The sequence below is a fragment of the Salvelinus namaycush genome, chromosome 14 (assembly GCF_016432855.1).
Source record: "Salvelinus namaycush isolate Seneca chromosome 14, SaNama_1.0, whole genome shotgun sequence".
Classification (NCBI taxonomy): domain Eukaryota; kingdom Metazoa; phylum Chordata; class Actinopteri; order Salmoniformes; family Salmonidae; genus Salvelinus; species Salvelinus namaycush.
Genome location: NC_052320.1, coordinates 23,775,011 through 23,895,667, shown reverse-complemented (window position 1 = coordinate 23,895,667; position 120,657 = coordinate 23,775,011). Strand labels below are relative to the sequence as shown.

At 42.4% G+C, this 120,657-nt stretch overlaps 5 protein-coding genes and 1 long non-coding RNA gene across 16 annotated transcripts; 1 reads left to right on the top strand and 5 right to left on the bottom strand.

The window, feature by feature from the left end:
* Positions 1-9,378: 9,378 nt before the first annotated feature.
* LOC120058904 (pre-mRNA-splicing factor SPF27-like) lies at positions 9,379-14,078 on the bottom strand. The gene is made up of 7 exons (XM_039007653.1): positions 13,892-14,078; positions 11,248-11,340; positions 11,005-11,075; positions 10,690-10,851; positions 10,373-10,423; positions 10,082-10,162; positions 9,379-9,995 (listed from the first exon to the last, which is right to left on the bottom strand). The coding sequence occupies exons 1-7, from the start codon at positions 13,982-13,984 to the stop codon at positions 9,869-9,871; spliced, it is 678 nt and encodes a 225-aa protein (XP_038863581.1). The 5' UTR covers positions 13,985-14,078; the 3' UTR covers positions 9,379-9,868.
* A 2,628-nt stretch (positions 14,079-16,706) lies between these two features.
* Positions 16,707-29,555, bottom strand: LOC120058671 (DENN domain-containing protein 2C-like). The gene is made up of 13 exons (XM_039007419.1): positions 29,542-29,555; positions 28,835-29,057; positions 28,476-28,585; positions 28,049-28,118; positions 27,631-27,708; positions 27,120-27,260; positions 26,760-26,908; positions 26,318-26,495; positions 25,893-25,934; positions 18,161-18,263; positions 17,724-17,960; positions 17,501-17,587; positions 16,707-17,412 (listed from the first exon to the last, which is right to left on the bottom strand). The coding sequence occupies exons 1-13, from the start codon at positions 29,553-29,555 to the stop codon at positions 17,387-17,389; spliced, it is 1,458 nt and encodes a 485-aa protein (XP_038863347.1). The 3' UTR covers positions 16,707-17,386.
* Positions 29,510-53,426, bottom strand: LOC120059295 (DENN domain-containing protein 2C-like). Its single transcript, XM_039008243.1, has 6 exons — positions 53,000-53,426; positions 33,209-34,560; positions 31,697-31,821; positions 31,269-31,384; positions 31,002-31,151; positions 29,510-29,718 (listed from the first exon to the last, which is right to left on the bottom strand). Exons 2-6 carry the CDS (start codon positions 34,306-34,308, stop codon positions 29,575-29,577), a joined length of 1,635 nt encoding a protein of 544 aa, XP_038864171.1. The 5' UTR covers positions 34,309-34,560; positions 53,000-53,426; the 3' UTR covers positions 29,510-29,574.
* A 214-nt stretch (positions 53,427-53,640) lies between these two features.
* On the bottom strand, positions 53,641-89,412 carry LOC120059294 (AMP deaminase 1-like). Its single transcript, XM_039008242.1, has 16 exons — positions 89,324-89,412; positions 83,232-83,237; positions 80,250-80,415; positions 79,969-80,134; positions 74,123-74,288; positions 73,023-73,245; positions 70,857-70,986; positions 57,216-57,410; positions 56,850-56,981; positions 56,601-56,764; positions 56,213-56,339; positions 55,464-55,627; positions 55,153-55,273; positions 54,852-55,025; positions 54,515-54,625; positions 53,641-54,253 (listed from the first exon to the last, which is right to left on the bottom strand). The coding sequence occupies exons 1-16, from the start codon at positions 89,343-89,345 to the stop codon at positions 54,098-54,100; spliced, it is 2,223 nt and encodes a 740-aa protein (XP_038864170.1). The 5' UTR covers positions 89,346-89,412; the 3' UTR covers positions 53,641-54,097.
* Positions 89,413-95,426: 6,014 nt separating this feature from the next.
* LOC120059293 lies at positions 95,427-98,734 on the top strand. The gene is made up of 3 exons (XR_005478139.1): positions 95,427-96,024; positions 96,240-96,412; positions 97,070-98,734. It is a non-coding gene; the product is annotated as an uncharacterized LOC120059293 (long non-coding RNA).
* Positions 98,735-98,795: 61 nt separating this feature from the next.
* LOC120059292 (cold shock domain-containing protein E1-like) lies at positions 98,796-117,350 on the bottom strand. Of its 11 annotated transcripts, XM_039008230.1 has the most exons (22): positions 117,283-117,350; positions 114,450-114,814; positions 114,190-114,275; positions 112,990-113,233; positions 110,421-110,619; positions 109,876-110,042; positions 109,046-109,132; positions 108,858-108,976; positions 108,677-108,758; positions 108,453-108,581; positions 107,757-107,882; positions 107,447-107,662; positions 105,458-105,622; positions 104,975-105,145; positions 102,122-102,229; positions 101,850-102,025; positions 101,626-101,738; positions 101,393-101,512; positions 101,085-101,263; positions 100,698-100,861; positions 100,312-100,444; positions 98,796-100,196 (listed from the first exon to the last, which is right to left on the bottom strand). In XM_039008230.1, the coding sequence occupies exons 4-22, from the start codon at positions 113,113-113,115 to the stop codon at positions 100,149-100,151; spliced, it is 2,628 nt and encodes an 875-aa protein (XP_038864158.1). In that variant the 5' UTR covers positions 113,116-113,233; positions 114,190-114,275; positions 114,450-114,814; positions 117,283-117,350; the 3' UTR covers positions 98,796-100,148. The 11 variants fall into 11 exon arrangements, with proteins under 11 accessions (XP_038864158.1, XP_038864157.1, XP_038864161.1 ...); XM_039008229.1 differs by having other exon boundaries at positions 114,190-114,814; XM_039008233.1 differs by having other exon boundaries at positions 105,482-105,622; positions 114,190-114,814.
* Positions 117,351-120,657: the final 3,307 nt, after the last annotated feature.

The window sequence follows — 120,657 nt, the reverse complement described above, 5'->3', positions numbered from 1 at the left end:
CTCCACTCCTATTCCCCAGGCACTCTCTTTTGATGACTTCTGTAACCGTAATAGCCTTGGTTTCATGCATGTTAACATTAGAAGCCTCCTCCCTAAGTTTGTTTTATTCACTGCTTTAGCACACTCTGCCAACCTGGATGTTCTAGTCGTGGCTTAGGAAGACCACCAAAAATTCGGACATTTTCATCCCTAACTACAACATTTTCAGACAAGATAGAATGGCCAAAGGGGGCGGTGTTGCAATCTACTGCAAAGATAGCATGCAGAGTTCTGTCCTACTATCCAGGTCTGTACCCAAACAATTTGAACTTCTACTTTTAAAAATCCACCTCTCTAAAAACAAGTCTCTCACCGTTGCCGCCTGCTATAGACCACCCTCTGCCCCCAGCTGTACTCTGGACACCATAGGTGAACTGATTGCCCCCCATCTATCTTCAGAGCTCGTGCTGCTAGGCAACCTAAACTGGAACATGCTTAACACCCCAGCCATCCTACAATCTAAGCTTGATGCCCTCAATCTCACACAAATGATCAATGAACCTACCAGGTACCACCCCAAAGCCGTAAACACGGGCACCCTCATAGATATCATCCTAACCAACTTGCCCTCTAAACAAACCTCTGCTGTTTTCAACCAAGATCTCAGCGATCACTGCCTCATTGCCTGCATCCGTAATGGGTTAGCGGTCAAACGACCTCCACTCATCACTGTCAAACGCTCTCTGAAACACTTCAGCGAGCAGGCCTTTCTAATCGACCTGGCCGGGGTGTCCTGGAAGGATATTGATCTCATCCCGTCAGTAGAGGATGCATGGTTATTTTTTTTAAATGCCTTCCTCACCATCTTAAATAAGCATGCCCCATTCAAGAAATGTAGAACCAGGAACAGATATAGCCCTTGGTTCTCTCCGGACCTGACTGCCCTTAACCAACACAAAAACATCCTATGGCGTTCTGCATTAGCATCGAACAGCCCCCGTGATATGCAACTTTTCAGGGAAGCTAGAAACCAATATACACAGACAGTTAGAAAAGCCAAGGCTAGCTTTTTCAAGCAGAAATTTGCTTCCTGCAACACAAACTCAAAAAAGTTCTGGGACACTGTAAAGTCCATGGAGAATAAGAACATCTCCTCCCAGCTGCCCACTGCACTGAAGATAGGAAACACTGTCACCACCGATAAATCCACTATAATTGAGAATTTCAATAAGCATTTTTCTACGGCTGGCCACGCTTTCCACCTGGTCAACAGCACTGCACCCCCCACAGCTACTCGCCCAAGCCTTCCCCATTTCTCCTTCTCCCAAATCCAGTCAGCTGATGTTCTGAAAGAGCTGCAAAATCTGGACCCCTACAAATTAGCCGGGCTAGATAATCTGGACCCTATCTTTCTAAAATTATCTACTGAAATTGTTGCCACCCCTATTACTAGCCTGTTCAACCTCTCTTTCGTGTCATCTGAGATTCCCAAAGATTGGAAAGCAGCTGCGGTCATCCCCCTCTTGAAAGGGGGGCACTCTTGACCCAAACTGCTACAGACCTATATCTATCCTACCCTGCCTTTCTAAGGTCTTCGAAAGCCAAGTCAACAAACAGATTACCGACCATTTCGAATCCCACCATACCTTCTCCGCTATGCAATCTGGTTTCAGAGCTGGTCATGGGTGCACCTCAGCCACGCTCAAGGTCCTAAACGATATCTTAACCGCCATCGATAAGAAACAATACTGTGCAGCCGTATTCATTGACCTGGCCAAGGCTTTCGACTCTGTCAATCACCACATCCTCATCGGCAGACTCGACAGCCTTGGTTTCTCAAATGATTGCCTCGCCTGGTTCAACTACTTCTCTGATAGAGTTCAGTGTGTCAAATCGGAGGGTCTGTTTTCCGGGCCTCTGACAGTCTCTATGGGAGTGCCACAAGGGTTCAATTCTTGGACCGACTCTCTTCTCTGTATACATCAATGATGTCGCTCTTGCTGCTGGTGAGTCTCTGATCCACCTCTACGCAGACGACACCATTCTGTATACTTCTGGCCCTTCTTTGGACACTGTGTTAACAACCCTCCAGGCGAGCTTCAATGCCATACAACTCTCCTTCCGTGGCCTCCAATTGCTCTTAAATACAAGTAAAACTAAATGCATGCTCTTCAACCGATCGCTGCCTGCACCTGCCCGCCTGTCCAACATCACTACTCTGGACGGCTCTGACTTAGAATATGTGGACAACTACAAATACCTAGGTGTCTGGTTAGACTGTAAACTCTCCTTCCAGACTCACATCAAACATCTCCAATCCAAAGTTAAATCTAGAATTGGCTTCCTATTTCGCAACAAAAGCATCCTTCACACATGCTGCCAAACATACCCTTCTAAAACTGACCATCCTACCAATCCTCGACTTCGGTAATGTCATTTACAAAATAGCCTCCAATACCCTACTCAATAAATTGGATGCAGTCTATCACAGTGCCATCCGTTTTGTCACCAAAGCCCCATATACTACCCACCACTGCGACCTGTACGCTCTCGTTGGCTGGCCCTCGCTTCATACTCGTCGCCAAACCCACTGGCTCCAGGTCATCTACAAGACCCTGCTAGGTAAAGTCCCCCCTTATCTCAGCTCGCTGGTGATCATAGCAGCACCCACCTGTAGCATGCGCTCCAGCAGGTATATCTCTCTGGTCACCCCCAAAACCAATTCTTCCTTTGGCCGCCTCTCCTTCCAGTTCTCTGCTGCCAATGACTGGAATGAACTACAAAAATCTCTGAAACTGGAAACACTTATCTCACTCACTAGCTTTAAGCACCAGCTGTCAGAGCAGCTCACAGATTACTGCACCTGTACATAGCCCATCTATAATTTAGCCCAAACAACTACCTCTTTCCCTACTGTATTTATTTATTTTGCTCCTTTGCACCCCACTATTTCTATCTTTACTTTGCACATTCTTCCACTGCACATCAACCATTCCAGTGTTTTACTTGCTATATTGTATTTACTTCGCCACCATGGCCTTTTTTTGCCTTTACCTCCCTTATCTCACCTCATTTGCTCACATTGTATATAGACTTATTTTTCTACTGTATTATTGACTGTATGTTTGTTTTACTCCATGTGTAACTCTGTGTTGTTGTATGTGTCGAACTGCTTTGCTTTATCTTGGCCAGGTCGCAATTGTAAATGAGAACTTGTTCTCAACTTGCCTACCTGGTTAAATAAAGGTGAAATAAAAAAAATACGACAGCATTCTGTATACATCTGACCCTTCTTTGGACACTGTGCTAACAAACCTCCAAATGAGCTTCAACGTCATACAACACTCCTTCCGTGGCCTCCAACTGCTTTTAAATGCTAGTAAAACTAAGTGCATGCTCTTCAACCGATTGCTGCCCGCACCCTCCCGCCCGACTAGCATCACTACTCTGGACGGTTCTGACCTAGAATATGTGGACAACTACAAATACCTCGATGTCTGGTTAGACTGTAAACTCTCCTTCCAGACTCACATTAAGCATCTCCAATCCAAAATTAAATCTAGAATCGGCTTCCTATTTCGCAACAAAGCTTCCTTCACTCATGCTGCCAAACATACCCTCGTGAAACTGACCATCCTACCGATCCTTGACTTCGGTGATGTCATTTACAAAATATCCTCCAGCACTCTACTCAGCAAACTGGATGTATTCTATCACAGTGCCATCTGTTTTATCACCAAAGCCCCATATACTACCCACCACTGCGACCTGTATGCTCTCGTTGGCTGGCCCTCACTACATATCCGTCGCCAAACCCACTCAATCAATCAATCAAGTTTATTTTATATAGCCCTTCGTACATCAGCTAATATCTCGAAGTGCTGTACAGAAACCCAGCCTAAAACCCCAAACAGCAAGCAATGCAGGTGTAGAAGCACGGTGGCTAGGAAAAACTCCCTAGAAAGGCCAAAACCTAGGAAGAAACCTAGAGAGGAACCAGGCTATGAGGGGTGGCCAGTCCTCTTCTGGCTGTGCCGGGTGGAGATTATAACAGAACATGGCCAAGATGTTCAAAATGTTCATAAATGACAAGCATGGTCAAATAATAATCAGGAATAAATGTCAGTTGGCTTTTCATAGCCGATCATTAAGAGTTGAAAACAGCAGGTCTGGGACAGGTAGGGGTTCCATAACCGCAGGCAGAACAGTTGAAACTGGGACAGCAGCAAGGCCAGGTGGACTGGGGACAGCAAGGAGTCATCATGCCCAGTAGTCCTGACGTATGGTCCTAGGGCTCAGGTCCTCCGAGAGAGAGAAAGAAAGAGAGAAGGAGAGAATTAGAGAGAGCATACTTAAATTCACACAGGACACTGGATAAGACAGGAGAAGTACTCCAGATATAACCAACTGGCCCCAGCCCCCCGACACAAACTACTGCAGCATAAATACTGGAGGCTGAGACAGGAGGGGTCAGGAGACACTGTGGCCCCATCCGATGATACCCCCGGACAGGGCCAAACAGGAAGGATATAACCCCACCCACTTTGCCAAAGCACAGCCCCCGCACCACTAGAGGGATATCTTCAGCCACCAACTTACAATCCTGAGACAAGGCCGAGTATAGCCCACAAAGATCTCCACCACAGCACAAACCAAGGGGGGGCGCCAACCCAGACAGGAAGATCACGTCAGTAACTCAACCCACTCAAGTGACGCACCCCTCCTAGGGACGGCATGAAAGAGCACCAGTAAGCCAGTGACTCAGCCCCTGTAATAGGGTTAGAAGTAGAGAATCCCAGTGGAGGGGAACCGGCCAGGCAGAGACAGCAAGGGCGGTTCGTTGCTCCAGAGCCTTTCCGTTCACCTTCACACTCCTGGGCCAGACTACACTCAATCATATGACCTACTGAAGAGATAAGTCTTCAGTAAAGACTTAAAGGTTGAGACCGAGTCTGCGTCTCTCACATGGGTAGGCAGACCATTCCATAAAAATGGAGATCTATAGGAGAAAGCCCTGCCTCCAGCTGTTTACTTAGAAATTCTGGGGACAATTAGGAGGCCTGCGTCTTGTGACCGTAGCGTACGTGTAGGTATGTACGGCAGGACCAACTCGGAAAGATAGGTAGGAGCAAGCCCATGTAACGCTTTATAGGTTAACAGTAAAACCTTGAAATCAGCCCTTGCCTTAACAGGAAGCCAGTGTAGGGAAGCTAGCACTGGAGTAATATGATCAAATTTCTTGGTTCTAGTCAGGATTCTAGCAGCCGTATTTAGCACTAACTGAAGTTTATTTAGTGCTTTATCCGGGTAGCCGGAAAGTAGAGCATGGCTCCAGTTCATCTATAAGTCTTTGCTAGGTAAAGCCCCGTCTTATCTCAGCTCACTGGTCACCATAGCAACACGAACACGCTCCAGCAGGTATATTGCACTGGTCATCCCCAAAGCCAACAATTCCTTTGGCTGCCTTTCCTTCCAGTTCTCTGCTGCCAATGACTGGAACGAATTGCAACAATCACCGAAGCTGGAGTCTTATATCTCCCTCTAACTTTAAGCGTCAGCTGTCAGAGCAGCTTACCGATCACTGTACACAGCCAATCTGCAAATAGCACACCCAACTACCTCATCCCCATATTATTACCTACCCTCTTGCACCCCAGTATCTCTATTTGCACATCTATCACTCTATTATTAATGCTAAATTGTAATTATTTTGCCTCTATGGCCTATTTATTGCCTACCTCCCTACATTTGCACACATTGTACATAGAAAATCTATTGTGTTATTGACTGTACGTTTGTTTATGTGTAACAGTGTTGTGGTTTTTGTCATACCGCTTTGCGTTATCTTGGCCAGGTCGCAGTTGTAAATGAGAACATGTTCTCAACTGGCCTACCTGGTTAAATAAAGGTGAAATATATTTTTTAAAGTCAGTATAATCTTTGTCCATGTTTGTCAATAACTGAGTATAAACATTCCCGAATAATTAGGACCCAAAAATTATAGAATAAAGTAATGCTTTACATTTCCAAATAATTTGAGATTTAAAATAAATCTCACCCTCTAGAAATTTAGCATTTCCATCATTAAAAAAGTATTAGGCAAGACTCATTGACAGCAGCAATAGCGTGTTTTTAACTTAACATTTCACATTCACGGACAGAGATCTATTTACATGCAAGAACAAGGTCGTATCTGTTGAGGCAGTAGACGCATAACCATCTATAAACAATGTCGACACATTTGTAATTTATTATAAGTAAAAAAAGAAAGAAAATTGGCTACACACAAACTTTTGTATCACAAAGTAGTAAAAATTAAAACAACTTTGCTATGTTGAAGTTCATCAGTTCAGAAATTATTTGTCATTATAACATGCACTTAAACACATGCTAGCATATTTTTGTGCACAGGTACAGTTGAAGTCGGAAGTTGACATACATTTAGGTTGGAGTCATTAACTAGTTTTTCAACCACTCCACAAATTTCTTGTTAACAAACTACAGTTTTGGCAAGTCGGTTAGAACATCTACTTTGTGCATGACAAGTAATTTTCCAACAATTGTTTACAGATTATTTCACTGTATCACAATTCCAGTGGGTCAGAAGTTTATATACAGTGGGGCAAAAAAGTATTTAGTCAGCCACCAATTGTGCAAGTTCTCCCACTTAAAAAGATGAGAGGCCTGTAATTTTCATCATAGGTGTACACTTCAACTATGACAGACAAAATTAGAAAAAAAATCCAGAAAATCACATTGTAGGATTTTTAATGAATTTATTTGCAAATTATGGTGGAAAATAAGTATTTGGTCACCTACAAACAAGCAAGATTTCTGGCTCTCACAGACCTGTAACTTCTTATTTAAGAGGCTCCTCTGTCCTCCACTCGTTACCTGTATTAATGGCACCTGTTTGAACTTGTTATCAGTATAAAAGACACCTGTCCACAACCTCAAACAGTCACACTCCAAACTCCACTATGGCCAAGACCAAAGAGCTGTCAAAGGACAACAGAAACAAAATTGTAGACCTGCACCAGGCTGGGAAGACTGAATCTGCAATAGGTAAGCAGCTTGGTTTGAAGAAATCAACTGTGGGAGCAATTATTAGGAAATGGAAGACATACAAGACCACTGATAATCTCCCTCGATCTGGGGCTCCTTGCAAGATCTCACCCCGTGGGGTCAAAATGATCACAAGAACGGTGAGCAAAAATCCCAGAACCACACGGGGGGACCTAGTGAATGACCTGCAGAGAGCTGGGACCAAAGTAACAAAGCTTACCATCAGTAACACACTACGCCGCCAGGGACTCAAATCCTGCAGTGCAAGACGTGTCCCCCTGCTAAAGCCAGTACATGTCCAGGCCCGTCTGAAGTTTGCTAGAGAGCATTTGGATCATCCAGAAGAAGATTGGGAGAATGTCATATGGTCAGATGAAACCAAAATATAACTTTTTGGTAAAAACTCAACTCGTCATGTTTGGAGGACAAAGAATGCTGAGTTGCATCCAAAGAACACCATACCTACTGTGAAGCATGGGGGTGGAAACATCATGCTTTGGGGCTGTTTTTCTGTAAAGGGACCAGGACAACTGATCCGTGTAAAGGAAAGAATGAATGGGGCCATGTATCGTAAGATTTTGAGTGAAAACCTCCTTCCATCAGCAAGGGCTGAAGATGAAACGTGGCTGGGTCTTTCAGCATGACAATGATCCCAAACACCCCCGCCCGGGCAACGAAGGAGTGGCCTAGCCAGTCTCCAGATCTCAACCCCATAGAAAATCTTTGGAGGGAGTTGAAAGTCCGTGTTGCCCAGCAACAGCCCCAAAACTTCACTGCTCTAGAGGAGATCTGCATGGAGGAATGGGCCAAAATACCAGCAACAGTGTGTGAAAACCTTGTGAAGACTTACAGAAAACATTTGACCTCTGTCATTGCCAACAAAGGGTATATAACAAAGTATTGAGCTAAACTTTTGTTATTGACCAAATACTTATTTTCCACCATAATTTGCAAATAAATTCATAAAAAATCCTACAATGGGATTTTCTGATTTTTTTTTCTGATTTTGTCTGTCATAGTTGAAGTGTACCTATGATGACAATTACAGACCTCTCATCTTTTTAAGTGGGAGAACTTGCACAATTGGTGGCTGACTAAATACTTTTCCCCCCCACTGTACACTAAGTTGACTGTGCCTTTAAACAGCTTGGAAAATTACAGAAAATGTCATGGCTTTATAGAAGCTTCTGATATGTTAATTAGCCTCATTTGAGTCAATTGGAGGTGTACCTGTGGATGTATTTTAAGGCCTACCTTCAAACTCAGTGCCTCTTTGCTCGACATCATGGGAAAATCAAAAGTAATCAGCCAAGACTTCAGAAAAACAATTGTAGACCTCCACAAGTCCACAATCCTTGGGAGCAATTTCCAAGGTACCACGTTCATCTGTACAAACAATAGTACGCAGGTATAAACACCATGGGACCACGCAGCCATCATACCGCTCAGGAAGGAGACGCGTTCTGTCTCCTAGAGATGAACGTACTTTGGTGCGAAAAGTGCAAATCAATCCCAGAACAGCAGCAAAGGACCTTGTGAAGATGCTGGAGGAAACGGTACAAAAGTATCTATCCACAGTAAAACGAGTCCTATATCGACATTACCTGAAAGGCCGCTCAGCAAGGAAGAAGCCACTGCTCCAAAACCACCATAAAAAAAGCCAGACTATGGTTTGCAACTGCACATGGGGACAAAGATCATAAATTTTGGAGAAATGTCCTCTGGTCTGATGAAACAAAAATAGAACTGTTTGGCCATAATGACCATCGTTATGTTTGGAGTAAAAAGGGTGATGCTTGCAAGCCGAAGAACACCATCCCAACCGTGAAGCACGGGGGTGGCAGCATCATGTTGTGGGGGTGCTTTGCTGCATGAGGGACTGGCGCACTTCACAAAATAGATGGCATCACGAGGAAAGAAAATTATGTGGATATATTGAAGCAACATCTCAAGACATCAGTCAGGAAGTTAAAGCTTGGTCGCAAATGGGTCTTCCAAATGGACAATGACCCAAAGTTGTGGCAAAATGGCTTAAGGACAATGAAGTCAAGGTATTGGAGTGGCCATCACAAAGCCCTGACCTCAATCCCATAGAAAATTTGTGGGTAGAACTGAAAAAGTGTGTGCAAGCAAGGAGGCCTACAAACCTGACTCAGTTACACCAGCTCGGTCAGGAGGAATGGGCCAAAATTCACCCAACTTATTGTGGAAGGCTACCTGAAACGTTTGACTCAAGTTTAACAATTTAAAGGCAATGCTACCAAATACTAATTGAGTGTATGTAAACTTCTTACCCACTGGGAATGTGATGAAAGAAATCATTCTCTAATATTATTCTGACATTTCACATTTTTTAAATAAAGTGGTGATCATAACTGACATAAAACAGGGCATTTTTAACAGGGATTAAAATGTCAGGAATTGTGAAAAACTGAGTTTAAATATATTTGGCTAAGATGTAAACTTCCAACTTCAATTGTACTTATGTTAAGAAATCAAGTGACTTTTGTAGACCGCATCATTAGTTATTAACTACCTCATTTTAGAATTACTCAAATTGACAAGCATTGATAAAAAATAAAAAATAAACACAAAATCAGACTTCCCCTCTGAAGTGATCGAGGTACACCAAATATGCTCTACACATGATCAACAGTTTTTCAGCGGTCACTGTCTGAGACTAATGTAAAGCTGTATAGCCAAGGCAACTAGGTTCTTAAACTTGAGGGACAGTCCTGTTCTTTTCACATTGGTTTTCGTTGTTCTCAGCTGCAAGCTCAACATTTCCTTTCTTGTAAAATGTCTCTTCTGCAAGGTTCTGTTTCTAGAAGTCCTGTCGAATGTTTTCCTTGTTCTCGTCACCATGCTGCTGTTTGAGCTGTCCAACTTCATTCTCCAACTGGACGATGGCACGTTCAATCTCATAGTTCTTACTTACGAGGGACACCCAACTGTTACAAGAGAGATGGCATGGATTTAGAAATCATACCACGGTTGAGAGAACAGTAATGAAAAATACAACATTCACAGAACTGACTTTGACTCCAGCTCTCTCAGCTTGGCCCCGCCTGCAAGCTGATCATTCTTCCGTTGCCAGTTCAAGTCCTGAATCTGCTTTCTGTATAAATGACACACACACACACACACACACCAGAAAAGGTTATGAAAAATATATACTGTATATGCAGAAGCTCGTTATTGACGTGAAGAAGGTTGTCGACACAGTTTGTTAGACTGAGTCCAAAACTATTACCAAACAAGCTAACCATGAGGAATGTAATGCATAACCTGGAAATTGTAAAGCAACATTTTCACACCATTTACTTACCTACATTTCTGTAGTTCTTTTTGAGCCAATTCAATCATAAAGGCCAGGTTACTGTGGAGTGGAAATAATGACCAAAGATTAAGGCAAAGTCAAAAAATCCCTGTGAATCTATACTTTACCCTTCAGGACAAGCATGTGTAAAAAGGACTAAACTGACAAGTAAAAAGACTGATCTCCTCTACTCTCAAATTAAATGACTAATCAAACCCCATTTGTTAGCTTAATTCAAATCAGTTTGGTTGTCCCCCCTGACTCTTTCTTGGAAACTAAAATAAATGAAGAGCTCTACTGGGCACAAGTAGCAGCCACCGACTCACTCATTGTAGACCTTCCATGCATTGGTACCGTAGTGTGCCATAAGTTCCAGGTTCTCAATGCGCACTGCTTGATGCTCCAGCTGAGCCATGGAGTTGTTCACACTCTCCTGCCATGCAGTGATGTCATTCTTCTGCCCTGATGATGGAGCTGGAAGCTCATATCTGCACAGGTGAAACAGAAACAGTTGAGTGTACACTCAGAGGATGACGAGGGTTTAAATGCGTCAAGTTAGAACTGAATGGGGGATTGACAGTTAGCAAGCTTTTTTTAACATGACTGTTCGTGCTCTGAGCAAAAGAGTAGACTGGGTTTACCTCTTCATGCTGAGAAGTTCCAGGGGCTGCCGGGCTGCTAGCCTCTCAAACTCGTTCCTCATGATTTCAGTCTGATGGGTGATATAAGCATTAGTATTTGCTTCACATAATGTCATTGTCGAGCAGTGTAGATTTCACAGTTGACAGTGACGAGTCAGTCAAAAGCCAGCCTCATGGCATTAGTTTACATATTAATTTATGCCTTTTTGTTTTTATAGCATGAACTGTGTACGTGGTACTTACTTCAAATGTAGTGAAATCAGGTGTTGGCATATAACTGAGGTAGTTCTTGGTGGGTCTGTATCGGCGAGTCTCCTCCTCTACCAAGGCTGCAGCCTGTGTATGGAAATTAATACAGATTGACAGCATACTAGTACAGTAGACTAGCTAGACTTGTGACTGAGGGGTGACCTAAAAGCAGGGGTTGGAACCTAAATTATTTTCCAATAGTTTTGTTCTGAACAGAACCATTATTTTTTTCATTCTGTTCCACTTTTCCGAACTGCAAAATAAAGTTCTGAACGGTATGAACCCCAAAAAGTACCAGTTTATATTTTTCCTTTCTAAACTACTTCACAATCAGGGCAGATAGAGTAGCTTGTTATGGTGCGGGCAAGCTATAGTTGTTTACATGCGTAATGGACATGTAAACAAGTATAGGGCCGAGATGTGACTGAAATTTTGCAGATAGGAAGAGCGCAAGAGAGGATGGAGGAGGAAGTTTGGCTTGAAGCACTGGGCATCTTGTTATGACATGTTTTATCTGAATTAGGCCCACAGAATTATACCTATGGAGGAGCGGCTTCTTTGGAGGAACTTTGAAAATCTTTTAAATTCCGAGACTTGGCTTAACGTTGCCAGGGATAGCTAGCTAACGAACTTAAGTGTGCAAAGCGGCACCAGGATTAAAAACACGTTTCACCTTTTTGTAGTTAATAAAGCCAATGTGAGAAGTGATAACTATAGTATCCCTAACTAGCGTTGAAACACAGGCAAAGATTTCAAATCAAATACTTAAAAAAAATAATAATAATTTGTCACATGCATGTGTTTGCAGGTGTAGCGAAATGCTGGCAGGCAGACACTGGAATAGGTTTGAGTGACCGAGGTCTTTGCATATGTGCTTAGTTGCGTTTATTTGTGGTACTCTAAAAAAAATATGCCTGAACGTAAAATAACGTTATTAACCAGTTCCCATGCTTTTAAAATAACGTTTCTGTTCCCGAGCAGTATAGATTACTTTCGTTCTCGGTTCTGTTCCTCAAAAAAAATATGTTTTTTCGGTTCTATCCCTGAACCGGTTCTAATCCCTGTTTAAAATTGAACTAGGTTACCTAAAATTTCAAATGTAATATACAGCAAACAAGTATTTTTCCAATATTGTAGCTGGCAAAATATGGGCATGTTATGCTTTGCAATGTTAATGACAATGGATTATTGATCTACTAGTGGCACACCTCACAAAACATCTTTAAGCTGGCATAATATGGGCTCCTTCAAAGTTCACTAATATACACTGTGTACTTTTTTTTTTAGGAACACCTGCTCTTTCCATGACAGACTGACCAGGTGAAAGCTATGATCCCTTATTGATGTAACCTATTAAATCCACTTCAATCAGTGTTGATGAAGGGGTGGAGACAGGTTAAAGAATGATTTTTAATCATTGAGACATGGATTGTGTATGTGTGCCATTCAGAGGGTAACATGTTGTGAAATATTACTTGTTAGATATTACTGCACTGTCGAAGCTAGAAACACAACCATTTCGCTACACCCGCAATAACATCTGCTAAACACGTATGTGACCAATACAATTTAATTTGAATGGGCAAGACAAAATATTTATTTGCCTTTGAAGAGGGTATGGTATTAGGTGCCAGGCTCACCGGTTGGAGTGTGTCAAGAACTGCAATGCTGCTGGGTTTTTCACAATCAACAGTTTCCTGTGTGTCATTCAAACTTATTCCAGTGTCTGCCTGCCAGCTGAAAATCTTTGCCTGTGTGTGTAGGCTACCTGCCCCTACCTCCGAAGCATGCATATTTTAAGATGTCATAATATGGGGGTCTTATGGTATGCAATGGTCATCAACCTGCACTAATGATCTACTAGTGGCACATAAAAAGTATAGGGGTCAAAGTTAACTGTAAAAATCATAAGAAAATTAAAGAATGTGGGGATAACTACAATTTCTTGGTCAAACACTTTAAAATGTACACTTTTTCTTTAATGAAATACGAGAAAAAAACGGGAAAAAAACATCTAGCTCACTTAGAGTTGGCTGTATGTGTATGGTGTTCAGGTCATGACTAAGCAAATCTTGCGTTAACAATTTAACATTTGCTAAACAGCACCCCATTAGGCTACTGAAAGTCATTTTTGATATGGCACGAAAATGAAAAACGATTTAGTATAATTTTGATTATGGAAGATTGAATAAGTGTGCTTCAAACAGTTAACTTGGAATAATTGGTTGCTATCGTCCGTGTATCAGACTCAGTTTCCCCACCAAAACACACACGATACTGAAGATGTGATTTTTGGTTTTACAAAGTATAGCAAAAACTATACGAAGCCTTTCTTCTTAATCAACCACAGTTATGAGCTAAATTCTATATTCATAAATGTACAGGAGTCGGAAACTGTGAGAATGAATTTGAATATATAAATAATTTCTTATAACAAAAAAAGCAATCAACTTGATATAATGGTCTTTATATACATTTGTTTAGTCCCCGGACTGTTTGTATACTCCGTTGTTTACTCTTTTTCTATATTGTATATTTTGAATAGCTTTAAGAGAACTGAGTTGCACGTTTCTCAGCTAGCTCATGTCTGATGCTAGCTAGTTTGCAACAGGTAGCTATGTATGGAGCAGATACTTACCGCCTCTCTCACGCCCGCTGCATCATAACCCTGGTCAAAATACGGTAGGGCATCGACAAATACTTCACCAGCTACTGAAGAAGTTCCAGCCATATTCAGTTTATTGTTTGTTTGCTAGCACCGCTGGATGGATGGCTAGCTAGCTAGCTAGTTAGTTGTCTCAGCAGCAAAACAACGCAGCTGGTCGCTCCTGCCGTCTTCCGGGAGGCTGAACGTATTTTTCGTTGGTGTCTTATGGCCCTTGATTTTATAGCGCCCCTTACGCATTGGGGCGTAAGGGGCGCACTAAAATTACTATTTCATAATTATGTAACATAGCTAATAATACATCTTTCAACACATGCCATTTGCATCCTGAATTTGGTGTTTATCAGGTAATATCTTAGGTTCCTAGGACTAATTACCACAAAAATGGCACAACATTAGGAAAGAAAATACATAACTCACCTGACTTGACACAGGGAGACCAACGTGTTGAAGTAGTGGAGTCATGAATGAATTCCAAACTAACATTTCACGTGGTGGACATTTCACGTTTATAAAAATATTTAAAAAATGTACAATAGTTCAAAATTGTACCTGTTGAGATACACATTTTACAGTGCCTTCAGAAAGTATTCATACCCCTTGACTTATGCCACATTTTGTTATTACATCCTGAATTCTAAATGGATTCAATAAAACAACTCAGCCATCTACACACAATACCTCAGAATGACAAAGTGAAAACATGTTTTTTTTGACATTTTTGCAAATTTAGCTAATTTAAGTAAGTATTCACACCTGAGTCAATACTTTGTAGAAGCACCTTTGGCAGTGATTACAGCTGTGAGTCTTTCCCGGGTAAGTGTCTAAGAGCTTTCCACAGCTGGATTGTGCAACATTTGCCCATTATTGTTTTCAAAATTCTTCAAGATCTGTTAAATTGGTTCTTGATCATTGCTAGACAACCATTTTCAGGTCTGCCATAGATTTAAGTAGATTTAAGTCAAAACTGTAACTGAACTACTCAGGAACATTCACGATCTTAGTAAGCAACTCCAGTGTGGATTTGGCCTTTAGGTTATTGTCCTACTTAAAGGTGAATTTGTCTCCCGGTGTCTGGTGGAAAGCAGACAACCAGGTTTTCCTCTAGGATTTTTCCTGTGCTTAGCTCTATTCCATTTCTTTATTATCCTGAAAAACACCCCAGTCCTTAACGATTACATACATACTCAACATGATGCAGCCACCACTATGCTTGAAAATATGGAGAGTGGTACTCAGTAATGTATTGTATTTGCCACAAACATAACGCTTTGTATTCAGGACAAACAATTAATTGTTTTGCCACATCTTTTGCAGTATTACTTTAGTGCCTTGTTACAAATAGCATGCATGTTTTGAAATGTTTTATTCTGAACAGGCATCCTTTTTTTCACTCTTTAAATTGGATAGTATTGTGGAGTAACGAGGATGTTGTTGATTCATCCTATCACAGCCATTAAACTCTGTTTTAAAGTCCCCATTGGCCTCATGTTGAAATCACTGAGCGGTTTCTTCCCTCTCCGGCAACTGAGTTAGGAAGGACGCCTGTATTTTTTTATAGACTGGGTGTGTTGATACACCATCCAAAGTGTAATTAATAACTTCACCATGCTCAAAGGGATATTCAATGTCTGCTTTTTTTTTACTCATCTAACAATAGGTGTCCTTCTTTGCGAGGCATTGGAAAACCACCCTGGTCTTGTGGTTGAATCTGTGTTTGAAATTCACTGCTTGACTGAGGGACCTTAAAGATAATTTATTGTATGTGTATGTATGTTAAAGATAATTTATTGTATGTGTAGGGTACAGAGATGAGGTAGTCATACAGAAATCATATTAAGCACTTATTGCACACAGAGTCCATGCAACTTATTGTGTGACTTAAGCAAACTTTTACTACTTTTACTAACCTGTACCCCCGCACATTGACTCGGTACCCTTGTATATAGCCTCATTCTTGTTATTTTGTTACTTTTTAGAATTTTATATATCATGCCATATTTAAAGAAACAAATATTTTGTTACTTAAAAATCTGCATTGTTGGTTAAGGGCTTGTAATTAAGCATTTCACAGAAAGGTTTACACCCGTTGTATTCGACAAATACACTTTTATTTGAACTTAATAAAAAAGGGGTTGAATACTTGACATGTTCAGCTTTTCATCAAGTTGTAAAAAATTCTAAAAACATAATTCCACATTATGGGGTATTGTATGTAGACCAGTGACCCCCCCCCCCAAAATAGACAGTTTAATCCATTTAAAATTAAGGCTGTAACACAAAATGTGAAAAATGTCAAGGGGTGTGAATGAATGGTACTAAGTATGCAACTCCAGTCAATAGGAAGGAGGTGTGACTAGTTAGTTTCTGGTCTCTAGTTGTGACTTTTTAAAACCCACATGAGAACATCAAAAACGTTTTTAGCAAACTTTGTGCATTGGAATGTTGGATACATGAGATTAAGACTCAGTTCTGATCCTTTAAAACCACATCCTTAGTCAAGGTGGTCCAGTTCAATATGTGCTTTCACCTGTCTTATCAAATGACTGAGGAAAGGGTATCCAAACAGGCTCATACAATCTCAATTTAAGTTCAAAATGCAAAAATATGCATGAAAAGTAGCTAAAATATTGTAAACAAAATATTTAGTTACAGAATAAGCTTTACAAAATTCAAAATCGGTGAGAAATGTGAATTGTAATGTATTATCCTAATGATCCAAACATTACTTGGAAGATTTGTCAAGACCATCAAAATGTCAGAGACAACATACATTAGCCTCAATTGATTTTTTTTTTTTTTTTAAATATGTCATGTCATATTTAAAGTAACAATCATGCACATAATAAAAATCATTATTCTTACATTGTTCTGTAGCAGAGTGCAGAAGGGTATCAAGAGTAGCCTTACTTATTAATTTCCAACTAGACACGAGTTCAAAACTAAACTTAAAAATAACATTATATCCATAATATGGAGACCAAACACTTAAGACTTGGCTAAAACAAACATAAAAAAATTACTAGCAAAAACACAAAAACGCGTGGGTTAGTTTATCATGGCACAACTTATCACTGTTAAGTTAATACCGAGTCCTGTAGCTGAAATGTTTTGTGTAGATTTCACAAGTACATAGTGTTTGCTCCTGCCTTTCCTCTGACATCTCAAAAGTCTTCATCGAAGTTTGTTTGGTCATAAATGCACATTTCCAGTTTTCCTCCAATTACAATTGCACTTCACTCCGGCTTGGAATGCATTCAGGGCAATACGAAGAGACTGGTTATGTCTCAAGCAGAGAGCTCTCTATCTAGGACTGTGGACCTCTGTGCCCAACACCGTTATGTCCTGGTCGAGTCATGTACATATCTATATAGCTGTAACATCATAGCACATGTGTCTCGGCCAATCTGGCAGATGGCTCTCATCCTCTCTTACAGAAGCATTTTCAACCAGACTGCTGACTGTCTGTCACTTCTTCTGTAAGAATTTCATCCCTGAAAATAAAATTGACAAAATTATTTAACTCTTGACAGTAAAAGTCATATTTGTTTAATTGGATGTTATGAATGGAGCAATACTAACCAATTCCCTTGAGTCCCTTGAGGAACCCGCTAGATTCAGACTCCGGGTTTGAAGCCAAATATTCTGCAGCTCTAACTTCAAAAAGCCCTGTGGGAGGCGGAGAAAAGCTTAGTACAAGGTCCACAAGAAAATACATTTTGGTAAGAGGTGATTACTTAGAGGAAGGAAGAATGCATTCTCAAAGTATTGCAACAACAGGGCAACTGATAGGCCACTCCCTGACCTTTGCCCCCTCCCTTGCGCAACTCTTTGTCGTGGATGAAGCCGGAGAACATCTGCGTGTCCATGAAGAGCTGCAGGAACTGGCGGGCCCCACGGGAGGGGTGGGACTTACAGAAGCTCTCCCTCTGCAGCTCCCGGGTCCCGCTGACGCCCATGTGGAGGGAATAGTGGCCCACTAGCTCCACGAAGAAATGCACAAAGGCCTCCGACACCAGGGAGCTCAGCTCACACTGCTGGCCTGCATGGACAGATGGTAGGGAGGGGGATAGTCACTTATAAAAGTAGATGGTGTCAAAATGGAGAGGCGAGTAAAAAAAGCTTTAAGAAATGTCTTTCTACACAATTACACTTTATCCAACCTGGACAGGGAGACAAGACATTGTTTCATCAATGTTTTGGCTACAAGGCCATTTTAAGGTAATAGTTGGCTGTGCAAACCTGTGCAGTCTCCGTCTTGCCGTAGTATCTGCCCTCTCTCCTCCAGGATCTGCTGCAGTGCAGCCTGAAGCTTACTGGGCAAGATACAGTCCTCATCACCAAGCTGAGAAACAAGGAGTAGTTAAGAGGTCAGGGCAACTCACATCATGCAAGAGAACCTCCCACTGGACACAAACTGGTTGAAGCAATGTTTCAACGTAATTTGTCAATGTGGCTGTGAAATCTACATTGGATTTGAAAAAAAGTAATCAACGTTGTTGGTTACTGCATTGTTGGTTAAGGGCTTGTAAGTAAGCATTTCACGGAAAGGTTTACACCTGTTGTATTCGGCGCATGTGACATACATTGGATTTGAAAAAAAGTAATCAATGTTGTTGGTTACTGCATTGTTGGTTAAGGGCTTGTGTATGTAACCAATACAATTTGATATGCTTGTAAGTAAGCATTTCACTGTAAGGTTTACACCTGTTGTATTCGGCGCATGTCACAAATACAATTTTATTTGAACTTAATAGGCTTGCCGTAACAAAGGGGTTGAATATTTAGACACTTTCAGCTTTTCGTCAAAACATAATTCCACATTATGGGGAATTGAATTTGAAACTGTTGAGGGTGAAATTTCAACCACAGGATTGTGTCTTCATAGTAACCAAATTTCAATATAGGTTGAATTTGTATCTTTAAAACAATGTCAGATCTTTAACATTATATCCACTACATGAAAAAAATACAATATGCTGGACAGCACCTCCTACTGAAGAATTTACCTATCTACAGCTACCCTTTGGTCTCCCATCCAGGGTTTTAATCCATCCCAGCTTAAATCAATCAAATCATTTTATTTGTCACATGCGCCGAATACAAAACGGGTGTAGACCTTAGTGGAATGCTTACTTACAAGCCCTTAACCAACAATGCAGTTAAGAAAATACCATAAAATTAAAAAATTAAAAAAAGAGATAAGAATAACAAATAATTAAAAAGCAGCAATAAATTACAATAGCGGGGCTATATACAGGGAGTATCGGGGGGGGGGGGGGGGGGGGGCATTTGATTAGCTGTTCATGAGTTTTATGGCTTGGGGGTAGAAGCTATTTAGGATCCTCTTGGACCTAGACTTGAAACCCTAGGCCTTAGCTGTGTCGCTGATGATTACCATTATGTTGTCGTGAGAATTATTGATATCTCCACTCAACTAAATATACTGATGAAAAATGTAAAAAGCAACCATTTCAAACATTTTACTGAGTTACAGTTCATTTAACTTCACTAGGGTAGGGGGCAGCATTTGGAATTTTGGATGAAAAGCGTGCCCAAATTAAACTGCCTGCTACTCAGCCATAAAAGCTAGAATATGCATATAATTAGTAGATTTGGATAGAAAACACTCTGAAGTTTCTAAAAAACTGTTTGAATGATGTCTGTGAGTATAACAGAACTCACATGGCAGGCCAAAACCTGAGAAAAAAATCCAACCAGGAAGTGGGAAATCTGAGGTTTGTAGTTTTTCAAGTCATTGCCTATCGAATATACAGTGTCTATGGGGTCATATTGCACTTCCTAAGGCTTCCACTAGATGTCAACAGTCTTTAGAACCTTGTTTGATGCTTCTACTGTGAAGGAGGGGGGAATGGGAGCTGAATGAGTCAGAGGTCTGCCAGAGTGGCATGAGCTGATCACGCACGCTCCCGTGAGAGTTAGCTTGCGTTCTATTGCATTTCTACAGACAAAGGAATTCTCCGGTTGGAACATTATTGAAGATTTATGATAAAACATCCTAAAGATTGATTCTATACTTCGTTTGACATGTTTCTACGAACTGGAATATGACTTTGTCGGAACTTTCGCCTGGACTTGCCCGCGCCTCGTGAGTTTGGATTGTGTACTAAACGCGCGGAAAAAAAGGAGGTATTTGGACATAAATGATGGACTTCATCAACCAAATCAAACATTTATTTTGGAACTGGGATTCCTGGGAGTGCATTCTGATGAAGATCAAAGGTAAGTGAATATTTATAATGCTACTTCTGACTTTTGTTGACTCCACAACATGGTGGATATTTGTATGGTTTGTTTTTGTCTGAGCGCTGTACTCAGATTATTGCATGGTGTGCTTTTTCCGTAAAGATTTTTTGAAATCTGACACAGCGGTTGCATTAAGGAAGTGGGTCTAAAATTCCATGCATACCAGTTGTATCTTTTAGCAATGTTTATTATGACTATTTCTGTAAATTGATGTGGCTCTGCAAAATCACCGGATGTTTTGGACCTACTGAACATAACGCGCCAATGTAAACTGAGATTTTTGGATATAAATATGAACTTTACCGAACAAAACATACATGTATTGTGTAACATGAAGTCCTATGAGTGTCATCTGATGAAGATCAAAGGTTAGTGATTCATTTTCTCTTTCTGCTTTTTGTGACTCCTCTTTTTGGCTAGAAAAATGGCTGTGTTTTTCTGTGACTTGGCTCTGACCTAACAGAATCGTTTGGTGTGCTTTCGTCGTAAAGCCTTTTTGAAATCGGACACTGTGGCTGGATTTACAACAAGTGTATCTTTAAAATGGTGTAAAATACTTGTATGTTTGAGGAATTTTAATTATGGGATTTGTTGTTTTGAATTTGGCGCGCTGCAGTTTCACTGGCTGTTGACGAGGTGGGACGCATACCCTAGTGAGGTTAAGGAAATCAGTCAATTTAAATAAATTCATTAGGCCCTAATCTATGGATTTCACATGACTGGGAATACAGATATGCATCTGTTGGTCGCAGGTAGGGGCATGGATCAGAAAACCAGTCAGTATCTGGTGTGACCATTTGCCTCATGCAGCACGAGATCTCCTTCACATAGAGTTGATAAGGCTGTTGATTGTGGCCTGTGGAATGTTGTCCCACTCTTCTTCAATGGATGGCACGACAATGGGCCTCAGGATCTCGTCACGATAAAATGCAATTGTGTTAATTGTCCGTAGCTTATGCCTGCCCATACCATAACCTCACCATTTGGCAACTCTGTTTAAAGCTGACATCAGCAAACCCGTTCACCCACACGACTCCAATCACGGTGTCTGCAATCTGCCTGGTATAGTTGAAACCGGGATTCATCCATGATGAGCACACTTCTCCAGTGTGCCAGTGGCCATCAAAGTTGAGCATTTGCCCACCGAAGTTGGTTACAATACCGAACTGCAGTCAGATCAAGACCCTGGTGAGCACGATGACCACGCAGATGAGCTTCCCTGAGACGGTTTGTGCAGAAATTCTTTGATTGTGCAAAGTTTCATCAGTTTCATCAGCTGTCACAGGCCTTTTATTGTCCCCAGCACAAGGGGCACCTGCTTCATGAACATGCTGTTTAATCAGATTCTTGAAATGCCACACCTGTCAGGTGGATGGATTTTCTTGGCAATGGAGAAATGCTCACTAACAGGGATGTAAATACATTTGTGCACCAAATTTGAGCAAAATAAGCTTTTGAAACATTATGGAACATTTCTGGGATCTTTTATTTCAGCTCATGAAACCAATACTTTACATGTTGCGTTTATATTTTTGTTCAGTGTACTGTAGATTCACTGTTGCTATCGAAGTCATTCCAAAGGGTAAGTTTAACAGAGCAAATGAAATGTGACCATACTTTCACTCATATATCAATGTTTAAGCTTGTATAGCATTTGCAAAGTCATCAACAGCCATTGTTTCAGTTCAACCTAGAATTCAACTAAAAATAGATAATAGAATAGGCCTAGGGTTTCAAACTCTGGTTGATTTAAAATGTAATGATATTTAGTGATATTGAATTGTGTTTGTCAACGCAACCAAATATCAAAATTTCAAGGAGATATATCTTCTGTATTGATATTTACATCTGTGTCACTGACTTAGTTTGGCTTTAATTCCATTTGGTCTACAAATTAATAATTTATGTTGATTCACATTTCCATCTCAACCAAAAATCTAAGTTAAAGAATAGGGCTAAATCAAATGAACAGTTATTTGAAGTGCATTTAAAGTTTGATTTGATTTTGGTTGTGCTTGTGCTTGTAGATGGTTGAAAGCATAGTAATAACTATACGTTTGGCAGTCTTTTTGAGTGGGTGAATGTAGGTTGTAATCTCATTTATCAACGTCAACCAAATATTACCCTATTATCCACGTTGAAATGACATGGTGTACCCAGCTGCCTTGTTCCACTAATGACGTGAAACAAGGCAGCTGGCTACCCATATACTGTGCATAATTGATTCTCCAATTTAAAAAATGTATCATTTTTATTTCACCTTTATTTAACCAGGTAGGCTAGTTGCGAACAAGTTCTCATTTACAACTGCGACCTGGCCAAGATAAAGCATAGCAGTTCGACACATACAACAACAAAGAGTTACACATGGAATAAACAAACATACAGTCAATAATACAGTAGAAAAAGTCTATATACAGTGTGTGCAAATGAGGTAAGATAAGGGAGGTAAGGCAATAAATAGGACATGGTGGCGAAGTAATTACAATATACCAATTAAACACTGGAGGGATAGATGTGCAGAAGATGAATGTGCAAGTAGAGATACTGGGGTGCAAAGGAAAAAATACAGTATTGGGATGAGGTAGTTGGATGGGCTATTTACAGATGGGCTATGTACAGGTGCAGTGATCTGTGAGCTGCTCTGGCAACTGGTGCTTAAAGCTAGTGAGGGTGTATGAGTCTCCAGCTTCAGTGATTTTTGCAGTTCGTTCCAGTCATTGGCAGCAGAGAACTGGAAGGAAAGGCGGCCAAAGTAGGAATTGGCTTTGGGGGTGACCAGTGAGATATACCTGCTGGAGCGCGTTCTATGGGTGGGTGCTGCTATGGTGACCAGTGAGCTGAGATAAGGCAGTGCTTTACCTAGCAAAGACTTGCAGATGACCTGGAGCCAGTGGTTTTGGCGACGAGTATGGAAGCGAGGGCCAGCAAACGAGAGGGTACATTTGCCGTGGTGGGTAGTATATGGGGCTTTGGTGACAAAATGGATGGCACTGTGATGGACTGCATCCAATTTGCTGAGTAGAGTGTTGGAGGCTATTTTGTAGATGACAATGCCGAAGTCAAGGATCGGTAGGATGGTCAGTTTTACAAGGATAAGTTTGGCAGCATGAGTGGAGGATGCTTTGTTGTGAAATAGGAAGTCGATTCTAGATTTAATTTTGGATTGGAGATGCTTAATGTGAGTCTGGAAGGAGAGTTTAGTCTAGCCAGACACTTAGAATATGTGGACAACTACAAATACCTAAGTCAGAACCGTCCAGAGTAGTGATGCTGGACAGGCAGGGAGCGATCGGTTGAAGAGCATGCATTTAGTTTTACTTGCATTTAAGAGCAGTTGGAGGCCACGGAAGGAGAGTTGGCATTGAAGCTCATCTGGAGGTTAGTTAACACAAGTGTCCAAAGAAGGACCAGAAGTATACAGAATGGTGTCGTCATAGAAACTAGCATTCAATATCAGCGGCCCAATAGGTTCTCAGTGAGAAAAGGAAGCGAAACTCCATAGCAACTATTACTTACAGTGCATTTATTAAGTATTCAGACCCCTTGACTTTTTCCACATTTTGTTTAGTTACAGCCTTATTCTAAAATGGATTAAATTGTTTTTTTTACCCCTCATCCATCAACACACAATACCTCATAATGACAAAGCAAAAACTGGTTTTTATTTTTTATAAACTGAAATATCCCATTTGCATAAGTATTCAGACCCTTTACTCAGTACTTTTGGCAGTGATTACAGGCTCAAGTCTTCTTGGGTATGACGCTACAAGCTTGGCACACCTGTATTTGAGGAGTATCTCCCATTCTTCTCTGCAGATCCTCTCAAGCTCTGTCAGGTTGGATGGGGAGCGTTGCTGCACACCTATTTTCAGTTCTCTCCAGAGATGTTAGATCGGGTTCAAGTCCGGGCTCCGGCTAAGCAACTCAAGGAAGGACATTCAGAGACTTCTTCCGAAGCCACTCCTGCATTGTCTTGGTTGTGTGCTTAGGTTTGTTGTCCTGTTGGAAGGTGAACCTTCGCCCCAGTCTGAGGTCCTGAGCGCTCTGGGGCAGGTTTTCATCAAGGATCTCTGTATTTTTTCCCTCGATCCTGACTAGTCTCCCAGTCCCTGCCACTGAAAAACATCCCCACAGCATGATGCTGCCACCACCATGCTTCACCCCAGGGATGGTGCCAGGTTTCCTCCAGATGTGACGCTTGGCATTCAGGCCAAATAGTTCAACCTTGGTCTCATCAGACCAGAGAATCTTCTTTCTCACGGTCAGTCCTTTAGGTGCATTTTGGCAAACTCCAAGCGAGCTGTCATGTGCCTTTTACTGAGGAGTGGCTTCCATCTGGCCACTCTACCATAAAGGCCTGATTGGTGGAGTGCTGCAGAGATGGTTGTCCATCTGGAAGGTTCTCCCATCTCCACAGAGGAACTCTATCAGAGTGACCATCGGGTTCTTGGTCACCTCCCTTACCAAGGCTCTTCTCCCCCGATTACTCAGTTTGGCCGTGCTGCCAGCGCTAGGAAGAGTCTTGGTGGTTCCAAACGTTCATTTATTGCAGACCTTCAATGCTTGTGAAATGTTTTGGTACCCTTCCCCAGATCTGTGCCTCCACAAAATCCTGTCTCGGCGCTCAACGGACAATTCCTTTGACCTCATGGCTTGGTTTGTGCTCTGACATGCACTGTCAACTGTGGGACCTTATATAGACAGGTGTGTGCCTTTCCAAATCATGTCCAATCAATTGAATTTACCACAGGTGGACTGCAATAAAGTTGTAGAAACATCTCAAGGATGATCAATAGAAACAGGATGCACTTGAGCTCAATTTCAAGTCTCATAGCAAAGGGTCTGAATTATGGGGTATTGTGTGTAGATTGTAAATGTAATCCATTTTAGAATAAGGCTGTAACGTAACAATGTAAAAAAACATCAAGGGGTCTGAATACTTTCAGAATGCACTGCATAACGCATTCCTACACAATTTCCAGACTTTACAGATGGACCACTTAGAAGTTAAATCAGGGGGGAAATTGTTATTTTTCTCACTGATAGAACATAGGCGTTCATCAAATTGACAGGAGTTTCATTATTTTTATTTCTGGGTGTGGATAATCCCTTTAATATTCTCACTATATGAACTTGGACTACATCCAAGAGAAATTCAAGCTCTGGCATAGTGTAGTATGATATTAAACTCCCGAGTGGCTTAGCGGTCTAAGGCACCACATCTCAGTGCTAGAGGCATCACTACAGACCCTGGTTCGATTCCAGGCTGTATCACAACCAGCCGTGATTTGGAGTCCCATAGGGCGGCGCATAATTGACCCAGCGTCGTCCTGGTTTGGCCGTCATTGTAAATACTAATTTGTTCTTAACTAACTTGCCTCGTTAAATAAAATACAAATAAATACAAATTTAACAATGTCACTTCAAAAGACAATCCCAGGAAAAGGACGGAGAGCAGACATGCACAGATAAAGTCTTCCTCATGTCCTAGTCACTTGTCATGTTTTGGAACCACACCCATCTTTCATGAGTCACAATTAAATACAATTCAGTTGGTAGAGCATGGCACTTGCTCAGAGTTGTGGGTTCGATTCCCGCAGGGGACCAGTACAGGAAAAAGTAAAAAATAATGTATCCACTCAATAATGTAAGTCGCTCTGGATAAGAGCATCTGCTAAATGACTAAAATGTAAAATGTACACACCTGTTTGACAAACTTGTCTGCGCATAAATCTACAATAAGCACCTAGAATGCAAACAGAGAGAGAACATAGAAAATATCAATGACAACAGGAAAGCAGGTCAAAGTATTGGGCTTCAAATTAGACATCAGGGACTGTCTACCATTAACTGTTAGGAACTATTTGAAGTTTGATACTCCAGTTATTTGTTAGTCTTACTGTAATGACGTTTATAAAACTACCACTAGGTGGCACAAATACTTTTAATTCTGATAAACCATTGTGTGCGACAGAACACTAAATAACCCTAACATTAACCCTTTATCAATGAACTAATCACTCATGTACTTCCTCATCAATTCTGATGAAAATCGAAAATGCTGTCCTTTGTAGCATGGCCATCTAGTGACTAGCCACTGGGAATCAGATGGTGAGCTTTGTCACTTACCTCCTCTATGGGCAGCTCCAGCAGCTCAGGCAAGCAGGGCGCCAGCGCCCCCATGAGAAAGGGAGTGGGAGAGCAGCTGATGTCCAGCATGCTGGCGGGTAGCACAGGCACAAAAGTATGCTGCCATGTGAACGGGTAGAGCAGCGCCAGCGCAGCATGGCCACAACGAGACAGCACACTGAAGAGAGGAGAAAGGGATGAAAATTGTTAAATTCCAGAGAAGAGGTATGTCAAAGATAGAGTCCATACAGTCTATTCAATACAATTAACTCGGACTACACTATGTACTTATGAAAACTTACACACAGCACTTTCACACCGACCAACAGAAGAGCAAAGCAAACAATACATTCCACGCTGAACCAGTACTCTGCAGTACCTGCCCTCCCACGTCAAGCTGGAGATGCCAGTGAAGCTGTGTGTACTAGAGGAAACTCGTCACCTGAGTTTGTTAGCGATAAAGATGACCCTCCTCTCCAGTAGTAGAGAGGCAAACACCTGCAGGAGTCTCCCAACGCTCAGGCACTGCAGCAGGCTCTCAAAGTCCACGTGCTCCAGCCTCGAGTCCACCGGCCGGCACAGAGTCAGCACCTGACCACACACACACACACCACGGTTGGCTATTGCTCGTACAACAGTTGGTTGCTGGGCAGAGACATTGCACATGATTGCAGGTGTTGTTGACAGTGTCCGTAATAAAGAGCTAGGTAGGAACTGTTACTTCTCTTAACATCCTGTAGTCCTGTAGTAACTATTTTCCTATAGTCCTAGGGTGACTTCCTCTTAGTTGTGATTGTGTTACCTCATTTCCTGAGCCTGGGAGGAAGCTCTTGACTGTGATGGTGCGTCCAGGGGCGGGGAAAGGAGCCTCCATGACGCTACGCATGAAGGGGGACACCAGGGCAGGACAGATCTCCCTGCGCCTCTCTACCTCCTCCAAGATCTGAAAACACACCCACCCACACGCACACAAAGACGCACCCAGTATAACTCCATAACTACACCCCTAAACATAAAGACTATCCTGATGACAAGTATCAACAAGGGAATACACCAGGACTACATTAAATACTAGCTGCTTTCTTCACCTTTTATTTACACTACAGTCACACCGGTCCCCTCTCACCTGCACCGACTAAAACATTGGGTGGTACATAATAACACATCGTTAAATATATCAATTATCCTTCTCAAAACTCACCCTTCTGATTAGCTTGGGACATTTTTACAGGATTTAGTTTCAACCCTTTTCAATGTGCACAAGCAAGCTAAAATGCATTATATATGAAGAGTTTAATCAGACTGCCGGTTACCTTAGCAAACAGGTTGAAGCAGCCCAGTCTGCTTACAATACAGTGAACTTCAGGCAGTCTCTTCCCCTTTCCACAGGGCTAAATGGCACAAATCAATACAGAGAAGAGCGTGAAAACCAATCCTGACATTCAGTGTCAATAATGTTATTGAAAGTCTATATCAACGCTGGCTTTCTGGGGGATAACAGAAACATTGCATTGTGCAATGCATTCAAAAAACACAAATCTAACATTCATCTACAATTTAACATTCGGACAAAATGTGAAATTCTTTTTAGTTAGGCTCATTGATTCAGAGGTTTTATGGCCTACGATTCAGATGGAGTATATCCTAGATGTTGAGTAAGCACTTTACTGCCAAGTTGTCACATGCATAGGCAGACACACACAAAACGTAATGACACACACACACACTCACCAGGATCTTACGACAGTAACAAAACCAACGGCTGCCATCCTCTCCCGTCAAGACAAAAGAGAAAGTTTCACTAGAGACAGAAGCATAGAGAATATGACAGGGATACACATTATAGTAGAGTTAAGCAGTGTTCTAGGGCAGACTCCCTGGGAAGAAAACAAAGCATGGCATATGAACTGCAATCATGTTTTTCTTTGTCTGACTCACTAGATGTTCAACCTTTCATTTAACATAACTTCCATTTAATTCTCAGATCATATTTAATTCTAGCACAGTGATTATTACAAAAAAAACTTGCTACTTTTAAAGTTTTGACCCGTTTCAATACTTATATTAAAGTGGTTGTTTCAGCACCCTTATATGAATATCGTTATTGTACACCACTGCTACATACTGTGACCACAATGTGAATGTAACAGCAGCTTACCTGGGCAGGTCTCCAGATGGCCGCCAGTCCTGAGAGTCTGGGAAGCAAAACTTGGGGATGGCCTTCAGCCGATCTTCAGCTTCACGGGAGTGACGAGAAGACTTCGCAAACTACACCGTAAAGAAAGGAGAGACTCATTTTATAGACTCATTTTATTCCCTGGCCCACAAAACAGGAAAAAGTAAAGAGAAATACAATGGTTACAAAAAACAAAGGCAACTGAAAACATTCTGGGGTTCCTTTGAGCCCATCCATGGTTTCCCCTATAAACATGTTTTGTATAAGTGTGTTCCGCCACCAAGCTCCGTTGCCCCCCACCTGAAAGAGGTTGGCTTTAATTGATTTCAATTGACAATAACCTTGTTGGGAAACTGTTGCGTGATCTCAGGGGCGTAGGTGTTTCCCGGGAAACTCTTTCTGAGTGACACAACCACAAAGAGCTGGAAGAGTTGCTGTTGCTGGAGTTGGATCAGGTCCCTCTCCAGGGTGCGGTAGCCTGGCCTCCGCTTAAGCGTGGACTGGACATAGACCGAGCGTCTCGACCCTCCTAGTGGAGACAGTAAAAAATCTGATAAGGTGAATCTAACGGAACAGGATATTATTATCTTGCTTTGATTAAGTGCTAATAAAATGTGAATAGAAAAGATAAAGGCACCCCCCCCCCCCTGAAAAAAACAAAAGACTAGACAGTGCTTTCCCCTTAATTTGGGATTGAGGCTTGATCTATACAACTTTAGTAGAAGACGTGGGACATTGACTGATCTCAACATTCTAAAAACGTCTGCCAAACATTGATTTTGGAATGGACTTTTTTGACAAGAAGAAGGTCAATCCTATAGTAGTACCATTAGTGTTGTCCTCTGGGTCACTCTCAGTTCCACTGGTCTCCTCTGTTCAGAGCAGAAGAGAGAGTGCGCAAGAGAAAATGAGAGAGCGACAGAGCGCAACAGAGACACACAGACAGAGATAGAAACACAGAGCGAGAGACAGAGAGAGTAATAAAGGGATGAAAAAAAGAGACATTATAGGAGACAGAGTGTCTTTGTATTGTATTTGTACCAGTGACGGGATGTAACGCATCTCATGAATTGCTGGGTATTTACAGAAAGCAGTTCATCTTCATCTTGTAGACAAGTTCGAGGGTAATAACAGTCATACCTCGAGCTGAACCGCCCTGTGCCTGGCTCTTCACTCTCTTTCGCCCTCGCTTGGCGTCAAAGATCACATGAATCTTATTGACATACTGCGTCAGAGAAACCACACACAAACAAACACGTACACAAAGATATACACTGAACAAAAATATAAAACGCAACATGTAAAGTGTTGGTGCCATGTTTTTTGAGCAAATCTTTTTTTCTTTTTTAAATGCCCCAAATTTTGCACAAGGCCAAAAAGCTAATTTCTCAAAAATGTTGTGCACAAATTTGTTTACATCCCTGTTAGTGAGCATTTCTCATTTGCCAAGATAATCCATCCACCTGACAGGTGTGGAATATCAATAAGCTGATTAAACAGCATGATCATTACACAGGTGCACCTTGTGCTGGGGACAATAAAAGACCACTTCAAAATGTGCAGTTTTGAAACATCTGGCATTGTGTGCAATTGACATGCTGACTGCAGGAATGTCCACCAGAACTGTTGCCAGAGAGTTGAATGTTAATTTCTCTACCATAAGCTGCAGTACGTCCAACCGGCCTCACAACAGCAGACCAAGTTTAACGAGGCCAGCCCAGGACCCCCTTCACCTGCAGGATCGTCAGAGGGGGTGGGTGAACGGGAGGGGGTGGGCTGAGGAGTATTTCTGTCTGAAATAAATCCCTTTTGAGGGGAAAAACGGATTCTGATTGGCTGGGCCTGGCTCCGCAGTGAGTGGGCCTGGCTGCCAAATGGATGGGCCTACACCCTCCAAGGCCCACCCATGGCTGCACCCCTGCCCAGTGATATGGGAAATACATAGATTAGGGCCCAATTCATTTATTTCAATTGACTGATTTTCTTACATGAACTGTAACTCAGTAAAATCTTTGTAATTGTTGCATGTTGCATTTATATTTTTGTTCAGTATATTTATCTGATACAAATAAATCACATTCATGTGACATATCATCACATTGTTGTTGGCATACTTGTGATCTGGCAACAAACTTTTCTGAAAAGTTAGCGAATCAATAAATGCAATTCAAGCACAACTTCCTTGTTGCACTGAAAAACGTTTCCTCATGGGTACCTGTTTGGACTGGATAAGGTCATCAGTCAAGTTTCAACTTGAGCAGCAAAATTAGTGACCTGGATCCAGAGCCAAGCATACAGGAAGCTCAGATGTTTCTCCAAATGGACAACAGATTGTAGGCCTAACACTAGCTTGGCTTCTCTATGTGTAATCTTGCAAACAGACCAATACCACTAACATTTTAGGCTGCTATTCCCACTCAAAATTACAAAATAAAATAACTAATAGTTTGCGGTAAATACAATTTACACTGTGTATAAAATGCTTATGAAATGCTTGTGTGTGTTTACCTGAGGCAGTCTGTATGTTTTGTGGGTGGTTGTGGGTCGCTTTGGAAAGGCAGTTCTGTGTGGGGCTTCAGTAGGGGAGGTAGGGGTGGGTGGTGTCGCTGCCAGTGTTTCCTTCCTCTCCACTCGCAACGTGAGAGGCTTGGGAGGGAGCTGAGACACAGAATACAAGGGGACTGGGTTATTTAAAGATTAAAGCATGTTTGTTTTTTCATATCAAACTGGGCTCAATTGAAATCTAATATCCTTTGAATCAGTTTCCATTACTACCTTTGGGGTGCAAGGGCTCTCTCTCTGTGCCATGTTCCAGGGTCGGGGACGCCTGATGGGGAGACACATAGTAGGAGACAGCTTGACATCCTCATATGGGTTGTCTCTGGGTCCAGCTGGCCAGGGTCAAAGGTGAGGGAGACAGATGACATACACAGCATAATACGCTAATAGTCCATGTTTAAGTCCGAATGGTCTTAAATGGCTGCCTTTATTTCTCTCCTTTCACATCCACCACTGATCTAAAAAGGACTTGATGTGACAACATGGAGAAAAATCTATATTCCAGTCATTTCTTTATCAGTGGTTACAACGATGGGAAGTAAGACTAGGAAAGAATTGGTTCCTAAATGTTCCTAAGATTGTAAGATGACTCCGTCTGCCTAAGTGGAGTGTAATTTTTCACTTTGTGTCAGGGGTGAACTCACAGATAATGTCCTCATAAATGTTGTCGTCAGAGAAGGCGTGGAACAGGCCGGAGCGCCTGGCCCCACTTCCCAGTGTACCCTGCTGCGCTGTCAACTGCACCACATCCTCAAACTCAAAGGACTTCCTGTAAAAATGGAGGGAGAGAGGGGGATGTGAGACAGGGGCCACTGTCGCCCTAAACACAGTCTGCATTGTGATGTTCAATGTGTTATCCTCTTACGTTCAGCCAAAGGGCCTCGGCATTGGAGGGGTTTTCACAAGTTGATAGTGAAGATTATCAAATCAAATTGTATTGGTCACATACACATATTTAGCAGATGTTATTGCGGAATGTAGTGAAATGCTTGTGTTCCTAGCTCCAACAGTGAAGTAGTATCTAACAATTCACACAAATCTAAAATAATGGAATTGAGAAATATATAAATATTAGGACACGCAAATGTCAGACTGGGATTGAGTAAAATACAGTATATACATAAGAAATGAGTAAAACAGTATGTAAACATTATTAAAGTGACCAGTGACCATGTCTATATAGATAGGGCAGCAGCCTCTAAGGTGCAGGGTTGAATAACCGGTTGGTAGCCGGCTAGTGATGGCGATAAAGACCGTAGGAGGGAGCGTCAGGGAGAGAAAAAAAGGGTGTAAAATAGAAGCACAGAGAGCATAAAGAAAAATTAATTCAACATGTGGCTAAGGGTTAAGGTCAATACGGAGAGAGAGAGCAGGAAAGAGAGTTACAAGAGTAAGCCTAATAGAAAGCAATTTGGATGGTTATGCTAAAGACGCATGGGGAATTCCATTCAAGATTGGCCCAAAGATATGTATGATGTTTTGGATCTTCCTGGAATTAAATCAATAGAAAAGGTCCTTAGGGGGTAGGTTTTTGGCATACCATTGAAGTCTGTATCCAAAATGATTATTGAGAAATAATGTGTGACATTTACCCAGGCCTTCTTTAAGACACTACAATGATAAATCAGTAGATGCTACAAAGGCAGTATTGGTGTCCTTTGAAACCTTACTGTGTGTTCATATGGAATTGCCCTCATAGAGAATGCAAACTGATAGAAAAATTAGGAGACTACATTAGTGGAATTCAATGTGAGAGCTGGTGTGTGTCAAAACAAACATGATCGCTGGACAGTTGGCTGCTCTGGAAGTAGGCCATATCCAGACAATAGTCTGCAATGCTGCCAAAGACTGTGTCATCACACATGGAGGCCGACCAAATGCTAGACTGACCCTTCTCTCACTCAAACTTTGCCTCTAAAACTCTCTCATCTCACTTAACATAAAACAATTTACAACTAAGGACACTGTATGAGAGCACAATAGCTCAGGACAGAGAAAAACTTTCACCAAATAATTGTTAACATGTTTTTGTATTACAAACAACCAGATTTTCCCTCGACTAAAGCCATTGCAAAAGTAAGATGCCAAAAATGTTCTGTTTTAAAATGGTAAACCAAACCTTCTCTATACTAGAGGTGTCAGTATCATGAACTTACCTGTTCTTTCTGTGTCTGGAAAACCCATTGCCACGGCTGACAGGACACAGGGGTGCTGGGAAGCTAGGTGTTTGGGCTATGCCACTGCACTTGGTGTTGGATTGGTTGGTAGATGGAATCCTGCTGTCCCATTGGACCCAGTTTGCTGGGGTGCTGTCCCCTCCCTGATACTGAAATGTCCGTTGTGGTTTTGGTGGAGGGCGAGTCGCTGGACCCACAACACTCTGAGGCTCTGCTGAGGTATTTCTTCCCTTCTCCCAGAACAACACATCTCCCTCCAGCCTCCGCCAGAAGCCCCTTGAGGTGTAGAAATTACCTGGTGGCAGGCTCTCTCCATGGTCATCCACTGACAGACATAGGGGTTTGGTCCACTTAACTTCCAACACATTACCCACCTTCAGTTCACCATTGGTGGGGATGATCCTTTCTACTTGGAAGATGTCTGTAGTGTCTGTTGTAAGAGTTTGCGAAGGCGCTGTGAATGGCTTGGACACTGGTATTGTGGTTGAAGTCTTACTGAAACAGGAGTGATTCTGAGGGGCATCCGACTTTCTGCCAATGCCCTTGTGTCCGCACCGTGCTTGTAGGTTTTCCCTGAAATCCAAACCCAGGCTTCTGGCTTTAGAGAGGTTGGCTTTGCCGTGAGGGCCACCTCCCAAACTGTCGCTACATACTCCATTACCCAGGACATCCCCTGAAAGAGATCGGGATACAACTGGTGCATGCGCTTTGACCCTTTCGGCTTGCCCATCACCGTTTGGTTGACAGAGGCCTTCCCACTGGGAAATCTTCTGCCTGATGTTGAGGCCTGGCCTCCCTAGGTCCTGGGTTAGAGGCTTCCCTGAGGGGGCCTGCCAGGCCAGAGTAGGCCTTGATGGGTCCTGGATTAGAGGCTCCCCAGAGGAGGGGGCCTGCCAGGCCACAATAGGCCTCCCTGGGTCCTGGGTTAGAGGCTTCCCTGAGGAGGGGGCCTGCCAGGCCACAGTAGGCCTCCCTGGGTCCTGGGTTAGAGACTTCACTGAGGATGGGGCCTGCCAGGCCACAGTAGCCCGGCCCCGTCCCCCTCCACCTTTCCCCTGCTCTATGCCCAGAACCAGCATGGTGAGAGGGGGCACACTGCCAGCTCACCCTCACTGCATAGTTGGTGGAGGCATGAGGACCCTCCTGGTGTATAGACACACTGTTAAAAACAGTGAGTCTGTCCTACAACTGGTTTAACCACAGTAGCCTATGGAAAGCAAGGAGATCCACAGGGGTCTTTCTTCTATCGTTTCCTTTTTACTTTTAAACCCCTCTTCCGTTAAACAGGGTCGGTGACTGCTCTTTTCCCTCTTCTCCTCATAAAGAAGGACCTGCAAAGCAAAGGACACAAAAGTTATTACTCATCCATCAGCACTTCAAAACAAGTCAAGACAACACTCTGAAGAGAAAGCAGTATCTATTGAGGATGACACTATTACAGTGCCTTCAGAAAGTATTCATGCCACTTAACAAAGTGGAATAAGTTGTGTTACAGCCCAAATTCAAAATGGATTAAAAAATAATAATAATCTCACCCACCTACACACAATATCCCATAATGACAAAGTAAAAACATGTATTTAGAAAAGTGCAAATTTATTGAAAATCAAATACAGAAAAGCTAATTTACATAAGTATTCACACCCGAGTCAAAACTTTGGAGAAGCACCTGTGGCATCGATTTCAGATTTGGAATGTCTGTATTCGCTTTGCTGGATGTGGGGATTTTCTCCCATTCTTTCTTGCATATTTTCTCAAGCTCTGTTAAATTAAATGGGGAGTGGTGGAGAACAGCAATCATCAAGTCTTTCCACAGATTTAACGGGATACAAGTCTGCATCACTTCTAATCCTCCATATATTTTTTTGCAAATATATACAGTACCGGTCAAAAATTTTAGAACACCTACTCATTCAAGGGTTCGTAGAATAATATAGATGACATCAAAACTTTGAAATAACACATATGGAATCATGTAATAACCCCCCAAAAAAGTCTTAAACAACAGTAAATATATTGTATATTTGAGATTCTTCAAATAGCCACCCTTTGCCTTGATGACAGCTTTGCACACTCTTGGCATTCTCTCAACCAGCTTCATGAGGTAGTCACCTGGAGTGCATTTCAATTAACAGGTGTGCCCTCCTTAAAAAGTTAATTTGTGGAATTTCGTCCTTCTTAATATGTTGGAGCCAGTCAGTTGTTATGTGACAAGGTAGTGGTGGTATACAGAAGATAGCCCTATTTGGTAAAAGACCAAGTCCATATTATGATAAGAACAGCTCAAATAAGCAAAGAGAAACGACAGTCCGTCATTACTTTAAGACATGAAGGTCAGTCAATACAGAACATTTCAAGAACTTGGAATGTTTTTTCAAGTGCAGTCGCAAAAACCGTCAAGCACCATGATGAAACTGGCTCTCATGAGAACCGCCACAGGAATGGAAGACCCAGAGTTACCTCTGCAGAGGTTAAGTTTATTAGTGTTACCAGCGTCAGAAATTGCAGCCCAAATAAATGCTTCAGAGTTCAAGTAACAGACACATGTCAACATCAACTGTTAAGAGAAGACTGTGTGAATCAGGCCTTCATGGTTGAATTGCTGCAAAGAAACCACTACTAAAGGACACCAATAAGAAGAAGAAGAGACTTGCTTGGTCCAAGAAACACGAGCAATGGACATTAGACCAGTGGAAATTTGTCCTTTGCTCTGGTCCAAATGTGAGATTTTTGGTTCCAACTGCTGTGTCTGTGAGACGCGGGGTGGGTGAATGGATGGATGATCTCCGCATGTGTATTTCCCACCGTAAAGCATGGAGGGGGAGGTGTTATGGTGTGGGGGTGCTTTACTGGTGACTGTCAAGTTTTGACCTCCTTCTTGTGCAATTCCCCACTTGAAAAGGACAGTCCCTCCACATGAAGATTTTAACTGGATTTCACTCAATAAACAGCCATGGAATCAGTTGTTTGTCTTTTATTTACCATTCTTTGGTTGGCAGTAAACAGGTAAAACCATTCTTTGGTTGCCAACCAAAGAATGGTCTTCATGTGGAGGGACTGTCCTTTTCAAGTGGGGAATTGCACAAGAAGGAGGTCAAAACTTGACAGTGAAAAACCGGCTGTCTTTCACAGTTTTGTGGAGGGCTTGGACTTGCACAGTCACCTTGATCACAAAGATGAAGTTTCCTTGGTCTTGTGGTGTTATAAATGCTCCTTTCACTGCGGTCTAAACAACAGCAGAGCCAGGTGCTGGCACGCCCAGATTGCCTGGAAGATTTGTTCCACCTGGTTCACCACTGATTGAAGGAGGAGGAGTTTCACCACTGAGGAGCTCCCAGGCAGTTTGTCAGCACACCTCCCACTCAATCTTCCCACGGGAACCGATGGAAAGATCGTAAATCAGCACCTACATACTGCCGGTCAGCTCCGAGTTTGATCCTCAACTGGTAGCAAGACAACCAGGCGTCGAACATCTCTGTGCAGGACTGTGGTTTGCGTAGCTTCTTTCAGGACTTTGGCCGATGGCCGGTTTAGTGCGGGTTTTGTGACAGGAAGGCAGGAGCTTTGGACCACTTTGACGTTCACGTCTCGAACAATGCCCTTAGCATCTGGATTAACGCTCACCACCCGTCCTAGCTTGAATTGGCCCCTCACTGCATTTTGGTCACACAACCAGACAATATCTCCGACAGCAACGTTGCGATATGAAGTGTGCCATTTACTTCTCAGAAATAAGTTTGGGCCGGCAAGCTGGCTCCAAGACCTCCAGAATTTGTTGACCTGGTTCTGCATCTCTCTGAGTCTCTTGTAAGGGTAGTTCGCAAAGTCAAATGTTCTGATCTCACCGCTTGGAGAGGCCCGGCCCAGGAGAAGTGTGTTGGGTGACACATACTGCACGCTTTCTTCATGGCTCTGCACCCTGGCATCTATTGGGCATTCGTTGGCAAGGTTTGCAGCAAGTTGTAGTGTTGTCTGAAGCTCGCTGTAGCTAAGGCCAGTGTTGTTGCCCAGGCTCTGCAGTGCCTTCTTGAGAATGCGAACAGCGGCTTCAGCAGCCCCATTGCGATGAGGTGAGTCAGCAGGGTGAATTGTCCACTCCCATTTGGTACCTTTTTGAGCAGACATCTCTTCTATTGAAGTTCTATTCTGAGCATCCAGGAACTGGTACAGCTCTCTTAGGACAGGTTTGGCGCCGATGAAGTTTGTCCCTGGGTCGGACCAGATCTTTCTTGGGTGCCCTCTAATTGCAGTAAAGCGTTGGTAAGCCATCAAGAAGCTCTCTGTCGACATTGTGTTGACCAGGTCTGCATGAATTGCCCTGCTGGCCATACAGCTGAAGACGACACCCCACACTTTCATTGAGACCCGTTTCTTGATGTCATCTTTGACAAGGTACGGTCCGAAGAGGTCGACTGTAGTGAACTCGAACGGAGCTGCAGGTGTGGCTCTTTCAGCAGGTAAGTCAGCCATTACCTGTTCGCACCTTCTTGCTCTTGACTTTTTGCAGAAAAGGCAGTTATCCACTACTTTCTGGGATATTTTTCTTCCTTGGATGACCCAGGCTTTCCTCCTCATTTTCAGCAGGGTTGCAGCCACACCTTCATGACCCTCATCGTGCGCCTCCCGTGCCAATAAAGTAGAGACCCATGCATTGAAAGGCAGAAGGGGAACTGCAGCGCCATCCTCCCTGAAGCCATGGATTCTCCCACCGCAGACTAGTAACCCAGATTCTGGCTCTCTGTACACAACCAAGCGGTCCGTAGTGGTAGTTGGGAACGTCACCCCCTCTTGAGCAGCAAGATAGATGTCTCTTATTGCCTCTTGACGTTCTGTGGCGGTGATAACTCCTTCTGTGGGAATCGCCTCCCACTTTGGGGTCTCGATGGACTTTGTTGCAGATCTAAACTTTTTGGCGGCTCTCCAGATAAAAGCAACAGTCTTGATTAGACACTTTAGGCTACTAAAGCGCCTCTCATCCACCAAGTTTAGGACAGCTGCACCAGCAGGAAATCGTCCCACAAGACTTGGAAGACTTCTTTTCGCTTGGGCTCTGGTGAGTGCTGCCACAAATGACTTCTTTTGCATATTGTTAATGCTCTCTCGAGCTGTCACAGACACATCTTTTGACGACATAATTGGCCACTCGCTCTCTGGAAGATATAGAAACTCTGGCCCTTGCTGCCACTCTGAATGGGCATCAAGTTCCTTTGGCCCAGCTCCTCGAGTGATAATGTCGGCTATGTTGAGTGGTCCAGGGATCCACCACCAGTCCTGTAGCCGTGTGCTCTCTTGGATCTCTCCAATTCTATTAGCGAAGAAAGTCTGAAATCCATAGCTTTCACGCTGGATAGCTCCAAGAACAGTCTGACTGTCTAACAAATGGTACCACCTTTTTATCTGGATCTGGGTATGCTGTTCAAAGTACTTTTTCAGGCGGCTTGCAAAGACTGCACCGCAAAGTTCTGCTTTGACTGCATCCCCCTTCTGGTCTAGTGGTGTCAGCTTTGCTTTTGACTCCACTAGTCGAATTGTTAATTGTTTGTTGCAGTTCCACCGCAGGTAGAGGACAGCACCATAGGAGCTTTCACTGCCATCTGAAAAAGTGACAGCGACTGGTTCAGTTGTTGCCTTTGGTGGAGTAAGAGCTCTTGGGAACATTACTTTGCTTAGCTGGACGTACTCCTCAAAAATTCCAATTGCATCTTTGCGGAGCTCATCCGACAGGGGAAGGTCCCATGTGTCCTTGACCATGCTGCACTTTGATTTTTCCTCTTGGAATGCCCTTCGGACCAAGATAGCCCCTCTTTGCTTTGATGGCGTTGTCAGGCCAACTGGGTCGTACAAACCAGCAACTTGACTCAGCAGTTCACGTCTTGTCAGCGGGTCTGGTGTCTGTGCTCGTACTTCTTCTAGCAGTAAGTCTTGCCCAAGTCTCATCTTTTTCTTCCGCCTGGAGAAGTTGACCCTCACCATGACATGCAACATGTCTTCATCCACAATGTAGCCGAGACCGAGCGCCTTGTTGTCTTCCTCCTTAAGCTGATTTGGCAGGACAACAATATTTGGTGATGCCTTTTCTCTTTCTCCTTTATTTTTGCTTCAGTGCAAACCCTCCTGCTTTTAGAATCAGCTCCGCATTCTTTGTGATGACTTCGAGTTTTTCACAGCAGTTGTGGGATGTCAAGATGTCATCGACGTAGCTGTGCTCATGTAATACTTGGCATTCATCTGTGAGGTGGCTGAACTGAGGCAGGTTAGCCGTCTCCCTCATGGCCAGTTGTGCTATGCACCCTGCTGGCTTGTCCCCGATATTCACTCTGGTTATGGCGTATTGTTCCACCTCATCGCCCTCTGAATCCCGCCACAAGAACCGGTGTAGATGGACTTCCCTCTCCTCGAGCCACACAGAATTGTACATTTTTCTGACGTCTCCTAGAGCGGCATAGGAGCCTTGGCGGAACTTGAGGAGGACAGCTCGAATCGGATTTAGAACGTCAGGGCCTTTCATCAGAAGGTCATTGAGACTTTGGCCTTTGTACTTCTGACTGCTGTTCCAGACAAGTCTTACCGGAGTTGTAACAGAGTGGGGGTTGGGTGCGATAAGATGACTAATATACCAGACAGGTCCATTCCAGTTGGTTAGATCCTCTTTGGTCAGCTTTCTTGCAGCCCGGCGGTCAACCATTTCGTGGACTTGAGCACCATAGGCTTTTTTCCACTGCGGTTCTTTGGCGAGCTGTCTCTCTGTTCTGAGAAAGGTTGCCTCCACTGCTTTTATGTTGTTTGGCAATGTAGATGGGTCAATGAGCCATGGATACCTTGCATGCCAGTGTGGACTATCACTGTGGTCATCAGCACCAACATAAGTCAGGCCACCCTTAACAACTTCCAGCTCCCTTTCTTCAGCCAGAGTCATTTCTTTGCCACCAAGTTGACAACTGCCGCAGCGACATCCTCCACATTTTGGGGTGCAGGGGGCGCCAATGCTATCCCATCTCCACCACTCAATAAAATCCCGAGTGGAAATAGCAGAATAAGAAGACTTGATGGTAGGTTTGGCGCAGATATGTTCTTCATACATCAATGCTGCTGTTCTCATGGATCTGGCGAAGTGCGCTCTGGACTGGTGTGCTGTAACTGTAGCCTCTTCAAACAGACCAGGGTGTGTCCCTGCAATTGTCTTTCCCAATGGCCCATCCCATAGTACAAGGTCCCCAACGGTGCGTATTTTCTGTGGGACCAGTCGCCCTTCCTTATGGCTTATCAAAAGCTGTATCTGTCTTGGTCTAACAAGTTCATTTTGGGGGACATCTGGAAATAATTTTTGGAGTCTTTTGGCTGTCACATGTTTGTGAATCTCTGCAATGCTGTCCAAACCATAGCAGAGGAGTTGGTGGGATCTGACATTGCCTTGCTCTGTGCGGACCCGGATCTTTAGGAGGTACCGTTTTGTGGTGACTTGAACTTTCATTCCTCCCACACCATGGACAACAAGGCTTATGGCTTCACTTCTAAGGTTCAAACGATCAGCTGCATCATGAGTTATATAGTTTGTATCCGATGCCAGGTCGATCAAAGTCCCAACTTTTTGTCCTGCATTTGCCATGACCTCTAAGAGCATCATGATGACTGGCCACTCCACTATTCCATTTTCTGCTAGAAGACTGGGTTGGTTGGACACGAGAGGTTTTGGCTATAGTGTTGCAAAAGGCATTGCAACACTTCTCTGCAAGTTCAGGTGAGAGACTTTTAATGAACTCTTCTTGGGCTTGGGTATAACGCTCTCGTGTCACCTCCCACTTTGCTGTTATTGGACCTCTGGACGACATTCCCTTTGGATGTACCAGCTCTCGGGCAGAGGTAATAGTGGTGTTCTGGAGCACGCTGTTCTATGCAGTCTGGCCTCCTGCACAGAAACTCTGATTTACAATAGTCACCTTCCTTGTGAATCTCCAGGCATCTTTTGCAGGCTCCCAGCTTCCTGACAGCATCTCTTTTCTCTGACAGCTTAAGTGTGCGAAACTTTTGGCAGAAATATAGCCTTTTCTTATGCTTGCAGTCTCCGCAGACCACACATCCTTGAGCCTGGTCGCTTAGTTGGGTGGAGGTTCTGGTTCGAGCTTGCCGAGGTTCAGATTTCGGTTTTGGTTCCTCCTCTCTCAGTTGGTCCAGCTTCTCATAGATGGCTTCTTGACCTTGAAGAAACTTGAGGTAGTCAAATCGCTTGTCTTCTTCAGCTTCATCACCTTTGCCAGCTACATGAAGAAGCCATTCCTTCTTCAGGCCATCAGGAAGTTTACTCTCTATTGTCTTTGTTACAAGAGGGTTCTTTATAGCACCGGTCTTGCCAAGCTCGTTCAGATCGACCAGGGCTTTTTCTACTGATTGGATGAGCTCAACAATCCTCCTGGGCTGGTTACCTTTAACTGCTTGGAGTCTTTGGAGCTCTTCTACTATCTCAAGGGCTATAGTTGTCTTATTTCCAAAGCGGTTCTCCAAGACCCGGAAAACCTCTTCAGCAGTTGTGTAAGTTGTCAGGTGAAGGTCTCGTATGGTCTTCTCATCCACACTGTCGAGAAGTTGGAACTTTTTCAGTCAGCACAGTGACACTGCTGTGATTTATTTAGAATTCAAGGCACACTTAACCAGCATGGCTACCACAGAATTCTGCAGCGATACACCATCCCATCTGGTTTGGGCTTAGTGGAACTATCATTTGTTTTTCAACAGGACAATGAACCTACACACCTCCAGGCTGTGTAAGGGCTATTTTTCCAAGAAGGAGAGGGATGGAGTGCTGCATCATCAGATGACCTGGCCTCCACAATCCCCCGACCACAACCCAATTGAGATGGTTTGGGATGAGTCGGACCACAGAGTGAAGGAAAAGCAGCCAACAAGTGCTCAGCATATGTGCGAACTCCTTCAAGACTGTTGGAAAAGCATTCCATCTGAAGCTGGTTGAGAGAATGCCAAGAGTGTTTAAAGCTGTCATCAAGGCAAAGGGTGGCTATTTGAAGAATCTCAAATATATTTTGATTTGTTTAACACTTTTTTGTTTACTACATGATTCCATGTGTTTTGATGTCTTCACTATTATTCTACAATTTAAAAACTCTGACGAAGGCCGTGAGGCCGATACGTAAAGCTTATTAAAGAGCAGTGATACTATCAAGAGCAGTTTGCGGGTTCCTAATTATTTCTCATCTTATTCAAATGTTACCATGTCCCTGCAAAAAAGATAGCTCAGATGTGCGAGTGCCTTTTGAATGTAGAAAGTTGTCAAATTAAAGAAAAACCCTTGAATGGGTAGGTGTTCTAAAACTTTTGACTGGTACTGACTGAGTGAGTGAGTGAGTGAGTGAGTGAGTGAGTGAGTGAGTGAGTGAGTGAGTGAGTGAGTGAGTGAGTGAGTGAATGTACAGTCGTGGCCAAAAGTTGAGAATGACACAAATATTAATTTTCACTAAGTCTGCTGCCTTAGTTTGTATGATGCCAATTTGAATATACTCCAGAATGTTAGGAAGAGTGATCAGATGAATTGCAATTAATTGCAAAGTCCCTCTTTGCCATGCAAATTAACTGAATCCCCCAAAAACATTTCCACTGCATTTCAGCCCTGCCACAAAAGGACCAGCTGACATGTCAGTGATTCTCTTGTTAACACAGGTGTGAGTGTTGACGAGGACAAGGCTGGAGATCACTCTGATTGAGTTCGAATAACAGACTGGAAGCTTCAAAAGGAGGGTGGTGCTTGGAATCATTGTTCTTCCTCTGTCAACCATGGTTACCTGCAAGGACACATGTGCCGTTATCATTGCTTTGCACAAAAAGGGCTTCACAGGCAAGGATATTGCTGCCAGTAAGATTGCACCTAAATCAACCATTTATCGGATCATCAAGAACTTCAAGGAGAGGGGTTCAATTGTTGTGAAGAAGGCTTCAGGTCGCCCAAGAAAGTCCAGCAAGCGCCAGGACCCTCTCCTAAAGTTGATTCAGCTGCGGGATCGGGACACCACCAGTACAGAGCTTGCTCAGGAATGGCAGCAGGCAGGTGTGAGTGCATCTGCACGCACAGTGAGGCGAATACTTTTGGAGGATGGCCTGGTGTCAAGAAGGGCAGCAAAAGAAGCCACTTCTCTCCAGGAAAAACATCAGGGACAGACTGATATTCTGCAAAAGGTACAGAGATTGGACTGCTGAGGACTGGGGTAAAGTAATTTTCTCTGATGAATCCCCTTTCCGATTGTTTGTGGCATCCGGAAAAAAACTTGTCCGGAGAAGACAAGGTGAGCGCTACCATCAGTCCTGTGTCATGCCAACAGTAAAGCATCCTGAGACCATTCATGTGTGGGGTTGCTTCTCAGCCAAGGGAGTGGGCTCACTCACAATTTTGCCAAAGAACACAGCCATGAATAAAGAATGGTACCAACACATTCTCCTAGAGCAACTTCTCCCAACCATCCAGGAACAGTTTGGTGACGAACAATGCCTTTTCCAGCATGATGGAGCACCTTGCCATAGGGCAAAAGTGATAACTAAGTGGCTTGGGGAACAAAACATCGATATTTTGGGTCCATGGCCAGGAAACTCCCCAGACCTTAATCCCATTGAGAACTTGTGGTCAATCCTCAAGGAGGCGGGTGGACAAACAAAAACCCACAAATTCTGACAAACTCCAAGCATTGATTATACAAGAATGGGATGCCATCAGTCAGGATGTGGCCCAGAAGTTAATTCACAGCATGCCAGGGCAGATTGCAGAGGTCTTGAAAAAGAAGGATCAACACTGCAAATATTGACTCTTTGCATCAAATTCATGTAATTGTCAATAAAAGCCTTTGACACTTATGAAATGCTTGTAATTATACTTCAGTATTCCATAGTAACATCTGACAAAAATATCTAGACACACTGAAGCAGCAAACTTTGTGGAAATTAATGTGTCATTCTCAAAACATTTGGCCATGACTGTATGTATGTAGAGTTGAAGTCAGAAGTTTACATACACTTAGGTTGGAGTCATTAAAACTCGTTTTTCAACCACTCAACAAATTTCTTGTTAACAAACTATAGTTTTGGCAAGTCGGTTAGGACATCTACTTTGAGCAAGACACAAGTAATTCTTCCAACAATTGTTTACAGACAGATTACTTCACTGTATCACAATTCCAGTGGGTCAGATATTTACATACACTAAGTTGACTGTTCTTTAAACAGCTTGAGAAAATTCTAGAAAATTATGTCATGGCTTTAGAAGCTTCTTTTAGGCTAATAGACATAATTTGAGTCAATTGGAGGTGTACCTGTGGATGTATTTCAAGGCCTACCTTCAAACTCAGTGCCTGTTTGCTTGAAATACATCCACAGTTACACCTGCAATTGACTCAAATGATGTCAAATAGCCTAACAGAAGCTTCTAAAGCCATGACATCATTTTCTGGAATGTTCTCAAGCTGTTTAAAGGCACAGTCAAAAGAAATCATCGAAGACCTCAGAAAAAATATTGTAGACCTCCACAAGTCTGGTTCATCCTTGGGAGCAATTTCCGAACGCCTGGAGGTACCACGTTCATCTGTACAAACAATAGTACGCAAGTATAAACACCATGGGACCACGCAACCATCATACCGCTCAGGAAGGAGATGTGTTCTGTCTCCTAAAGATGAACGTACTGTGGTGCGAAAAGTGCAAATCAATCCCAGAACAACAGCAAAGGACCTTGTGAAGATGCTGGAGGAAACAGGTACAAAAGTATATATATCCACAGTAAAACGAGTCCTATATCAACATAACCTGAAAGTCCGCTCAGCAGGAAAAAGCCACTGCTTCAAAACCGCCATAAAAAAAGCCAGACTATGGTTTGCAACTGCACATGGGGACAAAGATCATACTTTTTGGAGAAATGTCCTCTGGTCTGATGAAACAAAAATAGAACTGTTTGGCCATAATGACCATCATTATGTTTGGAGTAAAAAGGGGGAGGCTTGCAAGCCGAAGAACACGGGTGTGGCAGCATCATGTTGTGTGGGTGCTTTGCTGCAGGAGGGACTGGTGCACTTCACAAAATAGATGGCATCATGAGGCAGTAAATTATGTGGATATATTAAAGCAACATCAAGACATCAGTCAGGAAGTTAAAGCTTGGGTCTCGCAAATGGGTCTTCCAAATGGACAATGAATCCAAGCATACTTCCAAAGTTTTAGCAAATTGGCTTAAGGACAACAAAGTCAAGGTATTGGAGTGGCCATCACAAAGCCCTGACCTCAATCCTATAGAAAATTTGTGGGCAGAACTGAAAAAGTGTGTGCGAGCAAGGAGGCCTACAAACCTGACTCAGTTACACAGCTCTGTCAGGAGGAATGAGCCAAAATTCCCCCAACTTATTGTGGGAAGCTTGTGGAAGGCTACCCGAAACGTTTAACCCAAGTTAAACAATTTAAAGGCAATGCTACCAAATACTAATTGAGTGTATGTAAACTTCTGACCCACTGGGAATGTGATGAAATAAATAAAAGCTGAAATAAATCATTCTCTAATATTATTCTGACATTTCAGATTCTTCAACTGTATGTATGTACACTGCTCAAAAAAATAAAGGGAACACTTAAACAACACAATGTAACTCCAAGTCAATCACACTTCTGTGAAATCAAACTGTCCACTTAGGAAGCAACACTGATTGACAATAAATTTCACATGCTGTTGTGCTAATGGAATAGACAAAAGGTGGAAATTATAGGCAATTAGCAAGACACCCCCAATAAAGGAGTGGTTCTGCAGGTGGTGACCACAGACCACTTCTCAGTTCCTATGCTTCCTGGCTGATGTTTTGGTCACTTTTGAATGCTGGCGGTGCTTTCACTCTAGTGGTAGCATGAGACGGAGTCTACAACCCACACAAGTGGCTCAGGTAGTGCAGCTCATCCAGGATGGCACATCAATGCGAGCTGTGGCAAGAAGGTTTGCTGTGTCTGTCAGCGTAGTGTCCAGAGCATGGAGGCGCTACCAGGAGACAGGCCAGTACATCAGGAGACGTGGAGGCCGTAGAGGGCAACAACCCAGCAGCAGGACCGCTACCTCCGCCTTTGTGCAAGGAGGAGCACTGCCAGAGCCCTGCAAAATGACCTCCAGCAGGCCACAAATGTGCATGTGTCTGCTCAAACGGTCAGAAACAGACTCCATGAGGGTGGTATGAGGGCCCGACGTCCTTAGGTGGGGGTTGTGCTTACAGCCCAACACCGTGCAGGACGTTTGGCATTTGCCAGAGAACACCAAGATTGGCAAATTCGCCACTGGCGCCCTGTGCTCTTCACAGATACAAGCAGGTTCACACGCACGTGACAGACGTGACAGAGTCTGGAGACGCCGTGGAGAACGTTCTGCTGCCTGCAACATCCTCCAGCATGACCGGTTTGGCGGTGGGTCAGTCATGGTGTGGGGTGGCATTTCTTTGGGGGGCCGCACAGCCCTCCATGTGCTCGCCAGAGGTAGCCTGACTGCCATTAGGTACCAAGATGAGATCCTCAGACCCCTTGTGAGACCATATGCTGGTGCGGTTGGCCCTGGGTTCTTTCTAATGCAAGACAATGCTAGACCTCATGTGGCTGGAGTGTGTCAGCAGTTCCTGCAAGAGGAAGGCATTGATGCTATGGACTGGCCCACCCGTTCCCCAGACCTGAATCCAATTGAGCACATCTGGAACAACATGTCTCGCTCCATCCACCAACGCCACGTTGCACCACAGACTGTCCAGGAGTTGGTGGATGCTTTAGTCCAGGTCTGGGAGGAGATCCCTCAGGAGACCATCCGCCACCTCATCAGGAGCATGCCCAGGCGTTGTAGGGAGGTCATACAGGCACGTGGAGGCCACACACACTACTGAGCCTCATTTTGACTTGTTTTAAGGACATTACATCAAAGTTGGATCAGCCTGTAGTGTGGTTTTCCACTTTAATTTTGAGTGTGACTCCAAATCCAGACCTCCATGGGTTGATAAATTTGATTTCCATTGATAATTTGTGTGATTTTGTAGTCAGCACATTCAACTATGTAAAGAAAAAAGTATTTAATAAGAATGTTTCATTCATTCAGATCTAGGATGTGTTATTTTAGTGTTCCCTTTATTTTTTTGAGCAGTGTATGTAAACTCAGCAAAAAAGAAAGAACTGTCCCTTTTTCAGGACCCTGTCTATCAAAGATAATTTGTGTAAAAATCCAAATAACTTCACAGATCTTCATTGTAAAGGGTTTAAACACTGTTCCCCATGCTTGTTCAATGACCCATAAACAATTAATGAACATGCACCTGTGGAACGGTCGTTAAGACACAGATCACAGACGGTAGGCAATTAAGGTCACAGTTATGAAAACTTAGGACACTAAAGAGGCCTTTCTACTGACTCTGAAAAACACCAAAAGAAAGATGCCCAGGGTCCCTGCTCATCTGCGTGAACGTGCCTTAGGCATGCTGCAAGGAGGCATGAGGACTGCAGATGTGGCCAGGGCAATAAATTGCAATGTCCGTACTGTGAGACGCCTAAGACAGCGCTACAGGGAGACAGGACGGACAGCTGATCGTCCTCGCAGTGGCAGACCACGTGTTACAACACCTGCACAGGATCGGTACATCCAAACATCACACCTGTGGGACAGGTACAGGATGGCAACAACAACTGCCCAAATTACACCAGGAACGCACACTCTCTCCATCAGTGCTCAGACTGTCCGCAATAGGCTGAGAGAGGCTGGACTGAGGGCTTGTAGGCTTGTTGTAAGGCAGGTCCTCACCAGACATCACCGGCAACAACGTCACCTATGGGCACAAATCCGTCGCTGGACCAGACAGGACTGGCAAAAAGTGGTCTTCACTGACGAGTCATAGTTTTGTCTCACCAGGGGTGATGGTCGGATTCCCGTTTATCGTTAAAGGAATAAGCATTACAACGAGGCCTGTACTCTGGAGCAGGACCGATTTGGAGGTGGAGGGTCCATCACGGTCTGGGGCGGTGTGTCACAGGATCATCGGACTGAGCTTGTTGTCATTGCAGGCAATCTCAAAGCTGTGCGTTACAGGGAAGCCATCCTCCTCTCTCATGTGATACCCTTCCTGCAGGCTCATCCTGACATGACCCTCCAGCATGACAATGCCACCTGCCATACTGCTCGTTCTATGCGTGATTTCCTGCAAGACAGGAATGTCAGTGTTCTGCCATGGCCAGCGAAGAGCCCGGATCTCAATCCCATTGAGCACGTCTGGGACCTGTTGGATCGGAGGGTGAGGGCTTCCCCCCAGAAATGTCCGGAAACTTGCAGGTGCCTTGGTGGAAGAGTGGGGTAACATCTCACAGCAAGAACTGACAAATCTGGTGCAATCTATGAGGAGGAGATGCACTGCAGTAATTAATGCAGCTGGTGGCCACACCAGATACTGACTGTTACTTTTGATTTTGACCCCCCCTTTGTTCAGGGACATATTATTCCATTTCTGTTAGTCACATGTCTGTGGAACTTGTTCAGTTGATGTCTCAGTTGTTGAATCTTACGTTCAAACAAATATTTCCACATGTTAAGTATGCTGAAAATAAACGCAGTTGACAGTGAGAGGACGTTTCTTTTTTTGCTGAGTTTATGTATATATATTATATAAATTAGAGAGAGAGATGTATTTGCAACTAGTATATATATATATAGTGTGAAGAAAAAGTATGTGAACCCTTTGTAATTACCTGGATTTCTGCATAAATTTGACATAAAATTTGATCTGATCTTCATCTAAGTCAGAACAATAGACAAACACAGTGTGCTTAAACTAATAACACACACATTATTGAAAAATTCAAAGTTTGTGCCATGGAATCGGTGGATCGAAAATCTCTTCCCAACTATTTTGAAATTTATAATGGCACAGCTGTCAATTTATGTCCTTAAATGAAACTGGTATATATTTTATCCCAATTTTCTTTAAGCAATTTGGTCTTTAATGCAGGGCCGATAGACAAGTTGCTTACTTTTCCCCCCTTCTACTTGCCTCTTCCATTTTTGCGGTAATGCTGCAATTAGTTGGTTGTAATTTGTTAGAGCAGACATTTCCATATATCTGTGTTAGCTGCATGTGTGACATAACTCCACCAGTCCTATTTATGATATAATTTACAAAGATTATACTTTTTTTTTATGTTATTGAAAAATAAAGTTCTCATTAATCAATTAGTATATTTGAGTTTAACCACAATATTTGTTGTATTATTTGTTCTGTCTTTCTATGGCTTATTTAAAAAATAACAATATTTTGGAGATTATTTCATTTTCAAATAACCGAAAGTGAGAGGTTGTAATCTGAATAAAGGGAAAAAGGCCATTCTTGAACATGGGGTGAGACATTCATACTAATTTGCTAGAGAACCAGTTTGGATTTAAGTATAACTTTTGTATGACTGATGCCTTTAGTGAGAGGTCTAATACTTTAATATTTAATCATTTCTGCCCTCCGAAGTCATATTCATTATATAAATAGGCCCTTTTAATTTTGTCTGGCTTGCCATTCCAAATAAAATTGAATCTTTTTTGCTCATATAATTTTTAAAAACAGATCTCTTGGTGTAGGCAAAACCATAAGCAAATAGGTAAACTGTGATATGACTAAAGAGTTAATGAGGGTGGTTTTTCCACAAATAGACAGGTATTTTCCATTCCATGGTAGCAAAACATATCTATTTATTCTAAATTTCTATAAAAATGTATTGAGTGAGATAATTTCTTTCTTTCGGTATATGTATACCGAGTATGTCCACATCCCCATCAGACCATTTTATTGGTAAACTACACGGTAATGTAAAAGTTGTATTTTTTTGTGATCCAAAATATAGAAGGTGATGGAGTCTGTTTGTGATCCGTAATATAGTAAGTACACTTATCATAATTTGGTTTTAATCCAGAGAGGTTAGAAAAAGTATCTAGATCATCTATGAGGCTGTGGAGTGATTCTAATTTTGGATTGAAAAGAAAACATGAATCATCAGCGTACAATAACACCTTTGTTTTTAAGCCCTGGATTTCTAATCGCTTAATATATTATTGTTGGATCTGATTTTAACAGCCAACATCTCAATGGCAATAATAAATAGATATGCCAATAGTGGACAACCTTGTTTTACTCCTCTTGACAGTATAAAACTTTCTGCGATGTACTTCTTGCCCGGTTGCTCAGTTTGGTCGGACAGCCAGCTCTTGGCAGAGTCTAGGTAGTTCCATATTTTCTCAATTTCCCAATGATGAAGACCACTGTGCTCTTGGAAACTTTCAACACTCTAGAAATTGTTCTATACCCTTCCCCAGCTTTATTCCTCATCACAATTCTCTCTCTGTGATCTACAGACAGTTCATTGGACTTCATGGTATAGTTTCTGCTCCAACATGCACTTTTAACTGTATAGACAGGTGTGTTTCTTTCTAAACCATGTCCAAACAATTGAATTGGCCACAGGTGGAATCCATTCAAGTTGTAGCAACGTCTCAAGGATCAAATAAAATTGGATGCACTTGAGCTCAATTTGGAGTATAATAGCAAAGGGCTGAGAATACTTGTGTAAATTACATTTCTGTATTTCCTTTTCAATACATTTGCAACAATTTCTAAAAACATGTTTTCACATTGTCATTATGGGGGTAGTGTGTGTAAATGGGTGGATGAAAAAAATATATTTAATCCATTTTGAATTCAGGCTGTAACACAACAAAATGTGGAATAAGTCAAGGGGTATGAATACTTTCTGAAGGCACTGTATCTTTCAACAGCACACTCCTGAGGCAGTGGAAGGCGTGTTTGGCCAGAGGAAGGCCAGAGGAAGCTGGAGAGGATAGGCTCCTGTCAAGGTCAGTAGCCAAAAATAAAACCGGGAGGAGAAAATAAGACAACGGCAGGAACAAGGCACAGGAGCTTTGTGCAGCCAGAGTGAAGTCTGCTTCCCCCCCCCCCCCCAGCATATTTGGCTATCCCCCTGTCCCATCCTTAACCACAGCTGTCCCATTACAGAACACCATGATAGATTAAAACATTAAATCTAATTTACTCTCATCTCAAAAAGTCTCTTTCTGTAGATCAGGAAAAATGCCAGGATGGGTATTCCAAGTATTTTTATCTTGACTTCAGAATGCCTAGGCCTACGCGCCATAAACATTAACTGAAGATTGGAGCACTGATGCATTCACATGCACAAACAATTAAGATAAATTATGAAGGGTTCCAGTAAATCCACATCACAGCCACAGTGATGTCTTATTACTGTAAAATATATTCTATATGGCCGTAAACTCTTAGCTAAATTAATTCATTTAGGCCTAGTAGATTATTTGATAGGAACAGACTATTGAAACATTGACATTCTGAGTCCCTCACAGTGAATAAATGCATTTAGCTTGCGCTAAAACTACAACTGAACAGTTTGACATGCAATACTGATATTTATGATATTCAACAGCCCCCTCATTGTATGCACCATCCAAACTGTATGGAGAGGCCCAAGTCCTTATGTGAAATCTTGCCTAAATATATTAAAACTCCTGTTCCTGCTTCCTTTACTGTACTCGGTTTGCTGGAAGCAAAGCACTTAGACACAATGCACATCACGTTGAAAGCATTTAGAAAAGGGAGACATGGTGAAATTCCAGTGATGCTCATGATAATAATGATTCTATGTGCTGCATTCCAGCTAGGAGGGTGCAGGGGAATAAATTTAACCAGAGACAGGTCAGTCAGGCTCCACAAATGACGCTTTTGTTTGGTTTGACCTAAATCCAATGTACGTAGTGGAATCTCATAGCCAGGACCCATCCTACACTTTAAACTGTCACTTATCACTCTGACCCACTTGCTTTATTTGTGTGTGTTATGCAGGAAGGCCTAGTCTGTGTTTCCTGAGACTAAGAAACAAAGGATCAGCAGACTGTCCATAATTACGGTTTGGGAGACTTGCACCCATTTAGAAGCTTTGGTTTCAGTATTGTTTACCAGCTATAATTAGATTTGCAGTTACACAGATATCAACCTCTTGGTTTTTCCCCCATTCAAAAGGAGTCTGGGGGGTTTGAACCATCATGAAGGATGGACATTTTGTCATTCCAGGGTACCTTTAAAATTTGCAGTGGAACTCGAACAACAATGTTACTCCAGTAGAATCCAAACAGGGATCATCAAGACCCAAATAACCCGTCATCACTTACCAACATAAATTATACCTAATTGCACCTTCAAAACAACCATAAACCGCCCTCGTCAAGAATTGCTGCATGATAAAACTTGCCCTAGGTGGAGTACAAAAGGGGTAAGGAGTGATGGGTTGTTTCAGTAAACAGTCAATGCAGTTTATATTAGGTCATGTGGAATGTATTTTAATTCTTACACTGTTGCTGATCTCACCCCTGCCACAATGTATCTGTAAACATACGAAGAGATTAACTGTCCTGTTTACATCCAATTAAGATTAGCCTAATCAACAAATGTAATTAAATTTATGAGTAGTAGGCTAGATTAACTCAACAAATAAATGCCATGCACGACGAGGTTAGAACATTCAATTAAACCAGCAGATTCATGTTAAATTCATCGATTGTGACATCAATGCAACACGTTAACAAGTTACTGATAACTTGTAGCTAAATCAGTCAATTGGATGTGAGACCAGACACCGTGGGACACCAACCAAAATGCCTAATCACAGACAAATTATTTGTTTTTAATCCATTGAATCGTAGCGATATGGATTACCCACCTCCAATTGGTTTCTCTCGAGGTCGCTTGCAGCAATCCCAACTTCTTTAATAGCAAAAAGTATCGTAAACGGCAAATTAGACTTGTTCCCTGTTTGTAGTGGTTGGTTTTAGACATCAATATTAGCTATAATCTTCGTCCTAGTTGACTCAGAAGTGTTTCTCGCAGTAGGAAATCACGACGAATTCCAAATCGGGCGTTCCATTGCACTAGTTAGTTGCCACACATTCCCCTTTAGCTGATTAGCCGCTAAAGCTAGCTGTAGCTAGCTATCACCAACATGTCTTCTTTTAAGAGCAAAAACGTCTATTTACTTCCAACTACCGTTCACCAGTCTTGGACAGTAAGGAATAACATTAAGCAGGCACCGAGATATTAGCTAGTGGTACAACTCGAAGCAAGTGAGAAACTTTTCAGGGGGCTCCATATTAATCCTGTGAGCTAAGAGGCGTCGTCAACTCCTGCTGTCTCATCCAACGAATGGATGTCTTGATTTGTAGGAGAAGGCCAATTGACACAATCACAGGACGATGTCATTTGCATCCACTCAGAAATCAGGGCAAGGGCATACATTTCAGCAAATCAATTCTGTCGTGGTTTGGTTTGACAAAAAATATTAATAGAGAAATGAAATGATATTTGTTTTAACATTTATTACTTTCAAATCATTCTTGCAATTGAGTCCCCCACAATATGACACATCTAGAAAGAGTAATTGTTTTCACACATTCATAAACAAGTACAAGGCCAGTGAAACCAATCAAATGAAAAGATAGAATACAACAGACACAAACAGGATTATCATTATAGGTCCGTGCAAACTGGTATTCTTGTGATGTCCCTACCCCTTTAAAGTTGAAATCTGTAAGGGTTAAGGAAGTCCCAAAGATCCTGGATAGCACTGACCAATCACTATATGCAAACTGTGTTAAATTGATATTAGTTGCACACAGCCACCAGATGATGGCTGGTGGCTGTATTCTAATAAATAGATTATGTGGTTTGCCATGGAGGGAACGCCAGTACACAAGAAGGTTGTCTTAAATAATCGGTACATTTAGCAGGGGCCATCACCATAAAACATAACATCTCAGATTGTTCACTCAGTCTTCAGACCCTCCTTAATAAGGTTGAGCTCATAGCAAAGTGTCTCGTAACGATAGGCCATACGGATCTGGGCGACATTGGTCTTGCGTATGTCATTGCCCTCAGGGCCCTCCTTCAGATAGTCGGAACCAAGGAAGTGAGTCTTCTCCTGTAGAAAGAAACCAAGGCAACACGTTTTGGTGCTGAAGATGTTATGATGGCAATTAGACATGGCAGTCTATTTACAGTGCTGTCATCCAACTAGTCCATACTATGATTGAACTCATACTTTAATGTAGATTGTAAAGTAACAAAATATAATGTCTTTGTGTAAAATAATAATGGTTCAGGTCTTACAAAGTGTGGCTAAATTGTGAGTCTATGAGGTAGTATATTGTCTATCCTGTTTGTCGTCTCTTGTGTTGTTTACCTCATCAGACAAGCCGCTCTGCAGCACACTGTTCCTGGAGATCTCACACATGTCACAGGTGCTGAGCTTGAACACCTGGGCTGCAATGGCATACTCCTCCATCAGGGGCTCCTGAGGACACACAGTCAGAGCAGAGTAAGCTTGGCATCTCAATTACTCTCTATAACTGATTTAGGATCAGCTTAAAAATCAGCCGTTACCATTTTGAACTGAATGGAACCTTGGGCCAGTTGATTGGCGCATAATGCACCAACAATAACCAAGAGCGCACCAAAACAGGTAAATATCTTTCTACATAACACACAGACTGCCAGACGGGCTCCCAGTCTGGCCTCACCCTGGTGTAGTGGAACTGCATGGGGTCATCCGTGGACAGGGAGACGATCAGGCCCTTCTTGAGGAACTCCTGAAGAGGACTCTTGGCATACTCCAGGAAGAGACTGTTGTTGCTGAGTGGAGACATGGCAATGGGAATCTGGGCCAGGAAGTAGAGGTACTGCAACACAGGGCTCTGTTGAGTGGGAGGGTTAGATACAAACGTCAACATTAGGACTATAGGAGTTAGTTGTGTAATGTGTTTAGGTTTTGATAGTGTCAAAGAAACAGAGGAGACCATTTTGTTTGGAGAGGCTACAGACCTTCTTGAGATTGAGGCCGTGAGAGATGTTGTCAGCTGTCATGAAGGAGGCCAGCAGATGGGTGACGGCTCCAGCCTCTCCACAGTGGGGCCTGAACTGGAAGGTGTTCATTCCCCTAGCCCTAGAATGCAAACAAAAACACAAAACAAACAATGATATGAGTGTATCATGTTTGAATTTTCCTTTTCATGCAACAATTTCTTGAAGGACGTGTGGATTCCCACTGAGCACAGATGTCAATTCAACATCTATTCCATGTTGGTTCAACCATTGTGTGCCCAGTGGGTTGTGATTTGACATGCGATACTCACTTGCGGAGCTGGTTGATCATAGTGATGTTGGCATACATGTAGTAGATGTAGTAAGTATAGGAGGGGTTCTTGGCAATGTTCCACTCCTCTGGTTTGGGGCTCTTGGTGCAGAACATGTGACCACTGTGCTTGGACTCGTCATCCACACTGTCGAAACCTGTCACCTACAGAGCAGAGGAAGATGGAGAATGAAGTGATTGCCTTGCTATTCAAATTATTTTCTTCATATATCATACCAAACTATTTTTTTTTTTTTTTAAGTGATTGAAAATGTAAAAAACACATTTTAAAACTCAAATTCCTACCTTCTGATAACATTTCCATCAAGGCTGGAGAACAATCATGAATTAGGACATTTGAGTGAACTACTCCTGGTTGCTAAAATTCAAATAGTTTGCCTAATTTCAGTTTGTGTGACAAAACAAGCAAGTATAGTGTAGAGAATCATTGTAACATCTAAAACGCTGTGAAATATATTTTCCATAACCAAAAATATTGTACTTTCAGGTTGAAGCTGATTTACAAAACCGAAAGTAAAAGACGCAAAAAACAAAACTTGAGAAAGGTAAGCGCAGAAATAGTGCACATAGAACATATCTACCACTTCTTAGACTTGCTTTAAATGAGAATGACAGATCTATAACACACATTTCTATGTGAATTTGGTCAGGATGCACAAAAAGTTGCATATTGCAGCTTTAAAATGTAAAACTCCTTCATCCCTGGTTCCTCATGCCAGTCTCACTCACATGCTTGAGGAAGATGCTGAGCTCAGGGTTGGCGTGGGGTTCGATGGTGGCCTGGAAAACAGGCAGGAAGATGTTCTCCAGCATCTTTCCAAAGTGGGGCACGAAGTTCTTACCTCTGAAGATGTCACTGAGGTGGAAGTACAGAGAATGAGCAGTTAGTAGTTTACAAACATGAGATGCCATGGTAATAAACATGTTCTTCAGACCTTATTCTAAATGTACAAATTTCATTATTTAGAGAGCCATTTAAAAAAAAAGATTGTTTGTTTTTACTTGGAGGGCCAAGTACCCCTAAAAGAGTAGAATTTTATACTGAGTTTGCCAAACTTGCCAAAGGGTGCAAAAAGGGTAGAGCACATTCACTGAAGAACAGAGAGATACAACTTACTAGATCCTGGGCACTTGAATCATCCACTTGAGTTGAGGGGAGAAGACTCTGTGCTTGTTGAACCAGCTTGAGAGCTTGGTCCACTCATTAGGGTTGCAGCCATAGATGGACAGACGGGGCTCTGCGTATTGGTACCTGGCATCCTCCAGATCAGAGGCCACTTCCTGGGTGCGAAAAATATAGAATCAGCTGGTTGTAATCAAGCGATGTTTACAAAAGGGAACTAACTAAGCCATAGCTGAGTCTAACCTTAATGATCCTGGCGAAGTACTCTCCATCGATGTGGTTCTCTGTCTTCATGTACAGGTCACGCAGCTCGCTAGCTCCCACAGGGTTGTACTTAGCATTGAACTTGTCAAAACGCTGAAAGGTTTGTCTGCCCTTAAGACATGAGCGAGAGAGAAGCACGTAAGACCAAGGAGTGTTCACATTGGAAAAAGTTTAAAAATATCAAAGATGCATAGTTTCACCGTATGCAGCTTACTATGTAACCTTTCAACGGCTTCTGCCAAGAGGTCTGGACCTTTGACACAGGAGGTAGGAGCGCACTTGCCCTGTGGTCACAGGACTGCTTTTCCCCCTTTGATCGCTAAACTAGCTAGCAGTATGACTCACAGCGTGCACATCCAGGGAATCGACAGTGAGGTCATAGGGGTGCAGCTTGAGGTTGGCGAACAGCTCCTTCATGGTCACATCTTTGCCCTTGATGTTTTGCACTACACGGTCAGCGTCCACCTGGTAAGACTTCTTGATGAAGCGCAGGAGGTGCTTCTGGTTCATGCAGGCAGCAGCATGGATGTGGGTGTCGACCTACAACAGCACACAGGAGTTGTGAGAAAAAATGTATATGAGTTACTACCCACTAAGCATTTACCATCAGCGACGTCTTTTGGATGTCTTTTTTTGGTGCAGTCCGGACCGGCCTTGATTTCAACGTCCAAGGACAGTTATTTTTGGTCCAGACCAGACAAAGCATGAACCAATCATAGCCATCTATGTTTGGTTCAGATTTTGTCCAGTCTGGACTGGCCCTGATTTCAATATCTACACAGGTCCAGTCCTGACAGGCCTATATTTGGCCCAAACATAGATATCTATAATTAGATGTGCTTGCTGAAGCCAAGCACAACTCTAGATTTCTTACAGTCTTATTATTATTTGATTTATTTGATTCACTCTAGCGCTTAAACGTTTTAAGTTGTTAACACAAAACCAACTTCCAAATGTGTACACTGTCCCAATTTATATTGCTTGAGAAAATATTTTTGACAGCATTTATACTTTTTGTACTACAATAATATTTAAATGAGCTCCCAATACAATTCAATGGCAGAAAGGGGCCATAAACTTCAATGGTAAAAAAAAAAATCTAGCATTCTACACTTATCTCCTCTTTCAACATTTAAGTTAAACACCAAACCAACATTGAGATGTTCAGACTGACCCTACTTAGATTGCTTATATACAGATTTTTGATACTATGTATACTTTTTGAATTATAATGATTTAAAATGTGCAATATTTACATTAGTCAATGTAGACAATGAGAGATAAATATAGTGCCTTCAGAAAGTATTCATACCCCTTGACTTATTCCACATTTTGTTATGTTACAGCCTGAATTCAAAATTTTTTGATTTTTTTTAGACCCATCTACACACAATACCCCATAATGACCATGTTTTTAGAAATGTTAGCACATTTATTGGAAAGGAAATCACATTTACTGAAAGGAAATCACATTTACGTAAGTATTCACACCCCTTTGTATATGACACTCCAATTTTCATTGATCGTCCTTGAGATGTCACTACAACTTGATTGGAGTCCACCTGTGGCAAATTCAATTGTTAGGGCATGATTTAGAAAGAAACACACCTGTCTATATAAGGTTCCACAGTTGACAGTACATGTTGGAGCAGAAACTATACAATGAAGTCCACAGAACTGTCCGTAGAGCATATATCTGGGGAAGGGTATAAAATAATTTCTAGAGTGTTGAAAGTTTCCAAGAGCACAGTGGTCTTCATCATTGGGAAATTTAACAAATATGGAACTACCCAGACTCTGCCTAGAGCTGGCCATCTGACCAAACTGAGCAACCAGGCAAGAAGGACCTTGGTCAGGGAGTAGGGCTGTGGCGGTCATGAAATTTTGTCAGCCGGTGATTTTCAAGCAAATAACGGCTGCACTCACAGTAATTGACCGCTAATTAACAAACACATTTCGCATCTCCTAGCTTTCACGCATAGTCTACAAGCCACAAATGCAGACCTTTGGAACATCTACATTTTAAAAAGTATAATAAATCCATGTAATATAGCCTACACCATCACAATACATGCATAATTTATTTTAGACAGGTCCAAAAAACATATGAAGAAAATGTAATCTATTTCAGAAGAACAGAATAGCATACTCTGTTGTCCTTATGTTAGGCCATGATCTGGCAATACCATATGGCTGTGGACTACACTAGTTCATTTAGCAGACAAGATTTGCTTTGAATTCTGTGGCATTTTATAGTATGAAGAATACAATTGAACATAGCTGAATAAACTAAAAGGATATTTTGTCCCAAGGATTAGAGGGAGAATTATAACAATTTAAAATGTGCAATATTTACATTAGTCAATGTAGACCATGAGAGAGAAATATAGTGCCTTCAGAAAGTATTCATACCCCTTGACTTATTCCACATTTTGTTGTTATTCCACAACCCTTTGGCACATTCTGTGTTGAGAAGTTAAAGAAACAGGTCCTCCTATTCGCTTAATTTGGAGTTACTTTTGGTCATGTAGTGTATGTGGACACCTGCTCATCGAACATCTCATTCCAAAATCATGGGCATGAATATGGATTTGGTCCCCTCTTTGCTGCTATAACAGCCTCTACTCTTCTGGGAAGGCTTTCCACTAGATGTTGGAACATTGCTGCGGGTACTTGCTTCCATTCAGCCACAAGCGCATTAGTGAGATCAGGCACTGATGTGGGGTAATTAGGCTTGGCTCGCAGTCGGCATTCCAAATAATCCCAAAGGTGTTCGATGGAGTTGAGGTCAGAGCTCTGTGCAGGCCAGTTACGTTCTTCCACACCAATCTTGACAAACCATTTCTGCATGGACCTCACTTTGTGCACGGGGGCATTGTCATGCTGATACAGGAAAGGCCTTCCCCAAACTGTTGCCACAAAGTTGCCACATTATTCCATATGTGTTAATTCATAGTTGTACAATGTAGAAAATAGTAAAAATAAAGAAAAACCCTTGAACGAGTAGATGTGTCCAAACTTCTGAATGGTACTGTACATCTGCATGTTATTTCTGGAACAGTATCTTCTAAATCAAAGAGGAATACGTGAAGCAAGAATATGTCAGCTACATGAAGTAGCTAAAAGAAAACATTCAATGTAGCCAAAGATTATAGGGTCCAGTAGGAAACACTTGTCAACCCTTTGATTCCTACCCTGTCACAATAACGCCTACCTGGCATTTTAATTTGTTGTCATGTCAAACTGTATTCAAAGTGCACACTATATTGCAACCATAGAATTTGAAAAATTCTTCTATTTCCAGTTCACCCAAGTGTTTTGCTCTAAATCACAAGTCAAATCGCAATTGCAACATTTGGTTAAAATTAATGAAATCCCTTAGAATTTATGTGTTGCCACCCTAAGATCATGCACTACTTATAAAGCAAATGTTTTTCTTTTATTATTCAAAAACATAATATAACGTCATACAGTCTTTTTCTTTGAACACCGTGAAACATGAAAAACAAAAACAGCCCCAGACCACAATTCCTCATCCACCAAACTTTACAGTTGGCACTATGCATTGGGGCAGGTAGCGTTCTCCTGGCATCCGCCAAACCCAGATTTGTCCATCAGTCTTCCAGATGGTGAAGTGTGATTCATCACTCCAGAGAACGCGTTTCAACTACTCCAGAGTCCAATGGCAGCGCGCTTTACACCACACCAGCCGACGCTTGGCATTGCGCAAGGTGATCTTAGGCTTATGTGCGCCTGCTCGGCCATGGAAACCCATTTCATGAAGCTCCCGACAAACAGTTATTGTGCTGACATTTCTCCCAGAGGCAGTTTGGAACTCGGTAGTGAGTGTTGCAACCGAGGACAGACGCTTTTTACATACTACGCACTTCATTCTGTGAGCTTGTGTAGCCTATCACTTCGCGGCTGAGCCGTTGTTGCTCCTAGATGTTTTCACTTCCCAATAACAGCACTTACAGTTGACCGGGGCAGCTCTAGTAGGGCCGAAATTTGACCAACTGACTTGTCGAAAAGGTGGCATCCTATGAATACAGAATGGCGCCGGAGGGGATGGCTACTGTTTTACGGGCTCCTAACCAATTGTGATATTTTGTGTGTTTTTTCACGTTTGTAACTTATTTTGTATATAATGTTTCTGCCACCACACTAAGACCGCACTCAACGAGCTGTATAAGGCCATAAGCAAACAAGAAAATGTTCATCCAGCGGCGGCGCTACCAGTGGCAGGGGACTTTAATGCAGGAAAACTTACATCCATTTTACCTCATTTCTACCAGCATGTAACATCTGCAATCAGAGGGGGAAAAAAATTCTAGACCACCTTTACTCCACACACAGAGACGCATACAAAGCTCTCCCTCACCCTCCATTTGGCAAATCTGACCATAATTCTGTTAAAATAATTCTGCAGAACTAAAGCAGGAAGTACCAGTGACTCGCTCAATACGGAAGTGGTCAGATGACACAGATGTTAACCTACAGGACTGTTTTGCTAGCGCAGACTAGAATATGTTCCGAGATTCATCCAATGGCATTGAGGAGTATACCACAGTCATCGGCTTCATCAATAAGTGCATCAATGACATCATCCCCACAGTGACCACAGTACATACCCCAACCAGAAACCATGGATTACAGGCAACATACGCACTGAGCTAAAGGTTTGAACTGCCGCTTTCAAGGATTGGGACTCTAACCTGGATGCTTATAAGAAATCCCGCGAACCATCAAACAGGCAAAGCGTAAATACAGGACTAAGATTGAATCCTACTACACTGACTCTGATGCTCGTCGGATGTGGCAGGGCTTGCAAACTATTACGGACTACAAAGGGAAGCCCAACCGCGAGCTGCCCAGTAAACCTAGCCTGCCAGACGAGCTAAATTTCTCCTATGAGCTCGCTTCGAAGCAAGCAACACTGAAGCATGCATGAAAGCACCTGCTGTTCCGGACGTCTGTGTGATCCTGCTCTCCGTGACCGATGTGAGTAAGACGTTTAAACAGGTCAACATTCACAAGGCCGCATGGCCAGACGGTTTACCAGGACATGTACTGGCAAGTGTCTTCACTGACCTTTTCAACCTGTCCCTGACCGAGTCTGTAATACCTACATGTTTCAAGAAGACCACCATAGCCCCTGTGCACAAGAACGCCAAGGTAACCTGCCTAAATGACTACCGACCCGTAGCACTCACGTCTGTAGCCATGAAGTGCTTTGAAAGGTTGGTCATGGCTCACGTCAACATTATCATCCCAGAAACCCTAGACCTACTCCAATTCGCATACCGCCCAACAGATCCACAGATGATGCAATCTCTATTGCACTCCACACTGCCCTTTCCCACCTGAACAAAAGGAATACCTACATGAGAATGCTGTTCATTGACTACAGCTCAGCGTTCAACACCATAGTGCCTTCAAAGCTCATTACTAAGCTAAGGACCTTGGGACTAAACATCTCCCTCTGCAACAAGATCCTGGACTTCCTGACGGGCCACCCCAAGTGCTAAGTGTAGACAACAACAGATCTGCCTCGCTAATCCTCAACATGGGGGCCCCTAAGGGGTGCGTGCTTAGTCCCCTCCTGTACTCCCTGTTCACCCACTACTGCATCACTAAGCACGACTCCAACACCATCATTAAGTTTGTCGATGATCTCTGAGGCAGCCTATAGGGAGGAGGACAGAGACCTGGCAGTGTGGTCCCAGGACAACATCCTCTCCCTCAACGTGATCAAGACAAAGGAGATGATCGTGGACTACAGGAAAAGAAGGGCAGAACACGCACCCATCCACATCAACGGGGCTGTAGTGTAGCAGGTTGAGAGCTTCAAAATCCTTGGTGTCCACATCACCAACAAACTATCATGGTTCAAACACACCAAGACAGTCATCAAGAGGGCATGACAACACCTATTCCCCCTCAGGAGACTGAAAAGATTTGGCATGGATCCTCAGATCCTCAAAAAGTTATACAGCTGCACCATCGAGAGCATCCTGACCGTTTGTATCACCGCCTGGTACGGCAACTGCTTGGCATCCGACCGCAAGGCGCTACAGAGGGTAGCGTGTACAGACCAGTCCATCACTGGGGCCAAGCTTCCTGCCATCCAAAACCTCTATACCAGGCGGTGTCAGAGAAAGGCCCTACAAATTGTCAAAGACTCCAGCCACCCTAGTCATAGACTGTTCTCTCTGCTACCGCACTGCAAGCGGTACCGGAGCGCCAAGTCTAGATCCAAAAGGCTCCTTAACAGCTTCTACCCCCAAGCCATAAGACTGCTGAACAGTTACTCAAATGGCTACCCATACTATTTGCATTGACCCCCCTTCTTTTAACGCTTGACTAAGCTGTTTTCTCGCACATTGACTCGGTACCGGTATCCCTTGTATATATCCTTGTTTATTTAGTAAATATTTTCTTGACTCTTATTTTCCTTAATACTGCATTGTTGGTTAAGTGCTTGTAAGTAAGCTTTTAACAGTAAGGTCTAACTTAACAGAGCTTGAGAAACTCCCCAAATCCAGATGTGAAAAGCTGATTCAGACATACCCAAGACGACTCAAAGCTGTAATTGCCGCCAAAGGTGCTTCTACAAAGTATTGACTCAGGTGTGTGACATCTGTATTTCAATTTTTATAAATTAGCAAAATTTCATTTGTATTTTTTTTACTTTGTCATTATGTGGTATTATTGTATCCATTTTAAGTTCAGGCTGTAACAACAAAATTGGAATACCTCAAGGGGTATGAATACTTTCTGAAGGCACTCTATTTGCAGTGCCACTGCTTTCTAACTATTCAAGCTAGGAACTCCAAACGAACTTCAGGGGGATGGAAACACTTCATAAATGTATAGATTCTTTCATTCCTCCATCCTTTAATCAGTTTAAATTGGCATACATTTGCATATTAGAACAAATGCCACAACTCTGTAACCGTATAAGCTACAGTGGTGGAAAAAGCACTCATGTCACGACTTCCGCCGAAGTTGGTGCCTCTCCTTGTTTGGGCGGCGTTCGGCGGTCATCGTCACCAGCTTTCTAGCTGCCACCGATCCATGTTTCTGTTGTCCATTTGTTATGTCTTGAGTGTACACACCTGGTTCCCATTAAGTTATTATTATTTCCCTATTTAACCCTGGTTCCCATTATGTTTTGTGCGTGATTATTCCTGGTTTGTGTTAGTCATGTGTGTTAGGTTTGTTATCCCTGCGTGGATTATTTAGGCTGATTTATTTTTCCGAGTAAAGTACGTTATTTTACTCAGTTCTGTGTCCTGCGCTTGACTCCATCCTCACCTCTGCACAACTGACATATGACAACTCAATTGTCATACTTGAGTAAAATTAAAGATAATTTAATAGAAAATGACGTAAGTACATTTTGGTTTTAAATATACTTAAGTATCAAATGTAAATGGAATTACTAAAATATACTCAATTATCAAAAGTAAAAGTATAAATCATTTCAAATCCCTTATATAAAGCAAACCAGAGCACTATTTTCTTGTTCTTTTTTAATTTACGGATAGCCAGGGGCACACTTGAACACTCAGACATAATTTACAAATGAAGCATTTGTGTTTAGTGAGTCCGCCAGATCAGAAGCAGTAGGGATGACCATTGATGTTCTCTTGATAAGTACGTGAATTTGACTATTTTCCTGTCAAAATGTCACAAGTACTTTTGGGTGTCAGGGAAAATGTACGGAGTAAAACGTATATTATTATCTTTAGGAATGTAGTGAAGTAAATGTTGGCAAAAATATAAATAGTAAAGTACATATACTCCAAAAAACGAATTCAGTAGTACTTTAATGTGCTTTACACCACTGATAAGCTATAAAAACAAAACCAACTTTAGAACGGACCGACTGCTCCAACTTAGATTGCTTGAGAAAATATTTATGATAGCGTTTATACTTAAACAATATTTAAATGAGCTCCAAATACATTTCAATGGCAATAACAGGGCCATAGACTTAGATGGGGGACATTTGGCCGTGCTACGCCTCTTTCACCATTTAAAATATCAACTCCAAACCAACATTGTCTGACCCTACTTAGATTGCATTAAACAACTTTTTGATACTATTCATACTTTTTGAACAATAACCATTTAAAATGTGTATACATTAACATGGGTTTGAATGAGAACCATAGGAATACAGATGTTGCTATTCAAAATGGTCCTGCTCCTTTGCCAATTTAGCTATAAGACCAACTTTAAAACGCTCAGGCTATCCTAACTTAAAACCTTTATAAACTAGAATTAAATACATTTACGTGAAATAACTCACCAACAGTAACTCTTGAACCGTTAAAGCTAGAGACAGACTTGCTCGTGGGGGAGTGCCAATTGGCTGTCTCCGGCCATCCCTCCAGAAATATACCTTCTGCTCCTTGTAGTCCGCAATACCACGCTCAAACTTTTTCCGCTTGTTTGTCTTTGTCTCCTTCGCAAGTTTGTCAATGCTCTACCCAGCACCAAATGTATTGTGGACCTGGCTGAATTGGTACTAACCTCCAACTATTTTCTCTTCAGAGGAAACTTTTTCCTCCAGACCAAAGGGACAGCGATGGGGAGCTATGGCTCCTAATTATGCTAACCTATATCTAGGAATGTTTAAAAAAACAGGTGGTGCTGAATCCAGACCTTAACCATTTTCTCTCAAATATTCTCCTAATTCTGAGATTTGGATGACATTTTCGTGATCTATACTGTCACCCAGGAAGAACTTTTGGAATTCCATCCTTACCTAAACTCTATGAACACCTTCAGTTCACCATTATCTATGACCTATCACAAATCAGTTTTCTTGATGTGATGGTTATTAAGGACAAAACCTCCCTCTCTACGGATCTCTATAGGAAACCTACGGACAGGAATAACCTCCTTAGAGGTGACAGCTTTCATCCACGTCCACTTATTAAAAGTCTCCCTATAAATCAATTCAGTCGTATCAGAATAATATGCAGCTCTGATGCTTCTCATCAGAAACAGACCACGGAAAAGGGGATACAAAAGGCAATTGGGTAAAACATGCCAATAATCGTTTTGAAGGTCTAACACAGTTGGAAAGCCTTCAACCAAAAGTCAAAGAAAAAGCAGAACATGTCCCATCATGCCTTACCCAATATTCAACATTGGGGAAGGCATTTAAGGACATTATCAGGAAGTACTGGTACATTATTGATACTGACCCATAATTGAAACCCATTTTTAATTATCCCCCACATATAGTTTTTAAAAGACCCCCAAACGTGAGAGATACTGTGGTTAAATCTGATTACCCACCAGAGAAAAGGGAAACTTTTTTGGACAAGGTTCGGGAGGGTAATTAAAAATGTGGCCAACGTGCTCAATGCAGCTTTACGTACAAATGCAACTAATTTACCCACCCCCGCACAGGACAAAGATTTAAGATCAAGGGCCTGATTACCTGCATGTCCACCAATGTTATTTACATGTTGAAATGTCCTTGTGGTCTGTCTTACATAGGGAAAACCCGCAGAAGCCTTAAGACACGGATCAGTGAGCACCGCAGCAATACATGGACAGGTGAGACAACACATCTGGTTGCTGCTCATTTTGTACAAGCTAAACATCCTATTAGTTCTCTGAGATACAGTGGAATAGAAATGGTCAAGATGTCACGCAAGGGAGGGGACATTAAGAGGAAACTTCTTCAAAGGGAATCTTTCTGGATCCACAGGCTCAACACACTCTCCTCTTGGCCTTAATGAGGAGTTTGACTTGAAACCATTTTTATAGTTTCAATATAATGTCTAAATAGTTTAAATTCTAATTGAATATTGTATGTATATTACTGTAAATATTGATCAAATTCCCTGTGTATGATCATATATTGTGATACATTGAATGTTAATATTGTGAAACTATGTTATCAATTACAAAAATTAACCTCCTGTTTCAGGAAGTGATGTCACTGAGTACTCCCTTATATTTAGGACCTCCCACCAGGGATATGGATGCCTGATGAAGACCTGTCAAAACATTGTTAATAAATATCACCTGGGAGCATGAGCAGCAGTGTGCGGCGTTGTCCTTTCTGTTTTCCGTGAATGAGAATATGTACATATAAATAGAGGGATGAGCGATGGCCGAGTGGCATAGGCAAGGTGCAATAGATGTCATAAAATACAGTATATACATATGATATGAGTAATGTAAGATATGTAAACATTATTAAAGTTGCATTGTTTAAAGTGACTAGTGATCCATGTATTAAAGTGGCCAGTAATTGGGTCTGAGTTAGTGATTGATGTTCAGCAGTCTGATGGCCTTGAGATAGGTGTTTTTCAGTCTCTCAGTCCCAGCTTTGATGCACCTGTACTGACCTCGCCTTCTGGATGGTAGTGGTGTGAACAGGCAGTGGCTCGGGTGGTTGTTATCCTTGATGATCTTTTTGGCCTTCCTGTGACATCGGGTGGTGTAGGTGTCCTGGAGGGCAGGTAGTTTGCCCCCGGTGATGCTTTGTGCAGACCTCACTATCCTCTGGAGAGCTTTATGGTTGTGGGTGGAGCAGTTGCCGTACCAGGCGGTGATACAGCCCGACAGGATGCTCTCGATTGTGCATCTGTAAAAGTTTGTTTCTGGTGACAAGCCAAATTTCTTCAGCCTCCTGAGGTTGAAGAGGCGCTGCTGCGCCTTCTTCACCACGCTGTCTGTGTGGGTGGACCATTTCAGTTTGTCCGTGACGTGTACGCCGAGGAACTTAACTTTCCATCCTCTCCACTACTGTCCCGTCGATGTGGATAGGGCGCTGCTCCCTCTGCTGTTTCCTGAAGTCCACGATCATCTCCTTTGTTTTGTTGACATTGAGTTTGAGGTTATTTTCCTGACACCACACTCCGAGGGCCCTCACCTCCTCCCTGTAGGCCGTCTCGTCGTTGTTGGTAATCAAGCCTACTACTGTAGTGTCGTCTGCAAACTTGATGATTGAGTTGGAGGCGTGCATGGCCACGCAGTCATGGGTGAACAGGGAGTACAGGAGAGGGCTGAGAACGCACCCTTGTGGGGCCCCAGTGTTGAGGATCAGCGGGGTGGAGATGTTGTTACCTACCCTCACCACCTGGGGGCGGCCCGTTAGGAGGTCCAGGACCCAGTTGCACAGGGCAGGGTCGAGACCCAGGGTCTCGAGCTTAATGACGAGTTTGGAGGATACTATGGTGTTAAATGCTGAGCTGTAGTCGATGAACAGCATTCTTACATAGGTATTCCTCTTGTCCAGATGAGTTAGGGCAGTGTGATTGCGATTGCGTCGTCTGTGGACCTATTGGGGCGGTAAGCAAATTGGAGTGGGTCTAGGGTGTCAGGTAGGGTGGAGGTGATATGGTCCTTGACTAGTCTCTCAAAGCACTTCATGATGACAGAAGTGAGTGCTACGGGGCGGTAGTCATTTAGCTCAGTTACCTTAGCATTCTTGGGAACAGGAACAATGGTGGCCCTCTTGAAGCATGTGGGAACAGCAGACTGGGATAAGGTTTGATTGAATATGTCCGTAAACACACCAGCCAGCTGGTCTTCGCATGCTCTGAGGACGCAGCTGGGGATGCCGTCTGGGCCTGCAGCCTTGCGAGGGTTAACATGTTTAAATGTTTTACTCACGTTGGCTGCAGTGAAGGAGAGCCAGCAGGTTTTGGTAGCGGTATTGTCAGTATTGTCCTCAAAGCGAGCAAAGAAGTTGTTTAGTTTGTCTGGGAGCAAGACATCGTGGTCCGCAACGGGGCTGGTTTCTCTTTTGTAGTCTGTGATTGACTGTAGACCCTGCCATATACCTCTCGTGTCTGAGCCGTTGAATTGTGACTCTACTTTGTCTCTATACTGACGCTTAGCTTGTTTGATTGCCTTGCGGATGGAATAGCTACACTGTTTGTATTCGGTCATGTTTCCGGCCACCTTGCCCTGATTAAAAGCAGTGGGTCGCGCTTTCAGTTTTGCGCGAATGCTGCCATCAATCCACGGTTTCTGGTTGGGGAATGTTTTAATAGACGCTGTGGGTACATCATCACTGATGCACTCGCTAATAAACTCGCTCACCGAATCAGCGTATTCATCAATGTTGTTGTTTCGACGCTATACGTAACATATCCCAGTCCACGTGATCGAAGCAATCTTGAAGTGTGGCATCCGATTGGTCGGCCCAGCGTTGAACAGACCTGAGCATGGGTGCTTCCTGTTTTAGTTTCTGTCTATAGGCTGGGAGCAACAAAATGGAGTCGTGGTCATGTTTTCCGAAAGGAGGGCGGGGGAGGGCCGTATATGCATCGCGGAAGTAACAATAACAATGATCCAGGGTTTTGCCAGCCCGGGTCGCGCAATCGATATGCTGATAACATTTAGGGAGCCTTGTTTTCAGATTAGCCTTGTTAAAATCCCCAGCTACAATAAATGCAGCCTCAGGATATGTGGTTTCCAATTTACATAGTCAGCACTTACAATGCACGTGTGGCCAACTTCTGGAAAATAAGTAAATTTGCTTACTGGGTAGTTATTATGAGTTTTCTTTGTGGTGTACTGACCGTGCTGGAACAACGAGACGCATCACCCTTGCAAAATAATATTGCAGTTTTGAAACTGCAGTAAAAGTGCAGTAACTGCAGTCAACTGTGGTATTTTGGATGCAGTACTTGCAGAATAACAGCAGTGTACTGCAGTTATACTGCATTCTAACTGTGTGCTGCAGTTATACTGCACTCTGACAGCAATTTTTTTCAGGGCAGCTGACTCTGTGTGGTCTGCAAACATCAAAGTGCATGTCCATGAGTCTCAGATGGTATTTTTGTGTCTCAAATGGTATGTGCACGCGCAACCTGTAGACTTTTGTTGATCTCCTGAGTCATTATCTTTGTTCCAGGGCGTCAGTATGCTATGCTCATACCAGTCGGCGCACTAGCTCTGGTCCAGGGCGTTATGTTAACCACTGTTTCTTGTGCAGCTAGCTAGTACACACTAGCTAAGCTAACTAGTACTGACTAGCTAGGTAGAACACACTAGCTTGCTAGTACCTAGCTTCTAATTATAAATGTAATACCAGTACCCATACTGTTGATGGCGGTAAGACACCATCCAATTTGGCACCATTCAACATCCTGTATAATCTCATATGTCTCACAGCATCTGTGGCGTGAGAAGGTATCTGCTGGAGCCAGAGCCTAAAGTGAACAACAGGGGGAGCGGAGCACACATTTGCTATTAGGGCACAGAAGCAGAAGTCCAACCCTGGTTGTAGGAAGTTAAGCAAGTCTATTCTAGTAATAAAGTATTATTTTATCTAAAGCCATTCACAAATATAAGGTATTTGTTGAAAGGAGAGACTTTATTTTGTCATTTTGTCATAGCCGTCATTTTTATAAATGAAATGAAACTAGTGTAACAGGGTGAAGATTGCCCGTTACAAGCAGTTAGTTTGAGTGTTGCTATCATGTTAAATATGCTCTGTGATTGACTGTCTAGGGCCCTGTTTTTGTGCAGAAATGGAGGAACTGTGCTTTTACCGGTATTTCCAGCATTATCCCCTAGTTGCTGTAGGTAGAAAATCCTAGGAAATATTCTGTAATTGACACAAGCTGTCTCCAATCAATCAATGTCTGGTTGTGCGTGTGTGTGTTTGGCAGGGGGATCGCCTGAGCCATGGGAGGCGTACCTCTACGAATCTTAATCGCACAAAACCTATTTGGAAGGGAATCCTATTTGTAGATCAGTGATTATACAACTCACTTTGCTCAAGCTGATCCTATGTGTCAATTAGGGGCAGTTAAAGGGGAGAGTCAATGAAACCAACCATGGAAGTATACTGTAGAAACTTTGAGGGGTAATCCTGACCGGGACTCGACCAGGGTCCAGCGACTGTCAAGCCAACATCTTAAGAGGTCTTAAAAGGCTAATAACAGGCTAATAAGATAGGCTAATGCTAATATGTTTTGTAAGGCGGTAGCTATCTACCTTCCTGCAGTTGTAGAAGTCCCTGTGGGGGTTCAGCTTCAGCTCCTTCATCTCCTCCATCTCGTTCAGCATCTCATGCACATTGAACTTGGACATGAGGAACTTCAGACGACGGTGAGTGTACGTCTTACTGCCACCCAGGAGAGACAAAAAGGACAAGCAAACATGTCATGTGGAACTTAGAAAGTTGTAAGACATTTCGTGGTGTAATATGTAGTCCATATGTTGGACTATTTGTTCCAGACCAGCACTAAGGCTGTGTTTACACAGGCAGCCCAATTCTGATCTTTCACCCAATTATTGGCAAAAGAGCTGATCTGATTAGTCAAAAGACCAATTAGTGGGGGGGGAAATCAAAATTGGTCTGCCTGTGTAAACGCAGCCTAACTCACTTGATTCAAATTATCATAGTGCTAAATTTAGATCAGAATTAGTTGAATCAGGTGTGTTAGAGCAGGGTTGGTTCAAAAGCCAGTACATACTGTAAATACCAGTGGCGAAAAAAGTACTCAATTCTCATACTTGAGTAAAAGTAAAGATATAAAACTAAAAGTAAAGACAAATAACTATTAAAATGGTTTTGAAAAACAATCGTATGCTTCAATTCTGGGTCACATAATATAGCTACATATAGCTAATCTCATTACAAATATACATGTTCACTTCATTACAAAAGCAGTCTTAAATGTTCTTACTGTATGGAATTTGTGTAACTGTATTTTTGGGATACATATGGAAAGTATGAACAAATATAATAAAGTGTTTGATTTTATGCATGTTGAAAATGTCTGGTCAAGCATCTCTGACGCTTTTTCACCGTTTAAACCCGAAACAAAACTCTCTCCTGAGAGATGACAGGAACGCTATTGTACATGAGTTAAAACAACCAGTTGGGAAACTGGCTCCACAGTATATATTATAATTCAGAAATGTTCACAAGTTGTTCACTGTTTTCACAAGAAACAGACTGACACACATTTTCTGTTTTGACTGAGTTTTAATAGAAAATTACTCAAGTAAAAGTCACCCAGTAAAATACTACTTAAGTAAAAGTCTAAAAGTATTTGGTTTTAAATAAGTAAATGTAGTTGCTAAAATATACTTAAGTATCAAAAGTAAAAGTAAAAATCCTTTATAATAGGCCAAACAGACGGCATAATTTTCTTGTATTTTTATTTACGGATAGCCAGGCTCACACTCCAACACTCCGACATATTTTAAAAACAAAGCATTTGTGTTTAGTGAGTCCGCCATATCAGAGGCAGTAGGGATGACCAGGGATGTTCTCTTGATAAGTGTGCAAATTTGACAATTTTCTGTCCTGCTAAGCATTCAAAATGTAACGAGTACTTTTGGGTGTCAGGGAAAATGTATGGAGTAAAAAGTACATAATTTTCTTTAGGAATGTAGTGAAGTGAAAGTAAAAGTTGTAAAAAATATGATAGTAAAGAAAAGTACAGTATTTTTACTTAAGTACTTTACACCATTGGTAAATACATACTGCTGTGACTTGGCTGCGTTGGAGTTGATCTCCCGTCGTGAAGTAGCTACAGAATTGTTAATGGGATATGTGATGCTCCATACCCATTACAGCTTGGCTAATGGAAAGCCTTGTAAGGAATTTTTCAAATAACCTGTTCTTGGCAATACTTTATTTTGTTCTTGATTCAGTAAAAAGTGTATCTTATAAATGTCAGTGTCCAGTTGGTTCTCCAAAAACAGAGAATTTTCAGAAAGATATTAAATCCACGGTTTGCACCGAGTGGGCATTTCCCTCGCCATTTTAGCTTCCAGAGATCTTGCATTTCCCAACATCTTTGCAGGAACTAGTTGTTTCTATGAGATGCAGCCACAGCCACGCGTAGAAGTAGATGAGAGCGAGTTACACAGTGTGACCAAAACAAAGATCTACACACATCCAAGAGGCATTTCTCACTCGATCCAAAACGTGGATTTAATATCTTTCTGAATATTCTCTGTTTTTTGGAGAACCACCTGCAACTGGACACAGACATTTATAAAATACACTTTTTACTGAATCAAGAACGAAGAAAGTATGGCCAATGAAAATTCCTTTCGAGGCTTTCCATTAGCCAAGCTGTAACGGGTATAGGGTATCACATATTCCGTTAACAATCCTGTAGCTAGTCATGCAGTAAGACTCACGTTGGGCCCTGTGCAATCAGAGCGATGAGGAAGTTCATGTCGTCGATGAAGGTGATGTAGTCAGGGGCAGGCATGTTCTCTATGGGTTTGTGTTGGTCGGCCGCTGCCGCATCTTTGTATGTATAAATGACACCGTCCTTCATACGGGCTACCCAGCTCAGGTTCTCAGGCAAGCACTTGGTGTTGAAGGGGTCTTCGCCCTTCTTGGGTGGCGATGTGAAGACTGGCAAACAAAATGTTAGCTGTTAGACACTTTCTTGGCAGTAATCAGTGGCGGATTTAGGTATAGGCGACATGGGCAGCCGCCCAGGGCACCATGTTACCGGGGGCGGCACGGGGTGCCCGCACAATTTTATTTTGAATGGTGACATTTGCGCAATCGGTTTTATATCGCTCATTTGCACGTCACGTCAATGATATCATGTCACCGTGTGGGACTGTGGGTCAATTAACCTTGGTCGGAGTAGGCGCCCTGATTCTAGTTTTTGAGCTTGGCAGGCTACTACCGGGGAAGGTCTCCCACTCAGAAGTACGAGATGGGGAGGGGACGGGGGTAGGTTGACCTCAGGTCTCCCCACTGGAAGCCCGAGGTAGGGGGAGTGAGGAAATCTATCAAACACCGCACCTCTAACTTTGTACAGTACTAATACAATTAGTAAAAATCAGTCACACTTCGAAATGCTACCAAATAAACCACAATTCATTCATATTGTGAATATACAGTTTCACTTTGTTGCATTTTTTTCTGGTTAGTGCGAAATCGTTAATAATAATATAAAACCAGTCTGCACACCACCAAGGTGAATTGTTTTAGTCTTGACTCTTGGTTGACAGTGTTGGGGGATGGGTAATGTATTGATGCTCGAGTGACAAATCAACAAAAATGTGTTTCTATTTGTCTTTGTTACTTATTTTTGATATTAATGAGTCTTATTTTTGTATATATTTTTATATTTATATAGGGGGGGGGGGTTCGGCCAGGGAGCCATACAAGCTAGAACCACCACTGGCAGTAATAGTCTGTCACGAGAAACTACTGCATGCGTATCCCAGACATGCCCTCTCGATTACGTTCAAACTTGTCAGCCTAGTCTGCATACCTGGTTGCACTGTGTGTTCAGGCTTAAACGGCTCTCCCTCAATTTCCCTCAGGTACTGGGATGAGGTGAGGGGGAAGCGCTGGAAGGCCAGCCTCATGTACTTCTCTCTGATGGTTAGAGCACGGTAAATGCCCTTACAGGACAGCTCAAAGTCGTCCATGGTCACCTAAGAGTAGAGAGGGGAATGATGTATTAAGGGCCCTGTTCCAATGCATCGCTCCATCCCTCCGTTCCTTGAAGTAATCACTGATCTAACAAAAATGGATAATTGTCAGCAAGTTATCGGTCGTTCACAATGGACCAAATGATTATGTAATATTCATAAGTGGATTATGTAGTAGTGCTTAAATTGGGAAAGTGAGCAACAAGCAGTTTGATAAGCAAGCCCCACCTCCTCCTGATGATTTCTCTCTGTAAATGTCAGAGCCACATTACTGAAATTTAAACTCAGACGACCTTTGCTGGGTTCTTATTTTCCAGTCTAGAGGGATCTATTTATGTGAGGAGATTTCCCTACAGGAGGTCAATGACACAGACCCAGAGACACATACTAGCCATAACGGTCAAGTTCACACCCAGGGCCATGGGCAGCCATGCTACTCCTCCAACATCCAGCTCAGTTTAACCCGTCAATAAGGACACTGCTCCACAACATGTAAACAGGGTCAACGAGACTTCATTCTGCTGCTATTTGAGGAGAGAGGGAGGAGGAGACATACAGTACCAGTCAAAGGTTTGGACACACCTACTCATTCCAGGGGTTTTCTTTATTTTTTACTATTTTCTACATTGTAGAATAATAATGAAGACATCAAAGCTCAGGGATGGAACAGCTTTTGAGCATCTGAACTTATGGTTGTTTGTGGGGGAAAGGGGTTGAGTGTGTGTGTGTGTGTCCCACATCTGTTGCTAGGGCATAAGGATGTTAGGGACAATATAGGATGAATCACCATAATTGTTTGCAAAAATAATAATTGCTTGCTAAATATGTATTTTTTTGCAATGGCAATCCTGGTTATAGGTAACAATCCTTTGCATGAACTGTCTACATTATTACGCATATTATTTTGTTAATTATGGAAATTTAAATATTTTAGATATATTTTTTAATAGCTATATATAATGCAAATCGAAGTGAGGACGATGGAAAAGCTTTGGCGGTTGATCTGCTTCTGTTCTGTGGGTGGCACTGTGTGCTCTTTTCGAAGGATGGGTCCAGGTCTCTCAGGGCCCTGGGATACGGGGGGACGGGGGTGGTCTGCCGGTCACTAGGATGACAACCCAAATTGGGATGGGGAGGGGTTTTAGAGGGTGGAATAGTTGGGAACAATTGGAGGTTTACTTAGTAGAATGCAAATATCATGGAATAGCTATATGGACACTCAATCACTATGGTATTTTTAATGGTGAGTTTACAAACATACAGTAACAGTCAACATTTTGGACACACCTACTCATTCCAGGGTTTTTCTTTATTTTAACTTTTTTCTACATTGTAGAATAATAGTGAAAAAATCTAAACTACGAAATAACACATATGGAATCATGTAGTAAGCAAAAAATTCAAAATATTTATATTTGCGATTCTTCATAGTAGCCACCCTTTGCCGTGATGACAGCTCTGTACACTCTTAGCATTCTCTCAACCAGCTTCATGAGGTAGTCACCTGGAATGCATTTCAGTTAACAGTTGTGCCTTAAGTTCATTTGTGGAAGTCTTTCCTTCTTAATGCGTTTGAGCCAATCAGTTGTGTTGTGACAAGGTAGGGATGGTAAATAGAAGATAGCCCTATTTGGTAAAAGACCAAGTCCATATTATGACAAGAACAGCTCAAATAATCAAAGCGAAACAACAGTCCATCATTACTTTAAGACGTGAAGGTCAGTCAATTCTGAACATTTCAAGAACTTTTAAAGCTTCTTCAAGTGCAGTCGCAAAAACCATTAACCGCTATGATAAAACTGGCTCTCATGAGGACTGCCACAGGAAAGGAAGACCCAGAGTTACCTCTGCTGCAGAGGATACGTTCATTAGAGTTAACTGCACCTCAGATTGCATCCCAAATAAATGCTTCACAGAGTTCAAGTAACAGACACATCTCAACATCAACTGTTCATTGGAGACTGCGTGAATCAGGCCTTCATGGTCGAATTTCTGCAAAGAAACCACTACTACAGGACACCAATAAGAAGAAGAGATTTGCTTGGGCAAAGAAACACAAGCAATGGACATTGTACCGGTGGAAATCTGTCCTTTAGTCTGATGAGTCCAAATTTGAGATTTTTGGTTCCAACCGCCAGGTGAGATGCAGATTAGGTGAACGGATGATCTCTGCATGTGTGGTTCCCACTATGAAGTACGGAGGAGGAGTTGTGATGGTGTGGAGATGCTTTGCTTGTGACACTGTCTGTGATTTATTTAGAATTCAAGGCACACTTAACCAGAATGGCTACCACAGCATTCTGCAGCGATATGCAATCCCATCTGGTTTGGGTTTAGTGGGACTATCATTTGTTGTTCAACAGGACAATGACCCAACACACTTCCAGGCTTTGTAAGGACTATTTGACCAAGAAGGAGAGTGATGGAGTGCTGCATCAGATGACCTGGCCTCCACAATCACCCAACCTCAACCCAATTGAGATGGTTTGGGATGAGTTAGACCACAGAGTGAAGGAAAAGCAGCCAACAAGTGATCAGCATATGTGGAAACTCCTTCAAGACTGTTGGAAAAGCATTCTTCATGAAGCTGGTTGAGAGAATGCCAAGAGTGTGCAAAGTTGTCATCAAGGCATGGCATGGCTACTTTGAAGAATCTAAAATATATTTTGATTTGTTTAAAAACAAATGGGTTACTACATGATTCCATATGTGTTATTTCATAGTTTTGATGTCTTTACTAATATTCTACAATGTAGAAAATAGTACAAATTAAGAAAATCCTTGAATGAGTAGGTGTCCAAACTTTTGAGCTGTACTGTGCATGTGTTATTGTGTACATGTGTACATAATATAGAGCTGGAGGGATTTTCAATGCACCGGCAGAACAGAGAAGCTACGTCTGGTAAGACGAGGGGTGGTGGTGTGTGTCTTTTGTCAATAACAGCTGGTGGTCTAATATTAAAGTAGTCTCGAGGTATTGCTCGCCTGAGGTAGAGTACCTTATGATAAGCTGTAGACCACACTATCTACCAAAAGAGTTCTCATCTATATTATTCGTAGCTGTCTATTTACCACCACAGACCGATGCTGGCACTAAGAGCACACTCAACCAACTCTATAAGGCCATTAGCAAACAAGAAAATGTTCACCCAGAAGCGCCGCTCCTAGTGCCTGGGGACTTTAATACAGGCAAACTTAAATCAGCTTTACCAAATTTTTACCAGCATGTCACATGTTTAAACAGAGGGAAAAAAACTCTAGACCACCTTTACTCCACACACAGAGATGCATACAAAACTCTCCCCCGCCCTCCATTTGGCAAATCCGACCACAATGCTATCCTCCTGATTCCTGCTTACAAGCAAAAACTAAAGCAGGAAGTACCAGTGACTCGATCAATACTGAAGTGGTCAGATGGCGCTGGACTGGACTGGAATATGTTCCGGGATTCATCCAATGGCATTGAGGAGTATACCACCTCAGTCATCGGCTTCATCAATAAGTGCATCGACGACGTCATCCCCACAGTGACCGTACGTACATATCAGAAGCCATGGATTACAGGCAACATCAGCATCAAACTAAAGGCTAGAGCTGCCGCTTTCAAGGAGCAGGACACTAATCTAGACGCATATAAGAAATCCCGCTATGCCCTCAGGCGAACCATCAAACAAGCAAAGCGTCAAAACAGGATTAAGATTGAATCCTACGACACCAGCCCTGACGCTCGTTGGATGTGGCAGGGCTTAAACTATTAAGGACTACAAAGGGAAACCCAGACGTGAGCTTCCCAGTGACGCGAGCCTACCAGATGAGCTAAATGCCTTTCATGCTTGCTTTGAGGCAAGCAATACTGAAGCATGCACAAGAGCACCAGCTGTTCTGGATGACTGTGTGATAACTCTCTTGATAGCCGATGTGGTCAAGACCTTTAAACAGGACAACATTCACAAAGCCGTGGGGCCTGATGCATTACCAGGACGTGTACTCAAAGAATGCGCGGACCAACTGGCAAGTGTACATTTTCAACCTCTCCCTGACTGAGTCTGTAATACCTACATGTTTCAGGCAGACCACCATAGTCCCTGTGCCCAAGGAAGCGAAGGTAACCTGCCTAAATGATTACCGCCCCGTAGCACTCACTTCGGTAGCCATGAAGTGCTTTGAAAGGCTGGTCATGGCTCACATCAACAGCATCCTCCCGGATAGCCTAGACCCACTCCAATTTGCATACCGCCCCAACAGATCCACAGATGACACAATCGCAATCGCACTCCACACTGCCCTTTCCCACCTGGACAAAAGGAACACCTATGTGAGAATGCTGTTAATTGACTACAGCTCAGCTCAGCTCAGCTCAACACCATAGTGCCCACAAAGATCATCACTAAGCTAAGGACCCTGGGACTAAACACCTCCCTCTGCAACTGGATCCTGGATTTCCTGACAGGCCGCCCCCAGGTGGTAAGAGTAGGCAACAACACGTCTGCCACCCTGATCCTCAACACAGGGTCCCCTCAGAGGTGCGTACTTAGTCCCCTCCTGTACTCCCTGTTCACCCACGACTGCATGGCCAAACACGACTCCAACACCATTATTAAGTTTGCTGACGACACAATAGTGATAGGCCTCACCGACAAAGATGAGACAGCTTACAGGGAGGAGGTCAGAGAACTGACAGTGTGGTACCAGGACAACAACCTCTCCCTCAATGTGAGCAAGACAAAGGAGCTGATCGTGGACTACAGGAAAAGGCGGGCCGAACAGGCCCCCATTTAACATCAACGGGGGTGTAGTGGAGTTAAAGTTTCTTGGTGTCCACATCACCAACGATCTGTCATGGTCCAAACACACCAAGACGGGGCATGACAATACCTTTTCCCCCTCAGGAGACTGAAAAGATTTGGCATGGGTCCCCAGATCCTCAAAGTTCTACAGCTGCACCATCGGTTGCATCACCGCCTGGTATTGCATCTGACCGTAAGGCGCTATAGAGGGCAGTGCATACAGCCCAGTCCATCACTGGGGCCAAGCTTCCTGCAAACCAGGACCTATATAATAGGCGGTGTCAGAGGAAAGCCCATAAAATTATCAAAGACTCCAGTCACCCATGTCATAGACTGTTCTCTCTGCTACCGCACGGCAAGCGGTACCGAACGCCAAGTCTAGGACCAAAAGGCTCCTTAACAGCTTCTACCTCCAAGCCATAAGACTGCTGAACAATTAATCAAATGGCCACCTGACTATTACATTGACACCCCCCCCCCCCATTTATTTTGTATATTGCTGCTACTAACTGTTATCTATGCATAGTCACTTCACCCCTACCTACATGTACAAATTACCTCAAACCGTTACCCCCTGTACATAGCCTCGTTATTGTTATGTTATTGTGTTAATTTGTATTATATTTTACTTTATTTAATTTGGTAAATATTTTCTTAACTCTTCTTGAACTGCACTGTTGGTTAAGGGCTTGTAAGTAAGCAGTTCACGTTAAGGTCTACACTTGTTGTAGTCGGCGCATGTGACAAATAAAGTTTGATTTGATTTATGAGTGGGGTCCATCATGTTCGACCCTGCTGACATCTTGAACCAGGTCTCTCTTGCAAAGGAGATTTGATTTCCATAAGACTAACCTGGATAAAAGGGAAATGTAGGCTACATAGCTAAGATATAATACCCCAGAGGCATAGTCTCCAATGATGGCCACTCTCTGGAAGTCAGGCACTTCTAGGTAGGTTGGTATGTCCAACAACACATCTGCCACAGGGGTCAGCACCTTCCTGGCCTGGTCACTCATTGATGAAGGTAAAGGGATGGTGCGACACTTCTGCTGTCTCTTCTTACTACGGAGGGGGAGGAGGGACAGACAAACAGTGGATTTAGTGGTAAGGCAAAGGATGATACCATTGTTGGACAGTTCACATGAAGAAGAAAAAAGATTTAGGAACTACTACCCACCGTTTGTCAGTATCTTCATCGGTGTGCAGATGGTGGGCCATTTCCTGTTGGAGGATGGGACAGTCATCTTGCACTTCAAACATGGAGATCTCATCACGGACGCCCTCACCTTTGGTCTCCGATGCAAAGACTTTCTCCGCAAAGGCAAGCATATGCTCATCGGTCTCTGGCAGAAACACATAGGTGTTACCCACCCTGTTTTTTCAAAGGTAGTTACTAAGTTGAAAATTTGCACTTTTATTACGTCATTTTCTACATTTGGTTTTGTTTCCCAAAAGCTATTCAAGTGCACTACCCAGGAAATTATGCAATGAAATGGACAACATGGAGTGTTGACCCGAAATAAGCACTGAACATGGAACAAGCTATCAGCAGCATAGATTCAACAGGCGTGATAAAGCAAGCTACAGTAGGATGGTCAAATTCATCATGATTGAAATTATTGTTTGAAATTATTTTGTAAAAAACAAGGTACTATCACAAAGGGAAACATTAGACATACCTTATTGCAACAGTTGAAAACAGACTCTCCAGCAGCACATGCTTTGTGTGTATAAGACCAAGCAGAACTTGGTCCAACGTCAACTCACAGCTCTCAGCACTAGCCTGGGCTATGACCACAAGGTTCCATGCACACAAAGCTACAGTAATCCAGCACAAAGATTAGGGCCAGACAACTCACATAAACACTCAACAACTTGCTCTGCACTTACATCAAATATCTACAGTACAAACAAGACAGCCTTCTCGGGCCAAACGAGACAAAGAGGCTGTGATACTGCAGCAACTCTTGGCCTATCTTGTTCCTGGAGTCATAGTGTCTGTGGACTCAACAAGGCCCAGAAAACTCAAGCGCATTCGGACTGATCAATTCATTGATTCATTTTTTTTGTCTAGCATCCACTACAAACTTTATTCTATGACAAATAAGTGAATGAATTAATGTTGACAGTCACAAATTTCTACGGTGGGACATACAGTGCATATAATTCACACACTTGGATTATTATTGTTTTCAAGTAGAATTAAAATTAATTTTGTAATTTTTTGTTGATCGACACAAAATAATCTAATGTAAAAGTGGAAGAAAAATGTAACACAAATAATTAACTAAACACTAATGTATCTTGATTTGATAAGTATTCACCCCCATGAGTCAATACATGTTAGAAACACCTTTGGCAGAAAATTACAGCTGCAAGTACTTTGGGGTAAGTCTCACATAAGTCTCACTTTCCACACCTGGATTGTACAATATTTTCCCATTTACTATTTTCAAAATTCTTCAAGCACTGTCAAGTTATTTGTTGATGATTGCTAGACAGCCATTTTCAGGTTTTGCCATAGATTTTCAAGCAAATTTAAGTCAAAACTGTTACTAGGCCACTTAGGAACATTTAATATCATCTTGGTAAGCAACTGTAGTGTAGATTTGGCCTTGTGTTGTAGGTTCTTATCCTGCTGAAAGGTGAATTAATTTGTCTCTCAGTGTCTGGTGGAAAGCAGACTGAACCAGGTTTTCTTCTAGGATTTTACCTGTGGTTAGCTCCATTGTCTCTTTTTATCCTAGTCCTTGCCGATGACAAGCATACTCATAACATGATGCAGCCACCACCATGCTTGAAAATATGTAAAGTAGTACTCAGTGATGTGTTGTGTTGGATTTTCCCCAAACATAACACTTTGTATTCAGGACAAAAAGTTAATTTCTTTGGCACATTTTTTGCAGTATTACTTTAGTGCTATGTTGCAAACATGATGCAGGTTTTGGAATATTTTTTGTTCTGTGTGTTTAGGTTAGCATTGTGGAGTAACTGCAATGTTATTGATCCATCCTCAGTTTTCTCCCATCACAGCCATTAAACTCTGTTACTGTTTTAAAATCACCATTGGCCAAACGGTGAAATCCCTGAGCGGTTTCCTTCTTCTGCTAGCAACTCAGTTAGGAAGGACGCCTGCATCGTAATAGTGACTGGTTGTATTGATACAACATTAAAACATTTTGGACCCCTTTTTCTCCCCAATTTCGTGGTATCCAATTGGTAGTTAGTCTTATCGCAGCAACTCCCGTACGGACTCGGGAGAGGCGAAGGTCGAGAGCAATGCGTCCTCCGAAACACAACCCAACCAAGCCCCACTGCTTCTTGACACAATGCCCACTTAAACCGGAAGCCAGCCACACCAATGTGTCGGAGGAAACACCGTACACCTGGTGACCGTGTCAGCGTGCACTGGGCCTGCCCGACACATGGGTCGCTAGTGCGCGATGGGACAAGGACATCCCTGCCGGCCAAACCCTCCCCTAACCCAGGCGACGCTGGGCCAATTGTGCGCCGCCCCATGAGTCTCCCGGTCGCGGCCGGCTGCGACAGAGCCTGGACTCAAACCCAGAATCTCTAGTGGCACAGCTAGCATTGCGATGCAGTGCCTTAGACCACTGTGCCACTCTGGAGGCCATCTAAAGCTTAATTAATAACTTTACCATGCTCAGATGTATATTCAGTGTCTGCTTTTGTTTTTACCCATCTGCCAATTGGCGCCTTTCTTTGTGATGCATTGGAACAGCCCCCTTGGTCATTGTGGTTGAATCTGTGCTTGAAATACGCTACTCGAATGAGGGACCTTACAGATAATTGTATGTGTGGGGTACAGAGATGGGGTAGTCACTCAAAAATAATGTTAACCCTAATATTGCATATAGCGTGAGTCCATGCAACTTATTACATGATTTGTTAAGCAAATTTGGACTAGTGAACTTATTTAGGCTTGCCATAACAAAAATAACATAACATAACAAAAATTGATTTAATTTTCTTATTAATTTGACATTGAGGTATTTTGTGTAGATCAAAATTATATCCACTTTGTAAAACAAAACAAAACATTTTAAAACCCAAGGGGGTAAATACTTACGATATGCACTGTACATGCAGGGTCAGGTTTCTCTACATTTGATATCTTCTTCTCACCCTTTATACTTACTTTGACCTGATAGTGCATTCCACAGCAGGAGAGCAGAGGATAACCCAAAATGGAACCAAAGAAACAAAGACAAGTCATGTTAGGAATTAAATAAATGAGTTAAATGATGTTACCAAAGTATTACACATTAAAATGAATGAGCTACCCCTTCCTGGTCTGTTTGATTTGATCAAATAATAGAAACCCCTTTTCCCATTTAGAGATGCAACCCTCCTGATTCAGCACGAGATGACTTAAACATAATGATAGTCAATTGAGTTAGTTATGAAGGCGTTGATAAAATACTAACAATGAATCGCACCATGACTGAAAGACACAACAAAATCAACTAGAGCATCGATGGATGTGTATTGAGGTTAAACATTAATCTATGCAAACAAGCATGAAATTCATTTTGTTCAATTGTCACTTCAACTGTCATGCACTCTCACGTAGCCCTACGGTGACTCAATGAGACATGCCACCTTTGATTAATTTATTCCTTTAGCAGTGGCGGATTTAGGTATAGGCGACATGGGCAGCCGCCCTGGGCGGCATCTTCCCGGGGGCAGCACGTGGCGCCCACACAAAAACATTCGGATTGTTGACATTTGCACGATCGGCTTTCGATCGCTCATTTGCATGTCACGTCAATGATATTATGTCAAACTTGTCGGAGTGGGAGCCCTGATTCTAGTTTGTGAGCTAGGCAGGCTACTGCCTGGGAAGGTCTCCCACTCAGAAGTACGAAATGGGGAGGGGTGCGTGGGTAGGTTGACCTCAGGTCTCCCCACTGGAAGCCCAAGGTAGGGGGAGCGGGTGAATCTATCAAATAGTGCACCTCTTTGTACAGTACTAACGCAATTAGTAAAATCAGTCACACAATGAAATGCTACCAATTAAACAACAATTCATTCATAATATTGTGAATATATAGTTCCACAGACATAGTTTCATTTTTTTCTGGTTTTGCGAAATCGTTAAGAATAATATAAACACCACCAAGGTGAATTGGTTTAGTCTTGACTCTTGGTTGACAGTGTTGGTGGATGGGTAATATATTGATGCCTCGATTGCCAAATCAACACATTTGTTTCTATTTGTCTTTGTTAGTTCTTTTTGATATTTATGAGTCTTATTTGTGTATATATTTTTATATTTATATAGTTATGATTATTTGTTTGTTTGTTTTCCAAATGGAGCCATACAAGCTAGAACCGCCACTGCCTTTACGTGTTCACTCTCAATACCTTATCCTTGGATGAAGAACAACACGTTTCTCTACTGTAGGTGCTTTTACGTCAGACGACCCAGAAAATGAACATTGTTCTACATTGTAAAGTGAACACTAAACAAATAAATAAATTGAACCTTCTAATCTGCATGTCCATTGTATTCCACCACATTGTCGTGCATTCCCTTCAGGGAAATCAGTGCATTGGAACACAGTGATCGAGGGGACTATGCCAACCAATCCCTATGCGATCCATGCATTTGAAATACTCCCCATGTGTTCCTATACCCCTTCCCTGTCTCTCTCCATACTTGCCCTTTCCCTCTGTGGAGTTATCAAAATGTCCCAGTCACATAGGGACAGTCCAGGTAGAGGGAAACAAACAAAAAGATGTGTGGGTTATCTCAGAAGGAGAGGTAATGAAAACAAAGCAGGTTGGCTGCTGCCTAAAGTAAAAATATATATATACAGTTGAAGTCGGAAGTTTACATTCACCTTAGCCAACTACATTTGATAGACAGGGTCCTGAAAAAGGGACAGTTCTTTTTTTGTTGTTGCTGTGTTTACATACATACATACATACATACATACATACATACATACAGTTGAAGTCGGAAGTTTACATACACCTTAGCCAAATACATTGAAACTCAGTTTTTCACAATTCCTGACATTTAATCCCTGTAAAAATTTCCTGTTTTAGGTCAGTTAGGATCACCACTTTATTTTAACAATGTGAAATGTCAGAATAATAGTAGAGAATGATTTATTTCAGCTTTTATTTCTTTCATCACATTCCCAGTGGGTCAGAAGTTTACATACACTCAATTAGTATTTGGTAGCATTGCCTTTAAATTGTTTAACTTGGGTCAAACGTTTCGGGTAGCCTTTCACAAGCTTCCCACCATAAGTTGGGGGAATTTTGGTCCATTCCTCCTGACAGAGCTGGTGTAACTGAGTCAGGTTTGTAGGCCTCCTTGCTCGCACACACTTTTTCAGTTCTGCCACATATTTTCTATAGGATTGAGGTCAGGGCTTTGTGATGGCCACTCCAATACCTTGACGTCGTTGTCCTTAAGCCATTTTGCCACAACTTTGGAACTATGCTTGGGGTCATTGTCCATTTGGAAGACCCATTCGCGACCAAGCTTTAACTTCCTGACTGATGTCTTGAGATGTTGCTTCAATATATCCACATAATTTTACTTCCTCATGCCATCTATTTTGTGAAGTGCACCAGAACCTCCTGCAGCAAAGCACCCCCACAACATGATGCTGCCACCCCCGTGCTTCACGGTTGGGATGGTGTTCTTCGGCTTGCAACCATCCCCCTTTTTCCTCCAAACATAATGATGGTCATTATGGCCAAACAGCTCTATTTTTGTTTCATCAGACCAGAGGACATTTCTCCAAAAAGTATGATCTTTGTCCCCATGTGCAGTTGCAAACCATAGTCTGGCTTTTTTTATGGCGGTTTTGGAGCAGTGGCTTTTTCCTTGCTGAGCAGCCTTTCAGGTTATGTCGATATAGGACTCGTTTTACTGTGGATATAGATACTTTTGTACCGGTTTCCTCCAGCATCTTCACAAGGTCCTTTGCTGTTGTTCTGGGATTGATTTGCACTTTTCGCATCAAAGTACGTTCATCTCTAGGAGACAGAACGCATCGCCTTCCTGAGCGGTATGATGGCTGCGTGGTCCCGTGGTGTTTATACTTGCGTACTATTGTTTGTACAGGTGAACGTGGTACCTTCAGGCATTTGGAAATTGCATCCAAGGATGAACCAGACTTGTGGAGGTCTACATTTTTTTTTCTGAGGTCTTGGCTGATTTCTTTTGATTTTTCCATGATGTCAAGCAAAGAGGCACTGAGTCTGAAGGTAGGCCTTGAAATACATCCACAGGTACGCCTCCAATTGACTCAAATGATGTCAATTAGCCTATCAGAAGCTTCTAAAGCCATGACATAATTTTCTGGAATTTTCTAAGCTGTTTAAAGACATAGTTAACTTAGTGTATGTAAACTTCTGACCCACTGGAATTGTGATACAGTGAATTATAAGTGAAATAATCTGTAAAAAATAGTCTGTAAAAAATTTTGGAAAAATTACTTCAACTGTATATATTACACAAACCTTTTTATTTGACATACCTACCTTTTTTCAATCCACAACAATTTAACATGTACATTTTGTAACCATGTTGACTATGCAGGGCCTTTGTACTTAATATGACTCAACTTGAACACAACCGACCATGAGTTTACATCCATTGTAGGCAGTCTCGGAATGTTCCTGTGTTTGTGTTTACGTTATGCCCTGGGCATGCTCCAACCTCATATCTAACCTCTGCACCCACTGTCACCCTTATCCAGTCAGCCAGCCAATGCCTCCTGGAGAGCAGCTGTCTGAACGATAGCACTTCTATTTTCTACCCCGTCAAAAAAATCTGTTTGTGATATCCCTCCCCCCAGACAGCAGGGCCCTCTTATGATTGAATTACACTCAGGAACTCATTACAATAGTCATACAGGGAGCTGATAGAGATGATACAGTACTATTCAGTACCAGTATTACAAGAAAAACATGGGCCAGCTGTTTGCTAACAGCCTTAGTAGAAAAATATAACAAAACAGAAATAAACCACTTGATTCTGAATGGTGACGCAGGTCTAGTGTTCATTTACACAACATCATTCAGAAACTGATATAGCATTTAACTATTGCACAAAAATGCATGGTGTTCACTGGTATCAATGTGCTATACTACAAGTTATAAACTGGGTGGTTCGAGCCCTGAATGCTGATTGGCTGACAGCCGTGGTATATCAGACCGTATACCACGGGTATGACAAAACATTTATTTTTACTGAACCTAATTAATTACACCACAAATGCATGGTGCCTAAGAACAGACCTTAGCTGGGGTATATTGGCCATATACCACACCCCCTCGGGCCTTATTGCTGAAATATCTAGCAGTGTTTACAAATCATTGCAACATTTATTCAGGAAAAGCTACTTCAATTGACTCATTTGTGGTGTAATTAGGGCAGTAAAAATAAATGTTGCAAAATGTATTCAGCAAAAAGCTACTACAGTACACTCATTTGTGATGTCATTGTTATCTGGGAAATAGTTATAATTACGTTGGTAACCAGTTTATAATAGCAATAAGGCACATCAGGGTTTGTGGTATATAGCCAATATATCATGGCTAAGAGTTGTGCCTAAGAACAGCCCTTAGCTGTGGTATATTGGCTATATACCACACCCCCTCGTGCCTTATTGCTTAAATGACCAACACAAAATGTTTGGCTGAAATACAACATGTCCTGTGTTCTTCCATAACGACACTTGACCAAGCAGAATTTGCTGACAAGTTACAGCCATCAATCTCTAACTTTCTCAATTTCACTGCTCTGACGCAACCACTCAGCATATCCCTCATTCAATTTCTCCTCTACTCTCAATCTAAAAGGCAACACCAGTACAGGACATCATGTAACATTGTGTATTATAGTACATCCACACACGTTTAATGTAACATAACAGGTATTGGACAGAAATACTGGAACTGGGAAGACTCTCCAACACTCCGTCAGAGAGTTTTGGGGCTCCCCGAGTGGCGCAGCGGTCTAAGGCACTGCATCTCAGCGCTAGAGGTGTCACGACAGACCCTGGTTCGATTCCAGGCTGTATCACATCCGGCCGTGATTGGGAGTCCCATAGGGCGGCGCACAATTGGCCCAGCTTCGTACAGGTTTGGCCGGGGTAGGCAGTCATTGTAAATAAGAATGTTCTTAACTGGCTTACCTAGTTAAATGAAAAGAATGTGATCATGTGGACTGCTTGCTCATAGGTGGAGGTTCATATTATGCCTTAACTTCATATTGGAACTGTATGCATCTTGCCAGCAAGGTGTTCGCAGGGCCGGATTACCAAATGGGCACGGCCCCCTGGGGCCCCAACCCCGTTGGCATATAATAGCAAAATATGTAGAATTGCAGTAAATTAGCTTAAAACTTTGACATTTTCTCTCAGCCTCATGGCAAAATGTGAACAAAAGCATGAGATGAGCTTTAAAACAGAAAATCATGCCCCATAGCAACAACATCAAAAAAGTGTGTAGAATAGCATTACATAGCTGCACATTATTCTCTCTGCACCATGACAAAATGTGTTCAAATTTAGGAAGTTATCCCCGGGTCCCCAAATGCGGTAGTCCATTTGATTAGACACTAAAGCTGTCAAGCTAATTCTCTGCCCATCACTAATAATGTCAGTGACATTGGCTAGCAGACAGACAAACAAATGCCTCAATGGGTATGTACCACTAGAACAGTTGGTCTGGTCTGTGCCCATGCCACAAAACCTGGTGTGACTGCGTCAGTAAATTAAAATACCAAAACTCTCTGATATTAAGGCAAATTGAGATTAGTAACTCATTAGAAACTGTTATCCTGTGTAAATCCTTAAAATTAACATTTATGAACAGATTTCCTAAAATGTAAAAAAAAAACAAAAAAAAAACATGAGTGGATAAATCAGCAGAAGTTACTGACTGACTCTTGCAAATGTCAGAAAGTCACCAACATATAATTTGAGTCTGACATTCACAATTAAATGTGTGTTCCGTTAGAAAACAAGCTGTGAAATAAATATAAACCCTGAAAGATTAAGACTGGATAGACAAATCATTGTACAGAAGACTATTACCAAAGAGCTACATTTTCATATATAAAAAAACTGCAATCTGAAAAACTGTTTATTGGCTATGTTGCTGCATGATAGAGCCACCAACAATCTCAGGCCTGGGCATGCCTTGAGTGGGGCAGCAGTCTGTCAATACAATGTCAGCGGCACCCACCAGACGACTCACCTGGCATATTGACTTTAGGCATGGTGATGGCTGTTCGATTCCACAAACGTGCTCCCTGAGGACTAGTAAAGCTGGTCAGCTACTGGACCGGTGTAGCAGGGAAATGTAGAGTAATCTGCCTCTCCAGTGCAATATGAAGCTGTGCCTGCGCCGTGTAACCAGAGCCTGCAATGCCCACACAGGATACGCAAAAGAGGATCCTGCGTGCCCACTCTATTTTTAAGTTTTAATATCTGTCCCGGTCTCCCTGACAAGTACAGACAGAGGGACAGAGGGAGACGGTCTGGTGTTATACAAGTCTGATAGCTGGTCAAGTTCAAGAGTACAAACTTATTTTTCTGTTTCCATAAGGGTGGTCAGTGGGAAAACAACTGGGAAATCATTATCTGGAAAACTAGTCGGCACTGAACAGTCTAGACAATCACTTAAATAATGTTTTTAATTATACATTATAAACTGGATGGCTCGAGCCCTGAATGCTGATTGGCTGACAACCGTGGTATATCAGACTGTATACCACAGGTATGACAAAACACTATTTATGCCACAAATGCGTGGTACCTAAGAACAGGCCTTAGCCGTGGTATATTGGCCATTTACCACACCCCCTCGGGCCTTATTGCTAAAGTATCTAGCAGTGTTTACAAATCATTGCAGAATATATTCAGGAAAAGCTACTACAATTGACTCATTTGTGGTGTAATTAGGGCAGTAAAAATAAATGTTGCAAAATGTATTCAGCAAAGGCTACTACAGTACACTCATTTGTGACCTGGGAAATAGTTCAGAACACAAAAGAAGCATCAAATATCCAGCAGTTTCTGAAACAACAGCAGAGAACCTGCGTTAAGTCAAAGTAGTCCACTTCTCCCCCCCAAAGGCCTTTGAGCATGTGTGCAGGGAAGGGCAGCTTTTTATTAGCCAAGAATAGCCAGGTTGCTGGTTGGAAATGTAAGAACATATAAAAACTAAGGCACAACGGACAAACCAAGCCTGAAAAGCTGCATGGTCCAGAAAAAAGCATTTTGGCTGTAGAGTCTCCAACAACACTGACAAATTACCTACTAAATCTAGTCACAACTATGAAAGAGTAACCACTTGAGATCACATAATCTTATGAGTGTGTGTGGATCCATTTCCATCATGCAATGTTCCTGCTTTTCCTACACTGCAGAATTGAAGTCCTCCACTCCCTGACAAGCCTAAGGTTAAAACGTGTAAGAAAATGTTCACTGAGAAATAGGTACTGTAATCTCAAATACAAGATATTCTCCTTTCTCCCACTTTCATGCTCCAAAGGGTGCCAAACTCAATAATTTAGCTAATATGACTTCTGCTTGACCAGGAAAATAAACCAAAGTAAAGTAAACCAATCTGATAGATCCTTTAAGAATATATAAAGGATGTATTGATAAAACATTCTGAAATGTCTTTTGATTAATCTTGAACAGACAAGATTACAACTCCTCCCAGTTTGGCAAGGAGAGGAAGCTCATGGAAGTTTATGACCTTTTTTTGGTACACTTTTAAGACAGTACTGGGAAGAAAAACGTGAAGCTAAGAACACGTGTGAAAACACCTAAGCCCATGCACCAACCTCATACCTGATTCTCCAATGTCCCCCAGTGCTTTCTCAGAACAGCCCTGAAGACACAACCAATCTATTTAGGGAATGCAATCCCAAATGTCAAAGCTCATTTCAGTGTGCAGCCAATAAAGGAAATCAAGTAAGAGAGATGGATTGAGAGCAGGGAGGTGGGCAGTGGGAGACATTGGGTAGACAGGCGGGAGGTGGCCAGTGAGGGGCATTGGCAGAGAAGTTTCCCTATACTCTGAAAATAAATATCAGATAATTTGAGGGACTAATTCCTGGTCCTCTGACCCCAACTGGTCACATTACAGAAGATTAACAATAACGATAGCTGAGCTCTTTCCGCATTATTGCCAAAGTGATATAAAACTGCACTCTACATGTTATTGTATGTCATGATCATGAATGACATACACAATAAATAAATTTATAGATGCAAAAAGACTTTATACAAGCGAGCACAGCCTCATCGACTCCTTATGAAGAAAGGTTTCCTGGAAATATCTTGTCCAAAATGAGACAAACAAATTCTTACCATAGGAGAGGAGTTCCTGGAAGGAAAAAAAATCTTTCACTTAGCCTCTTCTCTAGTGGGTCACTTGGTGTCTAAGTTTCAAATCTCATATTTCCCCTTAACATTAACATATCTAGGGAGGATAGACTGTCAGACTGAAGCAAAGTTCAACAACAGGTGTTCCACTTCTTTTACTCCAGCCGTTTCCATCATGTACAGTCCCCTCAGAGTATTCACACCCCTTGACATTTCAAAATTTTGTTGTTAGCCTGAATTTAAAATGGATAAAAAAATAAAAAAAGGTTTTACACTGTACCCCATAATGTCAAAGTGGAAACTCAGGGATTTCACCAACCATGAGGCAAATGGTGACTTTAAAACAGTTAATGTATAATGGCTGTGATAGGAGAAAATTGAGGATGGACCAACAACATTGTAGTTACTCCACAATACTAACCTAATTGACAGAATGAAAAGGAAGCCTGTGCAGAATAGAAATGTTCCAAAACATCCATCCTTTTTGCAAGAAGGCACTAAAGCAATACTGCAAAAAATGTGGCAAAGCAATTAACTTTTTGTTCTGAATACCAAAAAAGATGTGTTCGGGGCAAATGCAAAACAACACATTACTGAGTACCACTCTCCATATTTTCAAGCATAGTGGTGGCTGCATCATGTTATGGGTATGCTTGTAATTGTTAAGGACTGGGGAGTTTTCCAGGATAAAAAAATCGAATGAAGCTAAGCACAGGCAACATTCTAGAGAAAAACCTGGTTCAGTCTGCTTTCCACCAGACACGGAGATTAATCCACCTTTGTGCAGGACAACCTATAACACAAGGCTGGAACCCTGCAACCTATAACACTACACTGGAATTGTTTATTATGAAGACAGTGAATGAACCCGAAGTGGCTGAGTTACAGTTTTGACTTAAATCTGCTTGAAAATCTATGGCAAGACCTGAAAATGGTTGTCTAGCAATGATCAACAATTTGACAGAGCTTGAAGAATTTTGAAAATAATGTTGCACATCCAGGTGTGGAACGCTCTTAGAGAAAGATTCACAGCTGTAATTGCTGCCAAAGGGGATTCTAACATGTATTGACTCAGGAGGTTGAATATTTATCTAAATCAAGAGTGGTTTATTTTACAAATGTTAGAATTTTTCTTAGACTTTGACAGAATATTGTGTTGATCATTGACAAAAAAATTACAATTAAATCCAATTGAATCCCACTTTGTAACAACAAAACGTGGAAAAAGTCTAGAGGAGTGAATACTTTCTGAAGGCACTATATCTAGTCTAGTGCACATTCTAGCCTAATTCACTCCTGTCCCACAACAAAAACACATGTAGCCGACTTTATTTAAAGTGGCACAGAACATTGAAAAAAAAGATACTTAAATTCCACAACACTATTTTCAATATCTTCAGTTCAAGGGTGTCTGTCACAATAGACAACCCCAGTCCCAATAGTTTTGGGACAGGAGTAAATTAGACTGTAATTTGCACTAGACCAGATACATGATATTACCCATTTTTACTTGGCAGAAAAACGACTAATTTGTTGACTGAGACTCAGATTGTGAGTGGACCTTTGCTCCCCTTGTCAGTTTAGGTTTGTTTCCGTCACCATATTTTGAGTTCACGCTTCATTTGTGCAGTATGAGCATCCTGTTCAGTTGGTGTTATTGGCAGTAACATTATTTTAGGGTATCCATTCCCTAGAACGGCTAATCCCAAACTGGGGTACGCACAATGTCGTCGAGAGTACGTCAAATAAAAATGTGATTCACATTTTCAAACAGTCCATTTAGATTTTCAATCGTGGATATACCTTTGGTTGATGTTTTTTTCCTCGCCTGAGTAGCCTCGTTTCACTGCCAAAAAATATGAAACCATCTAGTGTTCAGCGAAATAACGTCAAATACCGGCAGCCTAGTCAAATAATTAACATCCAATCACATTAACCGTTACTCTCTCGCGGGAAATCTTCACTCTTGCGCAGACATTTAGAAACTAAACATGACAATTTGAAAAATAAGCCACAGGAGTTTGAGCAAAAATGAAGACGACTTGAGTAGTAAGACATGTATAAAAGCAACAGATACCATTAATAAGAAAGGGCTAGAAGTGTCTTATATGGTGAGCTAGCGATTGGCTAGGACAGGCAAGCCCTATACGCTGCCGCGGATATGGCTGGGACAACGCTGGGGGGAAAGGCCCAAAAAACGATACAGACAATGCCTTCATCAAACAACGCTGTTTCACGACGCATTAGTGACATGGCAGGAGATGTTTTGAAACAATTACAGCTTCGCATACAAGCCAGTGAATTATATGCGTTACAGCTGGATGAGTCAGACGTGGTGGTCCTGGCACAGCTCCTGGTATATGTCCGTTACGTTTATGGGGGGTCAATTAAGGAAGACATCCTCTTCTGCAAACCACTGGAAACCAGGACAACATGAGAGGATATTTTTAAAGTACGGGACAGCTTTGTGACATCAAATGGATTTTGGTGGTCAAGATGTGTTGGTATTTGTACTGATGGCGCAAAAGCCATGACAGGGAAACATAGTGGAGTGGTAATGTAACAGTATAACTTTAAACCGTCCCCTCGCCCCGACACGGGCGCGAACCAGGGACCCTCTGCACACATCAACAACGGTCGCCCACGAAGCATCGTTACCCATCGCTCCACAAAGGCCGCGGCCGGGGCAACACTACTTCTAGGTTTCAGAGCAAGTGACGTAACTGATTGAAACGCTACTAGCGCGTACCCGCTAACTAGCTAGCCATTTCACATCCGTTACAGTAACACGGATGCAAGCAGTTTCTCCCGACGCCACTTGGGAACACTACAGCATCCACCGAGAGGCTCTAACTGCTTGAAAGACGTTTTGGACACTACAGTGAAATGGTTAACTTTGTTAAAGCAAGGCCCCTGAACTCTCGTGTATTTTCTGCATTATGCAATGATATGGGTAGCGACTATGTAACACTTTTACAACATACAGAAAGAAGTGCACTGGTTATCAAGGGGCAAAGTATTGCCACTTTTTTTATTGAGAGACGAGCTTATTGAGAAATCGCGCTGGTAAGACACTGATGCTCTTTGCAACCATGTACCTATGTGAGAGTGGATTCTCGGCCCTCACTCGCATGAAAACTAAATACAGGCACAGACACACAGGAAATTATTTAAGACAGACTCTCCAATACAACCCAACATTGCAGAGTCAAGTGCATCCTTTCAAGCACACCCTTCTCATTAACCTGTGGTGAGTTATTCACAATTTGAGATGAACAAATAAGGTTTTATATGTAAGATGGCTAAATAAAGAGCAAAATTATTGATTATTATGTGCGCCCTTGTCCTATAAGAACTCTGTCACTTCCCATGAACCGGGTTGTGACAAACGCATTAATTCTTACATGTATTAAACATATCGTATAGTGTGTGTGCCTCAGGCTTACAATGATGGCAAAAAACATTTGAGTGCGCGCTGACCCTGGTGCTAGAGGGGGTACGCAGCTGGAGGTTGAATGTTTGAAGGGGTACGGGACTATAAAAAGTTTCGGAACCAATGCCCTAGAACAGGGGTTCTTTAACTTATAAATAGCTAGTCATGTTTATAAGGGAGTAACCGTGTCGTTATATGAATTTGTTTGTTTCGATTGACTCATTACTAAGCACTTCCCCACACAAAACACATTGAGGTAGCTCCTCGTTAATTCTCAAAGTTTGTATGAAAGAGAGAAACTCATCGCTGTACTGGCTTTTCATGACGATTGAGCTCAGTCAGAACTTGTTGCGAGCATGAGTCCATTTGGCGAGTGGGAATGACAAAACAGTGGTTAACAGCGCATCATCTGCTGTTGAACGATAGCGCTGCAGCGTGTCGCGGAGTGATCAAGAAAACTCCAGAAAAAATATCTGGTAAACCGCGAAGCACACTGGCAGTTACGGGAGAGGCCGAACTGAGCAGAGACCGCTGCTAAGCAGAGAGCGCACTGAACAGAGACCGCCGTTGCACTTGGCCAAATCAATTCATTAAATAATTATACATTTACTGACACGTCGCGACCCACCACAGGTCCGCGAGCCATACTTTAAGAACGGCTACCATAGAATATCTAATCAGGGGACTATTTCAGACAAATTGTCAGGGGCGCTGTGGTTCTGTTTCATGACGAACAAGGGTTGGTAGCTAATGAGGGATTACTGTATTGTTTGACAAGGACTGAGACTAAAAAAACCAAAAGTATTTGGTAAATCAAAGGAAATAGTTGTGGAATGTTCCAGATCTTGGCGTACGCCTACTGGAGTTTTGGACAATTTACCAGCATGTTTATATATTCCATTCTGATAGAGATCACCCTTCCTGTCAGAAAGATATACAAATACACCCAGAGCCAAAAATCTGACAGTTTACTGACGCAAGTGAACGAAAGTTTACAGTATTGTGTCATTGGATAGAATAAGTAGCTAAGCGTTATGTCCGGTCGATTTTGTATTTATACCCGAGTAAGATTGATATAAAGGCATTAGTCTTGACGTAGCCTCGTCGCGAACCACGCGATTTGGAAGGTATGGCAACGCTAGACTAGTCTTGACAGAACAATGGCAATTTGAATTTTAAAATCGAATGTTGACAAACTGGATACAGCACACAATACAATGCATACAAACTAGTCTTTGTATCCACTGTACTCAGAAGTATTGTAACAAAATGCCAATTTATACATTACAGCAAACATACTGATAAACTGTCCTTAAATCTAATCTGTACATATTTCACACAGATCAGCCCTCAATCTTTTTATTTGCAAGAGGGGTGGGTTCATAAACTTTGCCGAAGTACTAGAAACCCAAGGGACTTAAAATTGTCCTAATCACTCCTGTGCATCCCTTAGAGAATTGTGCCTTCAGCACAGTGGATGGCTCCCAGCATCGGATCAACTTTAAGGATTATGAGGTAAGTGGACAATTTAACAGTATATGCATGTGACTTTGACATCAAAACTAATTACAATTATCTTGAGCAATTCCCAAACTTGGAACTACATACATTTTAGCTTGTATCAGTTTTCACATCGGATTTTGCCAGTAGCTGGATGCTTTTTGCATTGATGTTGTTTGATACGAAGTTCTACCCTCAATAGACAAGTTCTTTTTTTGTACCTCCTTGAGTATCACTAGGCTCCATTTGAAAATACTGATTGCATTCAACTTACAAATATGTAATTGACTGCCCTCAAGCCTGGCCAAGATGGTGAGCACAAACTTAGGTGAATGGCCATGAGGGTAATTTGTCAGTCTCCACCACTTCCAGTGTGTGAAAGTAATACCCAGAGACCTCAGAACCTACATTAATGCTGAATTTTGCTCTCATCCCATAAACTTTCTGAATACCGAATAAGAAACGGTGGTTAAGGTATCAGTGGAAGGAGTCCCGTGTTGTCTGTGGAGTTACGGAGAAAACCACATGCCAGGAAGTGGTCACAGCTTTGGCACAATCCCTTTGTGTACACGTCCAGCAATATTTAAATTGTACTGTTTAATTTCACTTGAAACGTCCAATCCAAATCAATCTTTGGTGATAAATTCATCCCTATCATCTTCCTTTGCTTAGGTCGTCCTGGGTGCTACACACTTAAAGAGAAATTCAAAGAGTTTGAGCGGAATGGGGAACCCAATGAACAGCTTCTGAAGTCACTTGAGGTACGGCCAGCAGACCAGAGGTCAAGCTCACCCTGCTGCATAAAGGGCCATCCTTCTGGGAAGGGCCTAGTAGAGGGAAAGGCGGCAGATACCAGGCTGGGCCTCAGCTGGGGAGAGCAGATGCTGGGGGCAAAGTACAAAGGGGTAATGGTGGTCTTAGTACCGTCAAAGCCTACCTCCCTTATCAAGCCTGCGGCAACAAGCCGAACAGCCACCGGAAGAACCGAAGAAGTCCAAAAGAAAGTCCGACCCTGACGGAGGCTTGGGGATGGCTGGAGAGCCGAGGAAGAGTGAACCAATCAGGCCGCGAAAAAGGAAACCGCAAGGACACTGACAAAAGGGATGGTAATTCCCTAAATGTTTGTCACCGTTGCCATGGATCCCTCCACTCCTGGGGTTTTGCAGAGCAAAGTCAGAGGAGAAAAGAGTGCCAAGTCCGTTGAGCACCAGCAAATCTCTTGCTGCATGCGAGACCAGGGCAGGGACAGAGAGAAGAGTAACATAAGCATTTCTGATGAGGGTAAGGATAACCAACATGTTAAGAAACACTCAGAGGCTGGCATGGCAAATATAAAAGCGGAAGGCTGGCAGAATCCAACCAGTGCCCTTAAGATGGTTGATGAGACAAGGAAGTTAAGAGGACTAGTTGCTCGCCAACAGACTAGTCCGAAAGAGCTGCAGGTCCAAATTAACTCAACGGATAGCCAGATTCATGAGCTGGAGGAGAAACAAAACGTCAGGCAAACTGACCAAGAGAACCAGCAGAAGGTAGAGAAGGCAGAGCAGCTGGAATTTTGGGATAATGAACTAAAGGTGGAAGAGGGATATGAGACTTGGAACAGTTCCTGGAGATGAAAGAAAAAGCTGTTGAGTGTAAGGCCAAGTTGGAAGAGTACAAAATGAAACTGCAAGGACTTGATTCCTCAAGAGACATTACTATTCAAAGGGAGAAAGTTAATGTTCCAAGCCAAGATGCCACATCTCCTGCTGCTGCAGGGTGGACAAGGCCAAATGAGGCCTTGAAATCAGTCAAGAGCTCTTAGTCAGCATGGTAAATAGACAGGAAGTTTGCTCCCAGAGAGAACTCAGATCTTCCTTATGCGCTAGTTTCTCCAAACCAGATCAAGGACTTGCGGCTCTCGTGGCCAAGTCCGCTTAGAGACTGGTGGACATACTGGTCTGAAGCCCCAGGTCCAAATTCAGAAACACAACCAAGGGTTGTGCATCGCTCCGAGATAACAATACATCTGGGCAGCACCAGGGTTTGAACGAGGTAGAGCAAGAACTGAAACTCACTGGTTTAAAAACAAGCAAACCAGTAACTTAATGTGCGTGATAATTCAAACTGCAGGGATTTGTTCCCAGTTTTACATTTCTATATGGCAACAATAAAATGTCTTTCTTTAAGCAAACTTCTATTGTCCTACCAAAAGTTGCTGAATAGCTTTTCCCATCTTCAGTTTGCTCCACTGTTCAGGCACATTTGTTTGAAAGTAGGAACAGCATTTCTTTTTCACTGCACCGTTTCAAGACAAGTCTCTTGCTGCCATCTTGAATAAAATATTTTCTACAAACTGCATGGAATTTTAAGGAACAAATAACTGCCTGGATGTTCTTTCAAATAAAGTAACACAATATGATTTTCATAAAACTTTAATTCAATTGCTTCATTCAAGACCATTAACAAAAGTACATAGGAGCGCCTGTGCAGTTCAGGTTCAACCCAGTGATCTCCAGTTTAAATAAATGGTCTCTAACTGCCGTATGTGCGTACAGGCACAACAGATCACCCTCCAACACCGCCAGAGCACAATAGATATCCTGATCCTTAAGACGCAACTTAATTCTAATGCTTTGTTACCCCGCTCTTTTTTTACTGAAGTTAAAATGTATTTTTGTTATATTGTGATGTTTAATCTTTCACTAAGAAAAAAAAGTACACATTACATACAGTATATTTCAACCAACAGGTATTTGGGATGCAGATCAGTATTATTTCTAATGGGAATAAAAAGCCATCCTTTCTTCATATTTTGGCAGTTGGGCTGGGGACAGGGGATATGTCAAAAAAAAAAAAAATTGTAGTTTAGGCACCGTATTCTTACGTCAATGAAAGAAAAAAGCAAATAGGTGCAAAAAAATAAAGTACATAGTATAAAACTGCTCGATATAAGATGCCACTAGGAATTCTGCACCTGAGAAAATTGCTTACAAAGCGTGTTAATAGCGAAAAGGTATCTAAAGGCTCCAGATTTGTGAAAGTAAATCCAAATCATATAGCCACTTAAACATTCACAGGCAACACAACACCATGCTTTCACTCCAGCTCTTGGATAGAGTTTAAAAAACTGCTCAAAAAAACCGAGCAGAGAAGTAGCCTCTGTTTTAGTCCACACATGAGAAACATCACCCTCCTTATGGAGGGAACTTTGCTTTATGCATTTTGTAGGAAAGCATAGTGAAAACCATTGGCAAATGATAATCATTTAGTTGCCTTAAATGAGGGAGAACAATGGAGGAAAAGAAGCAGATGAGCTCTAATACATGCCCACACACACAACAGGTTGCAGGTGCAGAATTCCAGACAATTAGGCAGATGGGACAAGACACTGCCACGCAACCGTCACTGATTCTAAAGCACACAGAAACCCTCAAAACAAATTCCTCTAACTTCTATCATTTCTAAAAACACCTTATGCACAACAGTCACACGCACAACACTCGGAAGAGGGATCCCGCCTTGTATACTGCAGTACGAAACTGTAGAGTACATCATACATGGGCAGCAGAGAACAAATGGAATGAGGGTTCCCTTGCAGGTGATGGAACATGGAGGGGTTACACATGCTTATTTCTCTGTGTATCAAGAGTGTGTGTAGGAGCATGTGTCCACAAGACAGCAAACATCCCTTTCCATTATTGTCGTCCATTCTCACGTTGCATTTCTAAATCAGGGCCCACCTAGTCAGACGGGAAAGGTTATATACTGCTCAGTCAATGACACCCGGTTGACGGGTCTTCCTCTCCACATTGAAGCCCTGGGTACAAAACAAAGTAGACCAGTAATAATAAAATCAACACGCTTTATAGATAAAAACACAAAGTGTACACAAATCAGAACTTATACAGCATTATGTGTTCAAATGTGCGTACCTTTGAATTGTCAGGGCCGCGGGGCTGTCTCACAATAACTAGGCGGGGGGCACTAGCATCATCCAGGGTGATGCTCTTGAGCCGGTTGACCAAGCGATCAGGACGGGGGGTTGCCACCGGTTTAGGCCCTTCACTGTGGGGGTAGAGAAACAAGAGGGCTTTTTTAACCAACAATATACTGTCTAGGTTTAGGATAACTGGGTCATAAATGAGACATGATTAGTAAATGTGGGGGGCTAGAAAACCAATTTCACTTATTCAGTTGCATTGACTTTGGTTGCCATCAAGAAAACAGGCATCATTATTGGCTAAGTTGAGGTAATACTTCCGTTTCCGAACATCTTACCCTACTTCATGGTAATAGTACACCCCCCTGCAGTATTTACCTAACTCTGCGTACGTTGCAGGCACTACATTTCCCTGTGCGTTGGTTGAGGATGACTGAGAACTCCACCTCATCCCCGGTCTGGAGCTCTAAGCCATCATGCACCTCTTTGACATGGAAAAATAGCTTCTTACTCTCGCCAACTTCATACGTGATAAAACCAAACTGGGGAGACAAGACATTACAGAATGAATAGGCATAGCGCTCATAGGTAGCCACACCAATACCTTGCATAGTGAGAAAGTCCCAAAACAAATTATACATTCTAATTACTTCATGTTTGGGTTACTGACCATACATACTTAAACTGCAGAATCTCTCAGTTCAATTTTGAAAGGCAATTTAATCTTGTCCATCGCCAAAAATGTTGACAAGCATGATCAGATACCTGGTCCTTGACACACTCCACCAGGGCTTTACGTTGGGGGACAACGTTGCAGGCCATCGTCTGTCCTGTCTGAGCCACTGTGCACAGCTGGAACTTCACCATCTCGCCTTTCTGCAGACAGTCTGCCTTGTTCGCCATGCCCACGATGCCAAAGGAGTAATTCTGGCACTTTGTGCCATCTGAATGCGTACAGGTGGGGAGAAGAGGAACAGTCAATTTAGCCATTTGGTTATTATAGAGTAAGTGCATTAGTAAAAACATGAAATTGATTTGATGGACATAAACCTCCACTGCCAGTGGTGACTTACCTTCCTCCAAGAGCTCAATGAGCCCCTGGTACTCTGTCTGGGACGGGTCCACACTGCGCAGAGGGCGCACCACCTTCCCCAACATCACTGTCTCACCAACATCCTGCCCCACACCATTCACTGCAATAACAGAACACCATTAGCATACTCACTTTGAAGGTAGATACATAAATGCTTCGCTATAGAACTGACTGTGGTGCAAACTCAAACTACTAAAGCAATTTACTGCCTACCTGCTACCACCTTAGTAACCTTCTCAGCGCTGACTTTGTTTCCTTTGCCCTTGGACAGGGTGTATTCCACAGTGTCGCCCAGCTCCAGGTTCTCCAAGTCTCCACACAGCTCACTGGAACAAACAGGCAGCATGAAAAACATAGCGCAGATCTTTTTTGTACAGATCTAATGTCACACCAACCAACATATTTTACACTAGCTTGCATGTGTTGAATAGTTGTACCTGTAATGAAAGAAGATCTCTTGATCGTGATTGGCTGTCTCTATGAAGCCAAAGTTGTCTTTCAGGGTGGCAATGTATCCCAGCAGCCTCTTGGTGTTGACAGTGCGGTTGAGGATCTTGATGGTGACAGCGCTCTGTTGGCCCGTCCTCTTTACCTCATTGATGGAGAACTCCACCTAGAGGACAAGGTTGGATTTACAGCACATGAAATCAGAGCTAACTCATTGTCTCTTTGGGGTTTGGCTAGTGTGAACTTGTTTGGTTTTCAGTACCTTGTCTCCTGCCTGTGGCTGGGTAGCTCCCTCCAGATCTTTGACGTGGTACGACACAGTCAGCTTCACTCCACAGTCCTCATAAGAAACCACTCCCTCTTCTGCTTCCTACATGACAGACATCAGAAAACGGATTAGACTGGCAGTTCCAGTCAAAGGCTGGCTACTGCACTCCTCTCCAGAAATCAGGCATTCAACTGTTACAAGTTTATAACACCACTGCTGAGCATTAGGAAACGTTCTAGTACTTCAGAAAAATGCCCTCAGCCTGGCAAAAAATAAATACTGATATGATGAGGCTGGATAGTTTAAAGTAAAAGTGTAGGATAATGTTTTAATTCATCCAAGCCGGTGCACATCAGTAATAACTTCAAAAGGAGGAAGGGCGGAATGATGCATTTTAAAAGTTTAGGAGTATATCAGATGAACAGCAGTAGCAACTTTTTGTTAACGCTAAGAGTGCAGATGACTGGCACCAAGATGTGCAACATCACACATTCCAAAGCACCTCGGTAGTGTTCAGTTAGCATTGACTAGTGTTTGAAATCAACACCTTTGTACACAGTGTTAAATGTAGGGCTGCCCCCAACCCCTCCACCCCCCAAAAAAACCTGGCTCGACCGAGAGTTGTTCTTTCGACCAATCAAATCAACTAAACGCACTGAGCTTGCCTGCTGCTTTAAGCACACTAATTAAATAATTAAGACAAATGACGAGGGAGTACGAATGCAATTGATTTGATTGTGCAGGGCAGGGCTCAGACTTGCTGCCCTGTGTAAAAAAAAATAAATAAAAAAGCACCCATCCTCTCCTCCCTGCTGCAGTGACCACCACAGAACAAATCAAGATTGTATTTGTCACATGCACCAAATACAGTGAAATGCTTACTTACGAGCCCTTAACCAAAAATGCAGTTAAGGAAAAATAAGTGTTTATAGCGCTGTCCACATTTCTGTAACAATTACAGCCAATTCTGACTGAAGTCATGTTACCGAAATCCCTAATTTCTTTAGGGAAAACATTCCCTGAACCCTTACATGACACGTATGTGTCACATGCACATGACAAATAGGGCCTGGGCTATAGAACATCAATCACATCAACAAATTGGTTATAAACTCAGAACACCGTAACATCAAAACAGATGCACTCAAATTTGGGAATGTTTACTGGTTGCTCAGGAAGTAAAGGGGAAGTTAGATGTGCGGAATAAATTTGACCAGTTGTGGAAAATATTGGAGATCAAGAAGGTAAGGCACAAGCGCTGTGTACATATTATGTGTGCCAAACAGGTGCTGTTAGATTACAATATAATTTCCCAGACCGTTTGGAACAAAGTAAACACCGGAAAAAATTATATGCGTACCAGTCCAACTTTTTGGGGTAAATCCTTTATTACAGCAAACATTAAAGACAGTCACATTCGTTTGTGAATGCAATTTTCCAAAATTGAATGGTTTATTTATTGTTTACGCTAATTATTTAACGGTGGCTTTGTTATTTTAAATCGAAGACGCTTGAAAGCGCTTAATGATAATGACATTAGTTAGTCACAATCCAATAAGAGATCACGCGGCTTATATTTTTCTGACAATTTGGAACCGTTACACTAAATAAAACCAGAGGCGCTGTACTAACAAAACAAAAAGACGCAAAGCCATTATTACAGCATAGCAAAGCTTAAAAACAGCTACATTTGTGAACTTGTTTATCCGACGTGTTGTGGTTACGTGAGGCTTGGTGCTCACAGAATGAATAGGCTATTAAAACAAACCGGTAACAAGCAGGATCTTCAACCGATCGGCATTGCAACCCCTCAATATTAAAATTCTCATTGGTGGGTTTGAGGTGCCACTGTAGAATTGGTGGTGTTATGGCCAAAAGTAGTAGTAGCACATTTGTATAAGTAATAAATCATAATTTTTGATAATGATCCTAAGATATGAATGAACTTTTTTTAGCTACTGCTCAACTAAAGAAATCTTGGTCGACCAAAAGCCGATAGACCAAACAGTCGACTTAATGGGGTCCGCCTTAGTTAAAATGCCATATCTCCTTAGGAACTAGTAAAGTAAATTACAAGACGGCAAAAGTGAGAATAACATGTTTTTACAGAGGAATTGATTAGGACTGAAACCACAGTCAACCATGGGGTGAGGAGCACATTCAGCGGGCATTAACACCACTGACCTTTTCTACTACTTTACCCTTGAGAAATATGCACAATTAGTCTACCCATTTGAGCATACATGGCAACTACAGTATGCATGTCTGCAGCAATGTGAAGAGCAAAGGTTAGGAAATGAGACTGATTTAAGCAATTGGGCAAAAACCTATACATGATGAATTTTAATAAGGTAACTAGGGGAATTTGTCACAGTTGCCACGTAAAATGTCTGGCAAATCAATGTCATATCTAGCTAACATGAGACAAAATTAGTGGTTAGTACTTTGCCTCTGTCCACCCAGTAGGAAAACATTGATAGATGCATCTATCTAGCATTGTTCAACTTGATGGCAACATGCAAAGACAAAACTCCTACCTTGTCTTTTTTCTAATGGAGAGAAGTGGCATGAGGGGGAAAGGTTGAAAGGAGAAAGCAAAGCAGAGAATTAGAACTAAGGAGTCAAATCAAATGGGCTGAAAAATGCCTGATCGTAAGGGGAAATGTGTGCGTGCGGGTCTCGGAGCAGTTTTACATTTTGATACTGATCAGACTAGGAGGGGGTGAGGACAGAAAAGGCAAAGAAAGATCAGGCAGGGAAGGACAAACATGTACTGTCAAAATAAAAAAGGCAAATGTTGACAATGTCGCTGTGGGTTCCCAAGTGCTGCCCTGGGTGCTTTCGTACCTTCTCTTTGGCCTTGCTGGGGCTGGCGCTCTTGTTGTTGGTGATGGCTGCTGTGGCCTCCTTCTCCACCACACCCACAAAGCGCTGCTCAGACTGGGTGTGGAAGGAGACTGTGCCCTTGGGCAGCTTCTTTATGCGCACCGCGTGGTTCCTCTGGGCAGACAGCATGTCCTGCACAGGAGAGGGAGAAAAATAAAAACGTTTCAATTTGTGTTGGTGATCAATAATGCTCTCATTGAGATTGGCTACCTCACAATACAAACCAGACAGAGACCAAAATACATTTGGAAAACAATGTGCCTAGGAAAAGTGAATGGGTTCAAAGAGTGAGATTTCCTAATATTAATAAGAATTTACTGGATGTTCATTTCAAAATCAAGAGTTTCCCATTAAACTAACAGCCTTGGAAGATTGACAGAGAAAAAGAGGGAAGGTGAGAGTAAAGGAATTTTAAAGACAGCAATTGTATATTGAAAAACGGACCATGGGCGTTCTCTCTGGACTCACGGGCACAACTGTGAACTCGACTTCATCAGAGATGTGCAGCTGGCCCTCCTCCAGCACCTCGCTAAAGTGAAAGAACATCCTGGCGTCCCGGTCCACACACTTGATGAAGCCAAAGCCGTCACGCATTGCAGCGATCACACCCTATAGGACAGAGAAAGCCGTCAACACACAGCAGAGATGACGTCGACTCTGCATGTAGACCTAATAATCTGCTGGGACTGAATGGGATGCATGAGTTCACAAGCTGCATTAGTTCACCGATCCTTGTGTTATCATCACTAATTATATGGACGTATCAGGATTGGGCGAAAGCAGCCCTTAACTTCTTATGGCTGCAGGGGCAGTATTGAGTAGCTTGGATGAAAGGTTCCCAGAGTAAACGGCCTGCTCCTCAGTCCCAGTTACTAATATATGCATATTATTATTGGATAGAAAACTCAGAAGTTTCTAAAACTGTTTGAATTATGTCTGTGTACAACAGAACTCATATGGCAGGCAAAAACCTGAGAAAATCCAAACAGGAAGTGGAAATTCTGAGGCTGGTCGATGTTAATCGATCGCCTATTCAATTCCCTGTAATATATGGATCTGTTTGCACTTCCAACGCCTTCCACTGGATGTCAACAGTCGGTAGAACGTTGAATGAAGTTTATACTGTGTTGTGGGGACGGATGAGAGGGGAATGAGTCACTGGTCTGGCAGATTGCCAGTTCCTAGTCACGCGCATTCCTCATGATATTGCCTTGCGTTCCATAACTTCTACAGACAGAAGGAATGCTCCGGTTGGAACGTTATTGGATATATATGATAACAACATCCTGAAGATTGATTATCTACTTAGTTTGACCAGTTTATTCGACTTGTAATATAACTTTTTGAAGTTTTCGTCCGACGTTTGCCTGCATCTGCGCGAGCGTTTGGACACGTGTACTACACATGCAAGCAAAAGTAGCTACTTAGACATAAGTAATGGACATTATCGAACAAAACAATGATTTATTGTGGAACTAGGATTCCTGGGAGTGCATTCTGATAAATATCCTCAAAGGGAATATTTATCATGTAACTTCTGGTTTCTGTTGACTCCAACATGGTGGCTAATTTGGCTATTGTTCTGAGCTCAGTCTCATATTATTGCATGGTTTGCCTTTTCTGTAAAGTTTAAAAGTTGTAAAAAATCTGACAGCGGTTGCATTAAGGAGAGGTATATCTATAATTCCATGTGTATATTATCATCTACATTTATGATGAGTATTTCTGTTGAAACGATGTGGCTATGCAAAATCACTTGATGTTTTTGGAACGCGTGAATGTAAACTCAGATTTTTTTATATAAATATGAACTTTATCAAACAAAACATACATGTATTGTGTAACATGAAGTCCTATGAATGTCATCTGATGAAGATCAAAGGTTAGTGATTCATTTTCTCTATCTGCTTTTTGTGACTGCTATCTTTGGCTGGAAAAATGGCTGTGCTTATTGTGGTTTGGTGTGACCTAACAATTGTTTGTAGTGCTTTCGCTGAAAATCCTATTTGAAAATCAGACACTTTGGTGGGATTAACAACAAGATTACCTTTAAAATGGTATAAAACACATCTGAGGAATTTTAATTATGAGATTTCTGGTTTTTGAATTTGGTGCCCTGCACTTCGACAGGCTGTTGTCATATCATCCCGTTACCGGGATTGCAGCCATAAGAAGTAAACTGCTTCACTGAGTGCTTTTACTTTTGAGTTAACCGAGATTAAAGAGACAGTGCATAAAGATAAAATGACAATCCTTCCCTTTCATTCGGGACTGTAGGTTTATGCTCTTCCATTTAATAGATAACAGTTTGGAATATGAACTCGATTTTTTAGGAATGCAAATTTCAGGTTGCCATATTCATTGATTAAACTCCACACAAAGCTTCCTCAAATGAACTAGTGAGCGTACCATAGATCTCCTCATGGTCCTTACCATCTCACGGGACTCCTTAGTGAAGTGGAAGGTGTCGGGCAGGATGTCGATGTTGGTGGCCCGCTCCAGCTTGTCCCTGCGGTCTGTTGAGATGTTGAACTGCACATGGTCGCCCTCCAGCAGGGTCACCTTGGACTTGGTATCCTTCTCGCCGAACAGGAGCTCCTTGTCCGTGAAGCTGATCCTAGCACAGATGCGGCCTGGGAGCGGATCATTCTAAAAGATTGGGAGGAACAATACAAATCCAGGATTCAGTAAAAACCAAGCTCAGGTTAATTCTGAGTATGTAGGCATCGCGTAAGTTGCGGACCTGGTTCTTGGTTGGAACTTTAGGGATGACTTTGACGACAGTGCCTTCAAACTGCTCAATGCTGATGTCCTCAAATATGACGGTTCCCTGGGCGAGCAGCCTCACGTCAGTGGCCACCTCTTTCCCCTAGAGAAAAACAAAATGCTTTATAGCCGATTTATCCTTGATTCGGCAATGTGGTCCAACGCAATTGCGGAGCCCCCGGAGGCCAAATCGAGCTCCATACGGCGATGCCATGCACCTCCCAAATTTTGTAACAATGCAGAGGGCTCCATATAGCTCCGCATTGAGATGATTGGTTGACGCTAAGTGGAAGAGCATGTGTAAACACAGCTCAGCTCCACGAAACGCAAGTAGTATGAATGCCCTGACAGACACCGTATCGCCATAAATGCTTTAGTTACTTCAATGTTGCTCTTTCTCTCCATTACGACATTCTATTGCATAATTACAGGCTCATGGCATCAATATGTATTCAGAATGTATACATGAGCAGGAGTAATTTCTGTTGAACAGACTTTCCTATTGAGACATTCTCACTGTCATTAAACAGCCATTGCTTGATTTGACAAGTTGAGTCCCTACCATAAGAATAACTTGATTCCAATACTGGCCTCATATTCTATACTTTTGCAAGCCATTAGAACGGGTCACCAGAGTTGGCTAGCCAGAACGGTTCCATGTGATGCCACCTACGTTTCTCTCTTTGATGGTGAACTCCACGTCGTCGCCGGCCTGTAGGGCCTCCAGGTCACCCTTGAACTCGCTGTAGTGGAAGAAGATCTCCTTCACCACGTCAGCCCTCTCAATGAACCCAAAGGCCTCCTACCAGACAAAAGGGTTATAGATTAGATTATAATCAGGCAGATACAGTAGCCAATGTCCAGCCAGGGATCCACAAGGCTCTACTGTGGCTTTACCTTGGTGGCACAGACAACCCCCTGGCACCTCATCTGCTTCTTCTTTACCAGGACGATGTTGTGAGCACTGACTGCACCAGTGCTGAAACACACAGAATATACCATGAGGAAAAGGCTATTGTAGTATGCAATCAAAACATTTTAAATTGTGAAACAATAAGACACTTGACAAACAACTCACTGCTTGTTGGTTTCCATGTAGAAGCTGACTTTGTCTCCCGTGTCCAGGTGCATGTTGCCCTCTATGTCATCTGGGGTGTAGGTCAGGTAAAACACCTCCTGCGTGGGAAGGAATCCATACTTTACATTACATTGACTACCAGCCTTGTCATGAAAAGTATCTTTCTACAGGCCATTTGACAGTCTTACCCCGTTTCTCTCGTAACACACACTGCCAGTGGGCACCTGCCCCGGTGCAGATTTGCCATCCAGTTGAGTGGGAATCGCTGAGACAACCTAAAAGACAGCAAGAACCACAGGGGGAGATGGTTAAGAATGGCATTTGGGTGATTCAACACAATTGCCTTACTATAAATCAGTGCACCTAAATAAGGAAATTACAATCAATCATTCTGTGGAAACAAACTGGTTGATTTTCAAAATTATATCAAGAGAGCGAAGGGATACAAGCCTGGTATGTACTGTAGACACTACTGCATGAGATGTGAAATGCTTGAAATGCCAAATTTCTTCATTTGAATGAGTAAAGGCCATTTGAAGAAAAGGCTAATAAAACATCAATGCTATCAATATTACAGCCAATCAAACCTATTCAATTTACTGACTTCATTTGTCATTCCTTTGAAAATAAGCCTTCAACTTAATTTAGGCAGAACTTTCTAGAGAAAGACTTAGGCTGTTTTGTTTAATCTTCAAATCCCACCTCCACCCGTGAACACCATCACCACACAACATGTATGTCGAGGACAGGCAAGCCCATTGTAAATCTCCATGGAAACAGATGACATTCCTAGCATTTCAGATAAACAGACCACGACCAACATAAATAAACACAAAAATGTGAATTTAAAATCAGAGTGGTGGGGGTTCGTATTTACGCATCTATGAAACTATTAATAAACAAAAATGATTTTAAAGATTTACAATGAGCTTGAACATACACCCAACTGACGAACAAACACCGACATTGAGGTGACAGGGACAAAAACAGAACCAAAAGTAAAATGGTGTTCCTTAACTGGATGAATATAACCATGCAGCACAGTAAAGGGAGAGGCGTGCGAGTCTGGCCCCACCTGGCCCGAGATGCGCTCCTCTGGAAGCACCTCTGGTTTGATCTTAAGCAGCTTCACTGCTATGGGCTTGCCAGTGCGCCTGTCTGAGGACACTTCAAACTCCACATCATCTGGAGAGGCAGAGGGGAAGAGAGAAGGAAAAAAATGGGTTGTGAGAAAATGTGTTCGACACCAAATGCTGACCGGACATTCATGGAGGTCAATCGACTTAAAAGCTGCCCACAGTAGCTTGTGAAGAGCCCAAGACAGAAATCTGTTACCACTTAGCCCCAAGGATTTTTTTGAAGGAATTCTCATTTTTGGCCAGATAAACATTAGGTGGTTTCCCCAGACAGATTAATCCTAGTCTCAAGGAGAATCTCATTTGAAAATGTTTAGTGCAGGATTAATCTGTGTTTGGGAAACCATCCCTAAAAGCTTGTGTTGTTCAGTAGCTTGTTGGATGAGACTAGACTACTAAATGACTAGAAGCAGCACTGGACTCTCACCTCCTATCTTGAGCTCCTGAAGGTTGCCGTTGTACTGGGAGCAGTGAAAGAAGAGGCGCGCCTGCCGCTCCGAGCACTGGATGAACCCGTAGGAGGTGAGCAGCTTCTCCACCACTCCTGTCTCCCTGATGCCCGCCGCCGTGCCGTTGGCAAACGCCGTGTGCCCGTTGTTGTGGAGCATGCCAGGGTCAAAACTCATCTGAGCAGAACAAGAACAGACATTATTGAAGAAAAAGAAAAGGAAAAAAGGCTGACAAAATACAGCTCTGAATATTGAACGAGAGCAGATGTGAGTTTATGAGTGGGATTGTGTAAATGCATATGATAGAACAATTCTTTCACAAATGAAACTCCCACATTCGTCAATAAGATCTAATTTACACACAATCTATTAAATTGTGTTTCCTGACTGATGGTTGAACCAAAGTTTGGAGAGACTAACCAAAAGAGCTTTCTGGTGTTCTGACCATTTCTCTTCTGAATGCCGGTGAGCACAGTTGGCCAACCCCAGATGGTTTTTATGTTGATTCAGACCATTCACTACCAATAAAGGCCACACTGTATAGTTATTTCTAGTTGGCTCAAGAGAAATCTCCACTTCTATTCACCCAGTCACTATTGCAACTAAAATAAACAAGCACTCCTGGATTGACAAAGTTGGGAACATTATACATGCAAAAACAATTGTTATAGGACTTAAATCTTTATCAAACCTACTACAAAACCACTGCATCTCCCATTGACTAGCACAAGTCAACATGAACTGGGTGCTACAATATGACTTCACACAGAACCAAAAGTACTTTAATTGATCTCCCTCAAAGTAATCAAGAGCCACTGCAAAACAAACCATGCGGTTAGCTAACATCCCCCTGGCAGTCATTACCACTGTGGGTGCAACTGATGCGATGCCCACACAGCATGCCCACTTACTGATCTCTGATACAGGGGGGTCCGCTTGTGTTTTTTGTGGGAGACAGAGAAGGAGCGGGGTATAGCCACCGCAGAGGTGGAAGGAGCAGTATTACGTGCCAAAGGGGGTTCGGAGTGCACCCTCTCCATATCCAACAGTGGAGTCAGGACTGGGAAACACTGTTGGGGGGGGGTCAAAGGGTGATTTGGAGATTCAGATACTTGGCGCTGTGGTTTTGCTCATTAGTTTTCATTCCATTACACTGTAGCTTTCTAGGTCTTTGAAGTTATTTTCTTACACCAATTGTAAAAGAAAGTTTTAAACTATTTAAAAAAACAGATCGATACTGACCGTGGGAATCCTAATTCCATAAGAGAAACTAATAAATTATGTTATTAGCAGAGACCTAGCATCTAGTATTATGGATGGAAATGTATGTGCCGTTTGGCTCTACAACACTAAAAAATGGGGGGTTAAATGTCCAGACGAGGTAGTCTTCGAAACACCCTACAATAATCAGCCTGATCAGTAAACCTAAAACTTGCCATTCAACATCTGACGGAATGGAACAAAGCGTTGAGAAAGGTGGTCATGTAACTTAAGTTACCGTTATTGCCTGAAATACTGTTAAAATAAGAGTTGACAGAATCAGAAAGTGCTGATTTGAAAGACAGTTTAGACAGAAGCATGTCTACACAGTAAGATGATAGTGGGAACATGAAGGGTCACAGAGCAGCCTCATCTGTTAGGTCCCTTACTAGCATAGCATCAATGTTGAAAGTTGAAATTCCCAGTAGTTAGTGGATTTTGTCCTTAAAGGGATGAATAATCCCATTTGCTGGTTCGATAACTAAGATTCCAGACTAAGCGACATTGAACGACACCAGCCACCGGGGAAACAGGTTTAAAATCAACTCGTCTTACAAACTAGCCTACCGTAGCTTATTTCAGTCTAGTTATTAATTGGGAAAGAATGTCAAACTGACATTGACAAAACGATTTAGACAAGTTCCTACTGGTCACATTATTTTGAGCATTAACGTCACCTGGGGGGTGTACTACAAAGCAGGATCAATGAGTTAAACAGCTAACTTGACAAAGTAGTGAAATTTGAAATGAGCATGGTATAATTGACTCAAGCAAAAACACATTTTGCTTTCGTAATAAACCAGAAAATCAATAGTAATTTATTCACCTCAGCATCAGAATCCTGCTTTGTAGGTCACGCATTTTTTTTTTTTTATAGTCACCCTTTATTCTCACTTCATGTTACATTACACTCCCATTGTTTTCCTTTGCCTGTACTAGATCACTAAACAAAACAAACTTCAGTTTGTTTATATTGCCTACATTAGAGAGATATTGCAGCACTAATCATATCCCACACCACTAATTTCAGGTGGCATGGGGCATGGCACAAAGCATTTACAGCCTTAAATTGTGGTGGGTAAAAGCAAATTTGAAACATACCCAAATCCCAAGTAACCTTTAGACCACCCTGTAACTGCTTGACTGCACCTGAGCAGAGGCTAGTCTCTGAGCCCCGAGGAATGGAAAGGTAAGGCCAGTCAGAGCAGAGAGAGGCAGGGCAAGGTGGGTGAATGGGTGTTCGATGGGGGGGAGACGGAGGGAGGTGGTGGGGAAGATGGAACTTACGGATCGGCCGTATGGTGACAGGCTGAGTCCGACGGGAGAGGTGCTGCTCAGGTCAGCGCTAATAAACGCGGCAGGTGGCGACGTGGGCAAGGTAAACTCAACAAAGCCTTTCCAGGGGCTGCCCATATTTTTCCATAAACTCAAGCCAAACTCCACCCCTTTGTTGTACTTGATAACTGGTTTGCTTGACTGCCTCGATTTGTTATTTTTTTGCTCAACCACCCAATGATACACCTCTGGATGTCTGCAAGGGTGAAAATGGGAAAGGGACAAAAATAAATAAAGGGGGAGGCAAAAAGGTCAGCCAGTGAACAGTGTCACAATTAAAGGAAAGGGTCTGTGGGTGTGAGGAGACAAGGGAAAAGGCTAGATATGACCAGGTAGAGGGGCAGGATAAAGAGGAAAGATTGCTAAACTTCAATAACGAAGTAGGCCTATGGCAGGGAAGACTGGCTCACTAAAAGCCTTTAACTGTGCTAAATCACTCTGCTAGAGTTGGTGCAATTAATTTATCTTGTTACCAATTGACCTAAAACAAGTTGAAGAATGATTCAGCCCTATCAAGTAGTTGCAGAGGTCAGTCATAATTTGAGGTACAGGATGGTTAGTCCAACTGCATCTGAAATTCAAGTCACTCAAGTAAATTAGGGGAGCCGTTGTGCATGTTGTCACCAAAAAAAGTTTATTTATGATATCAAAAAACGACCATCTAGGTAAGGGGCAATATTCCCCGTCTTAGTTAAAATGGTAGCGGATGTGCACATGTACAAGAGCAGAATTGTTGGGACATTTAGTGGGTTATTTGTGTTCATTATCATAACAAATATATCTCCACATTCCTGCCTTATGACAGCACACCAGGGGACCAGACTGGAACTTGGGAAGGTGCGTTTTCCTCTTTATTGGTTCAACATCAAATTTAACACGAGCATCAATTTGTAGATAAAATGCCATGTGATAAACCATTACAATAGTTTGCAAATAAATTTACTAATGGCGTCCTATCAAATCAGTCCTTGATACGTGTAGATAAGTGAAAGCCTCATGCAAAGTAAATACATTTGACATGCAACTATATTTGGAGATAGCTGGGCCTATATAAAGGACGCCTTTCTAGACACAAACAAGAAACAAAGAGAAGTTATTCAAAACCACAACACATTTATGAAATAAGTAAAACAAAGAAAAAAATGGGCCTACCTTGATTTGGCGTCTTGAAACTTCTGGTCGTCTTGAACGCCTTTGCAGATCTCACACTTATTTGTTACAGGTTTCTGGCACAAGTTCTAGATACGAGTAGCATGAAGCAAAAGGGAGAAAAAATATTTTAAAAGGCAAACGCAGGTGCAATAGTGCTTGAAAACAAAATAAACAGAGCAAGAAGAGATAGACGAAGGAGATGGGATAGTTAAAGGAACCGGGAAAAACAAAAACAAAACAAATAGAAGCCCTCTAGGCACCCCAGGGTAGAGTCGGTGGTGAGGATGAGGGCGGCTGGGAGTAGCGTTGGGACGTGTGCTTTGTCAAAGCTGTTGAGTAGGCACAAACTTCTGGTCTCAGATCAGTTATCTTCACGGTTTCGCAATGTTGGCAAAGGATTGCTTCTCTTGAGTGTGTTTCGATTGGGCAGGTGTGTATCTTGTGTCTTTGGTGTTTTCTTAGTTTAGTTGCTTCTAGATTTTCCTTTGAAGTGATCCTTTCCTTGAGTTGTTGCGACTGTATGTTTCAGGATGTTTCTCTTGAATTTGTTTCTTCGTTGTGATCTGAACTTGAAGAAGCAGTTGCGGATGGTACAAAAAAAAATTCAGTTCCGTTTCACTTCATACTGTTGAGAAAAAGAGATCCACTATTAGTTTAAAATGAATCAGATTTCATCATTATCAATGTACATAGCCTACTATTTGAATAAACTAGCAAATTGCGCGACTCCTGATAAATGTGCCATCAAAGACATATGTCACCATTTATGATGGTGGTGGTACCATTAGCCCATAGGTTGACAATAAATTAGGACATCATGTGTTGGAAACACTGCAACAAAGTACTAAGGGGCTAGCATTAGAGCTTTCTAAATAGACTTCCCAGATTCAAGACCACTATGAAAAACCATTACAGCCACCTGTAGACTAGTGCCCTGGGTCACTTTTCATGTGAATTGAACTCCAGATTCTTCGCCCCCAGACTCCCAGGCCTAAATATAGACCTTCCTCAGCTGCCCCTGCACACAGTGCCAGCTGACTAGATACTAGAAGTCCTGCGGATAAACAAGTCCCTGTGCATACCATTGGCCGTACTGATATGTATGGCAGTTTCTAACCAGTAAGGTCTGTGTAATTCTATGAGCAATGTGGATCATGACAAAAGGCTCAGACACTGATCCTAACATTTAACTGTATAGGACTTTGCACAGTAACAAGAAGCAGGGACACATCCACAAAGTTTAACTAATCCATCATGGCTGTGTCACAATGAGTGCTAAATGTTGTGAAAGGGGTCAAATATAATTCCAATGAGTGGATGGGTCTTTAAAGCTCATACTTGGTATCCAGGTTACAGTTGTTTATGGACAGCAGTGCTAAATTGAACTTCTTGGAAATCAGTGTCAGAGAAATTCTACAATCTTTGACTTACAGTCCATCATAATGGATCCCTTTATACCACTTATCTACATAAATAACCATTATAACACTCTGCAATTCTATGATTTCAATTCACATCTAGATAAATATGCATCTTGACAGTTTGGTTACAACATGTCATTGTGTGTTTAAGCTGTCAATGGATTGGCACAACTACCACCTAGCAAGGTTTGTTGAGACAACACCTGTACTGTCAAACTGAAGAACGGTAAGCAATTTAATCACCCTTCGTAATAGGGTGACGTTGGTCGAAAGGAGTGGGGAAAACATTCACTGAGAAAACAACTCTCGCTTAAAGCAATGAAGAATATCAACATGGTTAAAATAACACAGGAACTTGAGAACGAGTGTTTTTCAGTTGCTCATGACGCAGCCATAAATCAACATTTGCCTACCAGTGCCCACCCACTAAAAACACTGGCCATGATTGGCCTTTTAGCACATATTTCTGAAATAGGTGGTCGAACATTGTCGAGTTCAGAAGCCCCTAACTTTTGTTTGTCATCTTACTTGCTAACGTTTCCTATTGTTTTGACGCTTCACCAAATTCATGTCAGTAAAGCATACTAAAGTTGGCAACAAGCATACGTACACGGCCTCGTCTCAGCTAGATAACGTTAGCTGGCTAGAACTGTAGCGTTCATGGATCATGACAACCTACGTAGGTCGTTCATTATTACTAGTGGTTACGTCACTTAACTGTCCCTGTTGGTTGAACAATGTTTGACACCAAGCAATTCATTAATTACCAACCAGCTTACTATTAGCTATAACTATGCACAGCCATGTGATTTGCCTTCAAGCAACCACGCTTTGTAATGCAGTAACGTGGCCTACTAGCCAACGCATCATTAGTTTGCATTGCTAGCTAGCTGATTTATTAAGTTTAACGCACAATAATTAGCTAGCAAGCTAACTACAAAACACAAATGAGGTGTTAACAAATTGTCAAATCGAATGGCTAGTTAACGTTAGATATTTGTTAAACGCTAACGTTAACTAGCTGACATTAGCTAGCCAACAACGCGTTAGCTTTACTTCGCTAACTAACAGTTACTTACTACGAGCACTTGGCTAGGTAATCATACATTAAAATCGTTTGTTCCTAATTAATGGAATTGTGAATACGAACAATGTCTATTGTGCCAATTTCAACTACCCATTCACTTCGCAAGGGTTAACATTTTAAGATGGGCAGGCGCATTAGTTGGTAGTGTGGCACCGGACAACAAAGGAACTGCGACAGATAAATTCGCTAGCTTGTGGCTACCTAGCCAACGCTTGCTAAACTCGTGCAAGTCCAGATAACAAATGGAGTCAGCTCGTTTGTCACTTCAGCAAATTTGTTTAACGTCAAACATAAGTGAGGATACCAGTATGCATTAAACAATTGATAATGTTTATACAGTTTATTAATTACGTCGAAACGTTTACCAAAATATCTCCCCAGATAGATAACGTTAGCTACACAGTACTGTAACGTGTTGGTATGATTTAGGACGAGTAAAAACACCAGATAACACTACCCCGCCTATACGCTTTGAAGGATAAAAACTTGGTTCAAAATGATTTTATATCGCTATAACTTGAATATAATCTCATATTAATGGGGTTTTAACCGTAACTTCCAATTAGTATATTAAACAAAACTCACCCCAACAGCTTTCAGCACTGTCACCAGCGCCGCCAGAAGCAGCACGGCACATTACGTAGTGATCGGAGTGCGATCCTATCGCGAGATTTCATATGATACTGAGAGGTTATACCAGAGATCATGGATATAATGACGAGATACTTGTGTCACAAATCAAAGTTTATTGATCGGGTACACATGTCATATCAAATCACATTTTATTGGTCACATACACATGGTTAGCAGATGTTAATGCGAGTGTAGCAAAATGCTTGTGCTTCTAGTTCTGACAATGCAGTAATATCTAACAAGAAATCTAACAAATTCACAACAACTACCGTATACACACAAATGTAAGGGATGAATAAGAATATGTACATATAAATATATGGATGAGCAATGCCGTGCAGTATAAGCAAGATGCAGTAGATGGTATAGAGCAGTATATGCATATGAGATGAGTAATGTAGGATATGTAAACATTATTAAAGTGGTGTTATTTAAAGTGACTAATGATAGGCATAGGCAAGATGCAGTAGATGGTATAGAACAGTATATACATATGAGATGAGTAATGTAGGATATATAAACATTATTAAAGTGGCGTTATTTAAGGTGACTAGTGATACCTTTATTAAGTCCATTTATTAAAGTGGCCAGGGATTTGAGTCTGTATGTTGACAGCAGCCTCTCTATGTTAGTGATGGCTGTTTGAAAATAAAGGAGAGCCGCACACTCTAGGAGCTCACTCTGTGCGGCTCTCCTTTATTTTCAACTTTTCTACTCCGCTAGCCAGCACCTCGCCTAAATAGGTGTGCGTTTCTTTTTCTTCTAGAGTGATGGCTGTTTAACATTCTGATGATCTTGAGATAGAAGCTGTTTTCAGTCTCTCGGTCCCAGCTTTGATGCACCTGCACTGACCTCGCCTTCTGGATGATAGCAGGGTGAACAGGCAGTGGCTCGTGTGGTTGTTGTCCTTGATGATCTTTTTGGCCTTCGTGTGACATCGGATGCTGTAGGTGTCCTGGAGGGCAGGTAGTTTGCCCATGGTGATGCGTTGTGCAGACCGCACCACCCTCTGGAGAGCTTTGCGGTTGAGGGCGGTGCAGTCACCGTACCAGGCGATGATACAGCCAGACAGAATGCTCTCAATTGTGCACCTGTAAAAGTTTGTGAGGGTTTTAGGTGACAAGCCAAATTTCTTCAGTCTCCTGAGGTGGGTCTGTCTGTGTGGGTGGACCATTTCAGTTTGTCCGTGATGTGTACGCCGAGGAACTTACAACTTTCCACCTTCTCCACTGCTGTCCCATCGATGTGGACAGGGGGGTGCTCCCTCTGATGTTTCCTGAAGTCCACAATCATTTCCTTTGTTTTGTTGACGTAGTGTGAGAGATTGTTTTCCTGACACCACACTCTGAGTGCCCTCACCTCCTCCCTGTAGGCTGTCTCGTTGTTGTTGGTAATCAAGCCTACTACTGTTGTGTCATCTGCAAACTTGATGATTGAGTTGGAGACGTGCATGGCCACGCAGTCATGGGTGAACAGGGAGTACAGGAGAGGGCTGAGAACGCACCCTTGTGGGGCACCAGTGTTGAGGATCAGCGAAGTGGAGATGTTGTTTTCAACCTTCACCACCTGGGGGCGGCCCGTCAGGAAATCCAGGACCCAATTGCACAGGGCGGGGTTGAGACCCAGGGCCTCAAGCTTAATGATGAGCTTGGAGGGTACTATGGTGTTGAATGCTGAGCTATAGTCAATGAACAGCATTCTTACATAGGTATTCCTCTTGTCCAGATGGGATAGGGCAGTGTGCAATGTGATGGCAATTGCATCGTCTGTGGATCTATTGGGGCGGTAAGCAAATTGAAGTGGGTCTAGGGTGACAAGTAAGGTGGAGGTGATGTGATCCTTGACTAGTCTCTCAAAGCACTTCATGATGACAGAAGTCATTTAGTTCAGTTACCTTTGCCTTCTTGGGTACAGGAACAATGGTGGCTATCTTGAAGCATGTGGGGACAGCAGACTGTGATAGGGAGAGATTGAATATGTCCATAAACACACCAGCCAGCTGGTCTGCGCATGCTCTGAGGATGCGGCTAGGGATGCCGTCTGGGCCGGCAGCCTTGCGAGGGTTAACATGTTTAAGTATCTTACTCACGTCGGCCATGGAGAAAGAGAGCCCACTGTCCTTGGTAGTGGGTCGTGTTGGTGGCATTGTATTACCCTCAAACTGGGCAAATAAGTTGTTTAGTTTGTCTGGAAGCAAGACATTGTTGTCCGTGATGTGGCTGATTTTACTTTTGTAGTCCGTGTTTGTCTGTTGACCCTGCCACATACGTATCGTGTCTGAGCCGTTGAATTGCGACTCCATTCTGTCTCTATAGTGGCATTTCACTTGTTTGATTGCCTTGCGGAGGGAATAACTACACTGTTTGTATTCGGCCATATTCCCAGTCACCTTTCCGTGGTTAAATGCGGTGGTTCACACTTTCAGTTTTGCGCGAATGCCGCCATCTATCCACGGTTTCTGGTTAGGGTAGGTTTTAATAGTCACAGTGGGTACAACATCTCCAATACACTTCCTTATAAACTCACTCACCGAATCACCGCATGCATCGCGGAAGTTAGAGCAGCAGTAATCCAGTGTATTACCAGCACGAGTGCTACATTCAGTAGGCTGATAGAATTTAAGTAGCCTTGTTCTCAAATTTGCATTGTTAAAATCCCCAGCTACAATAAATGCAGCCTCAGGATATATGGTTTCCAGTTTGCATAAAGTCCAGTGAAGTTCCTTGAGGGCCGTTATACACGGCTGTGACTATAACCGAGGAGAATTCCCTTGGGAGATAATATGGTTGGCATTTGATTGTGAGGAATTCTAGGTCAGGTGAACAAAAGGACTTGAGTTCCTGTATGTTGTTACAATTACACCATGAGACGTTAATCATGAAACATACACCCCCGCCCTTCTTCTTCCCGGACAGATGTTTATTTCTGTCGGCACAACGCATAAAGAATCCAAGTGGCTGTACCGACTCCGACTGTACCGACTCCGACAGGATTGAGAGCCATGTTTCCGTGAAACAGAGTATGTTACAATCCCTGATGTCTCTCTGGAAGACAACCCTTGCCCTAATATCATCTACCTTGTTATCTAGACACTGGACATTAGCGAGTAATATACTCGGAAGCGGTAGGTGGTGTGTGCGCCTCTGAAGTCTGACCAGTTGACCGCTCAGTCTACCTCTTCAGTAATGTAACATAATGTGGGAAAAGGGAAGGGGTCTGAATACTTTCTCAATGCACTGTATGTGCACCATGTCATTGATCTCTGTCTCTCTCTGCTGTGTGTGCATCTTGCTAGCTATCACGCAAATGGCGAGGGGCTAACGCTCA

Bases quoted from the DNA above. Each gene is read 5' to 3' on its own strand.
- LOC120059292 (XM_039008229.1), bottom strand. From the start codon at position 113,115: ATGGGCAGCCCCTGGAAAGGCTTTGTTGAGTTTACCTTGCCCACGTCG. The intron at 108,582-108,676 runs GTAAAGCCACAG...TTTGTCTGGTAG, and splicing joins GGGTTGTCTGTGCCACCAAG to GAGGCCTTTGGGTTCATTGA. The intron at 102,230-104,974 runs GTACGAAAGCAC...TCTGTCATGTAG, and splicing joins CCAGCAAGGCCAAAGAGAAG to GAAGCAGAAGAGGGAGTGGT.
- LOC120058671 (XM_039007419.1), bottom strand. The intron at 27,709-28,048 runs GTGAGTGTGTGT...TGTGCCATTTAG, and splicing joins GTTACTGTCGTAAGATCCTG to CCCTGTGGAAAGGGGAAGAG. The intron at 17,588-17,723 runs GTCAGGGAGTGG...CGCCTCCCACAG, and splicing joins GCGCAAGGGAGGGGGCAAAG to GGCTTTTTGAAGTTAGAGCT.
- LOC120058904 (XM_039007653.1), bottom strand. From the start codon at position 13,984: ATGGCTGGAACTTCTTCAGTAGCTGGTGAAGTATTTGTCGATGCCCTA. The intron at 10,424-10,689 runs GTGAGTCGGTGG...TCCACTCCACAG, and splicing joins GCATGGAAGGTCTACAATGA to TAACCTGGCCTTTATGATTG. The intron at 10,163-10,372 runs GTAAGTAAATGG...TCATTTATACAG, and splicing joins AAAGAACTACAGAAATGTAG to AAAGCAGATTCAGGACTTGA.
- LOC120059294 (XM_039008242.1), bottom strand. From the start codon at position 89,345: ATGCCTAAAGTCAATATGCCAG. The intron at 73,246-74,122 runs GTATGCAGACTA...TTTGTTTGCCAG, and splicing joins TGAACACACAGTGCAACCAG to TCTTCACATCGCCACCCAAG. The intron at 54,254-54,514 runs GTAAACAACACA...TTCTTTCTACAG, and splicing joins AGAGCGGCTTGTCTGATGAG to GAGAAGACTCACTTCCTTGG.
- LOC120059295 (XM_039008243.1), bottom strand. From the start codon at position 34,308: ATGCTGGTTCTGGGCATAGAGCAGGGGAAAGGTGGAGGGGGACGGGGC. The intron at 31,822-33,208 runs GTAAGTTCATGA...CCATTTTTACAG, and splicing joins TCCAGACACAGAAAGAACAG to GAAGTCCTTTGAGTTTGAGG. The intron at 29,719-31,001 runs GTAAACACACAC...TCTCTGACGCAG, and splicing joins AAACATACAGACTGCCTCAG to TATGTCAATAAGATTCATGT.